This window comes from Eumetopias jubatus, unplaced genomic scaffold, assembly GCF_037043125.1.
Source record: "Eumetopias jubatus isolate StellerSeaLion01/CBP00866 unplaced genomic scaffold, mEumJub1_p1.0 scaffold_16, whole genome shotgun sequence".
Taxonomy (NCBI): domain Eukaryota; kingdom Metazoa; phylum Chordata; class Mammalia; order Carnivora; family Otariidae; genus Eumetopias; species Eumetopias jubatus.
Window position 1 is genome coordinate 67,294,807 of NW_028274822.1, and position 136,779 is coordinate 67,431,585.

Sequence of the window (136,779 nt, forward strand, 5' to 3'; positions counted from 1 at the left end):
CCCGACTCCCAGCCTGGGGCCTCCCATCTGACGGAGCGGGAGACTGAGGCCAGCAGAGCACGGGGAGAGCTGCCCTCTGCCGGGGCCCAGACATGCTCCCGGGGGGTGACCTCCCTCTATCATTCTGCGGCCCCAACTCCCTTTCAGGGGTGCAGAAAGGAGGCCCAGGAGTGGACATCAGGTGGAGCCAGGACTGCAGGCCCCTGAGAGGAGACAGGGCCAGCAGGTGAAGGGCCTCGGGGAGACTTCACGGTGGGAGCCCAGACCCCAGGGTCCCCGCCCACACACAACCCTTCTCCGCCCTTGACCTTGGGTGATTTGCGTCCCCTCTGGGGGCCTCAGTTTCCTCGTCTGTACAAGGGGGAGCTCACTCATCTCCCCCCCACAGGGTGGGTGTGGAGATTCAAGCCTGTGACGTGCCTGACCCATGGTGACCCTCAGCAACCACCAGCTATTGCTGTCATCTCCTGGGCTCTTGCCCAGGGGACACCTCTGACATGCTCTGTGAAGCTGGGCAAGTTGCTTCCCCTTTCTGCACCCCAGCCTTCCCTCTTGTTCAAGGAGAGCTGGGTGAGAGGTTCCAAGGGCCAGCCTGCCAGGAAACCATAAGATTCCTAAATGAAGGCATTGGGCAAGGAGGCCCTGGGCCTGCAGGGGCCTTGAAGCCTGAAAGAGAAGGGGACTGGGCTGAGTTGCCTTCCCCAACCCTGGTGGCCTTGCTGGCCACCCCTGGGAACCCCCAGGCTAAAGTTAATCTTAACTTTGACCTAAACCAGAACTCAAGGTGATAAATGGGGAGAAGTAAGGGGAAGAGAAACTGACCCCAAGGTCAGCGGGGCGTGGGACAGGTGATAAACAGAGCCAGGTGTGGCCCAGGAAGAGGACACAGCAGACTCGGGGCTATAGCTGGATGTTCGTGTGGCTCACAGGAGGGAGTAGAAGAGCCCTCCCCCTACAGCCAGCCCCCTCCCCCACTCCACCTGGGCCTGGTTATACCCCCTGGCTGCCTCCCTGAGCTCCACTCTGAATCCCGGAATCCTGGAGGGCTGGACCCCAGGGACTTTCACCTTCCCCTTCCAGGACCCTCACTGACAAAGGAAAAGCTACTGCCCCCACGGGGTGCAGCCCCTTCCTGGGTCTGCAGACGCTTTATCTCATCCTTGGCTCAGTACCTGGGAACTGCAAGGCTCCCAGTAAACAGTGTGAATGAGGGAAGGAAGGAAGAGATGGGTGAGTAGATAGATGTGTGTGGGGGTGAATGATTGATGGATGTGTGGGTGGATGGATGAATGGATGGACGGATAGGTGGGTGGGTGGGTGTGTGAATAGACGGAGAGATAAGTGGATGCTTGGTGGATATGTGGGTGGCTGGGTGGCTGGGTGGAGGGATAGATGGATATTATTGGATAGGTAGATTAATAGGTAGAGCGGGTGGATTGGTGGGTTCATGGATAGGTTAGTAATTGGATGTGTGAATGGATGGAGAGATAGTTGGGTGGATGGGTAGACCCATCCTGGCAGTCCTGTGCAAAGGGACTGAACCCAACACTTGGGTTGGGTTCACATCAGTTCTGATGCTGATGCTGATGCTAACTGGAGTGTGACCTTGGGGCTGTCATTACCTTAATGTCTCTAAGCCTTGTCCACTCACGGGCAACAAAGATGTGGGTCAGTACCTGCCCTGCCCACCTCACCAGCTCAGCTGCTGGGAAGTCAGCTGAAAGGATAGACAGGCATGAAGGTGCTTTAGGAACTCTAGAGGGCTTCCCAGGTGCGCTCTTGGTGTGGAAGGACCTTGCAGGTCATTGAGCTGACTCCTCCCCCCACCCCCAAGTTGGATCACAGCTTGTGGGGAGAGCCTGAGCTTGGAGCCGAGACAGACCTGCGTTCTACTCCTGACTACATCACTTTCCAAGTGTGCAACCTTGGGCAGGTGACTGAGACCATAAACTAGTACCAAACAAAATAGACTTTGGGACAAAAATTATTACAGGAGACAAAGAAAAAATATTATATTTTGATAAAAAGATCAATCCACAAGGAAATATAACAATTAACATATACGCATCTAACTGCAGAGGCCCAAAATCTATGAAGCAAGAACTGATAGAACTGAAGGGAGAAATAGACAGTTCTACAATCATAGTTGGAGAATTCTATACTCCACTATCAATAATGGATAGAATGTCTAGACAGAGGATTAATAAGAACATAGAGGAGCGGTGCCTGGGTGGCTTCGTTGGTTAAGTGTCTGACTCTTGATATCGGCTCAGGTCATGATCTTAGATCCCCGCATGGGACTACACTACATGCTGGGCATGGAGCCTGCTTAAGATTCTCTGTGCCCCTCCCCCGCTTTCTCTCTTAAAAAAAAAAAAAGAACATAGAGGAACTACATACATTATAAAACACATCTAATAATACATATCTAATAACTACAAACCTAACAAAAATCTATAGAACATCCATCCAACAATAGAACATATATTTTTCTCAAGCGCACATGGAACATTCTCCAGAATAGACTATTTGTTAAGTTATAAAATAAATCTCATTAACTTAAAAGAATTCAAATAATACAAAGTATCTTCTCTGACTTCCTTGGAATAAAACTAGAAAAAAATAATACAAGGACATTTTGTGAATTCACAGATATGTGGAAAGTAAACAACACACTCCTAAGTCATCAGTGGGTCAAAGAAAAAAATCACAAGTGATATTGAAAATACCTTGGGATGAGTAAAAATAAAAGCCTAAGCTGAGATCATGACCTGAGCCAAAACCAAGGTTGGCCGCTTAACCAACTAAGACACCCAGGTGCCCCAGTCATTTGTATTTCTACGCACTAGCAATGAGCAATCTCAAAAAGGAAATTAAGACAATTCCATTTACGATAACATCAGAAAGAATAAAATACTTATGAATACATTTAACCAAGCAGGTGTGAAGTTTGTACACTGAGAACTATTGCTGAACGTTGCTGAAAGAAATTTGAAGAGACCTAAATAAGTGGAAAGACCTTCCATCCAATCTATTCATGGATTGGAGACTTGCTATTGTCAAGATGGCAACACTTCTCAAACTGCTCTGCGGGTTTAACAACTCTACCCAAATCCCAGTGGCCTTTTCCACTATGGAAGTGGAAAAGCTGATCCTGAAACTCATATGGAAATGCAAGGACCCTGAAGATCCCCAAAAAATTAAAAAATAAAAATAAATAAATCTTAAAAAAGGAGAACAAAGCTGGAGGGCTCACACTTTCCAATCTCAAAGCTTACTAAAAGCTACAGGAACCAAAACCACACAGTACTGGCACGAGCCACACGCACAGCCTCCGCTTTGATCAGTCTCCCTCTCCGGAGGGGTGATGGGCCTACACTGTCATGGCCTTGTTACCCAAAGCCTGCAGTCGACACTAGGGCTCCCTTTCGGTGTTGTGCCTTCAAAAGTTTGGGAGTCAGCCCAAGGACCTGGAGGGGCTTAACTTGCGGGGAAGGATCCAGGCCTGGGGAGATATTTCTCTCCTACCTCAGTGCCATCCTGGCACAAAGATCTGGGGTGCCTCTGGGGCCCCTGAACTTCAGGCCCAGGTGGAGGCAATCGAGTGCGATGAGCTTAGCTCAACACAAGGGAAAATTGCCTTATTTGCTTTCTGAGTTCCTTTTAAAATACAGTTTATTCATCTTGGCCTTTAGTTTAAAAATAACAACAGCTCAGTCAAATAATGCAGAAAGTACAGAAAAGCAAACAGGAGAAAAAAATTCACCCCTCATACTTCACCCAGAAGAGCCACTGCTCTGGTGTGATGTACTTCCTCTATTCTAGCCGTAAACTATAAGGACATATACAGGAAATGTATCTGTAAAGTTTAAAAAGTACTAACAAAATCGCTGTCACGCGCCGCCTATGAATGAGAACGGGCCCAGGACCTCAGCACCCCCGGCTTAACCGCCCCTTTTCTCTTTCCCGTAGTTTCAGGGCTCTGTGTGCCCTTGAACCAGCTATTTCTCAGCTTCGCCTGGTTTTGAACTTCCAGTAGAGCCAGTTGAGACCACGTGTGTTTTCTCTCCTGACGCAGCGTCTGTGCTGTCCGGCCCTGCGGACCCGACCAGGCTCCTTTGCTCGGCTGGCACCACCATCTGGTCGTGCCTGGTCCTGGGCAACACTGGGCGGGTCTGCCCACCCCCTCTCCGCAGTGATTACTCTGTGTTTCCTTGGCACCACCGAGCCCCGAGCCCCGGGTGGGAGGAGAGGGCTCAGGGCTCTGAGCTCGGCCTCTGGCAGCTCTGAGGGGGCTGGGAGGGCGTGAGTGCTGGAATGGGGGGCTGTGGGCCAGGGGCTGTGAACCTACATGTGTGGGGCTCTGGGAAGGCACCAGAGGCCCTGCTGGTGGTTCCCACAGTCAGGGCCCCAGGAGGGGATTTGGTCCCCTCTGCCCCAGATAACACATGGCCCCTCCGTTTCTGAGGCCAGAGACCCATCTGGCCTTCTTGGGGCAGTTGCCCTTGATGTGGAGGTTGGAGGGGAGACCTCCAGCAGCAGGGTCTTGTGCCTTCACCCTGGTGGGGAGGGTCTCAGAGCCTGGGCTGTCAGGCCCATCAGGGGTCCTGGCTGCCCCAGGAGCCAGAGAAGAGCTGGGGGTGGGGGTCACTGGGAAAGTCCAGAAAGGACCTTAAAGACTGGGCTCCATGCACCCAGTTTTCACAAGAGAAACCGAGGCCCACAGGGGGTGAAGGGCTTGTCTGGGTCACGCTGTGAGCCCGGCTACCTGCCTCAATGCCCAGTGCTCTTTCTCACATGGTGCTCATATGTCCTTGGCCCTGAGGGCCCCCCCTCTCCACTGGGCTCCAGCCCTGTGACCTGTACCCTAAGACTTAGCATTGTGTCTGGGCTATGGAACCGAAGCACATTTAAGCACATCCTGGCTCAGTTGACACTTGTCATTGTGCAAATCAGTAAAGGAAAACCTCACTAAAGCAGACTCGGGAGGATAGAAGGGGAGGCTGGATAGGGGAACCCTACCACTCAATGTCAATTACAGGATGCAAGGTCAGTTACAGATCCCAACAGAAGAATCATCAACAGAAAAGAATGATTGATTACAGGCCCCAAAAGGACCAGACCTACTTTGAATCTTCTGTAAGATATCCACTAACTCCGGGCTCCTGGGTGGCTCAGTCATTAAGCATCTGCCTTTGGCTCAGGTCATGGTCCCAGGGTCCTGGGATCGAGCCCCGTATCGGGCTCCCTGCTCCGCGGGAGGCCTGATTCTCCCTCTCCCGCTCCCCCTGCTTGTGTTCCCTCTCTCGCTGTCTCTCTCCCTGTCAAAAAATAAAATCTTAAAAAAAGAAAGAAATCCACTACCCCTGCAACTCAGCCAAGGAGAAACTATCTTCACCCTCCCCTCCTGCCACTCCTCCTTCCAGGCCTGGGGGAGCAGAGTGAGCCCACTACCTCACACCCCACAGGCCAGGTCCCTTCCCCAAGGGGCCTCAGGTCCATGCCTGAGGAGAGGAGCTTGGGCCTATCAGGAGTTGATGGCCCAGTGATCAGGAGCCCAGCCAGGAGGTCACTGTGCACAGCGCAGAGGTGTCACCTACACAAGGATGTCACAACCTTCCCTACTGTCCTCCATGGGCCACAGAGTGTCCCAGATACATTCCTGGCCAAGATATCCCGAGTGTCCCTGTACAGTGTCCTGTCACACACACACACACACACACACACACACACACACACACACACACACACACACCAGTTCCCAGGACCCTGCCAGAACCCAGGGGAGGTGCTGGGGCAGAGGAGCTGGCAGGTTCTTACCCCACCTCCCTCACACACAGGGTGCACAGCCCCCCATGAGGGAAGAAGGTACCTTGGGGAAGAGGAATTTCCAGACCAGAGAGTCCCCGGGAGGGGTCTCCTCCACGCTATTTGCGGGGGGGACACAAAAATACCAAGGACACTGACTTAGATATGCCACACACAGAAGCATCAAATCCTAACCTGTGGTCAACCAACTCAGATCTTTCACTAAGAGAAGAAAAACAACTGGTCGGGGCGCCTGGGTGACTAGGTGGGTTAAGCGTCTGCTTTCGGCTCAGGTCATGATCCCAGGATCCTGGGGTCGAGCCCCACATCGGGCTTGCTGCTCAGTTGGGAGTCTGCTTCTCCCTCTGCCTGTGCCCCTCCCCCCACTTCTGCACTCGCGTGCTCTCTCTCTCTCCCTCAAAATAAATAGATAAATAAATAAAATCTTTTTTTAAAAAGAAAGAAAAACAACTGGTCAAACTGGACTCCCCTTGTTCCTGCCCTTGCCCCCAGTCCCCTGTACTCCCTACTTTCTGGAAAGAAACCCAGTGTCATTCATTCCCCAGGTAGAAACTGATCTGCTGCGAAAACTGGCATTGCTGTAGGGCTTGAACATGGCTGTCGCCTCAGACACCAAGTCCCGGAGCAAAGTGACAACGATTAGTTTAGATGGATGATCAGGAGAGGCCACCCGTGAAGGAAGTGAGAGGACCAGCCCAGGAAGGTGCTTGGGGAAGAGTGCTCCCTGCAGCAGGAACAGTAAGTGCAAAGGCCCTGAGGTGGCGTGTGCCTGACGAATTGCAGGAATCGCAAGAAGGCCAGTGTGGCCCCATCCAAGGAAGGACAGGAGGCAGAAGAGGGAGCCAGCATGTCCCTGGGGCCTTTCAGTTTAGGCTGAGCACCTTACATTTTATTCCAAGTTTTCAAACGTACCCAAACATCACGTCGACATATCGTGCTCCTTCTAACTTGCTACACAGATAACGACTGGGATCTAACCACTGAGCTGGATGCCTCTGTGTGTGAATAGACAGCACGGTACTGGCCATCCTGGTAGATGGATGAACATTGGGGCAGTTCCGGCTCCTCCTTCACAAACACTGGGCCAGGGAACCCCGCGTCCCCGGTGCACACACCAGCGCTTCTGGGGGGCGCACACCAGACGTGGAACCGCGAGAACCCAGGGCGTCTGTATTCCTGCAACTGCGGGGACACGGGGCGTCTATGGTCACTTTTACTCTAAGCATCAGCCGGCTCTCCGGAGCAGCCAGACTCATTTGCAGCCCGGAGACAGGTCGCGGCCCCCGTTCCCCATGTTCACACCCTTCCTTGGGTTGTTGACGCTCGCAGGTTGCTGCCCCCGCGGTGCGCATCTCCCCGCTGCCTTGAGAACCCCGGTAAAGCCCCCCAGGCGTCAATCGGCGGTCACTAAGCCCCGCCATCCTGGTCTCCATTCTGCCCCGCCTAGTGTGACTCTGGACTCTCGAGCCGCAGTTTCCCGTGGCGTCACTCGGAGGTCCCTGAGTCCACCCCACCGTCCTGGTCTCCGCTTGTTTGGGTCCGCGCGCAGGATCTAGCGAGGGGACAGAGACCCCTGGTGGCCGATGAGGGTGAGGCGGGTCCGGGAGCCCAGGCGAGATTAATGGTGGCTAGAGCGGGATGGGGCAGGGCGACCCCCCCTGGGACCCACACTCTGGGCAGAAGCTGGGCCAGCGGTGTGCCCAGAGAGGGGGCCCTCTCCAGGTCGCTCCTCCGTCGTGAGCGGGGCCGCCGGGGTTGAAGGCAGAAGGGTCCCGAGGCCCAAGGAACCCCTCCTCCCGTCAAGGCGCGGGTCATCGCCAGCCCCGCCCACCCTCATCAGGTTCCCATCCTGTGTGGGGTTCTCTTCCTAAACCCGAGGTTCTTCCATGTATAGCACGGATCATCTCTTGTCTCCAGAGGACCAATGAATGAGATTGAAAGAGTGTGAGGCTTGGACAGGAGTGTGAGGGGCGGAGGAAATACCACTCTGAGGGTGTGTGAGTGTGTGGGGGTGTGAGTGTGTGCAGGTGTCTGTGTGTGTGAGCAAGTGAGAATGTATGTAGGTGACGTTCGTTCTTCTAGTTCACACACACACACACACACACACACACACACACACACACACACAGAACAACCGGAGCTGAACAGAAGTTTGTGAAAATTGATAAAAGGGGAAGCTTGCTGAAATGGAATGGCAGGAGCTGACTTACCGCTGGACTCAAGGGTTGTCAGTTACAGACCCCCAACAGAAGCATAAACAGGAAAGAATCATCAGTTACAGGTCCCAACAGAGAAAGCTGTACCCAGCATCTCCTACAAGAAACTGACTCAGCTACTCAGCCAGTGAGAAACCATCATCACCCTGAACTCTTGCCTTTCTCCAATGTGCTCTCCTTCAAAACAACCTCTCCCAACTTCCTCCTCCTCCATATAGTGATGTTCCCCTCCTTTGTTGGACTAGCCTGTGGTTTTTGCCCTAGTTTGCTTGTTCCGAATTGCAGTTCCCTAGCAAACCCACTTTTGCTGCTAAAATAAACTGCTTTATTTTTTAAAAGATTTTATTTATTTATTTATTTATTTGAGAGAGAGAGCATGAGAGGGGAGAGGGTCAGAGGGAGAAGCAGACTCCCCGCTGAGTAGGGAGCCCGATGCGGGACTCGATCCCGGGACTCCAGGATCATGACCTGAGCTGAAGGCAGTTGCTCAACCAGCTGAGCCACCCAGGTGCCCTAAACTGCTTTATTTTTAAGATTTAACATTACTTGGAGATCAAAAGTGGGATCCAGAAAAGACCCCCAACAACTCTGAGGCTTGTGAGCAAACCGGTGCTGGGACCCACAGAGCTCACTGCTTTCTTGCTGACCCTGGAGTTTAAGGGTAAGTCTCTCTAGCCAGCTTCTCCAGTGTCCTCCTAAGTCCCAACAATGGGGCCATCCCCAGTCCTCCCTCTTAATGGGCTCAGAGAAACAGCACTCCATCCAATCTGGCAATAAATCCGTCGTTATTCACACTGGAGCTACACTCTTGGTGCTCAACCCCACTGCTATAAAGCAGCTTCTGCCTCAGAGTACTGAAGCAGTTCAAACAGTGGGGGGCTCTAATAAGCCTTGAAAGCTTCCTGTCTCAGAACCTATCTCCTTTTGCTTAGGTCCTTTGAGAGATGCCCACCCTTTTCTCCTCAGTTCTGCTCCTCATCATTTTGGGAGCCAAGATTTCTTAGGAAATATCAAAAGGGGGAAATAATTTTCTAGAATTTGACAATGGTAATCAAAGAAGCCAGCCAAGGGGTGCCTGGGTGGCTCAGTAGGTTAAGCGTTCTATTCTTGATTTCTGCTCAGATCATGACCTCAGTGTTGTGAGGTTGAGCCCCTCATTGGGCTCCTTGCTGGGTGTGGAGCCTGCTTAAGATTCTCTCTCTCCTGGGGCACCTGGGTGGCTTAGTTGGTTGGGCATCTGACTCTTGATTTAGGATCGGGTCATGATCTCGGGGTTGTGGGATCGAGCCCTGTGTGAAGCTCCGCCCTTGGCAGGGAGTCTGCTTGGGATTCTCTCTCTCCCTCTGCTCCTCCCCCTGCCCTGCATGTGTACTCTCTCTCTAAAAAAAAAACAAAGGAGAGAAAAGCAATGGCCAAACCTCTGTCATGGTCCAAAGAGATGTTTTCCCAAATGATAATTTGGAAAAACTGACACCCAGCAATTGGCCCTAAAAAAAGAAAAATGAAATTGGAAATCTAATAGCTGTTTGATTTATAAACAGTGAGAACTCTGATTTGGATGAAATAACAATCCGGCCTGATCAGAAATGCTAAATTTTCCACTACCTATAATTGTACATACAAACCATTGGTGCACTGACAAAATTATGGCATTCATGAATATTGGCATTCCCCAATATTGGCGGGGAAATATTAATAAGGCTGTAGAAACTGCCTACCTCACTTGTCCCAACTGTCCAAAGTACAGTCTGGGGAACCCTGTTTAAACTGCTCCCAGACACATTGAACTGCCCATTGGACCAGTAGAAGTTCGGAAAATGGATTTCTACAGCTTCCCCAGTCTCGTGGATAGGAATATGTTTTAGTCATGGTTTGTATGATTTCTCACTCATCCCTTGTAGAGAGACCACTGCTTCTTCTGCAGCTAAAATTCTCTTAGAAAAGATTATCCCTATCAGGGGAACCCCTCTAGAACTTCATGGTGACCAGGGAACCCATTTTACCGACCCGGTGCTTCAGCAAGTGTGTTTGGCCGGTTTTACCACACTTCATGATGCATACCATTCTCAATCTTCAGGGTTGGTTGAACACACTAATGGCACTATTAAGATGTGACTGGCAAAATTTGTAGAGACCCTGCAATAAATGGCCAAAAGCATTGCCATTGAACCTTCTAAATCTCAGATCTTCCCCTTTGGAACTTGTAGACTCTCACCCTTTGAGATAGTCCCAAGACATCAAATGCACTTGGCGCCTGTCTCGTTTGACCCACAATTGATAGAAGATATATTTTGGTATTGTGAAGGTTTAGTTGCTTCTGTTAAAAATAACCGTGCTTCAGTAGAGCAGTCTGTCCACTGTGCACTCCCAGGAGATGAAGATCTTAAGCATCATGTCTTGCAACCTGGAGATTTTGTCTGTTGGAAAAGAAACCTCCAGAAAGACTCTTCAACCTTGCTGGAAAGGTCCTTATCGGGTACTGCTAACCAGCCCTTGTGCCACTGAACTCCAGGGAACAGACTCTTGGATTCATGTAATGGGTAAAGAAAGCACCAAACCTTCACTGGACTCGCACAGCATCTGGTGACCTGGAATTGAAGCAGACGACATCTGACGAGACCACTTTGCCAAGATATCCAGACCAGGCCTGATAGAAGGTTCCAGATTCACAGAAGTTTCTTTTTTTCATCTGGACCATTGAATGACTCTGGATTCTTACACAAGTTCATGGTTTCTGAATTTCTTTATTAAATACAGTCTGTTCCAGTTTGAGATAACAATACTATTTTAAAATGTCTTTGAAGTTTTGCTGTTTTGCAAAGAGTTCACCAGCTATCGCTTCACATTTATGCCCGCATTACATCGTCTCAAATGCACTTGGTTAATTGCAAGTAAGAGTGGGTGCTCTTGCAGCATACATGATTCTGCTTTCATGGCCGCTTTAAATGGGGACTTCCAGGAGGCATATGTGATTCCAAGTTTGCCTCCACAAAGGGAACTTTTCTCCCCTAAGTCAGTATAAGTGCTAACAAATATTTTCAGTTGGCTGCTTTCAGACCTAGGTCTCAGGACTCTGAAACCTTAGGATCATCATGCAGTTGGAATTGTCCTGTGACTTTTGATTCTGTACTTGTTGGCTGTCAAAACTTTGTAAACACGAGGTACCCAAGGAGGAGACGATCTCCAGGGCTTATGATCTCAGTAAGTATGGACTACAGATGGGAAGTGCCTGAGAGTTCTCCTGCTCCCCCTTCTTGTTACTCGAACATGATCTCAGTAGGTTTCCAGTTGGTACAATTTCTCTCCAACGTGACACATGACACCCAGGGAAGGTCCTTCCTGGCACCAAGGGACAAAAGGCCAATGAATTTAAGAAAACCTGACTCTTGATCAGCAATGCTTTCAGAGAAATATCTTAGTCAAAAAGAAGGAAATGTGAAAATTGATAAAGGAAAACCTCACTGAGATGGAGTCGGGAAGCCAGAAGAGGGAAGCTCTGGTGTCATACCACTTGACTCAAAAGTTGTCAATTACAGACCACCTGCTCCCCCCAAAGAAGAATCCTCAAGGGGAAAGAATCATCAGTTACAGGCCCACAGGAAAAGACGTACATTAAATTTCCTACAAAAAGGGGCGCCTGTGTGGCTCAGTCGTTAAGCGTCTGCCTTCAGCTCAGGTCATGATCCCAGGGTCCTGGGATCGAGCCCCGCATCGGGCTCCCTGCTCCGCGGGAAGCCTGCTTCTCCCTCTCCCACTCCCCCTGCTTGTGATCCCTCTCTCGCTATGTCTCTCTCTGTCAAATAAATAAATAAAATCTTTAAAAAAAATAAATTTCCTACAAAAAATCAACTACCCCAGCAACTCAGGCAGTGAAAAATGGCCATCACCCTGAACTCACTTTCTCCATTGGACTTTCATTTAAAACAATCCTTCCCAAGTTCCTCTTTCTTTTCCATGAAATAATGTTCCTCTGCTTTGTTTGCTGGACTAGCCTATGATTTCTGCCATAGCTTACTTATCCCAAATTATAATTCTCTGCTCTATGTAATGCCGTTTTTGCTGGTAAAATAACAGTGACTGCCTTATTTTTAAGGTCAACAAATTAAAGTGGCAAAAACAGGTTTTACCCAGGAACTACTGCAATAGGGGGAAAGAGACTTAGCATAAAGCCAGGCTCAGTTCAAACACAGCATGAACAAGAGGGCATTTATTACCAAAGAGCAGGGTGAGGGGCAGTGGATGGAAGATTACTAACAGCGGACACCATGGGTAAGGCAGATTCTGGCTGACCCGAACCTAACTGGATTCTTTGCTGAAGACAGGCCAGGGCGATCAGACCTCACCTGGGGGATGGCAGAGGATGAGGAACCCAATCAATATCGAGAGTGCGGGATTCTGGTAAAATTGACTTCGGAGAGTTCTTGCTGAAAAACAGGTTTTAGATGGGATGCCTGGGCGGCTCAGTCAGTTAAGCGTCCGACTCTTGATTTCGGCTCAGGTCATGATCTCAGGGTCGTAAGATTGAACCCTGCGTTGGCTCTGTGCTTAGCAGGGAGTCTGCTTCTCTCTCTCTCCCTCTCCCTTTCCCACTCATGCTCTCTCTCTAAAATAAATAAATCTTGGGGGAAAAAACAGATTTTAGGGGCACCTGGGTGGCTTAGTCAGTTGAGCCACGACTCTTTCTTTTAAAGATTTTTATTTATTTATTGAGAGAGAGAGAGAATGATAGAGAGAGAGCATGAGAGGGAGGAGGGTCAGAGGGAGAAGCAGACTCCCTGCTGAGCAGGGAGCCTGAAAGCATCTGATTCTTGATCTCAGTTCAGGTCTTGATCTCAGGGCCTTGAGTTCAAGCCCTGTGTTGGGCTCCACACTGGGTGTAGAGCCTACTTTAAAAATGAAACAAAACAAAAACAAAAACAGATTTTAGAAGGAAGTGTACAGATGGGCCTAGGAGAAGGTTCAGGAGCCTGACTACAGTTTGGTCAAGGAAAGAATCTTTGTCAACGCACACACACCCATTCGATATCCTGCAACTTAGATATCAAAATAGAAGGTTACCCACTATTAATACATCTAGCGTTAGGTTGCAGGGGGAGACGGAGGGGGGCTGTTATAAATACATGCAGGGGCACCTGGCTGGCTCTGTTGGTCGAGCGGGCAACTCTTGATCTCAGGATTGTGAGTTCAAGCCCTATGTGGGGTGTAGCGATAACTTAAAAAAATAAACTCTTAAAAGTAGGGGCACCTGGGGCGCCTGGGTGGCTCAGTCGTTAAGCGTCTGCCTTTGGCTCAGGTCATGGTCTCAGGGTCCTGGGATCGAATCCCACATCGGGCTCCCTGCTCTGCGGGAGGCCTGCTTTTCCCTCTCCCACTCCCCCTGCTTGCGTTCCTGCTCTCGCTGTCTCTGTCTCTGTCAAATAAATAAATAAAATCTTTAAAAAAAAAAAGTAGGGGCACATGGGTGGCTCAGTCAGTTAAGCATCGGACTCTTGATTTTGGCTCAGGTCATGATCTCAGGGTTGTGAAAGCACACCCCGTATTGGGCTCTCTACTGGACGTGGAACCTGGTTGAACTTTTCTCTCTCCCTCTGCTCCTCCCCTCACCCCACCTCCCTCTCCCCCATGTGCCTGTGCTCTCTCTCTCTCTCTCTAAAAATAGCTGAATACAGGGCGACTGAGTGGCTCAGTTGGTTGGGCGACTGCCTTTGGCTCGGGCCACGATCCTGGAGTCCCTGGATCGAGTCCCGCATCGGGCTCCTTGCTCATCAGGGAGTCTGCTTCTCTCTCTGACCCTCCCCCCTCTCATGTGCTCTCTCTCTCATTCTCTCTCTCAAATAAATAAATAAATAAATCTTTAAAAATAGCTGAATACATAAAATCTTAAAAAGTAAATAAGTAGGGACGTCTGGGTGGCTTAGTCGTTAAGCATCTGCCTTCGGCTCAGGTCATGATCCCAGGGTCCTGGGATCGAGCCCTGCCATCGGGCTCCCTGCTCCACGGGAAGCCGGCTTCTCCCTCTGCCTCCGCTTGTGTTCCCTCTCTTGTTGTGTCTCTCTCTGTCAAATAAATAAATGAAATCTTTAAAAATAAAGGAAATAAGTAAATAAGTGCATGTATGTTCACGTAGAAGAAAGAAAGAAATGCTGGGAACTCTTTTCTATGCCTGTTTGCGAGCTCAAGCTGGTGTTTCTGGCTCCCACTGCCTGTCTGTACTCCCTTTGCCTTCAGCGAGCACCCCAGTGGTCCAGTGAGGTAACCCAAATCTCCATTCCGGAGGATCCAGGACAGGAGCCCTTCTGACTGAAGGAGGCAGGGTAGTTGGCATGAACTGTCCTGCTCCGGACACATTCCTCCCAGCCCCCAGTACCGACGGGCTGATCACCCGTGCCTGTTGTGCACTGGCACAAGATGCCCACAGTGGCCAAGGGGGCGTCCTTGGAGAAAGCATGCTTCTCTTGGGAATGGAAACTTCACAATTAGCAGAGCCTGAAGTGTGTATGGGAAACATGTTCTCACTGCTGGCGTCCCCGCCTGTAAATCCTGGCTAGGGGGCGAAGAGGCACCACTTTTTCTGTTACATTTTTATGGTTTCTAGCATCACTGTGCTGGATTCCAAGAACATAATCTGTACTTCGGCCTAGCCCAGCATGTGTGCACTTTTGTTCCATATGTCCTTGGAAAGGATGTGTGTTCTGCACTTGGCACACTCTGCTCCATGGATGGCTATGAGGCTGTCTCGTTCGGGTCCTCTCTAGCCTTTTTCACTCACAGCCCTCTTCTATCAGTTACTGGCAGAGATGTGTGAAAATCTGGTAGCACCCATGTATCTAGTAGGAGTCCCCAGGCTTGGCTTCCTGTGACTCCACAGCTGGCGGCGGGCTTCCCCCAGGGAGGCCTGGCTTCAGACCAGTGGCATGGCTGAAGCAAAGGGCAGAAGGAGGTGCTGGATCTGCACCTGTGGAGAGGCGGGAGGGGAGGCAGCTGCTGGCGGTCCCACAGGCTGGTGAGCACCAGGCGGGTGGGCGGGGTCCTGCTCCGGGTAGCTCTGCGGGACAGGCTCCTGGCGCTCCCCTGGTGGCCTCTTGCTTCATGTCAACTACTTAGCCTCTGGAAGGCACTGAGGTCTCAGACAAGGAGACCCCGCTGTTGTCCCAGCCCCGTTTTCCTCTGTCCCCGTGGATTGGTGGGTCTCTTCGTCTCCCTTCCTTTCACTCCCCTGCTCCAGGTACTCTGGGGAAACAGGCTCCTGCCCGCCTTCTCAACATCGGTGCCTGAGAACACAAAACACTAAGGTCTCCTATTACAATCTTGAAACTGACTCCAGGCTCTTCTCCGCTTCACTCTTCTATGAACTGGCTTTACCTCGAAATTCCTGCTGGCCCCTGGTTCCATCACACTGGGGAGAAACCAAGGATGAGGTGAGCTTCAGTCACTGTGAGGATCTGAGAGCCCTGGCTGTCTTGGGCAGGAGATAGGCTCTGGAGGGTGAGGGCTCAGGCAAAACCTTTGTTGGGGGTGCTTGGGGTGCTTGTAAAGTCACTTTTAGGAAATACGTAAATATGCCAGGTCTTATGATGTGCAAGTGTCACAGTGAGACATAGAGGACAACAGTCACCCTATCTTGGACCCGCTCTTATCTTCTCATTCTCCACTAACCAAAGTGTTGACCCTCACCCTAAACTTGGCCTTCTTCCCTGGTCCAGCTGCACCTGACACCTAGAATACAGCACAGGGCCGGGAAGGGCGCAGTGGGGGAACCTGGCCTCAGAATACCTGACCCTGGAGAAGGATGGCCCACGTTCAGCCCATGTCCTTCCTGTGGGTGGGAGACAGCTGCCCCCTGAAGGCCACCCTTCTGCTCTTCCCACCAGAGGAAGGCATGTTTGGGAACATAGAGGTTCAGTGTGGCTGGAGCATGGAGGGCCTGGGTGAGGAGGAGGTGTCACATCAGGAAGGGCCTACAGGCTAGCCTCAACACAGGTTTACATAGAAACCAACGGGGATGTTTCAGAAAGGGAGTGACCCCATCAGACTGAGAGTCAGAACGATCACTCCGGCTGCTGAAGGGAGAGTGGGCAGAAGGGAAGTCAGGCCAGTGGTGGGAGGCCAGGGGAAGGGGCTGTGCAGTGGGCCCACAGTGGATGGCAGCAGCCCCGGGTAGGAGCAATCAAATGACAGGAGGAGGTGGCATCAAGAGATTAAGGGCCAGACTTTTGGGGTGGGGATGAGTGAATGAGAAGGCAGAAGAGGAGGTGGTATCTGGCTCTTGGCTTGAAATCGGCAAGTCTGGAGAAAAGAACAGGTGATAGAGCACTGAAAAGCATCCTGGATGTGCAGAACGGACAGGAGTAAGTCTTGTTCACACAGCACAGGCTCCAGTCCCCAGCCCACTGTGGGACATGGTGGCAGGTCCCTCCCCTAGAAGGCTTAGTCAGGTAGAAAGGAAGATGGGCAGAGAGGGAGGTCCCTATCAGGGAACTCCAAGATGGGCCTTCAGAAGGAGAGGCCATGGGTTTTATTTATAAGACGCACATAAATTGCCACCAGCCTCCAGGAAGGTAACTGGGGTTGCCCCGCAGCATGAGCCCAGGACAACTCTTCACTTTTGAGGGTGCCTGTGGTCCTAGGAGAAGACCCATCCAGAACCACGCAAGGTGCCGCTTCCTTTTCCAAAAGACGAGGCAACGTGAAGATTACACACATTATTAACATATTATTACTTGGTTGCTTGTGACTCTCTCTCACTTCAGGGGTTCCAGGACCTGGAAGACCTAAGTGAGGTCCAGAGGGCAGAAACGGTGGTGCTTCTGGTGATCCCCAGGGAGAAGATGAAGCCTGGCTAATAAGGGTGGTGGAGAAAGGAAGCAGGGATTGAAAGACACTTCACTTTAAGAGCCTTTCATGTGTCTGTAAGTCGCCACCAGAAGGCGCTCTGGACCTCAGAGGGCAGGCACCCACCAGGGAGGAGGTCATGGACACTGGAGGGTCTTCAGCGTGTGCCCCCCACCAGCATTCTGAGTGTTGTGCAAGTGTGTGGCCTGTGGTGCAGAAGGATAGGTCCATGTCCTGACACCCCAATTCCACACTCATCAGTCAACCTTCTGATGCAGCATCCTGGGTTATTAGATACTGAAGATGGAGTTCTCCCATGAGAAAAGGGCTTCTCTCTCCCCACCCCCAGTAATTCTGTGCATCGGCATTCTGGCAAATGTATATGTGGACGTCCACTTGTACAAGTGCTGAGCAACTCTGAGCAGACAGACTACTTGGTTTTCACTTCGCCTATGGTGACTAAATCACTTGCCAACTGAAAAGTCCTGGCAACAGCTGCCCAAGGCTGCACCATAACAACCGAAATTGTTCTTTGCCACGGCTGCCGGGTAGATCTGACACTAAAGCACCTCACTTCCACTAAGTCATGGCCTCCGTTTCCCCACCTGCCACAGGAGGGGCCAGAGTGACCATATTCTCTAATCTCTGCAATTGTGACAGTGCTTCTCCCCACCACCACAGGGGAAGGGGGAGGGCTGACAAGGGGGCCCACCTGGGACACACAGGTGATGGGGATGGGGGTTATGAGATCAGGTTCCCCGCTTCTCATACAGATTACCATACACGTTCACTCAGGGAGTGTGGGATGGATCTGTGAAGTCTAATTCTTCGCTACATCTGGCAGTGTTTTCTAAAAAGTAAACCACAATACACTATTCCAAGTTATGCTGAAAGAACTTTGGGAGGAAGAACAGCAAATTAAAGAAACATTTCAAAACACTAATAGCGTACTAATCCTCTATGCCCCCAGTTTGACATGCAGGTTTGTATTTCTATCTCCCCTGAGCTCCACAGGGTTGTGAGGTGGCATCATTCCTCCGGGTTAGAGCCAAGAGCACTGAAGCCAGAGGCTGACTTTAAGAGTGGGATCAGGACAGAGCCTGGCACTGACAAAGGCAGGAAGGAGCAGGTGTGCCCAACGGCGGACCATCAGCCTCCCCAGAAATAAAATTCCACACATGGTGAATAACTCCTAAAGATGGACATTAAATGAGCATGGCCTTTTTGGGTTAAATGAGTTCATCTATATTAAAATAGAGGTATGAAGATAAATTATGCCTTACTCTAAATTGTGATATGAGAACTTCTTGCATAAAAAGAAAAATTACAGAAAGAATCAGAAAATAAAATCCAACACTTTGCTGTTTATAAGTTATACAGCAAAATATATACACAAATTTTGAAAATGCTGAGCAAAATCAACTCTCATGCAGATAGATGCAAATTGAAAAAAGCAAGGGGCTTCAATTATGGTATCTGGAAAAGAAAAATTCAAGCTAGAAGAATTAAAAGAGGCAAAGGGCACTAAAAGGCACAATTTTTTTCAATATATTACTATTAAATATATATGCTCCAAATATCCTAGTACTTACTTAATGATAACCCTATTTCTCAAAAAGGGTTTGAGAACGTGCACATCTAACATTGCAACAACGAACATAAAACAGAAGCAAATTTAAGTGAAACAGAAATAAAGTAAAAAACACAAAATCAGACTATGATTTGATCATGTCAATGAGTGTTCTTAACTATTTTGGGGCTCACAGAGCCTTTCCAAAATGTGGTGAATGCTACAGGTCCCCCAACCCCCAGCCCCAAACAATTGTTTCACACATGTAACCACCCAGTTTTGTTCCATTCCTCCATGCTGCCTCTAAAATAAACCTGCGCGCTCACGGACTCCTAGGCAGTCTGCAGACCCAAGTTAAGAACTGTAAACAACAGAGGAAGTATGAATTTGAATAAAGTAATTTAAAAACAAGTTAACAAATAGAACTGATGGAGTACAAACCCATTTCTTGAGAGTACACAAATGCTTTATAAAAATTGATCATATCTTCAGGCCCAGAGTAGGTTCTATGGACACTTAGAAATGTTGACACCACAACACAGTAAGAAAGAACAGCAATCACCTATGCATTCATCACTTGGAAATATAGAAAAAATAACAACACTTGGGCCAAGAGAAAATTCCTCATATGGTAACAAAAACGTGCACATGTCAAACTGACAGAGTGCAGAAAAAGCTCTAAGAAAAAAGTCCTAGACCAAAGTACCTGCGTTTACTAGAAACATTAAAAATATGATTAGCTATACCTAAATAATTTCAGAAATGTAAAATATGAAGTAAAAAAAAGAGCAGAGTACATACACTTCGACAAAACCATTCGATTAGTCAACAAAATCAAGAGTTGGAGCTTTACAACACTCAACATCTGCCATAAGGAAAAAAATGTAAGACAAACATAAAACAACAACTAAATCCAAGGATGATTAAAATATTACCAGGATGTTCTCTTGTAATATTACACTGTTCAAGAACCTAAATAAATTGAAGGATTTAAAAATATGTAAAACAGTAAAGGAATGTGAACAGAAGGTACTGCTCACACTTTGAAAAGTACCTGGTCCTACCATGGTTATGTGAGAATCTGTCAACCCTTCAGAAAGGGGGTCTCAATCCCCATGTTACATAAATTGTTAAGAGGAAGGAGGAGATGGCGAGGGGGGACCAGGAGGAGGAGAAAGTGCATATTCCAAAATGCAAGAATGGCATAAAATGAGGTAAGGGAAGCTGGGAGAGGGGGGAGCATCTGGGCAGGGTGGCGTGAACCCCCTGTGGTCTGTTCAGAAGGAGCAAACCAGATTGGCTGAAATGGGGGCTTATGTGCAGAAAAGCCCCTGAGGGTTGGCTTTAAGGAGCGTGGTGGCATGTGCAAAGAGATGCTTTAAGAAAATCAATTTGGCTAGGGTGTGCAGAAGCACACGGAGAGAGACATCAAAGGTAGGAAATCAATGACTGCCGGATAAGGTCAGGCCTGGCCAAGGTGAGGCCGAATGGGGGGCGGGGGCGCAAGGAGGTAGATCTTGGGGAGGGGGCTGCTCTCCCACCCACGCCGAGCAGGGGTCTCAATTCTCTCTGCACTCTTAGTAAGTGACTGAAGACCTGCAGCACAGGCCACATGCAGACAATGCCCGGGGCCAGCCAGTCAGGCCAGTCTAGCTGGTGGTATGGTAGGTTCTAGGAGACCCAGGTGCTGGCTCAAGGTTTCACACATTCACGCAACAGAGAGGAGCTGGACAGGAGTGGCTGCTGTCCTCATGGCTGGGACGCCCACAGTCATCCCCCCAGCCGGAGACCTGGCCTTTTAAAATCTCCAGCCTGCCAAGCTCCACTTGCTAAGTAACAATTACTTGTCCATTTTTATTCATCAAAACTATATATGACCACCAAACTGAGCTTCTGATTAGCTGAAATAGCCAGTATTCCCATGATGGGGGTAATGGGATTCCAGATATAAACTTTTGGAAAACTTCAGAATCGCTCAGTCTGCCTCTGAGGAGCCTGGGGGAAGGCAGTACCAAAGAGATCCCGGTGGCTACATGAAGGCCTGAGGACTTGGGACAAACACCTCTCAACCACCAGACACTGCACAGCCTGAGCCCATTCCTGGCGGATGGGAGGCATGGGGACTGAGACAGAATGGCCACCTTCAAACTCTGCTCACGGCAAGCAGGCCTGACATTTGGGAGATGCTGGGGTTGCAAGATGCCTAGCATAGGGCTCACATCCTGGCTACCTACTGGAACATTCTAATCACTGGGGAGCTTTAAAAACACACCACTGTCTGAGCCCCACCTCTGGGGATGCCGACTGAATTGGTCTAGGCGGGCAATAGACAATGGTACTTTTTGAACAATGCCTGAGGAGAGGACAGAAGTATGGGGACAGAGACCACACAGACCACACTGCTTCTGGAGAGAGGTTCAGGATGGCATCTGGAAAGGGTCCCTGTCTGGGAGGTGGCCCCACAGGGCATCCACAGCCCAGTATACAGGCTGGAGGGAGTGAAGAAAAGCCTAAGCCCCGGTTCAACGAGAGGGTGGGCTGCAGGCCCTGCCATCCGGGGAACAGCAGGGATGCCTTTCCAGCCTTTAGGAAATAGATCTCTGGGTGGGGCAAGGGTCCCTCTGGGTCTCCATCCTCAACTGCCAGTTGCCAAAGCACTTCATGGGTGGTTTCATTCTGAACAGGAGTTGGCCAGGTCCCAATATCCCCATCTCATAGATAGGGAAACAGAGCGTTAGAGCTTCTTCAAGATCACACAAGTAGGAGGGGCAGACCTGGGAACTGAACTGGGACCTCTGACTGAATCGCCCTGCTTCCTAGGTCCCCCAGCACTGGAGAGCAGAGAGGTGGCTGCAGAGCACCCAGACCAGAAACGGTGCCAACCAAGGCACACTGTGGTCTCGGGAGCCCTAGGTCTTGTGGAGGGGTTATAACTGGAGGGCACTGATGCCTTATGCCAGGCTGAGTCAAAGCCAGGGTCAAATGTCCTCTGGCCTACAGGACCAAACCTCTACTGTCCTGTGAAGGCCATCTGCCAGAAACCACCCTTACTCTAACCCAGAACAGGGATTAAGAGACCACACCAGGGGCTCGCCACTCCCTTTCCCAACCCAGAATGAATCCTTCCAGACCCTCCCTCTCTTCTGTAACCTGTTTTGGTTGTCCCCACCAGTGCCCAAGCCAGGTGGAAGATTCCATTTTGCTGTTAACGCAGCTACTTTCAGATTCATTTTTCTTTAGTGGATTCAGACTGTGAGCACAGTTCTGTCTTCTCAAAGTGCCAGACTGCAGCTGACGTTAGAGAGTTCATCTGACATATTTGTACATTTAACTCAACTTTCTCCCTCTGGTGTTTATTCTTCTGGATTTTAACAAAGGCGAAGAGATGGCAAAACTCAATTTCACAGGCTTGGGAGTCAAATCAGAGGCCAGGTCTCTTTTTGGGTGTGCCTCTGATTCAGCGGCCTTCCCATTACTCCACCCTCCCTCCCATTCAGTAAACCTGCTGCGTGTGGGGCGCCTGGGCAGGGCGGGGGGAACGAGGGGACCTGGCTGCCAGCGTGGGTGGCCAGAAGCTCTGGGGATAGCACGTTTCCATTCGGCCCTGGGATCAGGGAGGTGGGTGGGGTCTTACAGACAAGGCGATGGGGTGTGGGTTCCATCTGGGAAAGGGTTTCAAGCTTTGGTGTGAGCGCCTCCTTCTAGAGCTTCTCCCCAGCATGGATTTTCTGATGCCGAATAAGATGTGAGCTTCCCCTGAAGGATTTGCCACATTTGTTACACTCATAGGGCTTCTCTCTGGTGTGGGTTTTATAGTGCTCAATAAGGGCTGACCTGTGCCGGAAGGCTTTGCCACACTCGTTGCACGCATAGGGTTTCTTCCCAGTGTGGATTCTCTGGTGCTGAATCAGGGCAGAGCTGTGGCAGAAGGCCTTCCCACACTGGCCGCACTCATAGGGCTTCTCCCCAGTGTGGATGCGCTGGTGCTCGATGAGGGAGGAGCTCTGGCTGAAGGCTTTCCCACACTTATGGCATTTGTAGGGTTTTTCGCCGGTGTGGGTCTTGCGATGTTCAATGAGGTTGGAGCTCTGGCTGAAGGCCTTCCCACACTCTTCACATTTGTAAGGTTTCTTCCCAGTGTGAATCCTCTGGTGCCGAATGAGGTGGGACCTGTGACAAAAGGCTTTCCCACAGAGAGCGCATTCGTGAGGCTTCTTCAAGGTGTGGATTTTCCGATGCTGGCTCAGGCCGGAGCTTTGGTTGAAGGATTTCCCACATTCCTTACACTGATAAGGTTTCTCTCCTGTGTGGATTCTCTCATGTTTTCTGAGACTTGAGCTCCGGCTGAAATCTTTCCCGCATTCCCTACACTCATACGGTCTCTTCCCAGTGTGGGTTTTCTGGTGTTGTGTGAGGGCTGAGCTCTGGCGAAAGGCCTTTCCGCATTCCCGACATTCGTAGGGCTTCTCCCCAGTGTGAATTATCTGATGTCTGAGAAGGTGTGAACTCTGGCTGAAGGCCTTCCCGCACTCACAGCACTCGTAGGGCTTCTCCCCAGTGTGAATCACCAGGTGCCTGAGAAGGTGTGAGCTCTGGCTGAAGGCCTTCCCGCATTCCCGACACGCATAGGGTTTTGCAGGTGGCGCAGTTCTGTGAGGTTCATTAGGTCCTGAGTGTGCCCTGCTTGCCTTCTCACAACTGTGTTTATTGGGTTCCTCTCCACTGTGGATTATCGGACACATACTAAGGTCTGATTTCTGGAAGAAGGTTGGGTTGAAGATTTCATCATCCTGGGATCTGTTTACTGGGGGGGTACTCTGATGCTGAACAGGACTTGAGCACAGACTGAAATTGCCCTCATAATCATCATGTTCCTCGTCTTGCTCCTCGAGAGGGATCTCCTTATAAATAACAGCCATTTGCTCTAAACCTCTTTCCTGAAGAAAAGGGTCCCCCAGGTCTTCCTCTGGGAAGAATTCTTGCTGCATCTCTAAGCCGTCCTCAAACACAAAGGTCTCACCAAACTTGGCTGCTGGGGGAACCTCCATTGTGACTCTAGTATCACCCCCCAGTGACTGTATTTCTTGAAAGATAGTCTTCTTAAGGACACACTGTTCTCCCAATCTGAGAAGAAAACAAGGGATATTGTCAAATCAAGCACCTAGTACATACCTCCTTCCTGTGCCAGAATCTTTCCTGGACAAGACAAAATGAGATACAAGCTTGCCCTTGAGATGATCCCCACTGAGTTAGGGACAAGTCTGATTGATCAGAAACAACTACAAAGAAGACAGACAGACAGAATCAAGTGCTACACCATGGGGTCTAGAATCTAAAGACTGAAGGTGCTCAGAAAGGTAGACGAGAGCAGGAGTGGGGCCATTGTGGAAAGGGGGCAAGATTCTGGCTAATGGAGGACCTTGGGGATGGGGGTTTTGGAGAGAGTGCAAACTTCCCTTCTATACTAGGTTAGCTGCACCCCCTCCAGCCTGGTGCCCAAGCCACAACCCTGGGAGTCAGCCTAGACCTTCCCCCTCTCTCACCCCATACGCCTAGTCTGTCCATTTCCTGAAGCTTTATTAAGAGGCTTCTGGCTCTCTGTCAGTCAGCAGCCCAGGCCTCAGGGCAACTCCCCAGGATTACTTCCATACTCACCTCCCAAATGACCACCTGCCTCCAGCTTCTACTCCTCCCTCAGGTCTGTTGTCTACATTGACACCAGCGTCAAATACCCCAAACACAGGCCTGATCATCTGTCTCAGGATCTTGCGGCAGCCCAAATCCTTCCCAAAGCCCTTCACAGCACTAGCCCTTCCAGCCCCATCTCCAGCCTCTCCTTCCACACAGCCCTAAATGCTTCCTCCTCCTAACAGGTCCCCCTCTCTTCTCAGACTGCCACTGGCCCATCTTCCCAGACTCAGTCCTAACATCCCCTTTTCTGCACCCTAAGACTGTTACTCTCAGGCACACCCCCTCAGTGCCTGCAGAGCTCAGTGCACGTGTGCATCACAGCACTCACCATCCTGGATGGCAAACATGGGCTGTCAGGACTCCTGCCACCACTGCCTGAGAGCTCCCTTCATTGTGGAGCCCCCAGCCCCAGCCCCAGCCCCCAGCACAACAGGACAATCTCCACACACATTGGTTGCATAAATACAAGACTGGAGGAAAAGCCACTTGGTTTTGTGCTAGAACTGATGGCCACATCAGTTTTGAGGGAAGGAAAGCACAGAACTCTTTATTCAAATAAATCGTCTGGGAGAGATAAATAAATAAAAGACAAAAGCAGAGCTGCTCCAGTTGATGGGGGTTATTTTCATAGGGACATGGACGGATCCTGGAACACCCCCGTCCCACTGTGGTGGCCTCTGAGGGAGCCCCTCAGGACCCCATTCAGAAATGGCCATGCAAGCTAAAGGGAAACCCCAGGTACCATGATAATGATAACAGCTCATGTTTATGGAGCATCTACTATGTGTTAGGCATTACTAGACCTTCTATAAGCACATTTGCATTTAATCCTCACAACTCTATACAAAGGTACTATTAGCAGTACACTGAAACACAGATAGTTAAGCAGCTCAAAAAACACACTAAGTTGGGGCGCCTGGGTGGCTCAGTCGTTAAGCGTCTGCTTTCGGCTCAATCATGATCACAGGGTCCTGGGATCGAGCCCCGCGTCGGGCTCCCTGCTCCACAGAAAGCCTGCTTCTCCCTCTCTCACTCCCCCTGCTTGTGTTCCCTCTCTCACTGTGTCTCTCTCTGTCAAATAAATAAAGTGAAATAAAAACACACTAAGTTAATCAGCATAGTCACGATGGAACTCATTCCTACTTGGAAATGATTTTTTTTAAATGAATTATAAGGCAGTAAAAAGGCCAGGTGTGAAAAGAAGCACAGAACTGAAGTATTCTCAAAAGTTCTTTGACCACTTAACTCCCTTTCCCTCCCTCTTCAGCAACCATAATCTCCAGTCCTTCAGGTTCTCTAGATTGATCTCATCAGGTCTAACAACCCACCAGTTTCGCTCTGGTTCTCTCTTCTAGTCCACCCTTCCCCGTCTAGCTTAGACTCTATCATGGATCGAACTATAGACCCTGACCAGCATCACGTTCCTCACCTCCCTGCCCTCTGCAACCAGCTGCCAAATACCAACGTTCTCCGTCAATTCCTCCTAAGATGTTAAATGTTGCCAAAGAAAATCATAGGACTGTGTACCGCACGGAGACAAATTTCAGGTTTCCAATTTCAGCTGGGACTTCAGCATCTTCAGCTCTTGCATCCAGTGACCTCCTTATGGCCAATCCCTCTCTTCTCAGCCCTCACTTTCCCACCCCTTTTGGCCGTGCTTACCAATAGCTCCCTTCTCAAAACCTTTCATTTCAGAAGTTGCAAATTGGCAGCCTGGGGATCCTGCCACAGACACGTTTTGTTTGGCTCGAAAAGCGTTGGAACCTTTTCTTTTTGTTTGACTTAGCTGCCAATATTGGAAACTCTGTAGGTTTCACGCTTTCTCTTGAAAACCTGGAAGATGTGATAATACGGATCCACCCCTTCATTAAACCCACCTTGCCTACCTGAACGCCTCAAGGTTTTGAACCCCCCAGCCCCCTTCCCACCTCCTGCTCTTTATTCCCTTCATTTCTGAAAGTCCTCTCCCTTACCCCCCCCACCAGTTTTAATGCTCTCTGATCCCCTTTTCTTGGTATCTGTGATTGCAACTCTTCTTCCACCCACCTGTTAAATCCGGGTGTTTCCAAGGTTCCCTCCTTAGGGGTTTTCCATTCCCACTATGGACCACCTACATGCTGAAGTCTCCACTCTTTATAAAGTTGGCAATTCTTTATCTGTCCTCAACGTTTTAAATATTTTTGGACCGAAGATTCAAAGGTCTGGAACCCCACCTTCCCACCTCTCTCGGGGCCTTCCTCGGCTCCTCCTGCATCCGTCACCCTTTCCTTCGGGGAGCCCTCAGGGCCTGGGCACCCTGGAGACCCTCGGTCCGCAGGGCTTCCTGGCTGGAAGCCCGCGAGCGGCTGCGGACACGCACACGCCGCCCGAGCGGCGATGCGGGAGCCCCTACATGCTTCCCACCGATGAGGGACGCCCACACCCCAGGCCACCGGAGGGACAGGTGGTCACACCGGCCGACGCCGAGCCACTCACCTGGGCCGGGGCGGGGCCGCTCACCTGGGCCGGGGCGGGGCCGCGGGCGGGCGGGGCGGGGCCGCACCTGAGCTGCTCCAACCCGCGGCCGACCCGGCCGCGCTCCGCGGCGGCTGCTGACGCGAAGCCCGCGGCGGCCCGAGAGCCCGGAGCCCCGCCCCCTCGCCCGCGGGCACTTCCGGGACCGCTCTAGGCCGCGTGGAGGTCCCCGCGTCTCGGTGCTCCTGCGGCGCTTGGTGTCCGCGCGCGTAGCAGCTCCCGCTCGGGGCACCAGGACAGGGACTGGGCCCCGGGCCTTTCCCAACGCAAATCCTGGTCGTGGGCAACACAGCTGGTCAGCCATTGGCGGGAGTGCAGAAGAGGCAACTGAGGCCGGGAAGGGCGGGCGGGCCTAGAGCAGCAGGCAGGCGGCCGAGCTCCCGCGGCACTTGCCCTGTGGGTGGGGGCGAGCCAGAGGCCACGGGGGCTGGGGTCTTCAGGAGAAGGGAAGGGGTTCCCAGAGCTATGGAGCCCGTCACCCCGCACAGGCCCAGAGGTCCTGCATGATTCACCCTTCCTGGGTAGCCCCGGTCCTGCCTGCCCAGCTGGTATCAGCAGAGACTGAGATGAGAAGTGGCCGAGTGAGGGCCCAGGAGACTGCTGGGAGTGTAGGCTGGACCCTGGAGACCCCCAACTCCAGTGCATGTGAGGGATGACCTCCAGACATAAGGGACCGGGAGGGAAGAAGAGTGTGTTCTTGAGCTCCGCCCCTCCCAACCCAGACGCTCAGCTCTGCTTCTAATAAGGATTGCTCTTCCACCCAGTGTTCCCCACTCGGTGCGGCTGCTCAGGTACAACCTTCCCTGTGGAAGAACTGGTGGGGGAGGGGGGCACAGCCCTATCACGGGATCAGTAGAACACACATTCCTAACTGGAGAGATGCTGCCCACCTGCAATCAATATCCTCCGTCTGGGCGCCTGGGTGGCTCAGTTGGTTAAGCGACTGCCTTCGGCTCAGGTCATGATCCTGGAGTCCCAGGATCGAGTCCCGCATCCGCTTCTCCCTCTGACCTTCCTCCCTCTCATGTACTCTCTCTCTCTCAAATAAATAAACAAAATCTTTAAAAAAAAATATCCTCCGTGTAAGCCCAGGGGTGCCTCTGAGTGCCCCCACACCACATACATACTCACACCTGCCTTCCTGCCCTATCAAGGAGTAAGCAGGGGCTCCCCTCGGCCCCCATGCGAGCAGCCTGGGCTCCATGAGGACCCTGTCCAGTCACCCCTTGAACACTGAACCACAACCAGCCATGCAGAGCTAGGAGCTGGTTCCTTTTTCTCTTCCTCCAGCTCCTCAGGTCACAGGAAGCCCAGGCCACCAGTCTAAGCTCCCTAGGGGCCAGTAGAGAGGCTGGGCCCTGCCCCAAGGGTCTCAGGTGCTTCCTCTTCTGTAACAATCCCCAGAATCCCTACCCCCACACTCCCAGTCACTTTTTCAGCAGGAATTTCATGGCCCTCCGAATAGTTATTGTTCACATGTTTGATATTATTTTTTACAGGTTTAATATTATTAACCCATTTTACAGAGGAGCAAAATCAAGGTTTGAAGAAAGAGGGGGGCCCAAGGTCAGAGTGCAGAAATGAGAGGCAGACGAGAGGCACTCATCCTACACTCCACCCCTAGGTTGTGTAACCCACAGAGCAGTAATAATCTGCGTCGTCCTCAGGCTGCACGGGGCTGATGGTCAGGATGCAGGCATTGTGGGCGGCGTCTGTGGCTGCCGAGAAGCGGGCAGGAATGTCAGGCGGCCGGTGGTAGTCGTCCTCTGAGCGGTAGTAGAGGAGGTATCGGGGGGCACTGCCTGCCCGTTGCTGATACCAAGACACGCCATACTCCCCGACAGTGGCATGGTGGGGGCTGAGCATGCAGGAGAGCTGGGCCACCTGGCCTGGGAAGACCAGCAGTGCATCTGGCTGGGCCAAGCCTGGCTGAGAGACTGAGAGAGAGAGAGAGAGAGACCCATGGGCTTCTTTCTTCCTGTCCCCACCCCACGAAGGCTTGGTCAGATTCCAAGGAGACTCTGACTCCTGAAAGCCTCATAGCCCAGTGCCATGGAATTGAGATGGATGGGGAACAAAGATGGCAACCCCTAAGTCCTCATTTGTTCTATGTTCGCAAGAATCTGTGTTCAGTTGAGCACCTAGAGTTCAGAGTATGGGACTGGTGGCCTCTGGGCTCTCTCTGCCCACCCCCATTCCTTACCCCTCAGTCACACTGGCTCTTCCAGACTCTGGCTACCACCACCAGGAAGCCTCCTGGGCCGTCCCACCTCGGGATAGCTTCCCATGTGAAAAACTAAAAAGGTGACCGACCACTTCCAATCTCTTCTGAGTCCCCAAAGAATCAGAACCTGAAGGGATCCTAACAATCTGGTCATTCACAAAGGGGGAAACTGAGGCCCACACAGAGAAGTGACTTGCCCCAGGTCTAGGGCAGAGCCACCTGTAGCCAGTTCTCCCCTCCACGTTAATGCCCCTTCTAGAACCCTCCCACTACACACATTGATTTGCTTCCTTGCAGGGGCCTTCTGGAGCCAGTACCATCCCCCACCCCACCCCAGTTGAGCCAGGCCTAGGGGGAGCTCACCGGACAGGAGGGCCCCAGTCAGAAGGAGGGCCAGATGCCAGCAGGCCATGGCTAGAGGCAGGAAGGCAGACAGGAGTTGTTCTGTTGGAAGTGCTCCAGGTGCTTCAGAGCACAGGCAGGGGAAGCCCCTGGACCATGACAAGGCATGCAAATCAACCCATTGACTAGGGGTGGGAGCATGGGGGTATAGTGGCTGGGGCCCAACAGCCGGTCCTTATCTTCCCAAATGTCGGGATCCTGGCTCCACAGGGCCCTCTGAGAACAGGAGTCTAGAAATCCACACATACACATGCAGTTATAGCAGGCAGATGCTTTTTTACTGAGGTGTAACTCCTGTAGGATAAGGTGCATAGATTTTAAGTCTATGTTTAGACTTAAGACTCTTAAGTCTTTAAGACTTTAGACTTTACACATATTTAAGTGTATGGCTTAATGATTTTATTTATACAGATATATATATATATATATCTCCACCCCCGCAACCTCTACCCAGATGACGATTTAGAATGTTTCCATCTCCCCAGAAGGCTCCGTCATGTGCCATCCCCATCAGTAACAGGCTCTCTAACCCCAAGGGTAACCATCATTCTGACTTCAATCACTTAGATCCGTTTTGCTTGCTCTAGAACACCAACTCTAAGTGGAATGACAGTGCGTTCCTTTTGCTCCTGCTTCTTCTGTTCAACATTAGGAGAGTCATCCATATGTGTGCAGCAATGTCTAATTCATTCTCATAGTTACATGTGGATAAACCACAGCGTATCCACAGCTTCTCCATTCTTCTGTTAGCACACATTTGGGTGCTTTCCAGTCTTTAGCCATTACAAATAAAACTGCTGTGAACATCCCTGTCAGTGTCTTTGATGCACCTGTGTTCTCATTTCTTCTAGTAGACACCCAGGACTGGAGTTGCTGGGCGGAGGGAAAATGTACATTTAGCTTTAGTAGATACTACCAGTGTCCCCCACATGGTTGTACGGATCTGCACTGCCACCAGCAGGTAGGAGAAGTCCAGAGATACCCTCGCCAACACCTGACATGGTCAGTCCCTTTAATCTGCCAGATGGGTGGAGGACCTGACTTCCCAAGTTGGGGTTCAAACGTGGATCTCAGATCCTCCTTAACTACACAACTGCAGCCGAGTTCCTTCCCCTCTCTGGAAAATGAGGATGAGCATAGTGCCAGCCCGAGGGGTGTGAAGAAGTAGATGGGATTTATTTGCTCAGTGCCAGGCACAGTGCGTGTATTGATCATGCCTTGCATTTTCTGTATTTTGATGCTTTGATATCTGGGGCCTTGCTGACCTTGGAGGGACTGACCCTCCCAGGGCTAGCCAGTTCCTAGAGATAGTAAATAATTCACCTGAGCGGGTATTTGTGAAATGCAAACCAATCCAGAGCCCACACCCCCAACCACCTCTTCTATGGCTCTCATACTCTGGGCTACTGTCCTCCTGCCTTAGTCACCAAGGGCCAGGTACCTGACAACCAGGGGCAGCCCCTATGCCCCAGAGCCCTGGAATTATTCAAACTAGCCACTCTGGAGCCTGCTCACTCTGCCTCACCTGTTCTTTCCCTCAGAAACCACAAGGCTCCCTCTCGCCCTCTGCCTGCTGACCTGCCGGATGCTTCCCCATGTGTCCCTCTGCGGTGCGGCACACCCCATCCCCTAGAGATCTGTGGGGAACAAACTGTCTTCTCAATGGCAATCTCCTGGTCTGCTGGCCTTAGCATACCTAAATAATAATAAAAGTAATTAAAACGGTGCGCTCTCATTAACTCAAAGCTTTAAAAGCTCCCTTGGGGGAGGTTATAAAGCCCCCCTCCAACGGGTCCCATTCTGTTTCTAACATCTCCTTAGGGCATCTCCAAAACCCTCAAGATCAAAGACTCTGTTATGGCAGCAGTGAAAATGAACCCTTGGGACAACAGTGATGGTTGTTAGCTGAGGCTCCAGGGCTTGGCATGGACATTCTTCTGGAATATGGTTGCAGCCCCTCCTGAGCTGTGCTCTGCAGGACACAGGGCCCCAGTGACAGTGGTGTCCTGGGAAGAAAGTGTCTTGTGTTTAAATAAATCTGCGAAACACTGCTTGTTTGCACAGTGCTGATTCTGAGCACCTCCTGCATCCTGAGCACCAAGGTAGCACTTTAAAGTGTTACCACGTTTAAGGAGCACCTGGCTGGCTCAGTCGGTAGAGCATGCAACTCTTAATCTCAGGGTTCAAACCCCACACTGGGTGTGGAGTTTACTTGAAAGAAAGAAAGAGAGAGAGAGAGAGAAGAAAGAGAAAGAAAGAAAGAAAGAAGAAAGAAAGAAAGTGTTACCACATTTAATCCTCACAAGGATTCTGCTGAGCCGTGTTCTTACCCCCTGCCCCCCACCTTCTACAGGGGGAAGCACTGAGCTGAGTGCTTATCCAGAGGCAGTGTGATGCTGGGCAAGCTGCGCAGAGGATTCAGTCCTCCTCCTGAGTCAGTGGCCCAGAGGGCAGGACAAATAGCCTAATCACCCTGGTGGTGGTGGGGGGTGCATTTTCAAAACCTTGGGGAAAGGGAGCTGGCAAAGGTCAGGAGCCTGCTCCAGACACCTACCTGGCACCCTGGCTGAAGGGGTCTGGTAGGGGCTCATGGACAGGGGGCAGGAGACAGAAACTGAGAGACAGAGACAGAGGGGGTGTTAGGGGGACGAAGGAAAGGAGATGATGAAGAGAGAGAGAAAGGGAGAAAGTCAAAGAAAGGATGGGCATGGATGGAGAGGCAGAGAAACACAATATCCTGTCTGCCAATGTCTATATGGCTTTGTTCATAATTGCAAAAAACTGGAAACAATCCAAACAATAGCAGGTGAATGGATCAACAAACTGGCACATCCAGACAATGGGACCCTCCTCAGCAGTAAGAAGGAATGAGCTATTGAGTGAATCTCATGCTAAGTGAGAGAAACCAGACTCAAAAGGCTCCATGCTCTATGATTCCCCTTATATGATTCTGGAAAAGGCAGGGACAGAACACAGAGCTGTGGTGGCCAGGGACTGGCATGGACTACAAAGGGGCATAAAGGGATTCTGGGGGGTGAGGGAAATGATCTGCTTCCCAACTGTCGTGGTGGTTCTATGAGATTTGTCAAAACTCGAAAACACGAAAAAGGGTGAATTTTACTGTATGTAAATCATACCTCAAGAAACTTGCCCAAAGACAGAGGAAAGAGAGGGGAGGCTGGAGGTGAGGAGGAAGACAGAGGAGAGGAAAGACAGCACAAGGGCTCCTGGGTGGCTCAGTCGGTTAAGCGTCTGCCTTCGGCTCAGGTAATGATCCCAGGGTCCTGGGATCGAGTCCCACATCAGGCTCCTTGCTCAGCAGGGAGCCTGCTTCTCCCTCTCTCCCCCTCTGCTTGTGCTCTCTCTGTCAAATAAATAAAATCTTGAAAGAAAGAAAGAAAAGAAAGAAAGAAAGGAAGAAAGGAAGGAAGAAGGAAAGAAACACAGGGAAGAGAGCCTTAGTAGGTAGGGAACTGCAAGGGTGGTAAGAACCCCTGCTTCCACCACGGCCACGGCCACATCCCTACCAGCTCATAGTGGGGGTTTTCCCAGGGCCAGGGGCCCCGATCCAGGAATCTCCCCCTTTTCAGCCTGGGAACTCGGTCTCTACTGGTGGGGGGATGTGGTCTTGGGCCATCCTTGGACCACAAGGCTTGAGCCCCCACTGTAGCCCCGCCTTAGGGAGTGCCCATACTCCCGCCCCAGATCCTGTTACCGGGATACTGCAGGGGAAGGCATTTCCTGCCTAGATGACTTGGCAGCTCCCACTGCCATGGAGACCAGCTTGGAAGCTGAGAAGGCCTCAGTCTCCACAGGCTGCTCCGACCCAGCAGGCGGGAGGAAGAGGAAGCCAAAGGGACCCCTCTACACTGGTGGGGTCCAGCCCCAAGGGTAGCCAAGCAAGGACCTAAGCCCGGATCCACCCACCCATTCCCACACACATACACATTTCCTGGCAGTGCCATCCCTCCCCGAATAGATCTCAGCCATAGATCCTTCCTTAGTTGGAAAGTCAGGGGTTAGGGGATCAAAGCCCCCACATCTGTCTCCTCTCCCCTGCAGCCATGTTTATCAAAGTGATGTTTGGAGGTAAGTGGGGTCCCCTGTCCCTCAGATGGGTAGGGGGGTGGTACATTCAGAAGCGTGCTTCCCTCTGCCCTGGGGAGATTGGGGAGGCAGTGTGGGGAAGGGGGATGCACTTACATAAGAGGATGGGGGTGGTTAGGGAAACAGCTCTATGAAGAAGCAGACAGAATGCTTGGAGTCCCTTGAGGGGCAACCCCGATGGCTGGGTCCTGGGAAGTTCCCATGGGCTCCTCTAGAAGAGCACCCACCACATCACCATGGGGTGTGTTTTTAAATTACACAATCTCTAATTCGATCAGTGGTCCTCAAGCTTCAGGGTACATCAGGTGCAGATTTCCTGACTTTCGGTGGCAGGTGGGGCCGGGATGGGAGGTGGGGGGTCCGGTGCTGGAGGGAGATCTTGTGCAGAGGTAGCGTTGGAGCGGGAGGGGGGCATCCAGTGCAGGAGGCAAGAGCCATGTGCCCTGGTCACCAGCATCTCAAGAGATGGATGGAGGAGGGTACAGTCTTAATCCTGGAGTCCTATTCCCTGCTCTGGTTAGAGAGAAGAGATGGGAGACAGATGGTCCCAGATTGGGGGAAGCAGAGGGTCCCATTCACTCACCTCTGCCCCGCCCCTACAGCTGGCTGCTGGGAGCTGGTGAACACTTGGTGCAGCCCGGTGACCCTCACCACCCACTTGAGGCAGAGGGGGCAGGTGCCCCCAGATGGTGAGGGGGCAGGGAGGGGTGCTGGGAAGGAGGGGCCGAAGGCCCTCCAGGCAGAGGTGCCAGCCCTGCCTTGCCTCCCTCTCTGCTTTCCCAGCGGTCATTGCCCTCCTGGCTGAGGATGGGCACTTGGTGAGTCTGGATGAGGGACTGGAGGAGGGGGCTTCCCAGGCCCCTTCCATGGGCAGCGCCCTGCTGCAGGAGCGTGGGACCTATGTCCTCGTGCAGATCATCAGTAAGTGGGGCCCAAGATTTCCCCCTGGAGTTATGCTGGAATGTGAGAGGGGGGCAGCAGTTCCAGAGACCACCCAAGGCCCTGGCCAGCACCCCCTACTTTGGCCAGGACCTAGCCCCTGACCCTTCCCATCCAATGCCTTGGTGGCCCCAGCCAGGACCAGCAAACAGGTCCAGAGTGAGAGGTGGGGGTGGGGACCAGCAAGACAGTCAGGAATTGGTCTTCCTGCCTCCACAGAGGGGGAGGGTGGGGCTCCCACCCGCTATGAGTCCCTCCTGGAGAACCTGGACGACCAGTATCCAGAGCTAGCAGGTGAGTGTCATGGTTGAGCCCCAGGGGGAGGGTGCACCTTCTCCCCAGCACCCATAGGGAGGGCTTCCTGGGCCTTCCAGAGGAGCTTCGCTACCTGTCAGGCCTACACCCCATGAGTGATTGCCGGAAGAAGCGCACGAGCACTCGGCGTGGCCACCAGGAGCAAGGCCCCTCTTCAAGGCCACGAAGGATGGGCTCCCTGCCATCCAGGACCCGCTAGCTGGGGCCAGAAGCCAGCCAGGTAAGGAGGAGACATGGATATCTGGGGGGATGCTCACACCTGAAAGTCCCAGGGGACAGGCTTAGGTGTGCTGATACACGACAAACACCACCCCCCACACCCTGCAAACACGTATACACATAAATACCCACAAGGTGGAACACACCGCATGAAGAGACATCCCCACCACTCCACTGGACTATAAGTACCTAAGGGCAGGGACGTCCTCAGTGCCCTGGAGATATCGAATAGAGCCTGGCACACAGTAGGTGCTGAATGCAGAGCTGATGAACTCAATGAAGGCAGCAGCCCAGAGTACATGATAGTGAGGTCTGCCTTGGGTTCGAAGGGCCTGCTTGTCTATTCCGGCAGGTCCTGTGATCTGGCACATCACAGCCAAGTGGCTGAGCTGGACTCTGATCCAAGGGGGTTGGCTGTGGTGACCTCTGCCGTGTGTGATCAGGCCCAAACAGCAGCCCAGAGGCATTCTTCTTGCAGAATGTGGACTTACTGAGAAGCTGCATCAGCCTGAGGGGCAAGGTCACAGACCGGATGTGAGGCCACCAAGGGGGGCCCCCCAAGATGTGGGTGCAGAGAAAGGGATCCAGAGGCAGAGACAAGGAGGGTGAAGAGGGCAAGCATTCCTGAGAGCGGGAGACAACAAACAGGCTTGTCCGTCCAGGATTCTAGTCCCGAGTCAGTCAGATACCCTTGGGGTCCCTACTAATGCCTCACTCCTATCTGGACTGTCCAAGGTCATCAGATTCCAACAGGGCTCCTCCCCCTCCCCCACCCAGGATGTCAGCTTAAGGTGAAGCAATTGCACCCCACAGTTGGACATTCATCCGTGCTCCTTGACCCCACCCCAGCAGACAGGCTAGTGAGAGGGCACACAGCAGGCTATGGTCTAAAATAAACTCTTTTAATTGCACATTTGCGTCTCCGGTCATCTGTGGGGTAAGAAACCCCCTCCTCACTCCAAATCCCAGCTACACGGGTACAATCTGACGTCATGGTCCAGCTGTCAGGTGAAGGGGTGAAGGTGGGTGCAGGGCTGGCTCATGGATCTGCACCAGTCCGCACCTGTCTCTTCAGGGCAGGGAGCTCAGACCTGCGGAGAGAGAAGTGGCACAGGCTGGTGGGCAGCCTGCAGGTGCAGGATGAGGGACTGTCCCTCCCACTCCTGCCTGGGTCAGGGGCTGCTCACTCACCGTGGTTGTACTTGCACTGCTTCAGGGCCTCGCTGAAGCCCTCACACAGGGACAGATCACTCTGAGTGGTGGAGCAGTCCAGGAACTGCTTGATCTCATAGGCGCAGGGCCCCATCTGCAGGGGCTGGGGGCCAGTGCGGGTGGGAGCCTGGCGTATGACAGAGGACACAGCAACGTCAGCTCCAGGTTGGCACCTGAAAGTGGGCTCCAAAGCTGGGGGCTGCCAGCCCCTCCCCACACCCCCAGCCCAGGGGCCCCTGGGATCCCTGGCAGGCTGACTGACTTGGGCGCCAGCCTGCCCTGTCTAGCCCCAGCTGCTCCATCTGTGAAACAGAGGGAGCCCACAGCCCTGTCAAACCCACTCAGCGGATGCTACTGCCGGTATGGACAGCATTTCCCGATCGCCTCATAATGGGATCGCTGAGCAAGTAGGGCCTGAGAGGGGGGAGAAGACTCTAAAAAAGCAAGGTGCTGTGCTTGTACTCTTGGAGTATAAGCCCCACCTCCACAAGTACTAGCAGCTTCCAGGCTCAGCCACAGTGATCCTCATGACCCCTGACCCTGCCACTAAACCACATTTGGCTCAGGACTGGTGGGGTGCCCAGTAGGGGATAGGTGAGCAGGAAGCGGGCTCAGAGCTGCTGGCTACCCCCTTGCCCTTGGGATGCAGGGACTGCAGGGCAGAACCTGGGAATGGGACGAACAGGGACTCAGAACTTCAACATCCCTCCCCTCCACTAGGGTTAGGTTACCTTGGGCCAGTCTCTGAACCGCTAAGGGCTTTGGTTTCCCCATTTTTAAAGGGCTGCTTGGTCCCTGCGAGTCTAGGGACCTCGGCCTCCGGAAAGGGGCTAGGAGAACCTGCCTGTGAGTGACATGAGACCAAAAGCAGAGTGAGGAATGAGTCCTGGGCCTGAGGCAGCTCTGAACACACCAGGGCACTTCTCGCTGGACATTCCAGTAGCACCCTACTACATGACCCTCGTGGGAAGTCGGCCCCAGTTTCGCCCGAGTCCGCTGCTCACCTGCTCAGCGGCAGGCTGGGCGGGCTCTGAGCTCCCCCCGCTGAAGGCTCCGGTCAGGGCGCTACCCACGACGTGTCCCACAGCCGAGCCCACGGCCACCCCAGCGGCCGTGGACGCCATCTGCGCCATCAAGCCAGGCTGGCCCGACGGGGCCGGGGCCGGGGCCGGTGCAGCGGCCGAGGGCGGCGGGTGCGCGGGTGGGTGAACAGTGCGGCTGCGGGGTGGGGGTGGGGGGGAAGTAGGATTAATCTCAGCCGGACCCCTGAACTGGGGCCCCAGGGGCCTGCAGCTCCTGGACACGAACCCCGTCCTCCTCCTCCCCGCCGAGGGTGGGCGACCACCGTCCTAGACACGAGGTTGCGGCACCCCGCCCCTCCCCCCACCAAGATGGCGCAGCAGCCGCCAAGGTCAACTCTCGCGCCCTTGCGGGGGAGCGCCCGCGCTTCCCTAGCCCCCTCCCCGCCCTCCACTGTCCCGCTCACACCTGGCTGGCCGGGCGGCCGCGCTTCGGCTCCCCCGGGGCATGGTTGTGGCGGTGAAACTCGGCCAAGGGCAGGCGGAGAGGGCTACCGTAGCAGCGGTTCTATCTCGGGGACAAACCGGGCACCGCTAAACACCGCCGGCGCAAGGGGGCGGGGCCTAAGGGACACGCCTCCAGAGGGAGTCGCCGGGCGACCCGCAGCCCTCACCTTCACCTCCGGGACCTGTCCCTTACAGCATCACCTCCTCTCAGCGCCCTTCTTTTTTTTTTTTTTTTTTTTAAGATTTTATTTATTTATTTGAGAGAGAGAATGAGAGAGAAAGCACATGCGGGGGGGAGGGTCAGAGGGAGAAGCAGACTCCCTGCCGAGCAGGGAGCCCGATGCGGGACTCGATCCAGAGACTCCAGGATCATGACCTGAGCCGAAGGCAGTCACTTAACCAACTGAGCCACCCAGGCGCCCTCTCAGCGCCCTTCTTAGCTGGCAGCGTTACCCTGCGCCCTCCCTGCGCCTGGCCCGAGCTGTGTGGGCCCTGGGGACACGGACCAATGCTGCAAAGTGTCGAGGGCTTACGCCGGGGCGTTGGGCCAAGTCCCTTCAAAAACCACCGCGGGGCGCAGGGAGTGAGTGGAGTTGGTTTGCTGTCCGAGCGCCAGGGCAGAAATAGGGAGGCGACCGGTTGAAGCCAGCAAGGGAGGGGTCAGGCCAGGCTCTGGTCCCCCTCTTACGGACTGGGTTTACCGACTACGACTTGGCCTCAGGGTCGCGGGCCGGCGGGGGGGGGGGGTGTGGAGGAATAGAGCTGGGAAGAAATACCCAGGGGATGGCCTGGCGCAACCGGTATCCAGAAACCCCGCCAGGGGGCGTCCGGAGCCTCTCTTCGACTCCATCCCGGTTCAAAAGCGCCGCAACCCTGGGAAGCCTTGAGCAGCACCCTCCTGGGGTGGGATGAACGCCTCCCACCCCATGCGGCCCAGCACCCCGCCTGACACCCTACCCCGCAGAACGGATGCAGCGCGGGACGGTGACAGCGTTTACGGGACATACAAGCAGCATGCCCATTCCAAAGGTGCCCAGAGGCGTTTGCGCAGGTTTGAATCCTGTGGCCTCGCGATTTTACCACCTTGGTTCCAGGCCAAGGGAAGGGCGGAGGCACAGATTTAGGACGCTTCCCAACCCTTCAGGAACTTGAGGTTTATGTTTTTTTCTGAGTGATTTCTCGGTGACCATATCATTACCCTTGGGCTTGGGAGGAGCTCTGATTTCTTTACCCTCCCCTATCACCATCCAGCATGCGGGGGGGGGGGGGGGGGGGAGGGCTTGTGGCACCAGGATTGTAGAGAGGATGAAATCACCCTAAGCAAAAGTGAGTCACTTTAAAGAAACAGATTGCTAACACTTCAGGTGGGTCTCGTGTCTCCTGGCCCTCTAGGAGTCTCTGTGGAGCCTTCCTGGAGAGGCTATGAGGACTCCCTGGACTGGGCCCTGGAGGGAAGAGCTGCGTGGGTCTGATTGCCCTCCTGTCCCTCTTGGACTCCTTCCCTTATTCGGCCCAGGCTGGGTGCCCACAGCCTCACCTTGCAGCTTCTCAGGACCCTGCCTGGCAGGATGGGAGCCACTACCTGGGTCTGGGCTCTACACGGTTGCCCATGATGGAGCAGACTGCCCTGGTGAAATGATGAGGCCCCAGGTCATGAGTGTGGAGGATCCCTTCCAGAATATGGACACCACCCTCTCCTTTGATTTTCACCTCTTCTCTTCTCAGGTCTCAGGAGGCTGGCCCTGAGGGCCCCTGTGGAGCAAGTTAGTCTCTTGGACAGCCAGTACCCCACTCAGACAACGTCCCCCCACCTGCCTCAGCCTGCTGATAGCACCCTCCCTCCCAACCCCCTCCACTTGCCTGCTGGTCTGGGAAAGCCTGATCTGGTCCCTTCCTCTTGGGCCCTCAGTTTTCCCATTTATAAATTGTCTGTAGTTCTATTCTAAGCTGGGGGGCTGGCCAGCCTCCTCCTTATGCCTCAATTTCCCTTGGGACACATCCCTTGTCTCAGCTATTGTACCAGCTAAGGCTGTAAGGGGTAGGAAAACTTGCCCATGGGAACAACCACCTGTCATAGGCTAGCAGTAGGTCTGAGGTCAGGCCATCAGGGAGACCAGCTAGGGAAAGCCTTCCAAAGGTGGGGGGTAGGGACCAGGAGGAGTGAAACCCAACCTCTCGCAGACTCCCCAAAGCACAACGGGAAACTGAGGCCCGGAGGCGCAGCAGCTAGCCTGGGTCACCCCGCACCAGGCCTCAGAGACGTCAGGCTCCGCATGACCCCGGGAAGGACTGGGTCTCGGCCCCCGGCCCCAGCCGGGCCAGCCCCTCCCCGTCCACCTCCCCCACCCTGGCCGTGGACACCGCGGGGAGAGTTTAGAACAAAAGGCGCGAGGGGCGGGACCGGGGCGGGCCAGGGGCGGGGCGGAGGCTATAAGGGGCGGTGGCCCGGCGCGGCCCAGCAGGCCCAGCAGCCCCGGGGCGGATGGCTCGGGCCGCCCGGCTCCGCGGCGCGGCCCTGCGCGCCCTCCTGCTCCCACTGGCGCTGTTGCTGCTCCCGCCGCCGCCGCTGCTGGCCTGGGCCCCGCGGTCCCCGGTGAGTGCCCGCCGCCGGTCGACCGCTCCTGGCCGAGGGAGTGTCGGGCACGCGGGCTGGGCCCAGCGGCCGAGCTGGACCCACGGGGGCGCTCGGGGTGGCCTGGAGTGGCCCGTTCCCCGAAACGCTTTCTGGGTCCCTGTGGACGTGAAAGATAGTGAGCTTCCCGTCCCCGGAGGTGTGCAAGTGGAGCCTGCGCCTGGATCGCTCAGGCTGGTGAGGCGAGACTCCGAGCTAGACGCACGCCCCCTCCCAGCGTGGGGACCTGCTTCTCGGCGCCCCAGCTGCAGATGTTGGGCTGTGTGCGGGGTCAGGTAGCCGAGGGAGTGGTTACAGGGCCTCCTATTCATTCCGGGGACAAAGCCTCAGGCTGGTGTCAGCCTCCAGGTGTGTGGCCTCAGTGAGCACACCTCCAGGGGTGCAGTGAGCTGGAGGATTAAGGAAGAGCTGGGAGGGCAGCACTGCGCCGGGACAAATGGGGTCTGAGTCCAGAAGAGGTGGCAAAACCTGGGCATCTACAAGTGGCAAGTTTGGGAGGTGTGAAGCCAGGACAGCGCGAGTGTGAGAGCTACGGGGAGGGTGCACGTGTGTGCATGTATGTGTGCCAGAGAAAGTAAGAAAGAAGAGCCGAGAGTGGGCAGCAGAGACCCTCAGAAAGGATGGGGGTGGGAGAGAAAGGGAAGAGAGAAGAATGTGTGATCAGGAGAGAGGACAATCTGGGTGAGAGGGCAGCCCAGTGACTAGAGGAAAGGCAGTCACGGGTTGTTGTGTGACGGCCTGTGTGTGCCCAGCCGGGGCCTCGAGGAACCACTCACGAGTGTGGCCAGGCAGAGCCCGGGCAATTGCAGGCCCACAGGCCCCCTGGACCTCGGCTGTGGCATCCAGACAGCTCAGGCTGGGATGGGAGCATTAGGAGGTGTGACAGGCAAGAGTCGTGGGATGGTGAGGAGGGAGATCTGACCAGCTGGGCCCCCTCTGTCCAGTCACACCATCTCTGCGCTGGCCAGCCTTGCCCCATCCTGGCTGTGGGAGCAGAAGAGGAGAGGATGGGTGGGTAGGGAAGGGGGGGCACCTCAGTCCAGAGGCTTTGCCTCTTCCCCAACTCCTCCCAGTCCCCTTGAACTTGGGGCAGAGTCCAGAATCCCCGTGGGTAGCCAGTTGACCCCCTGGGTTCAGGAATTGGAGATCTGGGTTTGCACCATGTGCCCCAGGTGAGTCCTCTTGTCTTAGGACCCCACCCCTCAGTCTTGTGGGGGGCGGATAACAGTGCCCACTGCTGGCCACTGAGGATTAAATGAGGTAATGGGAGGAGAGGGCACAGCCAGTCAAGCCGGACACACACTGTCACCTGTGACTGCCACTTTGACACTCGTGCAGGGTCAGTTGGGGCCGGGTCTGAGCTGGGCTGTTGTCTGTCACTCTGAAGATATGCAGGGAGCATTAGGGGTCGCCTTCGCATGTTCATCCCCAGGCTGCCATCCGCAGAGCCAGGAAAACTCTATAAATATTTATCCATCCCAGTTTGCAGCTTTCAGGGCTGATGAAAGCCCCGCAGCCTGGTGGGACCGATGCTTGTGTTCCCTCCTGGAGCCAGCAGGGGAGGGGGGCAGTGGATGGACCTGCCTGTTGCCTGGTGCACGGCTTGAGCAGGTTGCTTGACTTCTCTGAGCCTCAGAGGGGCGTGGTGCTCCACAGAACGGGTGCAGTGATGCTCCCCATTCTTTCTCACCGCCTTACAAAGTGCCCTTCCATCAGGGTCGCCTCCTGCTGTTATTAATTATCCCCATTGGACCAATAGCAAACTGAGGCTCAGACTAGCCTGGCCTACCCAGCAGTTTTCTGGTTTGGGGTCCTTTATCTCCCCTCTGTGGGGTGCCTCCTATTTTCTAGATTGGAAGTTGACCCAGGCGCTGACCCCAAGCCTCTAGTTCAGCCAGGAGACAGAGTTAGCTAAGAAGTTCCTCAAGTATGTTTGAGGCTGTGGTTTGGTGCCCCCAAGAGGAAGGCGGGGTGAGTGAGCTCAGTGCCCACCACTGAGGGCAGGCCTGGGGAAGCTCCTGTCTGAGGAGGAGGAAAAGGGAAGGCATCGGAAAAAGAAACACTTCCCAGGAATGTGGGTTTTGGAGATAGGCCAAGAGTTGAAGAGGTGGGGGGAGGGTGGCACGAGCCCCAGATCTAGGCCCACCTCTTCTCTGACTTGCTGTGTGACCCTGGGCAGTCCTTGACCTCTCTGGGCTCTGTTCCTTCCTCTGAGAAATGTGCCTGCTCCCCAGCCCTCCCAGAGCTACAGATGAGGCCAGGCATGGTCTGTGCCCACCACCCCATCTCACTGAATCCCAGAAGCCTTGGGAGGATGAAGCACACCTTAGGGATCAGCAAGGGGCTTTGCGCCAGGCCTTGCAGTTAAGGTGCCTGACCCCAGGCCAGAAAAGACTCAGAAAGATGAAGTGTGGGAGGTCTGCGGGGCAGGGAGCATGTGTCCCTTTCCAGTAATGGGGAAACTGAGGCCAAGAGCCATTAAATGATGGGCTCCAAACACCAAATATTTGAAAGGAGACCTTGATTCTAGCGCCTCCTGCTCACTCACTCCAAGACCAGTGAATGTGACACGGACAATAAGCCTGAGCCTCTGGCTTTGGGGGAGACCCTGCACCAGTCCCTCTGCTCTGGGCCTGCAAGCTCCCTGCTGCTAGCTGCAATTCCTGTTTATGATTTAGTCTGGGAACTTTGGGGGGCTGGCCCCCAGGCGAGCGGTGGGAGCTATAGCACAGTTGGCAAGAGCAGATTTCTCGGTGTGGGAGGGGAGGGCCCACAGGGGCAAGGAGCTGGGCCAGGGAATAGGCTGCAGTGGGCAGTAGAGGAGGTTATTTAAATCCCTCTGCTATGGTGCCATCCCCATTGGACAGAGAAGTCAAAGCTAAAAGAGGGAAGGGACTTGCGCAGGGTCCTTCCCTCCAGGGTGACCGTGGCATAGGACTGGGGCCTCTGAATCTCAGACTATGGCTCTTTCTGTTGGACTGGGAGAGTACCATGCTCCAGGGCTCTGGGCATGGACCTAGAGCTTCATGGGGGCAGGAGAGGAAGGGATGGTGTGTGTGTCCATTACCCACCCTCCCTCCATGGCCGGCTGCTCCAGGCCTCACTGGAGGGCAGAGGAGATGAGAGAGTTCTGCGCAGAGGTGTGAATAGAGCTGGTAGGCTGGGCCCTGGGCTGTCTGGGGCTCCCAGGGGACAACCCAGTCCTGCCCTTTCCAGGGTTGGGGGAAGGAATCTGTTTATCCAGGAAGTCAAGGGGGCAGTCTGGGGAGGAGAAGGGGCAGGCTCTCATGGCTAGGCACACAGACCTGGGGTCCACATCCTCAGTGTGAGACCTCGCTTATGTAACTTCCCCGCCGTACTGGGGGTATGAGGGTGGAAGTTCAATAAGCTGACAGAGTGCCTGGGAAGTAGCAGGTGCTTAATAATTTCCCATTCCTTCTCTTCTGTCACCAAGGTGAGGCCAGCCTGGATCCCTCCTCCAGGGTGGGAAGGGTGGCTCCAGCCTGAAGAGCACAGCAGAGGTAGCAGGTAGGGAGTGGGTTGTGAGCACAGAGAGCCTATCACCTGCCAGTTGTTACCTGGGCAAGTTGCTTAACTTCTCTGGGCTCTGTTTTCTCATCTGAGAAATGGGGGATGATGACAATGGAGTTAGTGAGAGATCCCATCAGGGGCTAAGAGCATGTCTGTGGAACTGTTGGTAGGGTCCTAGCCTAGATACAGGTGAACTGCAAGTGATAAGTACTTAACTAGCAGTAAGTCCAGTGTTGACCAGAACCTACAAGCCAGTGAGGCTGGGCTCTGCCAGATAACTAACCAAGCTCTGAAATTAGAAAGCTGGTCCAGGCTTCTTCTCATACCCCGGGTAGCTGTGTCGCTGGGTGTTGAGAAGACCCATTCCTAGTGCGCTGTTCTTGGGGTTGAGTCTGGGTGGCTCTGGGAGGTTGAGTTATTGGTGGCTCCGGAATTGGGAGATGGGGGGTGCTGGGACAGTGATCAGAGTCCTGGGATGCCTAGGGCCTGGGAGAGCTGCCAGAGGCTAACGGTGAGGGTGGAGCCTGCATGGCCTGGCTCCCACCCCAAATATGGCTATGGGGAGGCCCCAGCCACCCAGACCAGTCAGCCCCAGACCAGACAGGCGCTTAGTCTCTAACAAACAGCATGGCTCCATGCCTCTCCAGCTTTGCGTAGTATCCCTAGCCTAGCCTTTGCCTCCTGCCTGGGACACCAGAGTCCTCACCTGGCCCCGCCCGTGCCCTTGCTAGGTGACCTTGAAGGGTCTCCCAACCTCCCCGAGCTTCTGCTGTTTTTAAGGCATGAGAACTGTAACCCCCGCCCCGGATGTTGCAGAAGGTGGGAGCTCCAGGTCAGAATGCCCATCTGTGGTGCTGGGGCTCCAGCAGGTCAGGGCTGGGTGGGGCTGGGCATCTGCTAATTGTCTGTCCCCCCCCGCCACCCACCCACACATGGATAACACTGGGGAGGTATTCTCCCCATTTGTCAGGTGAGCAAATCAAGGCTGCACTGCAGGGCTGCAGCTCTTCCACACTGGGGAGTGGTGGTGGTGGGTGTCCTGGGTGGGAGCCCATTCAGGTAACAAGAGAGGGCGGAGTTGGTGGGGCCGTGGGGGGAGGGGGGAGGCAGGAAGAAAGGAAGGGGAACGAGTGTTTGCTGGGTTAGGGGCCAGTAGGGGGAGCAGGGTGAGTTCCTGGGTGAGTGTGGAGAGGGCTACACCCTGACCCAGACCTTACTGGCCCAAGGGGCTGGATAGGCAGCCCAGGCCCTCCAGGAGGGGGCAGGAAGGCAGCAGGATGCCTCAGAACAAGGCCTTGGGAAATCTGAGCCAGTCCATGCCAAAGGGCCCTGCCGTGTGATGGCTTGCATACCTCGCCCTCAGTTTGCCCATCCACAGGATGGGCTGGGGTTGAGCATTGGTATGCTGATGGGCCATGAGGACCCGGGGCCTGACCAAGCCTTTGCATCCTATCTCCTGCCCAGGATGCATACCGCCGCCACCCTGTGAGGAAGGGGCCACAGCCTTGGCATGAAGCTGCTCCTGGCAGCCTGGCACCTGCCCCTACTGCCCAGGAGACTCCCCAGCCTGCCAGCACCCCCAGACCTCCCCGCTGCGGTGTGCCTGACCCGCCTGAAGGGCTGAGTGCCCGCAACCGACAAAAGCGGTTTGTGCTGTCAGGCGGGCGCTGGGAAAAAACGGACCTCACCTACAGGTAGGGGCCAGTGGCTATTCGAGCAGGCTCTAGACCTCTACCTGTGTGTCTGTGTGTGAACTGCCACCCTCTTCTGCTTCTTGACACACGCGCTGGAGCTAGATCTCTGTGGTTCACAGACCTGTGTGTCCACTGACCCCCCGAGCCATCCGTGGACCAACTCCCTTAAACCCCAACTTAGATGCACACACAGGCAACACCCTACCACAGCGAGGCCTGCCCACGGCAGAGGGGCAGTAGATCTGTCAACATGCAAAGTCTCAGCACACAGCTGGTGGCTTCATCGACATGTGGGGCATGGCCTCAGTCACCCAGGCAACCTCTAGTGGGGACCTAGTAAGTGCCAGGCCCTGGGACTCTGCGGTAAATGAAGGAAACATGGCCTGCCCTCTCAGGGAGCTAGGCATTCACCATGTCAGTGTTCAGACCTACCATCAGAACTTGGAATCCATGCGGGTGGGAACGGTGGTGAGCGAGCAGGACAGGTCACGCTGGGAGTGACGCAGAAGCTGAGATTTCTGCAGGTGGGGAGTTGGCCCGGGACAGAAGGCATGTGAAGAATGATGGTGTCACACAGATCGGAGCTCAGAAATGTCCTGGATGGGGAACTGAAACCAAGGTGGGGTCAAGGGGCCTGGGTCTCCCCACAGTGAGTGGCACAATCAGGTCTAGAAGGTGGGTCTTGGGGCTCCTGGTTCTGCATTCTTTCCACCAAATGCAGACACCTGTGTGCACCAAAGGACATACAAACCCACATAAAGATGTTCCCCCGTGGAAGAGGGACCGCAGCTGAGGCCTAGAGCACACCTGGCTTGTGTCCCACGTGCATGCATCCCCACTGAGCATCCAGGGGCAACTCCTGGCCCATCAGCCAGCAGGGGGCTGTCCCAAGCGAGGCCCAGGCCCCTCCTCCTCCCCCCAGGATCCTTCGGTTCCCGTGGCAGCTGGTACGGGAGCAGGTACGGCAGACGGTGGCAGATGCCCTACAGGTGTGGAGCGAGGTAACACCACTCACCTTCACCGAGGTGCATGAGGGCCATGCTGACATCATGATCGACTTTACCAGGTGAACCAGTGGCCTAAGACCCCGCCGGGCACCAGCCCCACCGGTCAGTAGCCACTGACTCTGCCCCACCCACCCGCAGGTACTGGCATGGGGACAACCTGCCATTTGATGGGCCTGGGGGCATCCTGGCTCACGCCTTTTTCCCCAAGACCCACCGAGAAGGAGATGTCCACTTTGACTATGACGAGACCTGGACTATCGGGAACAACCAGGGTACGGGCTGGGGACCCGTTTTCCAGATGGGGCAACTAAAGATCATAACGAACGAGGACAAGTCCTTGAGCTGGGCTCTGGAGCTTGGGTGTCCTTGCGGCAGGAAGTTTGAGGATTGCTGGGCTATCTCCCTTTTTCAGGCACGGACCTCCTGCAGGTGGCGGCCCATGAATTTGGCCACGTGCTGGGGCTGCAGCACACAACGGCTGCCAAGGCACTTATGTCCCCTTTCTACACCTTCCGCTACCCACTGAGCCTCAGTCCAGATGACCGCAGGGGCATCCAGCACCTCTATGGCCGACCCCGGCCAGCCCCCACCTCCAGTCCCCCAGCTGTGGGCCCGCAGGCTGGGGTGGACACTAACGAGATTGCCCCCCTGGAGGTGAGGCCCTGCTCCCAGCTCCCTTCACCCTCTGGCCTCCATGGCTCCAATGTGGGCTCTTTCTTAGCCCTTCTCTCCTACGCCAGCCGGAAGCCCCACCAGATGCCTGCGAGATTACCTTTGATGCAGTCTCTACCATCCGTGGCGAGCTCTTCTTCTTCAAGGCGGGCTTCGTGTGGCGGCTACGTGGGGGCCGGCTGCAGCCTGGCTACCCTGCACTGGCTTCCCGTCACTGGCAGGGACTGCCCAGCCCCGTGGATGCAGCCTTCGAAGATGCCCAGGGCCACATCTGGTTCTTCCAAGGTGAGGTGGACTGGGGTTCCTGCTCAAGAGACTTCCAGGAGCCAGGAACATCATGGCCAAGGAGAGGGCCCACTAGCCAGACATACTGGGCAGGGGGAGGGTGCCCTGAAGCCTGAGGGCCAAGGGAGAGCATGGCTCGCTTCTCCAGGCGCAGCTGGGAGGCTCCCAGAGGAGGTGGCTCTCAAGATGGGAATAGAATAGAAGGTATTACCGGTGGGCCGTGCATCAGTGCATTCAACCCTTGAAGCCTGTGTGATTAGTATGCCTGTTCTAGAGATGAGATCTCTGGGGAGTAGATGTGGTTAAGCAACTTGCCTGAGGGCACAGTGTGGAAAAGACAGAGTAGGGATTCCATCTAGTTCTGGCAACCCCGGAGCGTGTGCCGTAACTTTCAACTGGGAGAGACAAGAGCCTGGAACATTCTAGGTGGCAGGGACTTCAGCAAGAGGCCCAAGCCTGCCGCGGCAAGGGTGGGGCCCAGGGACTGGTCAGAAGCACTTGTCACAGGTAGCTAAATTCCAGGGGATGGAGTGGGAGCTGAGGAGGCCTCCTTCCTGTCTAGAATGACCTTTCCCACATGGTACCTCCCAGAGCACGCATCATCCCAGCTTATCCCGTCTAGCTCTGACTTCCCTCTGGGGATAAAGGGAGCTGAGCAGGATTACTGGCCCAAGTGTTTTACGGACAAGGAAACCGACGCTGGGGAAGTCTGTGGCAGTGGGGGTGGCCACATGGGTCCCCAGCGGCTGGGCGCAGCAGTCGGGCAGCTCCATTGCAGCCTCACCTCTCCGGCAGGTGCTCAGTACTGGGTATACAACGGTGAGAAGCCAGTCCTGGGCCCTGCACCCCTCTCTGAGCTGGGCCTGCTGGGGTCCCCCATCCAGGCCGCCTTGGCCTGGGGCCCCGAGAAGAACAAGATCTACTTCTTTGGAGGCGGAGACTACTGGCGCTTCCACCTCAGCACCCGCCGAGTGGACAGCCCCGTGCCCCGCCGGGCCACTGACTGGCGAGGGGTGCCCTCTGAGATCGACGCCGCCTTCCGGGATGCTGACGGTGCGTTGGGGTGGAGAGGCTGGTACGAGCGGTGCAAGAGCCACGTCTCCCACCCAGTGGTGGCTGGGCCTTAGCTCCTCATCGCAGGTCCTTTGTCCAGTGCTTTCCCCATCCACCCTCCTCCTTGTGCCAGGCCAGTGCTATGCGCCCATGCTACAGATGGGAAGACTGAGAGCCAGAGTCATAACTGGTAAAATAATAATAACTGCTGCATGCTGAGGACCGATGATGTTTCTAAGCACAATGCTAAGCTCCCTGTGTGTCTCTGGCAGTTCTCAGAACAGCCCTCTGACATAACACCTGCTACGAAGCCAGTTTCCAGAGGGGCAAACAGAGATTCAGGTGATGAGGGCCACTCAGGTGGATCGTGGGGAGCCAAGCCTCCCACCCAGGCAGTGCCTGCCCCTAACCACCGAACCACCTGGCTGGCCTCCCACAATCTCAAGGGACTAGAGTAGGACTGACTTGCAGTCTGGAACTTTCTCCCCCATACCCCCAAGCTTGCTTCTTTGCACTCCCACCTCAGGACCTGCTGGCAGAGCAATCCTGTGGTGGCTCTGGGGCTCTGGGTCACCTGCATGGTCCACCTTGCCTCAGGATATCTGTCTATAGTCTGGCTGGCAGGTACAGGAGTAGACTGAGGTGGGGTGGGGGGAAGAGGTGTGGTGAGGGGAGGGAGACTTGCTTTCCTGGGTTGAGTTTCTGAGACTCCAGGCATCTGTCAAGCTGGACAACAGTTCAGCTCAGACCCGGGGGCGGGTAGGATTCCGAAGGATGGAAAGTTCTGGAACGGCCACCCTGCACCTACAGGTTTCAAGGAATTCAACAGTGGTCAAGCCCTGGCAATCTGACCTCCCCCTGTGCCTGTCCCTGGGCACATCCTGACTGGCAGGTGCAGGGCCCAGTGTCTACTCACCCCAGCCTGACCCTCCTCTCTCCTCAGGCTATGCCTACTTTCTGCGCGGTCGCCTCTATTGGAAGTTCGACCCTGTGAAGGTGAAAGCCTTGGAGGGCTTCCCCCGCCTCGTGGGCCCCGACTTCTTCGGCTGTACCGAGCCTGCCAACACTTTCCACTAACCACAACTTCTCTCAGGGCTCCTGACCCCTGCCAGGCCACTGATAGCAGATAGAGACCAGTGGCCATCTTTGTGGCTGTGGGTTCAGGCACAGGATAGAGCCTGTGTTTCCTCAGGGGGGTGGGGAGGGGGTGCTGTCATCTTGACAACTGCAGGGAGAGCCACGCAGGTCGTGGTCACCTGCCAGCAACTGTCTCAGACTGGGCAAGGAGACTCTGGTGTTCCTTGAGGGTGAGGGTTTTCTCAGGCCAGCTCCACTCAAACTGTGCAGGTCACAGTCAAACCCTGCTGCCCTGTCTGCATCCCTGTCCCTCAGGTTAGCACCTCAGCAGGGCTGGGGGAGCCGAAGCCCTCATTCTGTTCCTGCTGTGAGGTCCCTGCAGGGTGCTGGCACAGGGGGGCCCTTCTGCCTTTTCCTGAGAGGTCAGCTCTGGGTAGGTGCTTGGAACTGGCTGCCTTCTAGTTGGTGATCCTAGAGATGTGTTCTCCAGGATGCAGGCCAAAAGGTCCAGAGTCAGCTGGGGGAGGGGGGGTGTTTCCTGCTGGAGACCCCGGGCCCTGGAAGCCCCAACATACCTCAATCCTGTCTTGGGCTAGATCCTTCCCAGCCCTCATTGCAGCACTGGGACCCTCCAAAGTCATGTAAATGTGTGTACAGTGTATACAAAGCCTTTTTTTTTTTTTTTTCTACTGAGTACTGTCATTAAATATGGTTATTTTCTACTTGCCTGCCTGAGTTCTTTCTGTAATTATGAGGCCAGGAGGGGAAAAGAGCTGGGGAGGTGGGAGCAGGCTCAGGACCTACTCCACCCACCTAGTCAAGCTTTTGGTCCTTGGGGGTGGACTCTATGCGGATGGCTCCTCTTGCTCTATTCCTCCATCTTGTTTGGCTGGACACCTGGAGTGGCTGTGTAATTGATTCCAGGCTTCCCCTGCTGGCCCCTCAGGGCATCCTCCACGAAGTGGTGGTCACTTTATCTGATCATGTCCCACCCCAGCCCCGATCCTGTAATACTTTGTTTCTCACTGCTGTCAGGACACAGAACAAAACTCAATGGTTACGACAGCCGACCCCACTTAACTCTGAAGGGTGGCCTTGCCCTGCCACCCAGCCTCATCTATCACAGCTGCAATTGTACTAGACTGAACCACGTGAAATTGTCAGCAGTGGGCCGTTTTTGATCTGCTGCCTTGTGCAGCCGGCCACACGGACACTTTGATGCTTTCATTAGTGTCAGCTCCACTCCCAGCTGTAAGCTCTGCAGGGCAAGGCTATCTAGTTTCGCTCACCACCCCACAGCTGCGCCTGTTGTAGGCACAGAGTGCAGAGTTAAGGAAGGAATGGAGAAGTTTGCCTCCCTTCCAGCTCACTGATGCCCCAGCCAAACCAAACACCACCTGGGCCTTGGAATGCTGCCAAGCCTGGGGAAACTTTGCCCATGCCACTTCCCCACCCAGTGTTGTCATTCTGCCCATCTCCACAGCCGCAGGAAGAGCTGTGGACCCGGAAATAGGGTATTTGTTCCTAGGATCCCTCTTATCTACTCAACTACACTGCGTTTTCCGGGTGGGGAAACTGAGGCACGGAGCGCTCTGGCCTCCTACCGGCCTCAGACCTCATTTCACTCCTCCTCCACTGGACTGAGTTCTACTCCCAGCTGCGAGGCTGGGAAAGCCACCGCTTGAGCCAGGGCCTCGGTTGCTATTTCTGTCCGTGAGAAGTTCTACACGGTACCTCCACTTGGGAAGCAGCCTGGAGGACAAACGGGTCGTGGTTCCTTTAAAGGGCCCGAAGGGGCGCGCCCCGGCCTTTTGTTTGGGCGGCGTTGGCGGCGGCGGCGGCGGCGGCGGCGGCGCGCGCGTCAGCGTCAACGCCCCGCGCATGCGCGCTGACAGCGGCCTGGTCGTCGTTTGCAGCGGCGGCTGAGGAGCCCGGCGGCGGCACGAGCACCGGATCGGCCCGCCCGTCGCCTCCCGGCCTCGGCTCTCCTCAGCTCGGCACGCTGCGGCTCCTCCTCAGTCCTCTCGATCCCTCGCAGCCCGGCCCCGGCCGCCCGCCTCCGCCGCAGCAATGATGATGATGGCGCTGAGCAAGACCTTCGGGCAGAAGCCCGTCAAGTTCCAGCTGGAGGACGACGGCGAGTTCTACATGATCGGCTCTGAGGTAGCCCGCGGCGCGTCCTCGCCCTCCGGCTCCGGCCCCGCGGGAGCCTCGGGGCGGGTCTGTGCGCCGGGAACGCGCGTCTCCATTCATCGCCGCGGGCGGGCGCGCGCGCGGGGTTGTAGGAAGGGGCGGGGCGGCTGGCCCCGCCCCGCGCACCTCCGTGTTCAGGGTTTGCTTATTCTGTTGGCTGCCAGGGCTTAGGGCAGCGCGAGGAGCCGCTGGTTCCGCCCTGAGTTGGTACAACTCCAGGCAGCCGCCGAGAAACAGGATGTTTCGGTTAGCCCCTGGAGCGCCTGGGGGAGAGATTTTGAAAGCTTCCCGTGCATCCCTCCTCTATTGCTACATCTGGGATCCTGGAATCGCAGGTTGGAAACGGGCTCACTGACGTCTCATTCCTCTCTGTGTTGGTTATTTTTATTTACCAATGAGAAATAAGGAGGAGGATGCTTGCTTTTGCGTAGATAAGGCCCCAGTCCCTGAGCTAGATCAATCAGCAGTTCAGAAGAAATTGACACTTGGACTATCCTGAACTTACTCTGAATTTTGAGGGAGAGATTCTAAATATTTTCAATTCTTAACCAGAAGTGACAGCGTTTTGTTGAATCAGCTGGACAGCTGACTTCAGGAAAACCCTGCAGTTGGTCTTTCTGTGGGAGTTTGTACTAAAAACTAAGCTTTTTTCTAGATTGCCTCAAACCAGCTCTTTTTGATCCAAAAGTAATCCCAAGCTAGTGTATATTCCCCTCCCCCTTTTTTAATTGGGGATATGCAGTTCAGATGTGCAAATACCAAGCTGTAGAGTCTTTGTAATGAGATAAGTGCCAATCCTGGAGAGCTAAAACAGTTACAAGACGCCTAGGGTTGTTTCTCCTTGTAGCAGTGTTCAGTATCCTATGCCAGCATTTCATTCCCGTTTTTAAAATAATGGGGGATTTTTTTCCCTCGCGATTGAACATAGCATGAATGAATGGAGCCTCATGATGGTCACACTGAGGCTTTCAGGATACCCTGTGATTCCTGGCTTGTTTTAAGTATATCAGGTTAGGAGACCAGTATCGTCAGTAGCATCAGGACTTTACTGTCCATTTTTCATCAACTTTTATAAAACAAGGGCAGGATTTATAAATCAGTTTTTCACATTATCACATCAGTGCTGTTCTTCAGACATAGCAGGGAAGCAGAGTCTGTGCCTGTCTGTGTGTCACAGCTCAGTGACCTGTAGGAAGCGCCTAAATGCAGGATACAAGGCATTTGAGGAGTTTCCTTTGATATTGGGCACTTTGTTTAAAGAAGCCCTTATCTGATCTAGTGGACAGGAAAAGCACTCAGTTTGGCCTTCACTGTGAGTGGATGTTACTTTTGAAAAGCAAGCTTTCAGTTATTAGGTGGAGTATATTGAGAGATGGGAAGAAGGAGGCCTGGTTCCAGCCCTGCTCTGCCTCCTCACTTTTCTCATGTATGTGAGAGATGCTTAGACACGATGGTCTCTAAGATCTTCCCCATAACACCTCTTTGTTTCTGGAAGGCTAATTGTAGGCTTCTTTTTCAGCCCTGTTGAGTGAGAGTCGTCCTGAGACCCAGTCTGTAGAAACCCAGATGGGAGAGGGGAGAGGCGTCTGCTCTCTTGGGCCGGGCTGAACAGTTGTCAGGTCTCTGGAGGTCTGCAAAGGATTCAAGATCAGGAGGCTGACTATAGATAACCAGTAGCTCCTGTGACAGCATTGGGTAGATGGCCTCTAGTCCCTTTCGCCTTGGAAAACAGACACCATATTCAGAGAGGTTGGGTCAGCCATAGCAACAGCCCCAGGGCTGCCATTCCACGTCTGTGGAGCGGCTCTGGGGAGGCATCTGCAGTTGCAGCAAGCGTGTATGTCACTCTTCTCCTGCCATCTGCAGACAGCTGTGTTCACCAAGCCAGAGTCACAGAGCTGAGAACACCCTAAGAAATCCCCAGGTTCACACCTTCGTTTTATTTTTTTTAAAGATTTATTTACTTATTTTAGAGAGAGAGAGAGAGAGAGCACAAGCAGAGTGGGAGGTGCAGAGGGAGAGGAAGAGAGAATCTCAAGCGGACTCCCTGCTCAGCATGGAGCCAGACTCGGGACTTGATCTCACGACTCTGAGATCCTGACCTGAGCCGAAACCAGGAGTTGGTCACTTAACCGACTGCACCACCCAGGCGCCCCAACCTTCATATTATGTTTGGGACACTTGCATTAAGAGAGGGTGAGGGCCGGTTTAGGGGAAAGCCAGGAAGGCAAGCCCCGGTCTCCCAAGTTCCAAAGGGGTCTTGGGAAGGATCTAGGTGTCCTGGAGCCCTACAGGACCTGCAAGGTAATGGTCGGGGGCATTGTTGTCAATTTCTTTCGAAAAACCTAGCGGAAACTATCCATTTGCCCTTGGATGATAATGGTACTCAAGCCAAATAATGCAGAAAGGGGTCTATGCCTTCTGTGTGGAGCATGAGCAACTTGCTGTGGCCACTCTTCTGTCAGGCTGTTCAGCAGCCCTGGTTGTCGATCATAAAAATCTTCTTTTCATGAAAAAGGGAGAAACCGATTCTAATTTAACAAATATATCGTTCTGGGTAGGTAAATGGGAAGAATAATGGAAATGGTCCTCCATGGGTCAAAGTTCAGAGTTGCTGCATGTCTGACAGATGAGTGAGTAGACCCAGAAAAGGGCTGTGCTTCGTGGCCCCAGGTGGAGCCACATATGGCACTCAATCTACCGACTGTCCCCTTTCAGGGGACCCAAGTGGTCACTGTCAGTTAAATAATCGAGTTTTTTTTTTTTAAGATGTTATTTATTTATTTGATAGAGAGAGGGAACACAAGCAGGGGAAGTGGGAGAGGGGGAAGCAGGCCTCCTGCTGAGCAGGGAGCCTGATGTGGGGCTCAATCCCAGGACCCTGGGATCATGACCTGAGCCAAAGGCAGACACTTACGACTGAGCCACCCAGGTGTCCCAGTAATCGAGTTTCTTGACGAAAACTTGGAGACTAGATTTCTTTTCATTAAGGAAGTCATACTTTGAGTATCCGGTACAGACAAACTGAAGCAGTTGGTTGGGGCAGCAGTGATTTATATAGTAATCTGCTGATTGCCAGTAAGTGCTTTTTAAACTCTTTGGAAAATTCCTTTCGTGTTCCTGGTTTGAGTTTTGTTACTAAACAAAGCCAACAGGGGCTATGGGGAAAATTATCCTGCATCTGTCTAAAATTAAAAGACCTTTTTGGTGTTTATTACATCATAAAAATATCAAAGTCTGTTCTTAAGATAAAAGAAAGTCAAAGAGGACTTACATTTCTGGAAAGGGCCTGGGATCCTTAGTCTAAAATCAAAATCACCACGAGCTTCTCAGTGAGCTCTGGGGGCCTCCTTCAGAAGTGTCTGGTCAGGCCTTTCAGAACTTGATCCTGTCGTCAGGATGCAGATGTCATGGCCCCTGCCTAGAGGGGCAGATGTGGGCCAGATGTGCACTGCGGTTGAACCCTCCATGTCAGCAGAATGTGTTTTTATGGCTGCAGAAAGCCTGGTGCCCGGAGGCTAACTCGTGTTCTGCTTGTCACTCAGTCGGGCAGAGCTTCTGCACCTCGACCCTCTCTTTCTGCGCCGAGACATGACCCTCATAATGAGCCTTCTTGCTTTACTCATAGGTGGGAAACTACCTCCGTATGTTCCGAGGTTCTCTGTACAAGAGATACCCCTCGCTCTGGAGGCGACTAGCCACTGTGGAAGAGAGGAAGAAAATAGTTGCATCGTCACATGGTAAAAAAACAAAACCTAACACTAAGGGTGCGTCTTCACGAGGGTTTGTAAACCTGTTTCAAAACCACTCGCTTATGTCATGAAGATAAAACGTTTTCACTCCAGAGTGTCTTCACTGCAGCCCTGACCTTAGTGTGGCAGGGAGCGTCCGAGGGGCAGGGTCGCCCCGGAGCTCGCCGCGAAGCTCAGGCGAGAAAGCGGCTCCAGGGAGCCGGTGGTCCCTCGTCAGGTATTTTCAGCAGGGCCAGCGGGGGCGTGAGGGCGGCAGGGCCGGGACACGAGCGGGTGCTGTGAAGACATGTTGGTCTCAAAACGTTTTAGGAATGCTGTGATGCTCTGCCATCTGCCGTGGGCTTGTCGCCATAGTCACCCTCCATGCAGCCCAAGCGGCGGGTGGTGGCCCCAGCTCCCACTCCCCTCTGGGGCTTTCACCGCTTCGCTTCCCAGAGCACATCCATCCCGTAGCACCTCATTCTGACGAGCAGCGTGCTAGTGCTCGTGTGCATGTCCCTGCTTGGTGTGACTGAGGCGTGCCTGGGGCTCGCTGGCTGAACTGCCCGACACTCGAGAGATGAGCGGGCTTTGGCAGTGGTGGCTCTGCGCGGGGCCAGAAGATGCTCTGCAGACGCTCCGAGGGCTCTGACGGGAGCATCTCCCCTTACCTTTCGGGTTGGACGCGGTGTGGCGTTTGGCAGGTGGCGAAACTGCTTCAGCTTGGCAGTGGCGCCTTATACACAGCTGCCCGGGCCTGGGTGAAGACTCTGCCTGAAGCTGTGCATGCGTGTGTGTGTGTGCGCGCGTGTGTGTGTGTGGACGCGTGTGCGTGCACGTCCGTCTATCCTGTTTGGTTGTGTCTGTAGGTACTGCTATGGTCTTGTCCACTGTGGGCAAAGTAGTGGTTCTTTTAATGCAGGAGCCGGAGCTTTTTTTATCTGCTGCTATAACATTGCCACTCACTTCCTTTAAAAAGTGTCCTTTTTTGTCCTCCCTCTGCCCCCCCCCCCCCTCCGAGTGGAGCACCAGTCACTAACGCAGTGAGTTCCTAGCTTTGCTTTCACCCCCGCAAGCCTCAAGTGAAGTCTCAGTGGCTCTTCTGCCCTGTGCTTTGGAGACATGTTCCCATAACCGATTTGTTTCTCCAGGAGAAGCCAGTCTGAACGTGCTGACAGGTAGCAGCTCTTGACCGAGGTTCCCTAGAAGAGCTATGGGTCGAGCTGCCTAGAACCTGTCCTGCTTCCTAGATGGCATGCATTGACTGGTACAAGGCTGGGAATTGACGTTCGGTGTGAAGCAGCTCTTTCTAACTCTCTGGGCTCTTGTTTTAAAAGAAAAGTATTTTTCATCTTTCATTCCATCTCTCCACTTTGCTTCGTGTCATGGATTGCCGTGGTGTCAGACCTCTTCCCACTGGTGGTATTACTCTGGAGCTTCCTTCCCCGCCCGCCCCCCCAAGAGCACCCATTGGCTGTGCTGTGCCGTGGCTGCTGCCGTCCCGGGCGCTTCCTCTGTGCCCTGAGCCGGTGCTCCTGGCACAAATTAGCATGAGTCAGTCCTCTGGGAGTGTTTCCTCAGTAGGACCCCGAAAGCACTCCGTCCAGATTGCCCTTTTGGAAGAGGCCAGCATTTAGCAGTAGTAAGGTTGACACCTGCTTTTCCCTCGTGCATGTGAGGACCTCGATGTGCTGCATCCACCGGCTGCCGCTCCTCGCTGCCCCGCCAGCAGGGTGACCGCAGCGGCGTCTCTGCTTGCAGATCACGGGTACACGACCCTGGCCACCAGCGTGACGCTGTTAAAAGCCTCAGAGGTGGAAGAGATTCTGGACGGCAACGACGAGAAGTACAAGGCGGTGTCCATCAGCACGGAGCCGCCCACCTACCTCAGGTAGTACACCCCCAGCCGGGGCATGCTCTTGGGACGACACCTGCAGGTATTTTTCTCATACTCTAGAACTGATTGCGGTTCAGTTGTACTGAAATACTTTCAAAGGTATATTTATTTGAGAGAGAGAGAGAGAGAGCATGCACAAGTGTGTGCGTGCACATCCAGGGCGTGGGATGGGGCGGAGGGAGAAGGAGAGAGAGTCTTTTTTTAAGCAGACTCCCTGCTGAGCTTGGAGCTGGGTGCCGGGCTCGATCTCAGGACCTGAGATCACGACCTGAGCCGAAACCAAGAGTCAGAAGCTCTACTGACTGCTCCACCCAAGCACCCCTGAACCAAAATACTTTTAAACACTTCACCCGCTATGTTTACAAATTGTCTTAGCCAGGTTTCCAAGTTTCTTCTGTATCTTTGGAATTTCTAAGAAACATAAGCCAAGTCTTGAGTTCTGGAAAGTCATTAGGAATGCTTTGAAAGTGGGACTAATCTGTTCGAAAAACGAGTGGCCCAGATAAATTCACAAAAGAAACGAACAATAGATTTTAAAATTTATTTATTCTTTTATTTTAGACAGAGTACGCATGTGTAAGCCTTGTGGGAGGGGGGAGAGGGAGGGAGAGATTCTCAAGCAGATTCCGTGCTGAGCGCAGGGGGCTTGACCCCATGACCCCAAGATCATGACCCGAGCGGAAACCAAGAGTTGGATGCTCAACTGACTGAGCCACCCAGGTGCCTGTGAATGATAGATTTTAATATAGAAGCCTAGAACCTTTGAAAGAGTATTTACAGTAATAATTAGGTAAGTAATTGGACGGTGGTTACATTATAGAGTCTGTTCATTCAGATTTAATTTTTTTTTAAAGATTTTATTTATTTATTTGACAGAGAGAGACAGTGAGAGCAGGAACACAAGCAGGGGGAGTGGGAGAGGGAGAAGCAGGCTTCCCGCTGAGCAGGGAGCCCGATGTGGGACTCGATCCCAGGACCCTGGAATCATGACCTGAGCCGAAGGCAGACACTTAACGACTGAGCCACCCAGGCGCCCTATTTTTAAATTTTTTTATCTTTTCATTTTCATAGGTAGTTTTATTTGGCTTTTACTCATTCACGTTTATAAGAGAAACCTAGATACCCCGGTAGCTAAATAGGTAAAGAGTGGGCCCCCCTGGAAGCACACAGAGTAAACAAATAGAGGAGACGATGTTTGTCCTTATGTAATGTTAAGAATTCAAAGTAAAACAAAATAAATGACTAGCGACATAAAGAATTGGGGAAGGTAGGATAGAGCTGGCACACTCAGGCACCCTGCAGAGGCCTTGTACAAGGCCATGGTGATGACACCAACCTGTTTTTGTTCTCTGGCCCATTAATGTCACTCCTGGGAATGTGTCTCAGACAAATAATTTAAAAGGCCACCACCACCAGCAGAAATCATTATATGCATCGAGAGGCACTCGATAGCATCATGAGTAATGACAGACAGTATGGAGCCACTTGAGCATCCAGCCTTAGGGAGAGGCTTGAGTGAGAGAACGTGCAGCCAGCTGAGTAGACTAGGGTGTGACAGACTAGGCTGTAGACCAGGAGAGACTATATCCTTGAACCAGATAGACTGGGATAAGGTAACTGTTGAGGTCATAGTTAAGTAGACTTTGTGGCAACCAGAAACATGGTTCGTGTGAGTGAGCTGTGCAGGATACCTCCGTTACCCTCTCAGCTCTCAAGAACACATGCATTTAGATGCGCAAAACCCTGGGGACACTGAAGGGGGGGGAAGGAGGGTTATTGTTTTGAGTGATGTGGTTATGGAAAAATCATTTCTTTCTAGATTTTCTTTCAACTTTACTCTTGGGTCGTTTTTATAATCCTCCCCCCACCCTCACCTAAAGGTGACACACATCCCACTTGGCCAGTGTTAGAGATGTGTGCTCTGCAGATTCCTCTTTCCCCGAGGGATGTGGTAAGAACATAAGGATGGCTAGACTTTCCTAGGGAAGTGGCAGAAGGAAATCATGTACATATGGCTGGGGCTTTCAAGTCTGCACATGTCAGCCAGGAACCTTTTATGGGGCAGTAAACACTTCTTGATGAGACTTCATACTTCATACAAACACTTCATATGAGCAACAGCTGAGGGAATAGAGTACTGTAGTTACCCCAGAGCCCAAAACTACTGAGAGGCGGGCACCTGAGTAGCTTCGTTGGTTAAGTGGCCGACTCTTGGTCTCAGCTCAGGGCTAGATCTCAGGGTCGGGAGTTCCAGCCCTGCATTGGGCTCCATACTGGACATGGCCTACTTTAAAAAATAAATAAACTGCCGGGAGGGTTGGGAGTAGAGGTTGAGTGAAGCTGCTTTCCTTGGGCCCTGTGCTCAGGAAGTGCCTTCCCACTGCCCAGTCAGCTCCACAGGAGGACTGGCATGCCCCCTCGTCACTGGAAAGGTAGGGCAGAGGCTGGATATGCCCTCTTGGGCAGACTTACGTGTAGCAGAAGAAAGTTTGAATCCCGCCAGATTCTCAGATTTAGTGTCTGGCTTCCTCGCCGTGTCTGGGACAAGATTTGCACGCTCCTTGAGACAGCTACCTGACAGGGGCGTGGCACAGCTGCCCAGGCCTGGGAATGAGCGAGATCTCTGCTGAGATAAGGCAGGATTTTTCGGGCAGAGGGGGAACCTCAATGCCAGCTCTAGGAGGCTCGGGAAAGAGGTGGTGGTCTCGACCTGAGGTTCCCAAATACAGGCCCTGCTGCACCAGCATTGCCCAGGGAAGTTGTAAAGAACTTGTATTCCTGGGCCTTCCTCAGGCTCGGAGATTTCCTACCAGAAATTTTGCACTCTTAACGTGAGTCTGTGTAGCCAAGATTCGAAACCACTGACCCAGCTGGACTGTGGTAGGGGACCCCAGCCTTGCTGTCCTGTAAGCCCTGCCCAAATTAGTTCCACGTTCCTCCTTCTCCCAGGCCTCTGGTATGTGTTAAGGCCGGTCATCAGATGAGAGTAAGATGTGGGTATGGGGGACTTGACAGAGTTCCAGCCGAGTTTGGTACTGTACATCTCTCCCTGCCCCACCCTCAGAAAAGGGGCACTCTGGAACTGGAGACGCAGGTGGCCCCAGCTTTAGAAGAGGAAAGAGTCAAAGGGCCTGGGGCCTGGCAGGTCATGGCCACTGCTTCTGCCTTCCACCACCCCATAGAAAGAAGGGCTGCCAGCCGCGTTTCCCCACCCCTCCTGTGGGGACACGGATGGGAGGTAAATCGCGCAGTTGCTGTCATGTTCTCTGAACGGTAGCCCACAGTTATTGAAGGAGATGTGGTGTGGGTGTTGGGATATAAAAGCAAATGACACACAGTCAGCGCTGCCCTCACGTTGCTCAGACTCACTAGGGAAGGTGGCCCTGAGGATGATAAAGTGATACACAGGGCATAGTGGGAACCCGAGCACTTGTCTTTTAAACCAACCCAGCCCTGGAGCCTTGGTTTAAAATAGCCTTTTGGTATTTTCCTGGTAGTAAGAGGAACCTATAAGTTGCAGAGAAGAGTGAGCCCTTTTATGGTATGCTATTTGCTTTGAGCCTCACTTTATAGAAAGTTTTCACTAACACAGCTTCTCCTCAGCCCTTCTGGTCTGGAAACCTGGAAGCCAGAAGCATTGCCTTGTCCATCTCAAGCTGGCCTGTGTACCTAAAAGATTAGTCTGATCTTGTCTCTCCCTTCTTCCAACTCCTCGGGGACTCCTAGTTGCCTGCCGAGTGCAGTCATTTCTCACGGAGCATGCCAGCCCTAGGATCGGGACCCTCTCCTTGTCCCGCCTCTCCAGCCCCAGCCAAGCCCACAACTTATCCAAGCCTCCTCTCTGCTGCCACCTGTGCACTTCCAGAAATGCCCTACCCCCCACTCCCAGTGAGCCCCAATTCAGTGCATAAGGCCCCACTCCAGGGTCTGCTTCCCTGGGAAGCCTCCTCCTCATGTGCATTCCCTGCAGAGGGGATAATGCTTCCATGGAGTCATGCCTAGCACATACCGTGTTATACTGCGACTCGTGTGCTGGGCTGGGCGCTGTTCTGCTGTGTCTGGGGCCGCTCTGCACCCTTCCCCTAGCACGGGTGCCTCTGAATGGGTGCCAGTGGGAGCCTCAGGAGTAGATACATGCAGAATCTGGGGTGCTTAGGGGTCCCCACAGGGTCCTGGAGCCTGGCAGGGGTGCAGTGGGTGTCAACTGACCATGACTTGGAGGCTGATCGCCAGTAGTGGGCTCCTGGACTGAGCAGGGGCATTTCTCGTGTCTCCCCAGGGAACAGAAAGCCAAGAGGAACAGCCAGTGGGTGCCCACCCTGCCCAACAGCTCCCACCATCTGGACGCTGTGCCCTGCTCCACGACCATCAACAGGAACCGCATGGGCCGGGACAAGAAGAGAACCTTCCCTCTGTGGTGAGTATGCCTCACCCCCCCCCCCCGGATTCCACCTCAGTTTTAGCCTCTTCCCTCTGCCTTGACCTTGTGTTCCCTAAAACACTATGCTGCCTTCTTGAAACTGTCCCCTTGGCTTCTGGAACAGCCAGTCTCCGGCTCACTCCAGCCCCGGGCCCTGCCTGCTTTATTCTCGCCGCTCTCTCCTGTGTCCCCAGCGCCTCCAGTGGTGCTCCTGAAGGTGCAGCCCTTGGATCTTGTGGTTTGAGACGCCATCCCACTGAGATCCCTACTGTTAGTTCCATGTGGCCTCTGGAGCACATCACTGCAAGCTGGGTGGCTTAAAACAACACAAATCTATTTCTACGGTTCTGGGGGCAGGAGTTTCAGTGCAGCAAAATCAGGGTGTTGGCTGGACCCCACTCCCTCTGGAGGCTCTCGGGGGGAAGCTGTTCCTGCCTCTTCTGGCCTCTGGTCGCTTCCAGCATTCCTGGGCTTGTGGCTGCATCACCAGTTTGTGTCTCAGTGGATCACAGGGCCTCCTCCTCTAGTGTATGTGAAATGGCCCTGTCTTCTTTTAAAACGACACTTGTGATGTGATTCAGGGTTACTTGCAGAATCTTCTCCTCTTAAGATCCTTAATTACATTTGCAAAGTCCCCTCTCCCGCTTTTTGCCATATAATGGTCACAGGTTTTAGGGATTAGCACTGGATATCTTTTGGGAGGCATTTTTTCAAGTTTCCACTTTCACCTCTGCAGCCCAGCCTCACCCCTACATGCTGTCCTCGGGTGTCCGTCACACACTGCTTGCAGACTTGTCCAACTCAGGACACAGTAATCCCATCCTTCCTGCGCTCAGCCTGAAATCCCAGAACTTCCTCCTTCTCATGCCACAGAGCTAGTCTCAGCAGATTCCCTTCTCAGCGTGCCAAGTGTCTGGAATTGGACCGCCCTTGGCCAGCCCCCACTCAGGTGTGGGCTCCCTTGCCCAGGGCAGATGGTACCACTCCTGTCGCAGGTCTTCCAGATACCCTGTCACGTGTCCACCAGGGAGTCCTCACAGCGGCCACCGCTCTCTGGCTTCTTCTCTTGCCACCCTCACTCACCCTCAGGCCCATGAGCCTCCACGCTGCTTTCAGAGCCACCCAGAAGCTTCTGCCCTTGGAGTTCCCTCTGCCAAGAACTCACTCCTTGCCACCGTCCACATGGCTGAACCCCTTCTCCCTCTTCCTTCCCATCAGTATTTGAATGTCCCTTTCCCAGAGCTGCTTCCCCCTCTTTAGAATGGCCACTCCTGTCCCTTTCCCTGTCCATGCTTCCCAGAGCATTGGTGTCTGGCATGCAGTGTGTTTTCCTCATTGGTTTGTCTGTCATCTGTGCCCCTCCTGAGAGCAGGTCTCAGCCCTCTGTATTCCACAGACACCCTTAGGGTCCCCTTACCGCCGGCATTCCCCCATCTGCCTTACCAGTCCAACCTGTTCCCTCTTTGTCTGCCTACAATACAGATATGACCACAGAACTGCCTTGCTCTGGGTTCTCCTGGGGCTCCCTCAGGGTAGAAGCTGGATTCTGTAGCCTGAGGTGGAGAAGCATGGGTACCTGGACACCCTGTAGCATCTCTGCGTCCTCCACGCTGCTCTCCTCCCCCCGCCAAAGTGCACCCTGCCTTCGGTGCTCTTGCTCTCGATCCCTCAACAGCTCCTCACCGCTCTTGCCCCTTGGCTTTTGCTCAAGTATTTCCTCTTCTGGAAATACCCTTCCTTTCCTGCAGTTTTCTGTGAAAGTTCAGCCTGCTTTGGGACTTAAATCTCCTTTCCTTTGGGATGCGTCAAGGTCATCTCTCACTGCCCAAGGCTGCAACTCCCTCTCCCTTCCCTGTGTGCCCTTGAAGTGTGGAGCTCTGCCCCTGTGGCTGCAGGACCCCTGCTGGCTCGTCTCTGCTGGCTCAGCCCTTAGTTGACAAGTCGCCATAAGAAGTGGGCTTTTCCCCTCTCGCCAGACTTGCAGTGACCAGCAGTGCAGAGAGGGAGGCCCTGAGCGTGGAGACCCACAGCACCCCCTGCTGACTTTGCTGCCACTTCACTTCCAGCTTTGATGACCACGACCCAGCTGTGATCCATGAGAACGCATCCCAGCCTGAGGTGCTGGTCCCCATCCGGCTGGACATGGAGATCGACGGGCAGAAGCTTCGAGATGCCTTTACTTGGAACATGAATGGTATGTGGGTGGTTGGGCTGCGCGCAGCCCAGGGCCGGCTACGGTGCGAACAGTCCTTTTTGTTGCCTGCTGCTCGTTGGGATCCTGGACTCTGAATGCGACATTCAGAGCCTCATGGCGTAGATGGGGAGGGTGTGGACTCTGGGTTCAAATCCTGCTTCTGCCCCCATTTCCTGTGGGTTGGGCACATGAGCCTCAGGTTCCTTCCTCTCCCAGTGAGCTTGGGTGGGTCAGGGGCCAGTCACGATGCAGGCTGTCTGTCCACAGAGCTCGATGATGACCTTGATGCTGCTTAGACCAGTTTGGGGGCATGGCCCTCCACGCATCTCCCATCAGCCCTGTGCACCCCTCTGGTCTTTCACGGTGCTGTGTGTATGTGCTCTTACCTCTCTCAGCCCCTCGAGGTCTGCCCTCACTCTGTTCTTCCTCTTCCCATCCTCGCTCTATAAGTCCTGGGTCAGGTGCCTGCTCTTGCCTCTCTCCCCAAATCTGAGCATGACTCTGTGCAAATGAGCAAGCGAAAGCATAGGGGATGTTCTCCAGAGCGTTTCGTCCGTATCCCATTCAGGAAAGAGGATTGCACCTGTGTTTATTTTTTCTTTATTGTTTTCCTGAATCTTTCAGACTTTCTGCAACAAGCACATTATTTATATTCAGACCAAAACCAAACAACAACAATGAAAAAGCCCCAGTGAGTATCATTTTTAAATGAAGAAAAGTTGAGAATCCCCGGAATCTCCCCGTCCCTACTAGTAGTTTCCCTGCCCGTCACTTGCACGTGCAAACATATTTAACAGAGTTGTAGTTATAGTGCAAGTATAGTTTTATTTTTCTTCGCTTAGAAGTATCTTCCTGGTTTCTCTGGGCTTCATAATTGGCGCACAATTTTCTGATGAGTTGTAGTGCCTCTGTTTGCTAGAACTCCTTCTGCTATTAGACGTTTCCAGGGCAGAGAACATAATCGGTAACAACTTTTTTCTCCCAGAGGGGATTTCCTCAGGGAGGAACGTGTGTAGTTCTTGATACGTGGTTGCCTGGAACTTTCTGGAGGCATTAGCCTGCTTCCTTTGGTCATGTCCTGGCACTTGAGTCCAAGGGCCTCTGCCCAGCTCTGGGAACAAGGCCTGAGAGCCGGGTGCCTGTCCTCCAGGGCCCACAGGTTAGCTGGTGAGAGAGGATGTGGCCAAGGGGAGATGTGGTGAGGGGTTCCAGGACTTTGTGATGAGTGTAGACAGGGCAGGCGTGGTGCATTGGTGATACTCCAACATGGGCACAGGACAGCTGATGAGCGCCAGGCGGTGGCCTGTGCCGCACATTTCTGTTACACCGTTCTCTGCTGATCTCAGCTGGCGTTTGTTAGAGTTAATTATTAATTCATCTTTCTCTCCCCCCATTTCAATCCCTTAAGGTCAGGGAGCATGTTTTTTATCACTGCTTTTATTACAACATTTAGCGTAGAACCTGGCCGTAGGCCATGGCATAGGAACTTAGCTGTTCCAGTTGACTCCCTACATGTATTAGCATGTTACTTTTCTTTTGAGGAACATGTAGAAAGCTCAGACTATTTATACTCCCACCCTAGTCCAGAAGGGATAAGGCATCTTACGTGAGAATGCTTGGTAGGAAAGAACAAAGCAAATGCAAAAGATGTTGTGAGGAAAAATCGGATGAAGCGGAAAATGAAACGAGAAGATAGCAAATGAAGCCAGTGCTCTGGGCCATATTCACAGTTGAGTAGGCGTACGTTGTGAGGGCAGGGCATGACGCTCGGACCTTTAGAACCAGGCAGAGAGCGACAGGATGATCGGTTCTGCAGTTCCCAGTGTGGTCAAGATGAGCAGCCACTCATGGCTCAGAAGTGACAAAATCATACACAGTACTTGAATCCAGGAGAACCTCTCCCTCTGGCCCTCAGGAGGAGGACACAGTATAATTCAGTGAAGACCTATATCTTTCTGGGAACCCTGCCATGAGTTTCTCCAGGCTGTTCCTCAAAGGAGTCCTCCGGTAGCATACCATATCCCCCATGAAGTATAATTTGGTACAAACCCTTGGAGAACCAAAATAATTTTGTTCTGTGAACTCTTCCTCAGCCCACAGTGGTATTTAGCATATCTAAGAGCTGTAATTCTTAACTGGTGGTTAGGAAGCTGTGCCCCTGCCATGAGAGTTAAAATTGCATGTTCAAAATCGCTGGTGTTTTTCGTGGTCGTATCTAATTTACTTTGAAATTTCAAGTAACCATAAAGGTGGGTGTGAGACATTTTATCACAAAGGGACTAAAAATATTGAGCGGCATGAATGAACTACATGTCCTTCAGAACCAAGACATTCTTCATAACCAGGATTTGTCTCCAACAAACTTTGGGAAGGTATCTGTTAACAACGAGTTCAAGGTTATCTTCTCTTAGAAGGACATGAAAGAGAGCTTATCTGTGAGTTGCTGGTGAAGTATGACATTATCTGTCTCAATAGCAGCCTCCTTGGGGTATGTTGAAATCCTCCAGAAAGGATGAGCTGCTGAACAAGAACACATGGATGTCAGTATGGCCCCACCAGGGGTTGAGGGGATCCCAAGGCAGGGCCCTGAGCTGCCTCAGGAGAAGGTGTGGAATCTGCTCCTGCACCCAGGCCAGGGGTGACCCGGGCCCTGCAGGTTAACTCTGTAAGGCATGGCTACAGGAAGCAGGTTCCAGAGATTTGTGTCCATGTGTTCACTTTGGATGCCTAAAGTCCCCAAATGACAGATTCAGGAAGCTGAGTGGATTCCAGCAATATAAACCCAAGGAAATCCATGCCAAGATTCGTCATAGTTGAACTTCTGAAAACTAAACAAAGATCTTGAGAGCCAAGAAAAAGAACACCTGACTTAGAGGGAAAGACCTGGGATGACAGCAGATTTCTCATCCAAAACCACAGAGGCTGGAGGAAATGGCACATGGTTTTTCAAGACTGCCAATCTTGAATCTTACACCCAGTAAAAATACCCTTCAGGAATGAAGTGGAAATCCTCAAATGAAGGAATACTATCGTCTTTAGACCTAACCTAAAAAAAGGGAGATGATAGGGTGCCTGGGTGGCTCATTCAGTTATGTGTTTGCCTTCGGCTCAGGTCATGATCCCAGAGTCCTGGGATTGAGCCCTGCATCAGGCTCCCTGTTCAGTGGGGAGTCTGCTTCTCCCTCTGCCCCTCTCCCTGCTCGTGCTCTCACTCGCTCCCTCTCAAATAAATAAAATCTTTTAAAAAAAAGAAAGGGAGATGATAAAAGAAACTGGAACATCAGGAAGGAAGAAAGAATACGATAAGCAAACATACGGGTAAATATAATCTTACTTTCACCTCTTGAGATTTCTAAATTACTTTTAGTAGTTGAAGCAAACGTGGTAATGCTGTCTGATTGGTTCTAAATGTATGTAGAGGAAATTTTTTTTTAATTTTTTTTTAAGATTTTATTTATTTATTAGAGAGAATGAGATAGAGAGCATGAGGGGGGGGAGGGTCCGAGGGAGAAGCAGACTCTCTGCTGAGCAGGGAGCCCGATGCGGGACTCAGTCCCGGGACTCCAGGATCATGACCTGAGCTGAAGGCAGTCGCTTAACCAACTGAGCCACTCAGGCGCCCTGTAGAGGAAATAGTTTAAGATACTTACATTATAAATGAGGAAATGTAAAGGGACATGATGAGAGGTACGGTTTCTGTACTTCACTTGAATTGGTAAAAATGAAGAAACCAGTAGACTGGTAAGTTATGTGTATATGATGTTATATAGAGAAGGACACTTAAAAATTCTACACAAAGAGATATATTCAGAAATACTGTAGATAAATTGAAATGGAGTCCTAAAAAGTGTTCAAGTAACCCACAGGAAGGTAAAAAACGAAAACAGGAAAAACAAAAACAAAGTGGCAGATGTAGGACTTAATAGGTCAGTAATTACCAGTTAAAAAAAGCAGAGATTCTCAGAGTGCATTTTTTTTTTTTTAGGATTTTATTTGTTTATTTGACAGAGAGAGACACAGTGAAAGAGGGATCACAAGCAGGCGGAGTGGGAGAGGGAGAGAAGCAGGCTTCCCACTGAGCAGGGAGCCCAGTGTGGGGCTCGACCCCAAGACCCTGGGACCATGACCCAAGCTGAAGGCAGATGCTTAATGACTGAGCCACCCAGGCGCCCCCAGAGTGCATGGTTTTTAACACTTCGTTTTTTAAAGTAACCCCTACACCCAACATGGGGCTCGACCTCACAACCCTGAGATCAAGTCGCATGCTCCAAGAACTGAGCCTGCCAGGCACCCCTGGCAGAGTGCATTTTTTAAATGACCCAATGATATATTATCTATAAGAAACTTACTTCAAATATAATGATTAGGTAGGTTGGATGTAAAGTCATAGGAAAAGATACATTATGCAGGCATTGATCAGAAGAAAGCAGAAACAGTAGCATTAGTATCAGATAAAGCAGACTTAAGAGCAAAGCAAATTACCACAGGTAGAGAGATTAAATACAGTAGTACCCCCTTGTCCACAGGGAATATGTTCCAAGGCCCCCAGTGGATGCATGAAACTGCAGGTAATGCCAAATCCTATATATATTATGTTTTTTTTTTTAAGCATTCCTACTTATGGTAAAGTTTAGCTTATAAACTAGGTACAGTAAGAGATTAACAATAACAGGACAATTATAACAATACTGTAATAAAAGTTGTATGAACGTGGTCTCTCTGAAAATATCTTAGTGTACTGTATTCACCCTTGTTTTTGTGACGATAGGAGATGATAAAATGCCTACGTGATGAGATGAATTGAGGTGTAGGATTAGCCTACTGTGATCTTCTGATGATACATCAGAAGGAGGATCATCTGCTTCCAGACCAAAGTTGGCTACAGATAACAGGCTGTGAAAAGCAAAGCCATAGATAAGGGTTGGGGGGACTACTTCAATGATAAAAGGGTCAGTCCACCAAAAAGACATAGCAATCCTAAGTATGTATGCACCAAACAGCAGAGCTGGGAAAGATGTGAACCAAAAACTGATAGAACTGAAAGGAGAAACAGACAAATCCACAATTATATTGGAGACTTTGACATCTCTCTATCTCAACAACTGAGAATAACTAGACAGAAAATGAGCAAGATGATATAAACCCAACAACACCATCAACCAACAGTATCTGGCATTTATAGAACACTCTGTCACAGCAAAATACATATTCTCTTTAACTTCATGTGGGACATATACCATACAAACCATGTCATGGGTCATAAAACAAATGTCAACAAATTTAAAAGAATTGAAATTTTAAATTATGTGTTCTTCAACCAGAATGGACGCAAATGCTTGTTAGCTAAATAACGCATTTCTAACTAATTCATGGTTCAAAGAGGAAATCTAAAGGGAAATAAATGTATACATCGACCTGAATGAAAATATCACATACCAAAATTTGTAGGATATAGCTCAAGTAGTACTGACAGGGTAATTTGTAGCATCAGTGTTTACAGTAGAAAAGTTTGAAATCTATAAGCTCCCACTTTAAGAATTGAGAAAAAGAAAAGCAAAATGAAACCAAAGTGAGCAGAAGGCAGAGCATAAGAGAGCAGAAATCAGTGAAATTAAAAACAGAAAAACAGTGGAGAAATTTAATGAAATACAGCTGATAATTTGAAAAGCTCAGTAAAGCTGACCTAGCAGGACTGACAACAAAAGATGAAAACAAAAATTATCAAATTCAGGAATGAAATGGGCTATCACTACAGACCCTGTGGATATCAAAAGGGAGTACCACAAAAGCTCTACACACATAAATTTGACAATTTAGACAAAATGGAGCAATTTCTTGTAAAGCATATGCTACCACAGTTCACTCAGTATCAAATAGATAATTTGAGTTGCCCTATCACTATTAAGAAATATGATTCATAATTTAAAAACCACCCCAAAAGGAGATTTCCAGGCACAGATGGTGGCTCTGGAGAATTTTACCAAACATTTAAAGAAGAATTAACATCAATTCTCTGAAGTCTTTTCCAGAAAATAGAAGTGGGAACACTTCCCAATGAATTTTACTTTTTTTTCCCCAGTGCATTTTATAAGGCTTGTATTACCTTGATAATCAAAACTAAAGACGGTACAGAAAAAGTAAACTATAGGCCAGTATCCTTAATGATTATAGACATAAATCCCCCCCCCCCTTTTTTTAAGTAGGTTTCATGCTCAGTGTGGAGCCCAACGCAGGGCTTGAGCTCACAACCCCAAGATCAGGAACTGAGCTAAGATCAAGAGTCACACACTTAACCAACTGAGCCACCCAGGCACCAGGACACATAAATCCTTAACAAAGCATTAGCAAACAGAATTCAGCAATATATAAAAAGAATTACACACCATGACTCAAGTAGGGTTCATTACTCCAGGGATGCAAATCTAGTTAAATATTTGAAAATTGATCAACATAATCCACCATATTAACAGACTAAAGAAGAAAAACCAGATGATATCAATTTGATGCAGAAAAACTAACAAAATACTCATTCTTGATTAAAAACTTTAAGAAAAATGGGAATAGTGGGAAACTACTTCAATTTAATAAAGAGTATCTACAAAATATCCTATAGCTAACATATTTAATGGTAAGAGACTGGACGCTTTCTGCCTGTGATCAGGGACAAAGCAAAGATGTTTGCTCTCATCACTCTTGTTCCCAGCCAGTGTAGTCAGGCAAGAAAATCAAATAAAAAACATACAGATCAGAAAGAAAGAAATTCAACTGTCCTTGTTTGGGGGCGCCTGGGTGGCTCAGTCAGTTGGGTGGCCGACTCTTGATTTTGGCTTGGGTCATGATCTTGGGGTCCTGGGATTGAGCCCCATGTTGGGCTCTGCACTCACTGGGGATTTTGCTTCAGGATTCTCTAACTCTGCCCCTCCCTCTGCTCACACACTCTCTCGCTCTCTAAAATAAATCTTAAAAAATAAATAAGTAAACTGTCCCTATTTGTAGATGACATGATTGCCTACATAGAAAATCCCAAGAGAGGGACGCCTGGGTGGCTTAGTCGGTTAAGCGGCTGCCTTCGGCCCGGGTCATGATCCCAGGGTCCTGGGATCGAGTCCTACATCGGGCTCCTTGCTCAGCAGGGAGCCTGCTTCTCCCTCTCTCTCCCTCTGGCTTGTGCTCTCTGTCAAATAAATAAAGTCTTAAAAAAAAAAAAAATTCCAAGAGATCTACAAAAAATCCTGCTAACACTAATGATTGAGTTCATCATAGGATACAAGATAAACATGCAAAAATCAATTGTATTGTATTGGGGCGCCTGGGTGGTTCAATTATTAAGCGGCTGCCTTATGAACCATACAAACCATGTCATGGGTCATAAAACAAACATCAGCAAATTTAAAAGAATTGAAATTTTAAATTATGTGTTCTTCAACCAGAATGGACGCAAATGCTTGTTAGCTAAGTAACACATTTCTAACTAATTCACGGTCCTGGGATCAAGCCCTGCATCGGGCTCCCTGCTTGAAGGGGAGCCTGCTTCTCCCTCTCCCACTCCCCCTGCTTGTGTTCCCTCTCTCGCTGTGTCTCTCTCTGTCAAATAAATAAAATATTTTTTAAAAGATCAATTGTATTTCTATGTACTATTGGTGAACACATGGACACTCAAAAATACATTACCATTTGGGGCACCTGGGTGGCTCAGTCATTAAGCGTCTGCCTTCGGCTCAGGTCATGATCCCAGGGTCCTGGGATCGAGCCCCGCATCGGGCTCCCTGCTCCGCGGGAAGCCTGCTTCTCCCTCTCCCACTCCCCCTGCTTGTGTTCCCTCTCTTGTTGTGTCTCTGTCAAATAAAATCTTTAAAAAAAAAAAAATACATTACCATTTATATTCACTCAATAAGAAAAGGGATAATTTGGGGGCACCTGGGCAGTGCATTTGGTTGAGCAACCAATTCTTGGTTTTGGCTCGGGTCATGATCTCAGGGTCGTGGCATTGGGCTCCATGTTTAGTGCAGAGTCTGCTTGGGATTCTCTCTCCCTCTGCCCCTGCCCCCCACCCCATGCACATGCGAATTCTCTGTCTCTAAAAATAAATAAATCTTTAAAAAAAGAAAAGCAATACTTTGGTGTAAATCTAATAGACATGTATAGGACTTGTATGCCAAAAACTACAAAACACCAATAAAATTAATTAAAAAGATCTAAATAAATGGAAAGGCATACCATTTTTATGGATTAGAATACTCAAGATGTTAGTTCCCCTAAATTGATACACAAGTTGAATGCAATTCCTGTGAGAATTTCAGCAAAACTTTTTGTACATATAGACAAAATTGTCTAAAATTTATATGGAAAGGCAAAGGAACTAGAATAACTAAAGCAATTTTGAAAAAAAAAAGAATAAAGTAGGAGAATCCGTTTCCCCAGTCTCAGTCTTAATATATAGCAACAGTAATCAAGACTGCATATTAATCTATAATTACCTCACACTAAAAAGTTTAGTAACGTTCTGCACATTGTTTTCGTAGGGTGCTTCACATAGGGCACTTTAGCTCCATGCGGCAATCTCCGAAATTAACTATGCTTGCTTGCTATATGAGTTACTGATCATAGACTGGCTGAGTGTGTGTCCTGATGGTACTGTTAGGATGGCTGGTCTCTAGCCTTTCTGGGCTAGTGAGGAAATGGTGGGGTAAGTTGTTGAGCAGACCTGGTTCTTGATGATGTAATCATGCCATGTACCAATAAGGGGATTCATCCTTGACTTTCTTCTTGTCTGTGGCTCATCCCAGAAGTGGTGCGTGGCCATTAAATTTGGGTTACAACAACAGGGCAGAACAGAGAGAAAACATTTGACCACATGGGACCTTGCTGTAATCTGGCCAGTTGCAGATGGCCCCTGCAAGTTCATTCCTGGTATGGCTATACTTCCAGGATCCAGGGTCCATTTACATCTGCATATTTGTCACCTTGTTATGTGTGTGTGCTGCCCAGAGAGTCAGAAACTGAGAGAAGGTCCATAAAAAGCCACAAGCAGCCTACTATCTCAGGGATTTCTCTATTGGGGAGGAAGTTGGTGAATGATTGTGTGCCAGTGGGACACTGACCTCAAAGTGACTTACCTGGAAGCAGACTGTGCTGTTTTGCTCGGGCTTCCATATCAAAGTACCAGACTGGGTGGGTTAAACAACAGTTTATTTCCTCTCAGTTCTGGAGTCTAGAAGTCCCAGATCAAGGTATCAAAGGATTGTGTGTGTGGAATGAGGGCCAGAAGGGGGTGATGCTCGTCCTGTGATTCCTCCCCCAACCTCATGTCTGGGAGGGTCACCCTGAGTTATCAATCTTTGTTGGGGATGTCTAGCAGAGGAGGAAGGGGATGGGGCGGCTAGGGCCAAACATGGTGAAGTTAGGTCCTGTGATCAGTTGGCAATTCGTGCCCTTTCTCCTGATTTCAGAGAAGCTGATGACCCCTGAGATGTTTTCAGAAATCCTCTGTGATGACCTGGATTTGAACCCACTGACGTTTGTCCCAGCCATCGCCTCTGCCATCAGACAGCAGATAGAGTCCTATCCCACGGACAGCATCCTGGAGGACCAGTCAGACCAGCGTGTCATCATTAAGGTGGGCAGCTCTTCACCGTGCTCCGGGGTCTTCCTTGTCCTGGGTGGGTCACAGGGTGCTGAGAGTACATTGAGGCCTTGGACCGCCCTGGTTTTGGGGTCCATGCTGTGGGATTGGACTTCTGGAAGGCTGTCTTAAAAGTAGTATGTGGCTATTTACCCCAGGAAGGGTTGTGGGCTAATTTCTGATTTCTCTGAGTAAGAGATGTATTCTGGATGTATTTGGGGCACCGCCAGGTGTTGAACAGAGCCTGGGTGGTACAGAGGAGATGAAGCCAGCTGCCAGGCAGAGCAGGGAAGCCCATGGTGAGATGAACAGCAGTGCCACACTCTTCCTGTGGACTAGCTGGGTCAACCACATTTCCCACTGTCTATTAACCCACCTCAGTTCTGGAGGAAGATGCTGCCTTACCCGTTGTGTTACAGGTAAAGAGGTTGCCACATGGAGAGGTTACACATCACCTGCCCCATACTGCCCATACTGTCCAGCTGATGAGTGGTAGTGCTGAGATTTGGGTCTTAGGCCTGCCTGCTGCAGTGCCTGCTTGGTGTGAGTTATCATCTCATTGTGGCTTTGGTTTGTATTTCCATTAATTAGTGACATTGAATATCTATCATGTGCCTGTTGGTCAGTTGTAGATCTTTGGAGAAATGTGTGTTCAAGTTCTTTGCCTTTTTTTAATCAGATATTTTGTTCTTTTGTTGTTGAGTTTAACAAGTTCTTTATATATTGTCGATATCAATACCTTATCAGATATGTGATTTGCAAATATTTTGTCCCATTCTGTAGGTTGCCTTTTTACTCTTTTGATAGTGTCCTTTGATGCTTAAAAGTTTTTATTTTATGAAGTACAGTTTGTCGTTTCATTTGTTCCCTGTGCCCTTGGTCTCATATCTAAGAAATAACTGCTAAATCCAATGTCATGAAGCTTTTTTCTGTTTTCTTTTAATAGCTTTATAGTATCAGCTCTTATATTTGGGTCTTTCGTCCATTTTCAGTTAATTTTTGTAAATGGTGTTAGGTAAGGGTCCGACTTCATTCTTAAGGATGTGGCTGTCCTCTTTCCCCAGCATCGTCTGTGGGAATGACTGTCCTTCCCACATTGAGTGGTTGTGGCACCCTTGTCAAAAATCATTTACCTGGGGGCGCCTGGGTGGCTCAGTCGGTTAGGCGACTGCCTTCGGCTCAGGTCATGATCCCAGGATCCTGGGATCGAGCCCCGCATCGGGCTCCCTGCTCAGCAGAAAGCCTGCTTCTCCCTTTCCCTCTGCCTGCCCCTCTGCCTACCTGTGCTGTCTGCCTCTCTGTCAAATAAATAAATAAAAAATATCTTTAAAAAAAAATCATTTACCTGTATATTTGAGGGTTTATTTCTGGGATTTTGTTGCTCTATGTGTTTGTTTTTATGTCAGTACCACACTGTTTTGATTACTGTAGCTTCTTTTTTTTTTTTTTAAAGATTTTATCCATCTATTTGAGAGAGAGAGAATGAGAGATAGAGAGCACGAGAGGGAAGAGGGTCCGAGGGAGAAGCAGACTTCCCGCCGAGCGGGGAGCCCGATGCGGGACTCGATCCCGGGACTCCGGGATCATGACCTGAGCCGAAGGCAGTCGCTTAACCAACTGAGCCACCCAGGCGCCCATGATTACTGTAGCTTCTGAAATTAGGATGTGTGAGTCTTCCAACCTTGGTCTTCTTTTTCAAGATTGTTTTGATTCTTCAGGGTACTTTAGATTCAGTTTAAGTTTAAGATGGGTTTTTACTCTATTTCTGCAAAAAACATTCAAATTTTGATAGGGATTACAATGAATTTGTAAATTGATTTGGATAGTCTTGACATCTGAGTAATACTCAGTCTTCCAATCCATGAACATGGGATGTCTTTCCGTTTATTTATGCTTTCTTTAATTTCTTTGAGCAGTGTTTTGTAATTTTCGTTATATAAGTCTTTCATCTCTTTGGTTAATTCGTAAGTATTTTATTCTTTTTGATGCTGTTCTGCATAAAATTGTTCTCATAATTTTTTTTCAGATTGTTTATTGGTTAGTATATAGAAATGCAGCTGATAGTTATGTGTTGACTTTGTATCTTGTTGGTTTGCTGAATTTACTAGTTCTAACAGTTTTTTTGTGTAATCTTTAGGGTTTTCCACATACATATAAGATCATCATTTGTAAATAGAGGTAATTTTACTTCTTCTTTTCCAATTTGGATCCCTTTTATTTCTTTTTCTTACCTAATTTCTCTGGCTAGAAATTCCAATACTGTGTTGACTAGAAGTGGTTAGTTCCTGATCTTAAAGGAAACACTTTCTGGTTTTCACCATTGAATATGATGTTTGTTGTAGGTTTTTCATACATGGATTTTATTATGTTGAAGTAGTTTTTTTTCTTTTTGTAGTTTGTTGAGTGTTTTTATCAGGAAAGTGTTAAATGTTGTCAAATGCTTTTTCTGCATTGATTGAGGTCGTCATGTGGTTTTTCAGTCTGTTAATATGGTGTGTTACATTGGTCAGTTTTTGTATTGAACTATCTTTGCATTGCTAGAATAAATCCCACTTGGTCATGGTATATAATTCTATTAATATGCCACTAAATTCAGTTTGCTAGCATTTTGTTTAAGATTTTTACATCAAGTGTATAAGGAATATTGGTCTGTAGTTTTCCTTTCTTGTATCTGGCTTTGATATCGGGACAACGAATTATGAAGTATATTCTCTCCTCTTAAATTTTTTGGCAGAATTTGAAAAGGATTGGTGCTAATTCTTCTTTCAGTGTTTGGTAGAATTCGCCAATGAAGTCATTGGGATCTAGGGCTTTTCTTTGTGGGGAAGTTTTTGTTTACTCATTCAGTCTCCTTACTAGTTAATTTCTTTTTCATTTTCTTTTCTTTCCTTTTCTCTTCTCTTTTCTTTTTCCTCTCCTCTCTTCTTTTCTTTTTCCTTTCCTTTCCTTTCCTTTTTCCTTTTTCCTTTCTTTTTCCCTTAATGTTTTTCCTTTCCTTTCTTACGTGGAGCTTGAACTTGTGACCTAAGATAAAAAAAATTGTATGTTCTGGGGATGCCTGGGTTGCTAAGTCGGTTAAGTGTCTGCCTTCAGCTCAGGTCATGATCCCGGGGTCCTGGGATCAAGTTCCGCATTGGGCTCCTTGCTTGGCGGGGAACCTGCTTCTCCCTCTGCCTGCTTCTCCCCCTGCTTGTGCTCGCTCGCTCTTTCTCTGACAAATAAGTAAATAAAATCCTTTAAAAAAAAAAAGGCACCTGGGTGGCTCAGTCGTTAAGTGTCTGCCTTCGGCTCAGGTCATGAATCGGGCTCCCTGCTCAGTGGGAAGCCTGCTTCTCCCTCTCCCACTCCCCCTGCTTGTGTTCCTGCTCTCACTGTCTCTCTCTCTCTGTCAAATAAATAAATAAAATCTTAAAAAAAAAAAAAAAAGGCCTGTTCTACTGACTGAGCCAGCCAGATGCCCCACTGGTTAATTTTTTTGAGAGAAATACGAATCTTTTTCTTAACCCATTTTAGTTTCATATTATGGCCAACCAGCAGAAAAAGAGCCTGACTGAGAAAGAAGAGGAACTTCAAACAGAAATGGGAGCCTCACCTGCATTCTTCATGCCTAGCCTCTCACCTCTAAAGGATGGCCCTGAGGACTCTGCTCTGTGCCGAATCTTTGTCCTGTAACTGTAGTGGGAAAGTGGCCTCATGGAGTTAGCCACACCCACCAACATGCGGCCACGATCAGGGTCCTCATGAGTCTGACCAGCTGGCTTCCTGATACTTTTCTCAGAATTTTTTTTGTTTTAAATCCTGATGGAGCTTGTGGGCAGCCATACAGAAAGTTGTCAGGCAGTTGAGAATCTGCCAGGAGTTGCCACCATCTCTCCTGACCAGAGGCTTTCTTGGCTACTGGACAGCTGTGGGGCCCCTTCAGGCCCTCCATCCCACCTGTCATCCCCACCCCCAGGTTGGGTTTCTGCCCACCTCTGACGCAAGGGCTCGCTGGCACCAAGGTCGGACACAGCTGTGGCCCAGAGAAGTTTTGCTGCTATGGGACAGTGCTGTGTCTATCAGGTCAGAGCCCTCATGGGCATGGTGGCCTAGGGGACAGCACCCATCTTATAGGTGAGGAAACTGAAGGTCACACCCCAGGTTTGGGTCACAGGGACTCAAGGAGAGCTGGGTACTTCTATGAGGATATTCTTTGTTGTTTGGCTCCTGGGACATGGTGGAGGGCCAGGATCTTGGCCGCGATGGCACCTGAGGAGTGTCTCTCTTCACGAAGGGGTGCCTTAGTGCGGAGTGGCCATTTACAGATGTTCTTGGGGACTCTGGGACTACAGCCCAGACCTGGCTGCCTTTACCAGGGCACCTGGCGCAGGTTGGCTCTGCTCAGTCTCGGGGCTGGGAGGCTCAGTGTTTCTTACACGTCAAGCCATGAGGTTCTGCGGGGCTGACCGGGCCCATTCCGTGCAGGTGCATGTGGTGACAAGGGTTGGCGGTTGGGGAGATGGCTGGAGCCTGGCCCCAGTGCTGCATGCCTACTTAGGGGTCCTGGCCCTGCCTCGTCTCGGAGCCCACTCAGAGTCCAGCCACTCCTCGCCACCTCACCATGCCCACTGCTAGATGGCTCCCTCCAGCGGAGGTCTCAGTGGCAGTCAGTGTCTCTTCTCTGCTCAAAACACTCCCCAGGTCTTCCAGCCCCTTGTGGAGGCTGGAGCCCTTCGGACAGCCTCAGGCCCAGCTCTGCCCAGGACCCTTCTCTCCAAGGAGCCACAGGGCCTGCGCTCTTTGCCCATTCAGTTCTTCCTAAAATGCCGCCTCCCCAAGGGAGGCCTTCTTGGGCCTCCTGGCTAACGTGGCCTCCTGTGCACTTTCTATCCTTCCCCTCATTTTGTCTTTAGGACTTGGCCACACATGACAGGTACCATACATTCACATAATTAACTTCCTTAGGTATCTCTCCCCCAACTGGAATGTCAGCCCATGAAGACAGTGTTTAGTTGGTGGTACTAACCATTGCATTCCCTGTGCCTCTTCCTTAGTAGGCACACAATCTGTATTTTTGAGTAGAAGCAAGCATTAATGACCAGTTTTAACTGGCAGGGCACAGGCACCCCAGTCTGCACGGTGCTGCCTGGTGGCCAGGAGGACTCCTGCCGTTGCAACCGGGGCAGAGCTTGCTGGGGCTGTGTATGAACGGCTACACCGGTTGCTCCTATTTGGCCCTGTTTGATGTTTTTCTTTGGGCTGCCTGCTGCTTCCCATCTTTTTGGTCCCAGCATGCCCTCAGGGCTCACTGGGCATTCGGTTCCTATTAGGCCAAGAGGCAGCTCTTCTGGTTCCATTCTGTTAACCATCATTGGTCAGTTGCCCAGCGTGAGCAGAACACGGAAATGGGAAAGGACAGGGGGCTTGTTTGCAGAGAGTGAAAAGTGGTGTGCGGGGTCCAGAGGTGCAGGGCTTTGTGAACGGGGACAGGGAGTGGGGTCTCACGCTTCTCTGAGGGCAGCAGGGTAGGTCCTGAGCCGTGGCCACCCTGATCCTTGTCTTAAAAAGCTGAGCACGGGGGCACCTGGGTGGCTCAGTCAGTTAAGCGTCTGCCTTTGGCTTAGGTCATGATCCCAGGGTCCTGGGATCAAGTCCCACGTTGGACTTCCTGCTCAGCGGAGGGCCTGTTTCTCCCTCTCCCTCTGCTGCTCCCCCTGCTTGTCTTCTCTCTCTCTCTCTCTCTGTCAAATTAAAAACAAAAAAAAAAAACTGAGCACCCAGGGATAGTAGGGTGAACGGGCAGGTGCATTGTGGCCTGCTTACCTGGAGAGCAGCAAGCAGTGCTCCCAGCCCCATAGAGTCATAGGAAGGAGCCTTGTGGACACGGCGCCCAGTGAACACAGCCAGACCCTGATGAGTCCTTCCTGTTTCAGAGCAGGCCTGCTCATCTGTGGCGTGACGAGTAAAGATGGTGGTTCTGAGTGCAGGTGTAGGTGGGGAGCTCCTGGAGCTCAGGCTGTGTTCCGTCTTGGTCTGGGTGCTGCACAGGCAGGGCCCGGACTCTCTCCTGGTGGCAGGTTGCGTGTCAGCAGGGTGTCTGCTGGGAGCGTGGTAGGCGGGGCTGGCTGTGGGCCTCTGCTGCCCACCCAGGTTTTGAGGGCGCCTTTATGGGCTATTCAAGTGGGGTGTGCATCCGTGATCACACTTATTAAGTAAGATGGGTGACTGTGCCAGGTCTTGAGCCAGAGCCCCCTTGTGGCAGTCCCAGTACGTATGCGGTGTCATCTCCGTTTTCTGGATGGGGACCTGTGGCCAGAAGGACAAGGGCCAGCCCCTGTTCTCAGCTAGTAAGTTGTGGGCAGGGTCTGGCCTGGCCTGGTGACTCCCTAGTGGGCTGTCTCACCTCCTTGAGGCCTCCCGAGGTTGGGCGCCGTTCTGACTCCTCTCACTTGTGTTCTTTGGTTCTCGCCCCAGCTGAACATCCACGTGGGAAACATTTCGCTGGTGGACCAGTTTGAGTGGGACATGTCAGAGAAGGAGAACTCACCAGAGAAATTTGCCCTGAAGCTATGCTCAGAGCTGGGGCTGGGCGGGGAGTTCGTCACCACCATTGCGTACAGCATCCGGGGACAGCTGAGCTGGCATCAGAAGACCTATGCCTTCAGGTAGGAGACCACGTGAGCCCCGCCCTCATTCCTCTGCAGACGTGTTTTGGGGAAAAGATGGCTCCCTATGTGTGGTGACACTTTCGGGTCTCTCTGGAGCCTCAGCCGCTCAGCGGCCCTTTCTTGGCTCACTCCTCCTGCCTCATGTGTCTCAGTGGCAGGACTCCCCAACCTCATCACAGTGTGTCGGGGGGTGGCTCTAAGGGGGTGGTGTATCTGCCCACTCTGTACCCATGCCCCCATTGCAACTGCCCAGGGCTACACTTGGCTACCAGCAGCCCCTCTGCACCCTGCCGCCCCGCTGCCTCTGTACTCTCGCCCATACTCCTCCCCCTGTCAGGGACGGATCGCCCACCCCAGGAGCTGTCATCTGATGGACTTGCCTTCTATCTCAAACAAGGGCTGCTCCAAACAGCCCTCCCCAGCTCATGAGAGTCAAGGATCTCCAGCAGTTTCTTTCCTTTTTTTTTTTTTTTAAGATTTTATTTATTTATTTGATAGAGAGAGACACAGCGAGAGAGGGAACACAAGCAGGGGGAGTGGGAGAGGGAGAAGCAGGCTTCCTGCTGAGCAGGAAGCCCGATGCGGGGCTCAATCCCAGGACCCTGGGATCATGACCTGAGCCGAAGGCAGATGGTTAATGACTGAGCCACCCAGGTGTCCCCAGCAGTTTCTTTCTACTATTCTAGCTCGCCGTCATTAAGTCAGAGACCGGTCAAACACCCATGTTGGCTGGACCCCGACCTGGGGGCCATGAAAGATAAAGAGCCACATCCTGTTCCCTGAGCTCCTTTTCAGCCCTTGGGAAAGTGCAGTCTGGGGGTGGCGTGGAGTGTCCCTGCGTCAAAACAGGATGTTAGGATTTATTCTGCTCATCAAACTGTCATTGTCTACATTTGGCAATCATTACTCAGGGACGGGAGCCTAAAATGGCACATGAGGAGCCCGTACCGAGGTCTTTTTGCAAAGATAGGACAGTTAATGGAGCTCGTGAGTATGTTTGTGTCTCAGCTGATTTTCCCAGAAATCCCAGGAGACTGCTTTCTGACTGCTTCCTGTAAATCTGAGCAAGAGAGAAGGAATGACCGTACACTTTCAGGCCTTGAGATCCTGGCCCTGGGAAACCAGTGAGCTCCGTGGGGGTCCAAGCACCGCCTGCGCTCCCGGCATCCGGGCTGAGACATGTTCCCTCCCGTAACCTCCCAGCAGCCCTGCCGACCAGGTGGTCTCGCTTCACAGACAGAGTCCAGGCCCTGCCTAGGAGGAGGCGTCTATGAGCCATGATGTGGCGGCGTCTTGCTCTTGTGAAGAGTCTGGCTGGAGGTGTGGCCGTGGATGTCCGTTCATGCTGTACTTGAGCCAAGGCCGATGGGCCTGAAGACCGGTCTGGGGTGGCCTCGCTCCCTGGAGTGCCCCCTGGGGTCCTGGGAGGTGGTGATGTGGTACAGGTCGTGGGAGTAACATTGACCCCAGGTACCTTAGCCCCGAGATGCTGATTGGGTCAGAATCCACATTTGGCTGGCAGATGCTGTGTGGGGTGGGGTTGTCATGCTGCTCAAAGCAGCAAGACCCGGAGGATGGTGGGATATGTGGTGGTGTCCCTCCTGCTCTGATTCTGGGGTGATCCCAGGCGTCCTCCTAAAAGCCCCCGCCAAGGCTTCAGGCCGTCGGCAGTATGCCAGACACTTCCAGAGCAGACCCCCCTCGGGAGTCCCTGGTGGCAGCAGGTCAGGACTTAACAGATGATCCCCCCTAGCCCCCCCATCTCAGAAGCCACTTAATGAATTCCAGCCGGGTGGCTGGGGGGCATCGCAGAGCCCTGGGCCGCTGCACTCAGCGAGTGCTGATTATGCAGGTTTCATGTCCTCGGGATGGAAGGCAGGGCCGCCTCCCAGAGACCGGGGTGAGCACACGTCCCCCTGCCAGCAGCCTCAGCCCGTGGGACACAGCCTGCCTGGGATCTGGGAGGCAGCCTCAGCCTCTCTCTGGCATCGGGACGGCTGCTTGTGTTTTCCCAGCTGACCAGGCTTCCTTAGCTCCTCCTGCTAGGCCCAGCCCGTCGTGTGTGCTGTGTGTGGCCTGGGCAGCTGGACACTCTGGAGAGAGCTTGCAGGACAGGAAGGGGAGCTTAGGGTCAGAGGCTGGCTTTATCGTCCAGGGAACAGAACTGTGGCCTTCTAAGGCAAGCAAGGAAGGGGACTGCAACTTCTGTCTCTTGACCTTGACCCACATTATCACTGCTGCACCACGCCATCCTTTGGGAGCTCCAACCGCTTTTTTTTTTTTTTTTTTAAGATTTTATTTATTTATTTGACAGAGACACAGCCAGAGAGGGAACACAAGCAGGGGGACTGGGAGAGGGAGAAGCAGGCTTCCCGCGGAGCAGGGAGCCCGATGCGGGGCTCGATCCCAGGACCCCGGGACCATGACCTGAGCTGAAGGCAGACGCTTAACCACTGAGCCACCCAGGCACCCCTCCAACCACTCTTGACTCTCCCCAGGGAGACCAATATCAGTCCTTCTCTCTGGACCGCTGCCTGGGGAGAGTAGAGTGGGCTACCATGTCTCCAGGACCAGGGACCAGTTGGTCTATGGAGGGTGGGACCAGGAGCCCCGGCCTGGTCTCTGCTACACGCAAAGCTTGGCAACTGCTAAGTCACGTGACTCCTTAAAAGGGGCTTTAAATCCTGGGCCTCCATCATCCTGTGTTGTAAATGCTCTGAATTCCCGCAAGCCAGTGCAGTCTGTCTGCCCCCAGACCGAGCCCAGTGCGTCGGGCTGCAGTGCCTTCCTCAGTGATGGTGGCACTGAGTTGTGTCCGCGGTGGAGCAAGGCGAGCTGCTGGTCACGGGGCATGTGTGAACGGAGGCAGAATGCCCACAGACAAGTCAAGGGAGCCAGGGCAGAGAACAGACTTCCCTTCAGCCGTGGGAGGGGCAGGCCTGATGTGGGCAGGCATGAGGAGGGGGCATGGCATGTGGCAAATAGATTGGGGGCCCCAAGCTCCTAGAGAGCTGAACCGGAACAAGACATAGATGTCCGGGGGCCAGCGGAATGGAACAAAGATGGTGAGTGGCAGGAGGGGACAGGGCTCCACCACGGGAAGGGCCTGAGCTGAGCAGCCCATGCGAGGCTGTCAGACATTGACCCAAACCCGCGAGCCGCTACCTGTGAGGAAAGTTGCATCAGTAGAGTTCCTGGCCCCTCCTGTACCTGCAGCTGGGGGCAGAGAAGAAACAGTACACTGTCTAGTAGAGGAGACTTGTGTGTGGCCACCAAAGGTAATCGGCAGGGAGCATGAAACCCTGGAGGGAGGTGGCCGGGCAGGGTGCCAGCTGGGAGGAAGCTGGGGACAGGCAAGGGAACCTGCCAGAGAACCTGGCAGCTGGGCCTGATGGGGGACAGAGATGCAGGTGTCACTGGTGCGTCTCAGGGTTGAGAGACACCAGGGTCACTTTGGACTTGGGGACCAGGAGCCACAGAGGTTACTCCTGGAACTCTGCCCACCTGACAGCTGCAGCGCTTGCTTGCCTGCTTGTCCGTTGTTAGAACCACTTCCTTGAGGTATAGTACACGTACGGGACAGTCCAGCCAGCTAGCATGAGCTTTGTAGGATCTGCAGTGGCGCAGCCATCACAGTTCGAGAGCGTTTCCGTCACCCCAAAGGAAGCCTCACGCCCTTTCCCGGCCATCGTCCTGCCCCCACGGCTCTCAGCCCTGGGCACCTCCTGATCTGCTTTCCATCGCCTTGCTTGTTCTGGGTACTCAATATAAATAGAATCCTAGAACACGTGGTCTTTTGTGGCTGGCTTCTTAGTATCACGGCTCCCTGTGGTAGCCTGTATCGGAGCCTCATTCCCTTTTGGGGTTAAGATCTTGTCATACAGATGGACCCTGTTTTATTTACCCAGTCAGCAGTTGATGGACAGTTGGGTTGTTGTCACTTTTTGGCTGTTAAAGAGTAGTGCTGCAAGGATTTGTGTACAAGTTCTTGTTTCAACACCTCTTTTCAGTGCTCTTGGGTAGATGCTAGGAGTGGAATTGCTGGGTCGCGTGATAGCTATGTTTAGTGTTTGGAGGGACCGCCCAACTCCTTTCCAGAGGAGCCGCCCCATTTTCCTTTCCAGCCTGCAGAGCCAGGCTTCTGGTCTCTCCATATCCTCGAGCAACATCTGTTATCTGACTTGTTAATTCTAGCCATCCTAGGGGAAGCGGGAGGGGGGTCTCATGGTTTTGATTGGCATTTCCCTGGCCATGACCTGAGCATCTTCTCGGGTGCCATTGGGCATTTGTATATCACCTTTGGAAAAATGGCTGCTCAAGTCCCCTGTTTTTTAATGGGGTCATTTGTATTTTTATTATTGAGTTGTAAGTGTTCTTTATGTATTCTAGATATGAGTTCCTTATCAGAGATAGGATTTGCAGATATTTTCTCCCACTTTGCGGGTTGTCTTTCCACTTTCATGACAGTGTCCTTTGAAGCACAAAAGTTTTATTTTTTTTGTTTTACATTTTATTTATTTATTTTTTAAGTAATCTCCACACCCAGCATGGTGGGGCTTGAACCTACAACCGCGAGATTGAGAGTCTCACGCTCCACTGACTGAGCTAGCCAGGTGCCCCTGCAGCACAAAAGTTTAAAGTTTTAACATAGTCCAATTTATTCTTTTGTTGCCTGTGCTTTCTTTTGTAAGATTTTATTTTTAAGTAATCTCTACATCCAGCGTAGAGTTCGAACTCACAACCCCGAGATCAAGAGTTGCATGCTCCACCAGCTGAGTCAGCCCGGAGCCCCCACCTGTGCTCTTTTTAATGCGATACCTACGAAACCACTGCCTAACCCAGCAGGTCATCTTGCCCCGGTGCCATTTGTTGGAAAGACTGCTCTTTCCCCATTTTGTGGACTTTGGCACCATGTAAAAATCAGTTGACTATGAAGAGGAGGGTGATGTCAAGTCTTGTCTCTCCCTGCTCCCAGTTGAGTGGCCGTGGGCAGGTCATTTCCCTCCAAGATTCTGTCCTTCTCCTTTGTGAAGTGGGCATAGTAGTGCTCCTTGGCTGTCATTTTGTATCACGTGAGGGCATAACAGTAAGATCACCCAAAGATAACCCTACAAGCTGTGGCCCCAGGCCGTCTGTCACCTCAGCCACAGCCCTCCCCTGCCTAGGCTCTGTGTCCCCACCTGGACTCTGCAGGGTGGTAGGAGCATCTGTGATCCCAGGTAACCTTGAAGCCGTGATGCAGAACCCGCTCAGAGGAGTGGGAGGCGAGGTGGCTCCCCCGCCTGTGTATTTGTCCCAAACCCGAGGCAGGCCTGCTGGCTCTAGGCCCATTTTTACAGGGTTGGATCGAGCTAGTTCTTATTTTAGAACAAACCCACTGGAGTGGAATCTTCCCAGAGCCAAGGGGAGGTAAACAAAGGGGCCTCCAGGACCTACTCATGAGCTCTTGTTTAAATTAAGAGAAAAACATGTTTTGCTCCCCTCAGCGTGGGCTTGGCGCCTTTCATGTCTGTCCTCCCGAGGAAGGCGGCCGGGAGCCCTTGAGGTGAGGAATGATGTTTGGGTCTGTGGCTGGGGGGCTGAGGATTGCCAAACCACCACACTGGCTGCAGAAGAGCTGTCAGGAGCTGCTGAGGAGGGCTGGCCTTGGGGAAGCACGGGTGGGGGCTTGGTGCTGCCCCTGTCACTGGCCTCTGAGTCACCAGCACAAGCTGGGGCTTCGGGGCCTAGCTTCGGCAGCAAGAGGTGAGTCCCACTTCTGCAGAGGAGCCAGGGGTAGCCCTGGGTTGTGGTGGCAGCCTCAGCCCACGAGCTGGGACTCCTGGCTGAGGAGAGTAGCACAGGGGAGGCCAGAGCAGGCCCTCGGCTGCTGTGGGTCAGCTGGCAGCATGAGGAGCAGAGCCTCTGGTCAGGCCTGCGTGGACGCCCCTCCCCAGTGGGCCACTCACAACCTTGGGCACAGGTTACAGGGAGACTCCGTGACAAGGTGCCTGGCCCCTAGGGAGCTCCTCTGGTGGACATACGTTGGCTGCTTTAAATAATAGTAATCCTCCAAAAAGCTCTCACAGCCGTGATACTGTTTCTGTTTCCCAGATGAAGTATCAAAACCAGGGCCTCCCGATCAGGGGCCATCCCCTTTTATTCTGTCCGTGTCCTCCAGGTGCCTCCCCCAGGCCCTGCCCGCCTTTACTCTTCCCAGAGCGAGCTGTTATGCAGGTGGGCAGACACCTGATAGGGCTGCAGTGGAGCAGGGCTAGCCTTCTGGGGGTGCTGAGCCTCGGGACACAGGTGCAGGCCGCCCAGCTGGAGGAGGGAGAAAAGGGCCCGGTGAGGCTGGGGTGGTGACGGTGGGAAGGGGGTGGGAGAGGTCAGTGTTAGGGCCACGCTCTGAGGCTTGCCTCCCAGGCCAGGAGTTGGAGCTGTCAGCTCCGAAGCATCCTTGCCTCTTCAGCCTCCTGTCACATAGGCTTAGAAACCAAGGCCCAGAGAGGCGGCAGCTCAGCTGTGTCCTCTCTCCCATGGTGCTCCTGTGTGTGTCTGCCCCCCCCACACCCACACACCCACGCTGTGTCTCCTTGGCAAGAGGGTGCGCAGGTGGCCATCGGGGTGGTCACTGAAGGGCCACGGATTGTAGTGATCAGGGGACAAGGGTCCCAGGCCCAGCTGTCTGTCCTAAGCAAATAGCCCAGCTCTCTGGGATTTAGTTGGGCCAGTGAAGTGGGCTGAGGGGCAAGTGTGCAGAATATTCGGGAGCAGGCTGGCCCAGCGGCTTTCAGTGATGAGGCGTCGAGGCTGGTGGGTCCTGGCCGTGGGCACTGAGTGGGGTAGACCGCCCTCCCCTGCCTCCCCAGCAACACTGGTCATGGGGAATGCCCTCCCCAGGCTTATAGACCAGAGACACCTAGGCAGCAACAAAAGGCCTATTTGAGAGTGCTTTGAAGAGAAGCTATTGTTGTGGGGGGACCTGGCATCTCCAGTGACTCTGCCTTGAGGTTTGCGTGACAGGTGATGACCAGGGCACTCCCCTCAGGAGTGCTGTTCTGAGGAGCCAGGCATGGAAACGGCCTGATAGGGAGGAGGCAGAGGAGGTGGCAGGAAAGGTGTGGGCCTTCCTGCCGTGCCCTGGCTCCAGTGTTTTGGCAGGGCGGGGGGACACTGGTTTCTGGGGGCCTTTCTAGCTGCTACTCTGTGCACTAGCAGTTACTACCTCCCGCCCCACCCCGGCCCACAGTGAGAACCCCCTACCCACGGTGGAGATTGCCATCCGGAACACAGGTGACGCTGACCAGTGGTGCCCGCTGTTGGAGACTCTGACAGATGCCGAGATGGAAAAGAAGATCCGCGACCAGGACAGGAACACAAGGTACCCCCCACCCCACCCCCAGACCCCCTACAGCTGGCTCTCCCCAAAGGTACTTGTCTTGAAGGCAGGGGAGGGACCCGATGACCTGGTTTCTGGGAGGGTACCAAGTTGCCAGAGGCAGGCCCCTGAGTGATAAGTCACAATCTAGCCCCTGGGTGGGTGTCCCTGCCGGGAACAAAACTAAGCCCTTAGGTTGGGTCTGACCACAGCCCAGACCTATGTGTCTGGAGCCCTGGAGAGGTAGACAGGACCTGAGCAAGCTGGAGAGACGGCAGCCTCAGGGTCTTACGCAGCAGACAGGCTTAGAGTGAGCGAGGGGCTGGGGATCCCCCCCTTTCCGTGTCCTTTCTCTGTCCCCACTCCCCTGGCTGTACTAGAGATCCCCTGGGGGGATCTGGGTCACTGCCTACTCTCCTCCTGCAGGCGTATGAGGCGTCTTGCCAACACTGCCCCAGCCTGGTAACCAGCCCATCGGTGCATGGCTCCCACGGAGCGTTCAGAAGATCGGACCGCCTCTCCTTCATCTTCTGGCAAGGAGGGCGGCCAAGGGGGCAGGCCGGGGCTATTCTGAGGAGCATGGGGTGTGGGGAGGGCTTCCGCTCACTCTTCCCTGGGCACACATTCCATTTGTTGAGCCCCAGTCCCCACCCAAGTCTCTGGTCAGAGAGAGGCCTCGTTTTTGGGTTGTGTTTTGTTTTTGTATAGGAGCCCCAGGTAGGGCTAGCAACGCTTTTTAAATAAAGACAACAGGTCATGTTCCATTTTTTCAAAGTGGTAGCATAAAAATAAGAAAGGGGACGAGGAGCAGGGTCTGGCTGGGGTGGTGTATGGCCAAGGTTGGCATGCCAGGCCTCTTGCCCTTCTGTGCCTCAGAGCCCCATCTGGGCAGGCCGGGGCTGATAAGGCTGCATCCAAGGCCAACGGCAGCAGTCGTGCTTTTCCTCAGGCCCTCCACCTGCCACCTGGGCCGTCCTCGTACCGACGGACAGAAGTGAGGTCACAAGGCTCAGAGGGCAGGAGGCCCACTTACCTTGCAGTGACGGCCCCACCACGCCTCCTTTGCTTGGCCTTGTGAAGCTGCTTAGGCTTTCCTGCTGTCCTTGGGCTCTGCTGTGTCCAGACTGTTGTCGCTCCCCCCCCCCCCGCCCCGCCCCGGAGCATTGCTTCTCTGGAGTCCTTTGCAGCAGCCATGTCCTTTGTGGGTGCTACAGGGGTGTCAGCAGCCTGGGTGCCTGAGGGCCCATGCTTGGCTCTTCCAGCTGCACCCCTGGCTGGCACCATGGGCCAGGCCAGCTCTTCTCTCTCAGGTCGGTTGTGAAGAATGAGGCGCGTGGAGCAGCACGCCTGCCTAGGGCCAGCCGTGGGGGGATGTGGTGTGTTGAGAAGAAGGCGTAGCCCTGGGCCTCTCCTCACCTCTGCCTCCAGTGAGCTGCTTGCCCCGTCTGCATCCTTGTCTCATGTGGAAGTGTCCCCACTCTACAGAAGGGATGTGGGCTGCGTGCGGGTGGCATGTGTGGGTCTCCTCGTGGAGCCGAGCAGTGCTTGGTGAATTGGGCACACAGCTGCAGTCTTACCGAAGAGAATAGACCCCCAGCTCTGGGCTGGTGCCTTCAGCTGCTGCCAGGTGTCCCCTGTCAGGTCAGGGCTGCTCTGCTCCCCAGGAGCATGGCAGGAGCATCATGCCACCTGGCTTCCAACCTGAGCCCCAGACTGGCCAAGGGCAGAGCTCTTGAGTAGGAGTTGGGGTCTTGATTGCCAGGATAATAGGGTTAGATGGGCCTGGCCCTCTGGGCTGGGGGTCCCATGAACATGTCCTGGGACATAACGGCTCCTACCTCCCAGGAAGTTTGTACTCAAGCCCCTTGCCCTTCATCCAGGAGTGTAACTTGCTGGAGCTCCACAGCAAGGAGGTGGTTGGGCTTCACTGGAAGGCCCTGAACAAAGAGGAAGATTCCAGGCCCAGGCTCCGCTGGCCTTGGAGACAAGTGGGCTCCATTGCTGAAGGGTTTGCTTGGTCCATGTGCCCCTACAACTGGTGGGATGGAGTGAAACTGCCCGCCTCAGCCCCTCTGGGCAGGTCAGCCCACCAGGCCCGCCCAGGGCCTGAGCGCTCCCTTGGAGCACTGCAGAGCAAGCTGTGACTCCACACGGTTCCCTACAAACTTAGACTCCATGGTGAATACTTGGGCCATCCATGAATGTGACAGCCTGCGGCTGGAGGAGCCCCTATGCTGCTCATCATCCAGGAATAAACCAGAGTTCCAACTGGAACTCTGAGGTCAAGTTGGCCAGGGTGTCTGGTGCCCACTTTACCAAAGAAAAAAGTGAGCTGTGGGATCAGATCAGGCTCCCATGGTTCTCAGCTAAAAACATAAGGGAGAGAGCTTTGTAGAACTCTGCCGAGGTGAAAAGTTTTCAAAGCTTTGGGATTGCAGAAAGGGCCGAGGACCTGGTCCTGGCCCTCTGCCGCACCTGACCCCATGGAGCCTTGGCCACGTCCATTGACTGCTCAGCTAGAAAGTGGGGCAAAGGTCCACTTGTTGCCACTGAGGGACAGGAGGAGCCAAGTGAGGCATCAGCCTGAGGGTACCATGGGCAGGAGCCCCTGCAAACTGGGCTTGGCATGACAGGGACATCCCGGTCCCGGTCCTGGCCCCAGCCAATGAGACCTGGCCAGCCCCTTGCTGCCTGGCCCTGAGCAGAGATCAGTGCAGGTAGGATTTGCCCAAGACTCCATTAAGGCATTGACAAAGCTGGACTGAGAACCCCGAGTATGCCATCTGTGAGCTCAAAGCTGCTGGGCAACTGTGGGCAGGTTCTTGACCCTCTCTGGGCTTCTCATCCTACCACCTACAATTGGTCTGAGAGGGCAGACCAGGCTTGGTGGCCCTAGGTCAAGGCCAGCAACACCTGCCCAGTGTGGAAGGATGTGGCCAGCCAAGGCAGGGAGCCAGTGCTGTGGGCAAAGAGATGCAGGTCATTCTGTTTATTTGGGCAGGCCCTGGGCACCAGCCCCATCTCCAGGACAGGTTGCTCTCCTGTAAGCGGGAGTTAGGGGTGGAATGGAGGCCTGCCAGAGGCCAGGAAAACAGGCCGCTGGGGCTGGGGCTGGCCCTGGCCCTGGGTAGGGTCATTGCTGCAGGGGTCCTGGCTGCTCCTCCGGGAGGGGCAGGTAATCGGGGTCCTCCTGTCGGGCATCCAGTAGCAGCTTCCTGTAGGGAGGGGCCCACACTGAGCTGAGGCCAGCAGGCGTCCCCACTGGTGTAGGGAGCCGTCTGAGGGAGGGTAGCGGGAGAATTGTCATCTCTAGCACTCACAGGAAGCTGGGGGTCAGCAGCAGCCTCTTGCCTCCAGGCTGGTTGGGGAAGACATCCTCTAGGAAGTAGTAAATGTGGCCCACAGCAATCCCTGTAGGAGAGCCATGGATGGCTGAGGCCACTCTCCACAGTCCAGAGCCCGAGGCCAGCACAGCCTGCTCCCTGCCTCCGAGCACAGTTCCGGAGGCACAGCCAGGCCAAGCAACCTCAGGCCCCAGACTATGAGCACCCAGTGTTCTGCACAGACTGCCAGCCCCCGCCCCCGCCCCGGGATGGGAGAGCAGGGTTGACCCTGAAGGACAGGCTTACCTGGCCCAGAAGTGGGCAGGACCTGGGGAGGGGAGGGCCTGAGAACATGGGAGGAATGGGAGCCAAGGCTGGGAACTGGACACACCTATCCCCACCCTGGTCAGGACCCACACGGGCATCAGTACACCGAAGGTGGGGAGCCTGTAGCCGGCTGGCTTGTTGAGGGCCCAGAACAGCGGAACTAGCAGGGCAGGAAGCGGGGGGGTGGGAGGACAGGTGAGAGGTCCAGTGCTGGTAGGAGGGAGGGCTCTGGCACGGCAGACAGGCCTGTCTGGGGAGGGCGAGTGCACAGGCAGGCTCACCCAGCAGGTCCACGAGAATCGAGTTGCCCAGCAGCAGAGAGAACCCCATGAGTGCCCAGGGCAGGAATGGTGCCTGGAAGGTGAGGAGGCCGAAGAAGTTGACCCTCACTCGGGGATTGCGGCGGCTCCATACATACACCAGCATGACTGTGAGGGCCTGGCCCAAGAAGAACAGGCTGCCCAGGAGCCCCAGCAGCTTGAGCCAGAGTCAAGGTGCTGGAGGCCTTCTAGTGCAGGCCTCAGAGCCCCTGCCTGGGACACCTCTGACTTGTGAACCCCCTGGAATCCTCCCTAGTTTCCCCTCCCTCATCACCCCCATGTGCCATTCCCCTGTCCAGATGTGCCCTTCCAATCAAAGGGACACACTGTGGCTGTCAGGCCCCACATGACCTGTCTGCTTGTCCACCGCGCCCCAGCCTCCAAACACTGGGCAAGCAGGGCTCAGCCCCCAAGCACCCCACCTGGCTCTCCTGCACGTCACCCTGTGGTATTTTGGGTACAGCACTGAAGAGCTGGCGCTGACATCCGGAGCCGAGCACACGATGTACACTAAATACATCCTGAGCTGGAGTGAACTACTCTGTCCCTCACCGGCCCGGGCGCTCATGTCAGGCCCCAGGGCCAGCACAGGCCGGCCCCTGAGGCGCCGCGGCCAGAAGTTTCAGAGCCTGGAAGGATACGGTCATGAGGCTTCCCCCGAAGAGAAACATGAAGACGAAGTCGGCCGTGCGGCCGCGGAAGGAACCCTCCTCCAGCATGCGGCAGTAGCGGAACCTGCGGCGTCCGTAAAGGAAGTGCCACCGGGCGGAGCCTCCGTTTCCCCACTCCGGGCCGCCCCCCAGCCCGGAGAGCCGCCCGCCGCCCTACGCCTGGGTCCGCGCGGGGCAGGATACACGAAGAGCATGTTGAAGAAGAAGCTGAATCCCAGGGGCCCGAAGAAGAGGAAGTTGGTGACGAGCCTCCAGACCTACGGAGATGGAGGGAAGGCAGGAGGTCAGGCGCAGGGCAGGCAGGGCCTGGCTGTCAGGTGCAATGGGTGGGGCCGCCTCACCTGGAACTTCCGGAACACGAGGTGCGGGTTGAAATAGAGCTGGAAGGGGCTGAGGAGCTCCAGTTGCTGCGGAACCAGGGGCGCGTCAGGTACAGCCCCCGGGAATCCAGCGGTAACCATGACGACACCCCTCCCGGGCTGCAGCCATGGAGACGGCCCCACCCACCCGGCCAGCTTACCACAGCAGCGGTGGTAAGGACGCAGGCCGCGGTATAGGCCCGCGTCACCGCGGGCACCTGCAGGAACTCGGCCGTCAGGCCCTGCCACGCCATTGAAACTTCTCTGACACGCGTGGCGCAACCTGCTGCGCGCTCTTTAACCCGCCTCCAAACCCCGCCTCACTCCCGAATTCGGCCAATCCGCGTCGGAGGCGCAGCGCGCCCGGGGCCGAGGGAGGAGTCCGGGGGCCGGTAACCAATAGGAGGAGGAAGCGGGAAGCCGGGGGCGGGACAGGGGAGTGGGCGGGTCGGGACTCGGGACCAAAGAGCAGGCCCCACGGGTGAGCACGTGGCGGTTGTTGTGATGGCTGTCGTGGTGGCGCGGGAGAACGTGTGGCCAATGAGGAACGGGTCGCTTCGCGGCGAGCTAGAGAGAACCAACAGCAAAGACCTACAAGACTTTGGGGGCGGGGCTAAGATTACTCCGCGAGTGAAGGTGAGACGGGACCGAGGAACTGTGAGACCGGACCGAGGAGCTGTGAGACCGGAAGGGGCGGGGTCACCCTAGGGCGTGGGCAAGGCGGGACCAATGCGAGTCGGGGCTGGAGGCTCTATGAGGCCCCCAGGGCCGGCAGCGACTCGGTCGGGTCTTTCTCCCCTACTGAGAACCAAAGGCAGTGCCGCCTGTCCCACAACAGAGGAGGCGCTCAAGCACTGTGTCCAGCCACCCCCCACCCCCGCCGCGGTCCACTTGACCGCGCGCGGACTCCTTGTAGGGAGTCTTCCCAAGGACCCCAGAGTGCCGACACTGGCCAGAGCAAGTGGGCGGCCTGGAGAGGGCCTCATCATTTCTTTTTTTTAAAGATTTTATTTATTTATTTGACAGAGAGAGCAGGAACACAAGCAGGGGGAGTGGGAGAGGGAGAAGCAGGCTTCCCACTGAGCAGGGAGCCTGATGTGGGGCTCGATCCCAGGACCGTGGGATCGTGGCCTGAGCCGAAGGCAGATGCTTAACCGACTGAGCCACTCAGGCGCCCCAGGGCCTCATCGTTTTGATGGAAAAGAGAAACTCCATTTATTCATTCATTAAGTCAACCTTCCTTGAACACAGACTATGTGCTTTTCTGGATGCGGGAGATACAGCAGCCAAGAAAAGATGAGACAGGCAGTCATAGGCCTGTACTAATATGAGAGCTGGTGTTCACAGGACTGTGAACTGATGCAAATAATGCCAAGAGTGGAGGGTTGGGTAGTGAGCCATCACTGTAGATGGGGTGATCTGGGAAGCCTCTGTGAGCAAGTGACACCTGATTGCCACTTTAAAAATGTCCCTGTGGCTGCCGCAAGGACAGTAGACTGTCAGAAGAATCCGTGAGCAGAGGGAGGTGGCAAGGCACAGTGGTGGCTTGGGCAGGGTGGAGCCTGGAGAGTGGGGGAGGGGTGGGAGGTGGGTTTGCCCATGGATGGGACAGAGCTGTTTGAGAGGAACCAAGGGTGACTTGACGGTCTGAGCCACAGGGCAGATGGAGGATGGTGGCCTTTACTGAGATGAAGAACGCTTCGGGAAAAGGCGGGCAGATGGAATCCCATTCTGGCCTTGTTGAGTTTGGGGCATCCATGTGACATCCACCTGGAGAAATCCAAGGGTGGTGTTGGGGGAGAGATTGGTCAGGCAGTCTAGTTGCGGATGTCAGTCCTCAGTAGGCCAATGGCATTTGTAGTCTTGGGCCTGCGTGAGGAGTCCAAGGGGTGAGGCTAAACGGAGGAGAAGAGGCTCCGCCCGGGCCGCTTACCCTTCCGCAGTCAGAGAAGGCAGACCTGGTTAGGGAGGCCGGGGGAGGCTGGAGAGGGCTTCCCAGAGCTGAGCCAAGAAAGGGCTTCAGGAGCAAGGCAGTGAGAAGCTCACAGAGATGAGGCCTGGGAACAGACAGTGGAATGCAGCCACGCCAAGGCCCCTGTAACCAGGATAACAGAGGAGAGGAGGGAGAGGAAGGTGCCCAGACAGATGTGCCTGTACCAACGTGGGGAGCTCAGGTGAGGACGTTAAGTGTAGGAGATGCGGCATGCCCTGAAAGGGCCCTGAAGTCCCCCGAGGAGACTGGAAAGGCCGAGAACCAGCTGACAAAGTTATCTCAGGTGGATCCTAAGAAAACAAGGGTGCCAAAAGGGGTTCCCTAAGGAGTGGCTCAAGGAGTCCCCAGGGGAGGGGAGGGAGAGGCTGGAACCATTGAAGGGGGATGTGCATTTGACTCTGGAGTGAGAACAGGTCTGGCCTGATACAGGGGGAATTGGACCAATGTGCTGAGAGTTTGGGTGTTGGGAGCCCCCCCCCCCTTGGATGGCCTCCATTTTCCAGCAAAGCAGGCCAAGGTCATGTTTCAGGTGGGCCCAGCAGAGTAGATCCCATCAGGTGGAGGGAGGGCAGCAGGGTGGGGATGCAGGGCCTCAGACGCCAGAGCTGGCGCCTGCCAGTCATGAAAGCCATCCAGGGAGGTCAGGTTTCATGTCAGCATGGGTAAGTGGAGGTTATTCCTGCCTCCAGGCACCCAGCAAGCTCTGGGCCCTCCACTCAGGGTCAGGCTGGGGCTAATAGGAGGGGCTGTCATTGCGGACAGGGGCATCTGTCTCCCCTTTGATTGGGGCCGATAAGGCAGGCGCCTGGCTTGGGAACGGAGAAGCACATTCCCTGGGAGGCCAGGAGCCCGGGATAGGTGGGGACTGCCAGCTGAACGGGACATCCAGGGGAACAGTGGCTGGATTCCACTGCAGATGCTCCCTCCTCAGAAGCCTGGGTATTCTCAGATGGGGAAACTGAGGCCCAGCAGGAGGCCCAGCAGAGCCTGAGGCAGATCTCTGTCACCAGTCCAGGCTTTTCCTGTCCGGTGTCAGGCCCAGGGCAGGTCCACTTCTCTGACTCAGGCACCTGCAGACAGTTATTTATGGAGAGAAGCCCTGGACACCCCACGGTCCCAGGGGCCTAGAGATGCAGGTAGGCAGTGTGCCGGATGCTAATGTCTATTTGCCTGCCCGTCCAAAGCAGGCAGATCTGCCAGCCGGGCCCACCCTCCCTCCTGGGCTGAGGATGTGGCTTAAGGAGGGCCTGTGGTCCCTGGGCAAGGTGACAATGAGTCCTGCTCCTCAAGCTGCCCCTTGGGCCTTGCGGTATTTTCCTTTTGACATAAACATGCCCCTTTCTGACCCTGGGCCTCCTCCGTTGGGGGCTTTTCCTCAGGGGCTGTGAGCTCAGTGCCCACCCACTTCCCGTACATGGACCCCAAACTGCAGTGGAAAGGCTTCCCCCCCACCGCCCCGGCAGCTCCAGCCAGCCCCTCCCAGGAGCAGCTGTGTCCCTGTTGGCCCTTCCTGTCTGGGTCACGGGGTATTTTTAGCACCAAATCCGGAACCTGTGAGGCAGCAGCTGCTCATGGCCAGAGTGCAAGAACAACAAACTGTCCAGGTGGGCTGTGTCAGGCCTGGGCCTGGCCCTCTGAGCTTGGTAGCAGATTCCAGACTTTCCAGGAATCAGCAGGTCTCTGGGGTGCATGGGAAGGGAGGAGGCAGTTTGGGGCAGAGGATGAGTAGCATGAGCCAGGCCCATCAGGGGATCAGCCTGTGCAAAGGTCCTGAGGCGCCATGGTGGGGGTGCAGAGAGAAGAAGAAGGCGTGGCAAGGAGGAGAGGCTGCGTGCAATGTGAGCCTGAGCAGGGCTGTGTAGGCTGCGGTCTCTGTCCCAAGGGCAATGAGGAGCCCTCAGAGTGTTCAGCATGGTGGTGGGTGACGATCAGATGGCAGCTCTCAGGAGGAAGGAGACAAGAATAGAAGCGCTCATCTGAGTGGAGGAAGATGGCAGCAGCCTGCAGTAGGGGTGAGTGACAGAGGGAGTGAAAGGGTCAAGGAGGTGGAAGCCACAAGCCTTAGTGAGTGATTGGCAGACAGGTGAGCGTGGGTTTCTGAGGGAGACCTCCCATTGGCTTGGGACAGGTCAAGTCTGGGGTGCTGTGGGACATGACCACCTCGGGGAAGCCCTCCCTGGCCACCCCAGCTTGGTCCTCCCAGCACCTTGTCCCCTAGAGCGCGCCTCACGCCCACAGACGTGCTGCACCATGCTGTCTATCCCCGGAAGTCCCCAGTGACCTTTGAGCCTCGAGAAGGCCGAGACCTGTGCTAGAGGGCTGGCACTGAGACCTGACCCTGCCAGGTCCCCACCCTGAGCCTCTGTGTCCCGGTCTGTGAAATGGGCTGGTGGGAAGAACCCATCTGTAGAGCCTCCTTCAGCTATAGTCTGTCCTACTATGGCAGCGGGGGCGGGGGGGGTATCAGATTTCTGGGCAGGGGCCCCTTCCTGTGACACAGTCATGGCTGCCCCTCCTCCAAGGCTGGTCTCTGCCGTGAAAGAGTGAAAATGCACCAAGGCAGGACTCTCTCCCTGACGCTGGTTTTCTCGCCTGCCTCCTCCTGGCCCAGAGTTCTCACAGAGCTGCAGTGGAGAACATTCATGGAGGCCTCAAGGGCCTGGGAGGGAGGCAGCAGGGTCTGGCTCGGGTGGGGTTGTGGAAGAAGACACAGACATCATGCCGGGAGAGGACAAGAGTTGTGGTGGGGAGAACAGCATGAGCAAAGGTGTGGAGGTACGAAAGAATCCATGTCTCAGGGCGCCTGGGTGGCTCAGGTCTGCCTTCAGCTCAGGTCATGATCCCAGGGTCCTGGGATCGAGCCCCACATCGGGCTCCCTGCTCAGCAGGAAGCCTGCTTCTCCCTCTCCTACTCCCCCTGCCTGTGCTCTCTCTCTCTCTCTCTCTCTCATTTTGTCAAATAAATGAATAAAATCTTTAAGTTGAAAAAAAAGAATCCCATGTCTCATGGGGAAGGCAAGGACAAGTGGGGGCCTGAGAGCCAAGGTTGGAGCCAGTCGCCATGGTCAGAACAGCTGCTCAGTGACCCCTCACCAGATTCTGCACCCCTCACTTAAGCCCGGGTTCCTGGACCCACTTCTGATGCGTGTGTGTGGGGTATGTGTATGTGTGTGTTCAGGCTTCCCCACACCAACAAGCAACTCAGACACCAACAGGGTGTCCAAGAATTCAGCTCAATTCTGACACTCTACCCTGAGATAGCATCAGATTCCACAGGTTAAGGGCTCAGTCTCCCCCAAGACCGCCCCCTACTTCAGGGTAGAGTCAAAAGGTTATTACCTGTACTTCTTGGCTATAAACCAGAGGTTTCCACGACCCCTCTTTGGGCTCCATTAATTTGCTAGAGTGACTCACAGAACTCAGGAAACCTGTTTACTCACTAGATTACTGGTTTAATTCAAGCTATTAAAGGGTAGTAATTGGGGTGCCTGGCTGGCTCAGTCAGTAGAGCCTGCCACTCTTGCTCTTGGGTTTGTAAGTTTGAGTCCCAGATTGGGTGCAGAGATTACTTAAAAAAAAAAAAGAAAAAAAAAAGGATATCAATCAACAGCCACAGGAAGAGATACCTGGTGTGAGGTCCCAAACAAAGGCGCTTCTGCCCTTGTGGAGTTTGGAGTTCTGCACAGTGGCACAGAGAAGCATTCTGGTTTCCCAACCTGGACGTTCTCAGAACCCCATCCTTTTGGAGGCTTCATTACCTAGGCACGATTGATTAAATCACGGGCCACGGGTGATTGAACCCACCTCCAGCTCTTCTCCCCCTCCACCCCCATGTGACAGGGTGCGACTGAAAGTTCCCCTGGCAACCAGCCCCCATCCTTAAGTGCTTTCTGAAAGTCACCTCCCTAACATAAACCCAGTTGCGATGGAAAGGACCTTGTTATGAGTAATAAGACACCCATTTCACCTTTATGGCTTTGAAGAGTCTTCAGGAATTGAGGATGAGAGAACAAATCAAAAGATGCTCCCCTTGCTCTTATCCCTCCAGGAATTCCAAGGGTTTGGGGAGCTGTGAACAAGGAACTGTGGATGAAGACCTAATATATACAATAAATATATTTTGGTCATTTGAATGACCAAATATATCTATTTCTTATGAATCACACAATATCACATGACCACCTTACCAAGGAGGTTACCACTACAGATAAGGAAACAGGCTCAGAGAGTGTAAGTCACCCACTTGAGGACACTCAGCTAGGGAGAGAGGTACCGAGACACCAGGGGCCAGCGCTGGCTTGGCCACCATGAGGCGTGATGGAAGGGGCTGGTGGCCAGGCGGTGAGCTGCTCCTATCCTATAGTGGGGCACGGGGGAGTTCAGCGCGGGGGGCCGAGGGGCATCCCCTGCAGGCACCTGTGAAGGGTACCACCGACCAGCCAGCATCATGCAGCCTCAGACTCTTCTCCAGCCAGAGTTTGGAGGCAAAACCTCTTAGCCACCTCTGGGCTTTTGGAGTGTCTCCATCATGAGCCTCAGCTCCCTCGGTGATACTCCTCTGCTGAGCAGTGTGGGTGTCTGGCTCTCTGCCTGGGCCTCAGTTTCACTGTCTCTGACCCTAGATGGCTAGATGAGCTGGTCCCTCCCCAACTTCAGCTGCCAGGCCAGCCCGAGCTCGGGCCCAGCTGTCTCGATCCTCAGCAACTGCCCTTAATTCCCACTTCCTTCTGTGGCCACTGCCGGAAGGTCAAAGCCACCTCCGCCTGCCACTCGAGAGTCCCCAGCGCATGTGGCAGAGCCTCCCTCTCCCTGCCCTCAGCTATTTTCGGGCTCAGCGCTGTGGGTGGTGTTTCGGGAGAAGCAGAATATCTGCTGGTCAGAGTCAGCCACCTGGCAGGGCCAGGATGCCAGTTCACTGAGAAAGGAGAAGCGCGAGGCGTGGTAAAAAGACCGGATAGCCCCGTGAGTGTGTGCTGCTTGTCTGCACACCCAGAGGGCCGCAAATGTGGGTGTGGTTCTTGCGGCCCTGAGGTGAGTGTGTGGAACCCGGAGCCATGCTGTCTTCCTGCTCGTTAGCAGATCACCAGGCAGTGCTGGCCTGTCCGCCTATGGCCGTGGCCTGTCCACCTGTGGCCTGTCCGCCTGTGGCCGTGGCCTGTCCACCTGTGGCCTGTCCGCCCATGGCCGTGCCACCAGAATTCCGCCTCCACGCCCTTGGCTTACCCCAGCCACTGGGGCCTCTTTAACAAAACAAATGCAAAATGAAAATGGCAAGATTCGGTGCGAAAGGAAACACTGACTTAGAAAGAGAACTCAAACAAAACAAACACTAAATTCATAAAGGCTGGCAAATACCACCCAACATCATAAAATCCAGAAAAATAATCCCTCCATCTTGAGAAACCTGTGGCCAGACGGCCTGCTGTGGCAGGTCAGGCAGGGGCTGGTAGGGAGGTGTGGGGAGGGCTCCGTGAAGGCGTGAGGGGGTACCCAGGAAGGGCTGGGAGGCCTGTTCAGCTCCCACATCCCCACACTGTGGCAGGTGGCCTGGCCACAGGGGAATGGCCGCTTCGGTGCCCTCCCCTCTCCTTCTTCTCTGGGCCCTGCTGGGAGGGGGTCCTCTCCTCCCCAAGGAAGGCATCAGTGCTTCAGACTCCGGCCTGACCACCCCCCAACCTCCCCCGACCTCCCACCCTTCCCCTCCAGATGTGGGCACAGCTGTATTTTTAGAGCAGCCAACCACAAGGACATTCTTTCCTTCTAATTACGATGGCTTCAAATTTCCTAGCCACAACCAGTCTCATTGTCCAGTCCTCAAATATCAAACGGTGGCCAGGAGGAGCCGCTTCAGCTGGTTGTAGCCCGCCCGCCCTCCCTCCCTCCCTCCCTCCCTTTCTTCCTTCCTTCCTTTTCTTCTTTTTTTTTTTTGAACCATTAAATTGGAAATGAGACCCAGAACTGGAATGAATGCCCGCCAGCTCCGAGGAGAGGGGTGAAGCAGGATTTGGGGTAGGGCCTGCACCCCTGCCCCCGCTGGGGATGGCCAACTAGGCTGCAGCCCCCTCTGTGTTCACATACCTGAGGGTAGGGCCTGTCTGGGACAAGTGTGGGGATGGAGAGAGGGACTGGTGCCTGTCCTCAGGATGCTCAGGGCAGGGAAGGTCACGAGACACACACAGGGGCCTGGAGACACAATGCCTGTGCGGTGGGCAGGCCAGTTGTTATGATGTCCCCATTTTACAGGTAAGCAAACAGAGGCTCAGAGAGAGGAGGTATCCGTTAGAAATGGAGGGGTTGCATTGGGGTGGGCTGCCGCCAGGCCGGTAGCCAACATGCTGTGCTTGGTGGCCGCTCGCTGCCACCCTCTCAGTCTGATGTCCAAGGTCAGCAGGCGTCCTGACCTGTGCCCCCCCCCACCCCCTACCTCCTTGGGAGGCTTCTGGGGGTGGGGCAGAGGTGTCAATCCACGTGGGAGGAACAGGAAAGACTGCAAGGAGGAGGGGCCTTTGTGTGGCCTTGAACCAGAGGGAGAACAGGCTGCTCCCACTGTGCGGCACTTCCGGGAAATAGAGGCCCAGAGAGGCTAAGCGGCAGGCCCAGAACGGGGCGCCCTAAGTCAGGTGCTAGGTACCCCGACCCGGAGTAGTGGTCCGCCCACCGCTCAGCCCCAGCGATGGCCTGGCCTTCCCCTGGCCTGAGCCTCTGGGTCCAAAGTGAGCCCCGGTTCCAGGGGCGGAGGCACTAACCCACATCACTGGCCCGCGCTCAGAGACGAGGGGCGTGGGGGTGGGGGTGCGGAGGGCCAGGCCCTGGTGTGACACAGGCTGGGTGCGCGGGACAGAGCAGGGGAATCACCCGGGGGTGGGGGGAGGAGGGGGCGCCTCGGCCAGGGCGCACAGGCCAGGGTTCAGACGCCCCCCGGGTGGGGGGCAGCTCCCTCCCCTGAAGTGCCACCGCACCAGAGGCCTTGTGGTTTCCCGGCCAAAAAAGACCCCTCCGGAGGCGGCGGAGCGCGGTGGAACCCGCTCCGGCACAGCCTGGGCTTTGTCGCCCCCTCGTGGCCAGAGCGGGTGGTGGCGGCGGCGGGGAAATCTCGAGAACCCAGCAGGGAGGGGGCGGGCTGAACGGGTCCCTGGAGGGTCTGGAGGCCGGATCTCTGGGACGCCCCCCACGGACCCACTCCCGCCGAACGCGCCAGCGCTGGGACCCAGGCCCGGGCAACAGGCAGAGGCATTTTCTGGGACAGGCCGGGTGGGAGAGGGGGCCCTGCCGCTTCTGTAGGGTAAAGAGCATCAGAGCCGGCTGGTTAGGGGGGGGTGTGGACCCCCATGGGAGTCTTACTGGCTTTACTGTATTGATTATTATTATTTTAAAATTTAATTTCAATTAATTAACATATACTATATTATTGGTTTCAGGGGTACAGGTCGGTGACTCATCAGTCTTATATAACACCCAGTGCCCATTACATCACATGCCCTCCCCAGTGTCCATCCCCCAGTTCCCCCATCCCCCCATCCCCTCCCCTCTGGCAACTCTCAGCTTGTTTCCTGTGATTAAGAGCCTCTTGGGGCGCCCGAATGGCTCAGGTGGTTAAGCGTCTGTCTTCCGTTCGGGTCCTGGGATCGAGCCCCACATCCGGCTCCCTGCTCAGTGGGGAGCCTGCTTCTCACTCTCCCTCTGCTTGCCTCTCTATCAAATAAATAAAATCTTAAAAAAGAAAAAAAGAGTCCCTTAGGTTTATGGTTTGTCTCCCTGTCTGGTTTCGTCTTGTTTCATTTTTTTCCCTCTCTTCCCCTATGATCCTCTGCCTTGTTTCTTAAATTCCACATATCAATGAGATCATAATTGTCTCTCTCTGATTGACTTATTGCGCTTAGCATAATACCCTCTAGTTCCATCCAGGTCGTTGCATGTATTGATTATTTTTTTTTTAAAGATTTATTTATTTATTTATTTGAAAGAGAGAGAAAGAGAGAGAGAGAGCGCGCACATGAGAGTGGGGAGGGTCAGAGGGATCCCTTAAAAAAAAATCCTGAGCCAAAGGGAGACACTTAACCGACTGAGCCACCCAGGTGCCCTGTATTGATTATTTTTAGTGTAAGCAGCAGTCCTCCCTGCTTTCTGCTGAGTGCCAGGGGCAGATCCCTGCCCACTCTGGGCCTCAGTTTCCCTATCTCTAGAGTCAAAGGCCCTACCTTGTACGAGGGGGCATGGAGGTGTGGACTTGCACCGAGGGAGAGAGTGGTCACTGCGCCTATTGTGAGCGGCTGGTGGCTGTGGCAGGTCACCCCTCTCCCCTGCCCCTCACTTCCACCTTCTCAGGAAACCAGCTAGGTGAGGATCAAATGCAGAAAGCCAAGGGCTGGAAGAGTCAAGCAGTGTTCTTTTGACATTCCCCCCAACTCTTTTGCGGTTTGGCGGCACTATTGGGGCTGGGCAGGCAGGGCTCCCCCAACTGGCAGGGTCTGCATGCCTGACTTGGGATCTGAGGAAAACCAGCTCCGACTTCTGGCAGGGTTGTTTCGGGTTCATGCTTGACCTTGTGGAGTCTCAGATGATGTGGGAAACACAGGCAAAAGGAAAAAAAAAAAATCCTTACTACCTATAGCCCATTGACAAGTCCTTGAAACAGGCAGAGTAACCTTCCTCTGGGAGCTCAGCGACCTCCATGTTAACACTTGGCTAAGGGCAAAAGGCCCAACCCCCAGGATACTGTAAGTCTTCTTTAACATAAAAATTCCTTTGGAAACATCCTTTATCTCTACTCCCCAAGATACACGTTGGCAATCATCCCCCAAGCATCTGGCCCACGGATACACATCTGAAGGGTCTCATGACTAGGGTTTTACTAGACAGTAATAAATGACCTTTTCCTAACAGCAGCTAGCCTCGCAAGGTCCTGGAAACCTTGCTTCCGAATTCCTTACAGACTTACGCTCTCCCTAACCCCGTCCCGACTTGAAAGTATATAATCAGCCACCTGTCACAAGCCCGGTGCAGCTCCTTCTGCCCACGGGTCTTGTCCCCATGCTTTAATAAAACCACCTTTTTGCACCCAAGATGCCTCAAGAATTGTTTCTTGGCCGCTGGCTCTGAACCCCAACAATTTCTACCTCATCAGGGACTCATTTGCAAAGGAGACTGAAGCCTCCCACAGAAGAATTGCTGAGAGGATTAGCATATAGCATGGGGCCACCAACTACTCACACCTTGACCTTCATGTTCAAGGTTAAACTCCCAGTTAATGTTTGCTGAGGAGAAACCTCAAGCTTCCTGGCTTAAGGATAATAATTAAAGGCTGGGGAACCCAGGCACCTGGGTGAGGTGTCAGGTGGCATTTCAGGGAGAAGGGAGGGGCAACTGAGTATTATCCAAGTATTAGTTGTGGTCCTGGACACAGAACATTAAAACCAGGGGTGCTTGGATGGCTCAGTCTGTTGAGCGTCTGACTCTCGATTTTGGCTCTGGTCATGATCTTCGGGTCCTAAGATGGAGCTCTTTGTGGAGCCCCGTGCTCAGCAGGGAGTCTGATGGGATTTTCTCTCTCTCTCTCTACCCCACCCCCGCTCATGCTCTCTCTCTCTCTCTCTAATAAATAAATATTAAAAAAAAAAAAGAGGGGCTCCTGGGTGGCTCAGTTGGTTGGGCATCTGCCTTTAGCTCAGGTCATGATTCCAGGGTTGTGGGATCGAGCCCCATATCAGGCTTCCTGCTCAACAGGGAGCCTGCTTCTCCTTCTCCCTGCTGCTCATGCTCTCTCTCTCTCAAATAAATGAATAAAATGTATTTTTTTCAAATAAATGAGTAAAATCTTAAAAAAAAATTTAAAACCCAGTTCTGAATTTGGTACTTATCCCATGCACACCCTCAAGGTTTTACTACATATGCATATATTCCTACCTAAGACATAGTCATGATTTTGTATATTTCCAAACTTAATATAAAGGCTTTAGGGTTGCCTGGCTAGTTGGGTTGGTGGAGTGTGCAATGCTTGATCTTTTTTTTTTTTTTAAGATTTTTATTTATTTTTTGACAGAGAGAGAGACAGCGAGAGAGGAAACACAAGCAGGGGGAGTGGGAGAGGGAGAAGCAGGCTTCCCATGGAGCAGGGAGCCTGACGTGGGGCTCGATCCCAGGACCCTGGGATCATGACCTGAGCCAAAGGCAGACGCTTAACGACTGAGCCACCCAGGCGCCCCATGCAATGCTTGATCTTGAGGTTGTGGGTTCGAGCCCCAGGTTGGGTGTAGAGATTACTTTAAAAAATAAAATCCTTAAAAATAAATATAAGGGGGGGGCACCTGAGTGGCTCAGTTGGTTGGGCATCTGCCTTTGGCTTGGGCCATGATGGATTGAGCCCGGGGTCAGGCTCCCTGCTCGATGGGAAGTCTACTTCTCCCTCTCCTCCTTGCTCATGCTTTCTCTCTTGCTATCTCTCACTCTCAAATAAATAAAATCTTTAAATATATATATATATATATATACATATATAAAGGCTTTATAGTCTGTGCAATTTTCTGCAACTTTATTCATGCCGTGTTGATTCACCTAACTTTATGTTAATGCTGTTCCTCCAGTTCATCACTCTCCACTGATGAGAGGTATTCTCCTATAAACCACAATTCACTTCTCTGTTTTCCTGATGATTGACATCTGGGTTGTTAACAGTTTTCTAATATTACAAACAAAGCTGTATTTGTATAGAGAAGTTTTTCTTTTTTAAAATTTTATTTATTTGACAGAGAGAGACACAATCTAGGTGCCCCTAGATTTTTAATTTTATAATTTTATTACTATTTCTTAAGTAGGCTCCACGCCCAACATGGGGCTGGAACTCATGACCCTGAGATCAAGATTCGCATGCTGGAACACTGAGCCAGCCAAGTGCCACTAGATTTTTATTTTTGTTTTTATTTTTTTTTTAAGATTTTTTATTTATTTATTTGAGAGAGAGAGAATGAGAGATAGCACGAGAGGGAAGAGGGTCAGAGGGAGAAGCAGACTCCCCGCCGAGCAGAGAGCCCGATGCGGGACTCGATCCCGGGACTCCAGGATCATGACCTGAGCCGAAGGCAGTCGCCCAACCAACTGAGCCACCCAGGCGCCCTAGATTTTTATTTTTAATGATGTTAAATCCTCATAAGAAACCTGTATGTTTTATCCTTGTTTATCCTGAGGTTATTGTAGAGGCCACTTTTAGGCACCAACTTGAACAATGGACACCTGAGTAAGGTAGAAGGGCACACAGTGACCACCTACCCCGTGGTTGAATACAAACAGGCCCATTAAGTGACCCACCTCAAAATATCCATAAGCCCTAGCTGACCAACACAGCTATTTGTGGGGGGAAAAAAAAAGTTTTCTTTTTTTTTTAAGAAATCTACTGGGGCGCTTTGGTGTCTTAGTCATTAAGCATCTGCCTTCAGCTCAGGTCATGATCCTGGGGTCCTGGGATCGAGCCCCGCATCGGGCTCCCTGCTCGGCGGGAAGCCTGCTTCTCCCTCTCCCACTCCCCCTGCTTGTGTTCCCTCTCTCGCTGTGTCTCTCTGTCAAACAAATAAAATCTTTAAAAAAAAAAAAAACTATTTCAATATTAGCAACCAAACCCAACAATGTGTTAATAGCAACAATGACAACACTATGAGCAAGTTGTGTTTATCCCAAGAATTCTAGGATTAATTACCCTTAGAAACTCTGTTGATGTAACTGAGCTCATAAACAGTAAAGTAGAACCCATATGATCATCTCAGGTGCAGAAAACGCATGCAATTAGCAACTGCTACTATTTTATTGTATTTTTCCTTAAAAACGCATGGTGTTTTTAGAGAAACATTTTTAAAAGATTTTTATTTATTTGTCAGAGAGACCACAAGCGAGGGGGCGGGCAGCGGGCAGAACAGGCAGAGGGAGAAGCAGACTCTCAGACGCTGAGCAGGGAGCTGGACTCGGGGCTTGATCCCAGGACTCTCAGATCATGCCCTGAGCCGAGGGCAGAGGCCCAACCGACTGAGCCACCCAGGCGTCCTAGTGGAAATCTTTTAAAAGTTCAGAGCAGCAGAGACTCCTGGGTGGTTCAGTTAGTTAAACAGCCGACTCTTGATTTTGGCTCAGGTCACGATCTCAGGGTCTTGCGATGGCGCCCCCCAGCTGGGCTGGGCGCTGAGCGGGAAGCCTGCTTGGGATTCTCTCTCTCCCTCTGCCCCTCCCCACTCCCGCGAACTCGCTCCATCTCTCCCGCTCTAAAAAAAATTAAAAATGTATTTAAAAAAAAAAAGTTCAGAGCAGCAAAACTCAAACAAAAACCGGGCACGAGCAAGAGAGATACTGCGGTCTCCATTCTGGTGTACGTCCTAGCACAGTCTTCGCTCAAAGGGCTTCCTAAGGCCATTTTCGGGTATACGTTTCTATGACCACAGACGTTTCGGGTATACGTTTCTATGTCCTTTGGCAAGTCTGGTTTCGGTTTGGCCTTTACCCACGTCCTGGATTCCATGCAGGGTCTGAGAAGCCCCGAGAAATAAAAGATTAACCAGACCCAGTGGACCCTGTGGTTCCTCACCTCCAAGGGCCAACCTCTCATGCCTTCAACCCCAAACCGGTTCTTCTCTGCACCCAAATCACTGGCTCTGCCGCGACTGACAGATGAGAGCGCTCCAGAGACTGGTGGGTCTGCCCTCCGGTCCCTCCTAATTCTGCCCCTCCACTGGGTCAAGGGTGGGGACACCTGGCCTGGGGGAGGTTGGGGACGTCGGTGGGGACAGGGGCCTCCCCAGGACTGGGGGCTCCCGCGCCCTGGTGGTGGGCAGGGGGGCGTAAAGGAAGCGGGGAAGAGGGGCCGGGAGGGGCAGCGGCGGAGGTCCAAGGGCGAACGAGGCAGGGACCGGCAGAGAGTCACACCTGGGGCGGCAGGGGGAGAGGGGACGAGAGGCCAGAACCGGGTTTCGGGTGAATCTGGAGCTCAATGGGACCTCCCGGGGCGACTGCAAGGGGTTGGCTGTGGTGACTTCGGACCAGAGTTCCCTTCCGGTTTGCGGAGATGGGCCCCAGGCTCCGCCGACCGAGGAGTGTGTTGGTTTTCAGCCTCAAAGCTACGGAAAGGGCGGGATTGGAGGTGAACAGTAACGGCCCTTTGGGCCTCGTTCCCAGGTGACGGCTGGAAGCACCGCACACCCCTTCACCGCGCTGTGCGCCTGCGCCTGTGTCTCGGGCGCGCGCTCGGCCCAGAGGTACGCTTTGCGCGAGCCTCCCACCCACCAGGCCGCCCTCAACACCCACTGCGCTTGCGCATCCGCTTCTGCCTCTAAGATGGCAGGCGCCTTCTACCACGCCCACTGCGCATGCACCGCCGCGTCCGCGTCTGGGGTGCTGCGGGAGTGACTGCATCTCCCCCGGCTTAATGACGGCCTCTCGCTCCGCTCCGCGCGGTTACGGCGGCCGCAGTTCTGTATCGCAAACCCAGTGTCGCCGCGAATGCTCGAGAAATGTGTACGTGCTCGATGCCCTCCTGCGATCGGGAAAGGTCTGAATTCCGAAACACGGCCGGCCCAGGCGTTCCTGACGAGGGCTTGCAGACCGGCGGGAATGCACGGGCGCAGCCACTCTGGAAGGCTTAACGGAATGTATAAAAGTGTATAAAAATAGCTGGCGCTTGTTTGTCCAGTGGAGTTAGGTGCTGGGCTCAGAGGAGCATAAGCAGGAGGTCGCGCGCAGGGATGGCCTGGGGGCCAGTGCAAGGTTGCATGGGGTCAAGTGTCTGCAGGAACGGTGGCCCAGCCGCATCCCACGCGAGCAGCCCTCGCGCTGCCCGCGCTGTTCTGGAGCCCTCTGGCGGGTCGGACACGCCCGGAGAGGCAGCAGCCCTTGGGCACTGCGGTCCTGGTCGCCTCGCCCCCTCCTGCGACCGTTTCCCACTCTCGCCTCACTCCCCAACCTTCATTTCCTCCACGCTCCGTCTGAGCCCTGTCCTGATGTCCTGCTTCACAGAGAAATGGGGGGCAGCCAGAAGAGAACGTCCACGCCACCCACCACCCATCTTTGGATGCCCCTTCCCCCTCCCCCATACCCCTAGTCCTCCCACTCCTCTGCCAGCCCGCACTGATTTCCTTCAAATACCTGCATGGCACATTCCCCCATGTCCTTCAAGTCCTTGTGCAGATGTCACCTTCACAGGGCGTACCCCTGTCCGCCCTCTCCAAACATTCCCTCACACCCTTCCCTGCTTTATGTCTCCATCACACCAGCTGACATACTATGTATTTTCCTTGTTCATGTTGTTATTGCCCGTCTTCCCCGGCTGGAAGTAAAGCTCTGTAAGGTCACGGATTCTGTCTCCTGTTCCACTGGTTATATCAGTAGCACCTAGAACAGTTGGTTTATTGTCCATAGTAGGGAGGCAAGAAATATTTGTTCACTGAATTGATAAATCACCATCATAGCTAATATTGTAAATGCTTTTCATGATCAGGCACAGGACTAGGCAATCTTCATGCATGATCTCAGTGAATCAAATAATTTTCTGAGTGGCCTGGGTGGTACAGTTAAGCTTCCAACTCTTGGTTTCCGCTCAAGTTCTGATCTCAGAGTCCTGAGATCGAATCCCGAGTGGGGCTCACACTCAGCATGGACTCTGCTTGAGATTCTCTCTCCCTCTCCTTCCGCCCCTCTGGCTCGTTCTCTCTGTCTCTCTCAAATCAATCAATCAGTCTTTAAAAAAGATTTCCTGCTATCTTGGAGACCCACCAGCATCTCCTGCCCCATGGGCTTAATCGTCATCAGGCTCTGTGTCTCTCCTCTTTTTTTTTAATTAATTAATTAATTAATTTACTAATCTCTACACTCAACATGGGACTCAAACCCATGATCCTGAGATCGAGTCACATGTTCTTCCAACTGAGCCAGTCACCTCTTGCTGCTTCCCTTTTGTTTTTTTTTTTAAGATTGTGTTTATTTATTCGACAGAGAGAGGGAGAGAGAGAGCACAAGCAGGAGGAGTGGCAGGCAGAGGGAGAGGGAGAAGCAGGCTCCCTGCTGAGCAGGGGCTCCATCCCAGGACCCTGGGATGACCTGAGCCGAACCGACTGGGCCACCCAGGCACCCCTCTCTTGCTGCTTCCTGCAGATCTATCTTAGTGGAACGCTCACCTCCATGCAGCCCACCTGGAGCTTTAACGTGACTCCAGTGAGACCAGAGTCCTGGGTCCTCACCTGGCTGCCTCTTCTGGCTTCCAGAAGGAAGTTACTTAGGCCTTATGGAATCTGTGGGCAGGTCCTCTGCTGGACCTGTCTGTAGACCTGTGGCAAGATCTTTGGCAAGATCCTGCCCCCCAGAGCCTCTTCCTCAGCCAGTACAGTATCTCACCAAATGGAGAATGCACATCAGTTTTTGGCCCAGCTGTTTCTGCCCCCTAGCTCAGCTCCTATCTGGGACAGACACTGGGTGTTTGATAAAATGAATAAATAGTCCTCAGGTTCTGGAAATTCCTCTGCAAATCTTTAGCCAAACATCCTTCTGCCATGAAACTTGTATGTAGGTACTTAAAAAGTCATAAATTTGACTTATAGGGCTTCAGATTTGCAGGATGATTTGCTAGAACAAGAAAGGCGGTGTGATTTACTAGGAAAAGATCAACGATTTGATTTTTGTATGGTCGACTACTTTGTGCATGCCTAGGAAAGTATCTGAGAGGAACAGGTTCAATGCTATGCCTTCGGATCAGTGGAGAACTTTCAGCATATACTGAATTTTCGAACATTTGAACAAGCATGTTGTTTTGTCATTAAAAACTAGAAAAGGAAAAATATTAATACAATTGAGAATCCTGGGACACCTGGGTGGCTCAGCCGGTTAGGCGGCTGCCTTCGGCTCAGGTCATGATCCCGGGGTCCTGGGATCAAGCCCCGCATCGGGCTCCTTGCTCAGTGGGAGCCTGCTTCTCCCTCTCCCTCTGCCTGCCGCTCCCCCTGCTTGTGCTCTCTCTTTCATACACATACACAAATAAATAAAATCTTTATTTAAAAAATTGAGAATCCCTAAAAAATATACTGACCTAAAGGGATGGAACCTCAGAGTGCTGAGCTCTCATGGCTGGGTACTCTGGAGAGTTCTCTCTCCATCTCTAATGGGGATGAAAACTGTTCTCTGTTGTACCAAGTGTGTGTGGCACACGTGTCCCTTGGTTGCCTCCCCCCACCCCACTCCCCTGGAGGTAGGCATGATCATCTCCAGGTCCAGCAAAGAAGTGACTGAGAGAGGACAAGTGAGTAGGAGCAGAGGTTGCATTGGGACCCAAGCACGGCCACCAGCTGCAGCCATTCTGCTGCTTCATATGCCCCACAAGTCCCCACACATACAGGTCCATGCAGCCCCTTCTGTTAGCCTTACTGCAGAACAGGCTGGCAGGTGGGAGAAGGAGGCACAGCCGCTCTGTTGGAGAATGTTTTGCTGGGGCAAGCCACTGGGACTGGGGGGGACTCTAGTGGCAGAGTTTCACTCTCCTGGGGCCCCAGCTCAGAGCATTGTGCTCCAGAACCACAGCAGGCCCAGCCTGGCACGGAGGGCCGGAGAACTGTTGTCTATTTCGGGAAAATGCTGATGGGGGAGAGGCGGGAGGGGGTGGCGGGGTCCTGGGGTTCCTCTCCTACCTGCCGGCCATGTGACCTAGGTAACCCCTCTCCTCTGTGCCTCAGCTGCACAGTGGAAACTTCACTGCCTGGTTCAAATAGATTGCAGGGCTGTGATTGCTAGGTTCCAGCCCTCGGAGTGAGGCGGAGGCTGTTAAAGGCCACTCTGTGTCCTCCCCTCTCTCCTCAGATTCAGGGCAGGGTCCTGCTCCTGACCATCTGCGCGGCTGGCATTGGCGGGACTTTTCAATTTGGCTACAACCTCTCCATCATCAATGCCCCAACTTTGGTATGTATTTTCTGTGCCCACCTTCACCATCCCAGTGGGTGCGGGGTGAGGGCTAACGGCTGCCCGCTGTGGGGCTTCAGGCCAGCATCCACTTGGTGGTGCTTTTGCCCCATGCATCCACCTTCACTGGATGACCCACAGGTCCTGCAGATCCAGGCTCAAACCCAGCTCTACATCCTCCCTTGAACCTGCATGTCCTCCCAGGTCCCTGATGTCAGCGGATAACTCTACTGCTTGCCCGGTGGGGGGCCAGCCTTGACTCTGCCCCCCGGCCTCCAAACACCGAGCCCTTCCTAACTACCTCTAGCTAGTCATTTCTCCCCATGTCTCTGCCGTGACTCCAGTTCAGGACCCATCTCTCCTACCTGGATCCCTGGCTTAGCCTCCTTACTGGACTCCCTTCCTTCAGCCTCGCAAGTTTGACCAAGCCACTGCCCTGTCCAAAAACATTCTGTGGCTCCCCAGTACCTATAGGGATAAGAACAGACTCATCCACCTGAAGTTCAAGGCCTCCTTAGATCAGAACCTGTCCACTTTTCTCCTACCTTCATTCCCTGAACCCCACTAGCAAAGCAAGTTAAATGCAGTTCCCCAAATGCACACAGCCCTCTCTCTAAGCCTCTTTTGCTTGGGAAGCTCTCTCTGCTGCCCCTGCAGAAGCCCCTCAAGGACCACCCAAACACCGTCACCATCCTGAAGCTTTCCTTCGACAGCCCCACCCCACCCCAGCTGGAAGTCACCCCTCCCTCCCCAGCCCTTCAAGCGGGCTGTCCCCGCTCAGGTTGCATATGGGTTGTGTTGGGGCCCATATCATCCTCCTGCTGGTTTGCTCTCAGTGTCTGAGTCATCCTTGTGCCCCCAGCGCCTGGCGCTGACCTGGCCCAAGGGACTTTCCTGGCCTCAGAGACTCCTTCTAATCCCTCAAAGGGATTTCCAGCCAGGGACAGGAGAGGCTGGGCCTGGTCCCAGCTCCCCTAGATGGTCCTGCCCCTAGAGGGACCGGGCAGGCACCAGGCTGACAGTCATTACCCTGAGCTGGCCTGAGCAGAGGAGAGCTGTCCCAACCCCTAAACCCGCTGCCCTCCTCGCGTCCTCCCTCACATCCTGTTGGGAGGCCTGAGCCCAGTCAGACGCTGAAGTGTGTCCAGGTCTTCCCCGAGTGCAGTCATTCCTAACCCTGTGGCCTCTGTTTACTTACCTAAAGCTGCAGCTCTGGGGGTGGGGGCCTGGGGTGCCCTGACCACCCCCCGCAGCCCTGACCTGTGGCTGAGGCCGTGAGCAAGTCCTTTCACCTCTCTGGGCCTAATCCCCAGTTTCAACAGTGAACAGAGTGATGTGTATCTAACAGAACACTTCTGAGGGTCGTCAGAGTTGGGGTCCCGGGGAAACAGGTGGCACAGTCCAGAGAAGTCAGGTAGGTTTAGGTGCCACCAGGGATAATTTACAGATTGAGTGTGACAGAGAGAGCACACAAGACCAGGGAGAGCTCAGTAACGCCAGAGTCATTACCACTGCCCCTACCCCCAAAGGGACACATGGAAGGAGCGGTTACTGAACCTGGAAGGAAAGAGCCGTGTGGCGTAGGACCCCTTGAGAGGAGCCGGGACGTTTGGTTGAGTGTCATAGCTGGCCTGAGGTGACCCCCCAGCCTGAAGTGACCCGGAAACAAACACCCCTCCCGCCTCTCTCTCATGTCCTGCTGGTGCTCACCATTGGCTAAGTCCCACAGAAAGCCAGTCAGCAGGGGGCCCACTGATGTGAGCCATATGGGTGGATTCTTAGGCCAAAAGTGGGGGCCCGGGGGTGGGGGGTGATCATGGGCTCTGAAGGGCAAACAGAGGGGCGCCTGGGTGGCTCAGTCGTTGGGTGTCTGCCTTCGGCTCAGGTCATGATCCCAGGGTCCTGGGATCGAGCCCCACGTCGGGCTCCCTGCTCGGCGGGAAGCCTGCTTCTCCCTCTCCTGCTCCCCCTGCTTGTGTTCCCTCTCTCGCTGTCTCTCTCTGTCAAATAAATAAATAAAATCTTTAAAATAAATAAATAAATAAATGAAGGGCAAACAGAGACTGGCCAGCACTAGGCTCCAGGAGACATTGTAGGTGAAGGAGATCTGTCCGGTGCCCTCAAAGAGGACGAGCTCTGGTGACTCTGTTCCTGCCCCACCAGAGAGAGTCTTGCTCGGGAGCCCTGGCGCCTGCTCTGTAGAGGCAGAGCCCTGTGGGGGAGAAGTCTTAGCCTGTCTGGCCTGTCGCTGGGAGGCTGACTGGCATCTCTGTCCACAGCACATTCAGGAATTCATCAATGAGACATGGTGGGTGCGCACCGGCCAGCCACTACCCGATCACCTAGTTCTGTTGGTGTGGTCCCTCATTGTGTCTCTGTACCCACTGGGGGGCCTCTTTGGAGCACTGCTGGCTGGGCCCCTGGCCGTCATGCTGGGAAGGTAAGTGCTTTCTGTGTGTGTCCCAGATGCCCCTTGATGAGAGGTGCCCCAGTCTGTAGGCTGAGGAATGTGGGAGAAGGAGAGGCCCTGTAAGCCCAGGCCCAGGCCTGCCCCCCCCCCGCCCCCCGCCGCCGCCGCCTCCTACCATACCAGCAGTTTCATCACAAGAGTCACATGTCTAAGCTGATTTGGTAGAGGGAGGAGCCTTGTGCTCTGAGGGAGAGAGGACTCCTGCCTGGTCTCTAGTTCCATGTCTGCGGGCAAGTGCTATTGGACCACAAACTAGGTCCTCTTCAGGCCTCATTTCCCCCTCTGTATCCAACTGATGCAGTTCTTGGGGTGCAAACAAGAGAGACAGGCTCATACTAAATACATACATACATACATACATACATACATACTCCTGGCCGGCTCAGTCAGTGGAGCATGGGACTCTTGATCTTAGGGTTGTGAGTTCAAGCCCTATGTTGGGCAGGGAGCCTACTTAAATAAAACTTTGTAAAAAGTCTACTTAAGGTGGGGTGCCTGGGTGGCTCAGTTGTTAATCGTCTGCCTTAGGCTCAAGTCATGATCCCAGGGTCCTGGGATTGAGCCCCACATCAGGCTCCCTGCTGGGTGGGAAGTCTGCTCTCCCTCTCACACTCCCCCTGCTTGTGTTCCCTCTCTCGCTGTGTCTCTCTCTGTTAAATAAATAAATAAAATCTTTAAAAAAATAAAATAAAATAATTAAAAATTAAAAGTCTACTTTTAAAAAGACAGAGAGAAAGAAAGACAGGCTTGGACTGCCCTGCTCAAAAATTGTAATAACTGGAAAGATGGTGGAACAGTTCATAGAATGAAAGGAAATGCTCAGAAGCCAGGTCTTCAGAAGGGCAGGATCCAGGGCAGTGCTGAGGATCTCAACAGCCACAGCTTTGAGCCATCCTCCCAGTGAAGATGCCTTTAGAGTGCATTAGCTCCAACTACATTCTGTCTCCAATGTCTTCATTCCAGATTCAGAATCCAGGAAGACAGATTGTTACTGACCCACCGTGGGTCACACATTTACAACCATGAAGCAATGCTGGGCAGAAAAAGCAAATGGCTACCACGGTCCACCCCTTTGCTAGCCACCCTGCACACGTGGACACGTTTCTCCCATGTGTTCAGCTCTATACGTGCCCCTCCTAACATTCCTCAACCATCTCATCATATACACCATCATATTTATTCACCTCTCCCTGAGGGAGACCACTTAGAGCCTTGTCTTGTCTGGAAAGCTACCATAGTGCCTCACCCAGAGGCAACATTATCAAGCAGAAGGGGGACTTCTTCCTGGCTGATGCTTTATATCAGAAAGAGAGAAAAACAACTTTTCAAAAAGGTGCCATGTCTCATTGCCCAGCACCGGGTCACTAGCATAGAGAACGGGATCACCAAGTCTGGGTTAGATGATCGAGTTCATACCTGAACCTTAAGGGGTAGGGGCACATTCCCAAACAAATTTAGGCTCTTCCTGCGAAAGAGAAGGAATTAGCTCTGACCCCTGGTGTGCCTTGGGGGAAGGGTGGCAGTATGGTCACGTAGGCATGCTGACATGAGTAACTTGCTCATGAGAACCTTTGGGGCCCACATGGGGCATCACTGAAATAGTGATCAAGTGCTACTGGGCACACCCCACCTTAGCATAGGAGTGTCATATGGCACGCAGTGCATGATGGATACACGGCCACCAGGGCTGGGGTAGGGACTACTGACAAGGCCAGAATATTTCTAATTAAGAGGATGGTAATTCGCTGAAGGAAAGTGGCTTTGCTCCAAAGCTCTAGGTCTTGCATTGTGAGTCTCCTTTTAGTAGCTGCCACAGCCACTCGGAGCACCATAGGCTCTCCTCGGTCTAAAGGGGCGAGTGGCAGAGCTCTTTGCACTGAGTGGGGGACCCACTGGAGAATACTCTTCATGCTCAGCTCCACTCGAAACTGCCAGGTTTTCAAGTTACCTGATTTCTGTGCCAGAGCGTGACACCCAGGGTGGTACGTGCTCTCTCCAAAATGGGAAGGAGCTCTCTGAGGTTTGCCCTTCCTTCTTGGGGGGGGGGGGGGGCAGTGATTTCTCATGCACTTTGGAGGAAATAGGCTGATGTGCATTAGTCTGGTGAGCTTCAGGAACTTCACTGATGGGGCGGCCCACTCCGTTTGAAGTTTCCACTCTGTCATGCTCGTGCCTTACAAGACCTCTAGTGGACTCTTCTGGTGCTCATTCTCCCTGTCCTTTCAGTATAAAGTTATCAGAGAAGTGGGCCAGCAGGGTGCCCTGTGGAAGGGACTGTGGCCCCGAGCTGGAAAGCTGCTCCATCCTCAGGCAGGTCAGTAAAGGTGTATTACTGCCCCTGCTAGGTGGAAGCTAAGCGTTTTCGGTATTGTCTGTGTACGGAAATGGAGCAAAATGCATTTACCAAATAAATACCCCACAACTGAAGTACTTTATTAACTTACAGCAACAAGGAAACCATATGTGGTTTTCAACTGGAGTTACCACTGGACCAAGTTTGCTATAATCTATGCCATTCTCCATTCTCTAGACACAGGAGATCTATGCTTTAGTCTGGATTCTCTTGCCAGTGTGCCACTGACTTTGGGCAGAATACTGGCCTCCTCTAGGATCCAGTTTCCCTGTCTGTACAGTGAGCTCTCCCGAGCACCCTGTATGACAGCACTTCTGTGTTCAATATCAGGAACCCCAGACCTGAGGCTTCATCATGGTGGAGCAGCTGACATTTCTAGTGGCCACTCCCTGGGCTGCAGTCTGTCCTGCTGAACTAGGCATGGGCCACCCAGCCATTCTGAAAGTTCTGAGAAGTGACTCTATAATACATGGAAGAAAATGTGCAGGGACTGTACTTGGCTTTCAATGCATCTCTTCCCTTACTCTAAAAGTTTTATTGAGTCTGAGAAATCAGATAGTAGGCCGCTCATATTACAAAGGAGTGGGAAGAAAGAAATGCTTCATCTGAAGAGATGAAGCATAAAATACAAATGTTGTCTTCTCAAGCTATGATGCGGGCCAAAAGGAGAGTAGCTTAGACTCCTTGACAAAGCTCACACACGCGCACACACAGGTCTGATCGGGCTGGTTGGAGCTGCAAAGAGGGGGTCCCCAGGGAGAGTCCCCCCTCCCAGACTGAATCTGAGCCTCTCTTGCCTGCGTTCCACTTTCCCCCAGGAAGAAGTCCCTCCTGGTGAATAACATCTTCGTGGTGGCCGCGGCGACCCTGTTTGCCTTCAGCCGCAGAGCAGGCTCCTTTGAGATGATCGTGCTGGGCAGGCTGCTCATGGGAGTCAGTGCAGGTATGGAGGGAGGGCAGCTCATCCTGCCTCTCTATACCCACTCATTCATGTATTCCGTTTATTCATTCATTTGTTCTCTTTACTTCTTTCATCCATTCATGCATTTTCTTTCTTCACGTTTTTCATTCATGCCCACCTCTTCTTTAGCAAAGTGATTATGGTTTATCTCAAAAGGCTCATATAATTAGACACTTCAAGTGGATATAGAAACATGAAAAAGTTGTACAGGGCTGTGAATACAAGCATCCCCAAGCCTGTGCTAACAGAGATCCTGTATTTGAGCCACACTCTAAGCCAGGAGCTTCCTGGCAGCCAAGGTACAAAGGCATCAAGGATGAGCTCTCAGATCTTCCCTATAGAGGCAGAGTAGCCTGTTCGGGGCCCTCAGTTTCTGGGGCTTGGCATGTGAGGAAGCCCATCTACCTGGGCTTTTAGGGACACCCATCAGCAAATTCCCTTTTGACTTGCTACTGTTTATACAGCCAGGTGTCTCTGTCTATATTAGTTATCTATTCCTGGGAAAGAAAGTACTCTGAAACTTAGTGGCTGTGCACACATCTAGGCTTGAGCATGAATGTCCAGCCCATGTACCTGGGGGAAAGTGCCCCCAGGGAGCTCCGAGGAGCCGTGGCCATGACCCCAGCCATCTTCGCTGCCCTGGGGATCGTGATAGGTCAGGTGGTCGGACTCAGGTAAACACCCTGTCTCCATGTGCCCTGAATGGTTTGAGGGGGGCCAGAAAAAGCCCTTTGCCTAAATTTCTCATTAAGTGTATTAAGGCATTGCTTCTCTGAATTAAGAAATCTTTGTATTGAAATCCTGTCTACACCCATCTGGCCAATACACAAAATGGGTATTAGCCAACTACCTGTCAGTGTGAATCAGCATTTCCCTCCTCTCTAGATCAGGGAGCAAAGAACAGGTCTTAAAAAGAGAGAGGGTGAAGGTTTGGGCTTTTAAAGGGGAGCATGTCCTGGTCATCCCAGAAAAGAGAGGGGAGGGCAGAGCCTGGCACCCTGGGAAGAGGAGTTGCTACGGATCAGGTGGGGCCGTGGCCATGGGATGGGAGGGATCTTGGTGTCCAGACCCAGAACTGGTTAGAAAGAAGCAGAGAGCAATACAGGGCCTCTGCCCTCAGGAGGGCAGGCAGGCAGGGGACCGGGGGTGGGGGGCGGGGAGGTCAGGGGGTGAGTGGGCAGGGCCCTGGCAAGGAAGCACCCGGTCCGGCCTCTCCTCTGTCTCCCCAGGGAGCTCCTGGGTAACCCAGGGGCCTGGCCCCTGCTGCTGGCCAGCTGCCTGGTGCCTGGGGTGCTCCAGCTTGCCTCCCTCCCTCTGCTTCCTGAGAGCCCACGCTACCTCCTCATTGACCGTGGAGACACCGAGGCCTGCCTGGTGGGTGAGTCCCTGACCTTGGGTCCCCAGACCACCGTTGACCCAGGGGCACATCTGTCTGGAGCATGTGAATCCCCATTTCTTGGATTTCATTTATCAGGGAAAAGCTGTCCCTCACTTTTGTGCCATCCATCCATCTCTTCAAAACTCTTTATTGGGGCGCCTGGGTGGCTCAGTTGGTTAAGTATCTGACTTTCAGTCAGGTCATGATCTGAGGGTCCTGGGATCAAGCCCGAGTCCGGCTCTGCACTCAGCGGGGAGTCTGCTTCTCCCTCTCCGTCTGCCCCTCCCCCCGGCTCAGGCTCGCTTCGCTCTCTCTCTCTGTCAAATAAATAAAATCTTAAAAAAAAAAAACAACCCAAAAACTCTTTACCAAGGGGCTATCCTAAGTGCCAAGCCAGCGGGACAGGGCAGACCTGGCTCCTGGCATCTAGGAACTGCAGGATGGTGCCAATAAAGAACCCTCTACCACATATGCAAGATGAAACACTGTGTCACCTGGGTGCTGATGGGCTGACTCATTCGCTATGGCCATAATGATGCCCAAGAACAATACCAAAATCTCTGGCTTAACACAATCCATTACTGCGTCTTCTACTCATTTGCTTGCTGGGCTGGCTGCATGACTGCTGATCTCGGCTGGGTGGCTCATGGTTTCTGGGAATCAGCCGGTGAGCCAGTCCAGGCTGGTCTGGGCCCGAGCTGTTCAGTTCTGCTGCACACGCCTCTCCTCTCACTCTTGGTACCAATGGGCTAGCCCGGGGATGTTCTTATTAAGGTGATGGCAGAGGCCCAAGAAAGCAGATCCAGTTGCACAAGCATTTTGCAAATCTGTGTTCCCCGTGCCCATGAACATGCCATCAGCCATGTCACTGAACCCAAAGTCAAGGGATGGGAAAATCAATGGCCTATCCTCTCCACATGGCAAAGGGCATGGATTTAGAGAAAGGTGAAGACCAGGGCCCACTCATGCACCCCCTCAGCTTGCCATTGTGGCCACAGCTATTACTGATATCCCTCTCCTGTGCAAAACATGCTCAGTGTCATCTGGGGCCCCACAGTCTCATCCGATCATGGCATCCGTCTTGCAGCCCCAGATCTTAAGATCACATCAACTCTATATGTGCCTTTTCTTGATCCGGAGACCTACGAGCTAAAAACGCAAGTCTTCTGCCCCTCTGAACTCAACACAAAATGGTGAAAGTGGGATGGTGTAACCAGAACTCAGCCTCAATTCAAAGGGAGCAGAAAGCCATCACCAGTCCTTAATGCTTGGGTGCTCCTGGGAAGATGGTGCCAGACCTCCCTGCCTTGCTGGTAGGGAATGTTCCATGATCAAGTTCTGGCTCTGCTCCCTGGGAGGGGCTCCCGGACTGTGGTGTCTGTCCCCAGGTTCTGGCTTCTGCCCTCTGAGCTAGGCTTCCTTAACACCTTCTGAAGAGGGCATTGCAAATGTGCTCATAGAAAGTTGGGGCACACAAGTCTTTATATTTCAAATTGTCTTGGTCCCTTTTCCCCCGGGCTGGCGGAGTTTTTGTCAATGTAATTTTCTCAAAAACGATGTGATTTTTCTATGTATTTGATTGATGTGCCCAAAAGCCACACCCATAAGTCTTTTTGAGACCTGCTTCCCTCTTGAGACCGAATGACTGGAATTTGGGGCATATCAGGCTGCTGGGGACCAACACCCTTAGGCCCCCCAAATGCTCCTTTTCCAGCCACGAGAGTCTATGAGGCACTGGCATTAAGCCACACCCTTAATTTGATTGTTACCCTGAGTCCATGGCTCAGCGGCAGGGCTCTGGATTTGATCTTTGCTTTCAGGCCGGAACTTAACATGGAACTCTTTTTGCTAACTGGAGGGGCTAGAGATGAGAAACAGGTTTTTGTTTGTTTGTTTGTTTGTTTTCATTTTTTATTAAACCAACCTAGTGAGTTCGGGATAAGTTAAATTTAATTAAATCTTGTTTCCTCTGAAGGTATTTTTGAGCTCATGTTTTTCTTTTTCTTTCTTTCTTTCTTTCTTTTTTTTTTTAAAGATTTTATTTATTTATTTGACAGACACAGGGAGAGCACAAGCAGGGGGAGCTGCAGGCAAAGGCAGAGGGAAAAGCAGGCTTCCTGCTGAGCAGGGAACCTGATGCGGGGCTTGATCCCAGGACCCTAGGATCATGTCCTGAGCCAAAGGCAGATGCTTAACCAGCTGAGCCACCCAGGCGCCCCTCATGTTTCACTTATAGTAAGCTTGGAATACTGAGCTAAAAGCAACCAGTTCATGCTTTCACCACATAGGGATCTCTTCCCTCGAGTCCAGGAGTTCATGAGGTCTGTTTTCTTTCTTCCTCAATACTGCTTGGCATACCCAGGCATTCATTGTTCTAGGCTCCTCACCATCTCTGCCTGGTATTGGAATCAGTACCATAGATTACAGGTCCTAGTATGATAGCACCCCTCCTGGTACCCATTAATTAAGTCATCAGTTTTCTGTTGCTGCCTGATCTGTTGACATCAGTTTTCTGTTGCTGGTCTCAGTGGCAGACCAAAGAAGCAATCACTTAGTTCAAGCCTCTGTGAGTTCCCTGGGGTTGGCTGATGTAGGCTGCGCCTGGCTGGTGGCTCTGCTGGTCTTGGTTGCTCATGCAGGTCTGCTGGGCATTGGCTAATTTAGGAGGGTCCCAGCTGGGCCTTTCTGGGACCTTTCTGCTCTTTCTGGGACCAGTGGGCTAGCCCCACCACACCTTTCTATGATGATGGGAGAAGAGCAAGAAGAAATGAGCAAGGTCTCTTGAGGCTTGGGCTGGAATTTGCATACCCTCCCCACAACCTCATTCCATTGGCCAGAGAGAGTCACATGGCACAGCCCAATGCCATGGGGCGGGATACATACTTGCCCCTTTGGTGGGGGCTGCTGCAAAAATCACCTAGCAGAGGGCCTGGTTACAGGGACGGGTGGAGAATTGGGGACGTTGGATAATGGCAATCTGCCGCAATCGTGTCCGGTCTGATGTATCCGCAGAACCCCGAGCTCCTAAAGCCTTTATTGGTCCGTGATGCCCTGAAATGACAGGGACGGGGGAAGCTCATCCCCATCTGATCAGGGGGCCCCAGAGAGAGAGAGAGAGAGAACAGAGTTGAGGGGGGCCCCAGAGAGAGAGAGAGAGAGAACAGAGTTGAGGGTGGGAGCTCACTGTGGGGGACCCAAAGAGGGTCTGGGGGAAGTGGGGCTCAGCGCCCTCTCCCCCCAACCCCAGCCCTGCAGCGGCTGCGGGGCAGCGCGGACGTGGCGGGGGAGTTGGAGGAGCTGGAGGAGGAGCGCGCCGCCTGCGAGGGCCAGCGCGCGCGGCGCCCGTGGGAGCTGTTCCAGGATCGCGGCCTGCGGAGGCAGGTGACGAGCCTCGTGGTGCTGGCCAGTGCCTTGGAGCTCTGCGGGAACGACTCGGTGAGGCCCGCCGCCACGTCCCCCGCCCCGGGCCAGGAGGCTGCGGACCGCAGGCCACTGGCAGCCGGCGCCCCTCTGCCCTCCGTCTCCAGGTGTACGCATACGCCTCCTCCGTGTTCCGGGAGGCCGGGATTCCCGAGGGGAAGGTCCAGTACGCCGTCTTGGGGACTGGGAGCTGCGAGCTGCTCGCGGCCTGCCTCAGTGTGAGTTTGTCGTGGGCTCAGGCTGACCCTCTATCAGCCCTGCGGGGGGGGGGGGGGGCCCTGACTCTCGGAGGACTTAAACCCTCTGCCTTGAGCCCTTTTCCACTCCAGCTCACTATGCTCAAGTGGGGCGACTTAGCTAGCATTTATTGAGCACCAACTGTTGACCGTGCCCTTAACACACCATTTTGAGATGAGGAAACTGAATGGAGTGACCAAATTAATAATTAAAAAATTAATAGGGGCGCCTGGGTGGCTCAGTCGGTTGAGCTTCAGCCTTCCCATCGTGGTGATTTCAGGGTCCTGGGACTGTGAGCCCCCTTTTGGGCTCCCTGCTCAGCGGGAAACTGCTTTTCTCCCTCTCCCTCTGCCCCTCCCCACTGCTCGTGCTCTCTCGCTCTCAAATAAATAAAAAGTCTTTTAAAAAATTAATAGTGTCTTAATCTCCTGAAGCAATCAACTGCTCCTAACTGCCCCCCCTCCCCACACAACCAGCTTCCCACTGCTCGCCTTTAAACCAAGGGAAGCACGCTTCCAGTGCGGGGTCAGTGACCAGGGCTCCTTTCCTTTGCAGTGTGTGCTGATCGAGAGGGTGGGCCGCCGTTTGCTGCTGATAGGAGGGTACGGCCTGATGACCTGCTGGGGAAGTATCTTCACAGCGGCCCTGTGCCTGCAGGTAGCTGGGCTGGACGTGAGGGTTGCAGCTTGGGGCAGCCTGATCTCCACCTCACTCCACGCCCTCTGCCCCTTTACTACAGAGCTTCTTCACCTGGATGCCCTACCTGGCCATGTCCTGCATCTTTGCCTTCATCCTCAGCTTTGGCATTGGCCCTGGTGAGTGGGCCCCAGGAACCCTGGGCTTCGGGCTTTTCGGAAGGAACTCGAATGTCTGCGTGCATGATGGGTGGATGTGAATGCAGTGTCACCCCCATGTCCCTCCCCCCAACCTACCTGTACTGAGGCTTCTGGGAGGGAGTGGCTGGAGGAGGCCGAGGGGTCCCCACTCCCATGTCAGGGACAAGGTGGGGGGAAGCCTGGGCAGGGAGCCCCGGCTGGCAGCACCCTGTCCCCGCTCCTCCTTCTAGCCGGAGTGACAGGGATTCTGGCCACGGAGCTGTTTGACCAGAAGGCCCGGCCTGCTGCCTATATGGTCGGCGGGGCGCTTATGTGGACCTTGCTCTTCCTGGTCGGGCTGGGGTTTCCCTTCCTCAAGGTAGGCCTGCCCCGCCTTCCCCCAGCATTGAGGCCCTGGCCTTAGGTTTTACCTCTGTCAGCGGGAGGTCTCCATCCAGGGAGCCTGAGGCTGGAGTGGTTGGGACTCATCTGAACCAAGATGGACAAATCCCTCATCACCACCTGTCATGAGGCCTTCTGTCTGGTGGCTGAACACGGCCACACCAGGTCTCCGGGTCTCTTTTCACCCATAGGAGGGATTGTCCCCCTTCCTCTATATGCCTTTCCTCGGTGTTTGTGTCTGTGGGACCATCTATACTGGCTTCTTCCTCCCGGAGACCAAAGGCAAGACCTTCCTGGAGATCTCTGAGGAATTGCACAGACTCAACTTCTCCCGGCAGAGCCAGGGCCCTGAGTGGACGGGCCCAGAAGTCGTCCTGTCCACAGAGCTGTAACTCTGTAGGTATGGTGGGGGCCCAGATCCAGCTGTTGCTGTCTCCTTTGCTTCCTGCCGAAGGTCTTGGCCCTCTGCATTCCCTAGTTCCTGCATCCATTTGTTTAATGAGTGCTTATTAAGCACCTACTGCATGCAGGCTTGGTGCCCGGTGCTTAGCAATCCGTGGTGAGCCAGAGAGGGGGATCAGGACCTGCTGGTGGCTCCCTGTCTAGAGGCAGTTAACAGGAAACCAATAAAAACAATCACAAACTCAGGGAAATGCAGTGAGAGAAAAATACAGATTTGAAGTGTGGGCATACTAGGGAGCTTGACCTACTTTGAGGAGGGTGGCCAGAAAAAAATTTTCTGGGGGTGCCTGGCTTGCTCCATTGGTAGAGCACGCGACTCTTGATCTCGGGGTTATAAGTTTGAGACCCACGTTGGGTATAGAGATTACTTAAAAATAAAATCTTGGGGCGCCTGGGTGGTTCAGCCAGTTAAGCGTCCGACTCTTGACTTCAGCTCAGGTCATGATGTCAGGCTTGTGAGATTGAGCCCCACATCAGGCTCCACACTGGGCATGGAGCCTGCTTGGGATTCTCTCTCTCCCTCTGCCCCTCCCCAACCTCCACCCCTTACAAAAAAAAGTATACATTTGATGAATTTTGGCAGATGTATATGGCCATGAAACCACCGCCACAATCAAAGTAGAACATTCGCATCATCCCAAAAGGTCCCTCATGCCCCTCTGTAATCGGTAGGCCCCCCACCTGCTGCCCCAGGCACCCACTGACCTGCCATCTGCCACGATAGGTCACATTTGCTTTTTCTCTTAGAGTTTGATATAATTCTGTATTATATGTATGCATTTGTGTCTGGCTTTGCTCTAAATAAAGTTTTTGAGCTTCATGCATGTTGTCACATGTATTAGTATTATTCCTTTGTGTTGCTGAGCAGTATTCCACTGTATGGATGTATCATAACTTGTTTACCATTTACCTGTTGATGGACATTTTGGGCTGTTTCTGAATCTTGACCATCATGAATAAAACTTCGATAAACATTCCTGCACAAGTTGTTGTGTAGAAAAATGTTTTCATTTCTTTTGGGTAAATGAATTGCTGAGTTTAATAGCAAATGTATGTTTAGGTGTGCCTAGCTGGCTCAGTCAGTAGAGTGTGTGAGTCTTGATCTCTGGGTCATGAGTTTAAGCCCCACGTTGGGACTAGAGATTACTTAAAAAATTCAAGCTTTAAAAATAAATAAATAAATAAATGAATGAATGAATAAATGAATAAATAAATAAATAAAAGCTTTAAGGGCAACCCTCACTGGTCCCCTCCCTCTTTGGGAGCTTTGTACTCTATTGGTTAATAAACTTTACTATCGCTCAATAAACCTTGCTTTGCTGCCCACCAAAAAATGAATGAATTAAAGCTTTTAAAAATAGTGAATGTATGTTTAGCTATAGAAGGAAAACAAACAAAACTATAGAAGAAACTTTTCCAAAATGATTATACTGTTTTATTTTTTTTAAAGATTTTATTTATTTATTTGACAAAGAGAGAGAGAGTGAGAGAGAGAGAGCATGAGAAGGGGGAGGGTCACAGGGAGAAGCAGACTCCCTGCTGAGCAGGGAACCTGATCCCAGGACTCCAGGACCATGACTGGAGCTGAAGGCAGATGCCCAACCGACTGAGCCACCCAGGCGTCCCTGATTATACTGTTTTAAATGCCCACTAGCAATGTATGAGAGTTGTGGATGCTGTAGATCTTCATCAGCACTTAGTATTGTCCATCTTTTTAATTTAGCCATGCAGCAGGCTCTACAATGGTGTCTCATTGTGATTTAACGGTGGCATTTCCCTGATGACTAATCATCATAATGCTCATCATAATAAAGTTGAGTATCTTTTCATGTGCTCAACATGGCCATTCAGGTGTCTTTTGTGAAGAATCTGTTCAAATCTTTGGTCCACTATTTTTTTAAAGAAGTTAAAATTTGGGGCGCCTGGGTGGCTCAGTCAGTTAAGCATCTGACTCTTGGTTGAGGCTCAAGTTGTGATCTCGGAGTCATGGGATCGAGCCCCACGTGGGGCACCAGGCCCAGTTTGGAGTCTGCTTGAGATGCTCTCTCCCCCTCCACCCCTCAAATAAATAAATAAATGTTTTTTAAAAAAGAAGTTAAAATTTATCAAAACTTATGCACACAACTTAGCAGGCAGACCTACCTTTGGGCTTCCAACTGGGAATGCCAAGTATGGCACTAAACGCTTTGGTTTTCTGACTCTTCATCTATAAAATGAGGCCTGCTAGGAGGATTGAGACTGCTGTATGTGTATACGAGCATTGACACAATGGGATTAACCAGGCAGGATCTCCTTCCTGGAAATGGTCATTCTGCAGGTCTGTCTGCGGAGGGCTTTCTGGAAGTCCTTGGGCAAATGTGTGTGTGTTCCTGGGTGAGAGCTGCCATGAGTGGCCTGTGTCCTGCCATGGCTCCCGTGGGGGCTTCCAGACCCTGTGCCCACAGACACCCCCGCTTTAAGGATCTTTGAGACACGCAGAGCACTGTAGCGGGGCAGGCGGTGGTCTGGTCAGGCTGGGGAGGGAGAGAGATGCCAGAGGGCCACACCTGACTTTGTCCTGCCAAGGAGACAAGTCGGGGCCATGAGCAGCCCTGCAGTGGGTTGACTATAACCCTAGAAGCGATTGTCTAAGCCAGGGCACTGGTGAGTGGAGGGGTGGTCTTGGTAACCCCAGTGGGGTAGCAGGTGTGACTAGGGCTGTCCGGCCCCCTTTCAGAAAAAGAACAGAAAAACAACTGATGGGGAGCCTCAGTGGCTCAGTCGGTTAAGCTTCTGCCTTCAGCTCAGGTCCTGATCCCAGGGTCCTGGGATTGAGCTCTGCATCGGGCTCCCTGCTCAGCGGGAAGCCTGCTTCTCCCTCTGCCTCTGCTGCTCCCGCTGTTTGTGTTCCTGCTCTTGCTATCTCTCTCTGTCAAATAAATAAAATCTTTAAAAAAAAAATGAATGAATAAATCTTCAAACAAACAAACAAACAAACTTATGCACATAAACACTTAAAGACCCATGGCACCATTTGCAGTTGAGAGAAGTGTAAGCAAACATAAAGGGGCCATACCAAATCGTAACTGCATAAAATAAACCGTAGTACATACTGTATCACTGTAATTTAAAAAACTAAAAACTAAATAAAAAGAACACAACTGGGGTGCCTGGGTTGCTCAGTCAGTTAAGCGTCTGCCTTTGGCTCAAGTCATGATCCTAAGGTCCTGTGATTGAGCCCCGCATCGGGCTCCCTGCTCGGTGGGGAGTCTGCTTCTCCCTCTTTTTCTGCTCCCCCTGCTTGTGCGCTCGCTCTCTCTTGACAAATAAGTAAGTAAGTAAATAAATAAATAAAATCTTTTTTAAAAAAGATTAAAAAAAGACTTTATTTTTAAGTAATCTCTACACCCAGCGTGGGGCTTGAACTCACAACCCCGAGATCAAGAGTTGCACACTCCACCGACTGAGCCAGCCAGGCGCCCCTCTTCTGGTAACTTTAATGCACATGGGCTGACCACAATGCCAGGATTTTTGAAGAAATGGCGGGTTGAGTTTCCATTTGACATTGTTCTTCATCCCCACCTGCAGATGGCAGCTTCTCAGAAATTCCGTCAGCTCACCGGCCCTGCTCTGGATCTTAAGTTTCCTTCTTGTCTCGTCAGTGTCTCCTCCTCACCCGGTTTCTCGGTTGCAGGGGATGCCTATACAGCCAGACCTTGAGGCAGCAGTGGATTCTGGCCCAAAGATTTCTTCCCCGAGACCAGGTCACCCCAGACTCCAAGTCCTTCCAGCGACTGTGTGAGGAGGAGCTCCAGGCTGCCTTCAGGCCCGTGTTTGGTGTCCTCTACCAGCACAGCTTCTGGCCCTGGCCGGCCACCAGTGCTCCCCGATGCCAGCGCCCTGATTGACAGAGGCTGAAGTCACACTCCGGGTGGGGGGGGGCCCTGCCAGTGGCTGTCACAACAGCCCCCGACTGCTCCTCCCAGCAGGGCTGTCCCCGAGGGTGCCACCATGTTCACAGAGCAGAGGGAGAGCCTGTCCACTATTTTTTTTTTAAGATTTTATTTTGGGGGGCGCCTGGGTGTGACCCACTCCTGATCTCGGCTCAGGTCATGATCTCAGGGTCGTGGGATCGAGGCCTGCAACCAGCCAGGGAGTCTGCTTGGGATTCTCCCTCTCCCTCTCCCTCTCTGTCTGCCCCTCCCCACCCCTCTAAAGTAAATAAATTTTAAAAATGTTTTAAGAGATTTTATATTTCTCAGAGCAGTTTTCATTTCACAGTAAAATGGAGAGGAATATACAGAGACTTCCCATATACCTCCTACCCCCTCACATGCAGGGCCTCCTTTATTATCAACATCCCCCCATGAGAGTGGTCCATGTGTTACAATGCATGAACCTACATGGACGCATCACTAACACCCATAAGGCCAGGTTGTACATTCTCTGGGTTGGAAAATGTAGAGTGACATGCACTACCATTGTGGTATATACAGAGTATTTTCACTGCCCTAAAAATCCTCTCTGCTCTACCTAGTCATCCCTCCCTTCCCACTGATCCTTGGCAACCACTGAGTTTTTGCTGTCTTCATAATTTTACCTTTTGTAGAATGTTCTATAGTTGGAATCAAACAGTTTGTAGCCTTTTCAGATTGGCTTCTTCCACTTAGTAATATGCATTTAAGTTTCCTCCGTGTCTTTGCACAGCTTGCTAGCCCATTTCTTTTTAGCACTGAATAATATTCCATTGTCTGGATACACCACAGTTTATTTATCCACTCACCCAGTGAGGGACATCTTGGTGGCTTCCAAGTTTGGGCAATAATTAATAAATTTGCTATACACATCCATGTGCAAGTTTTTGTGTCAACATACGTTTTCAGTTCCTTTGGGTAAATACCAAGGAGCGTGATTGCTGGATCATATGTGGAGCATCTCTTCATATGCCTTTTTTAAAAGATTTTATTTATTTATTTGAGAGAGAGAGAGGGAGAGCACAAAGGGAGAGTGAGAGTGAGAAGCAGACTGCCCGCTGAGCAGGGAGCCCGACGCAGGGCTCGATGCCAGGACCCTGAGACCATGACCTGAGCCGAGGGCAGACACTTAATGACTGAGCCACCTAGGCGCCCCTCTTCATATGCTTGTTGTGTGTATATATCTGTTTACGTCTCTGGCTCATTTTTTAAATTAAGCTCTTCATTTTCTTACTGTTGAGTTTTAAAAGTTCTGTGTATGGGGGCACCTGGGTGGCTCAGTTGTTAAGCGGCTGCCTTCGGCTCAGGTCATGATCCCAGGATCCTGGGATCGAACCCCGCATCGGGCTCCCTGCTCTGTGGGAAGCCTGCTTCTCCCTCTCCCTCTGCCTGCTGCTCTGCCTACTTGTGCGCTTCTCTCTCTCTCTGTCAAATAAATAAATAAATCTTTAAAAAAAATAAAATAAAATAAAATAAAAGTTCTGTGTATGTCCTGGGTAACAGCCCTTTATCAGATATGTCTTTTTTTTTTTTTAAAGATTTTATTTATTTATTTAGAGAGAGAGAGAGCAGGAGGCAGGGCAGAGGGAGAGGAAGAATCTCAAGCAAACTCTGCGTGGATCGCAGGGGGAGGAGGTGGATTTCACTACCCTGAGATCATGACCTGAGCCAAAATCCAGAGTCTGTTGCTCCACCAACTGAGCCACCCAGGCGACCCTATCAGATAGGTCTTTTGCAAATATTTTCTCCCAGCTTGTGGTTTGTTTTGTTTTTTTTCATTCTCTTGACAGTGTCTTTCACAGAGCAGAAGTTTCTAGTTTTAAGGATGTCCAACTTCTTTCTTTCATGGATCATGCCTTTGGTGTTGTATCTAAAAAGGCATCACCAAACCCATGGTCGGTCACCTAGATATTCTCCTAGTGTTCACCATTTTTATTGGGTTATCTTATTAATTTTGAGTTGAGGACATTCTTCATACATTTTAGATGTCCGTATTTTGTCAGATATATGTAATGCCAATATTTTCTTGCCATCTGTAACTTGCCTTTTTTATGTTCCTAATAGTGTCTTTTTAAGAGCAGAAATTTTTATTTTGCTAAATCCAATATATCAATTTTATCTTGTATGTTAATGCTTCTTGTGCCCTAAGACATCTTTGTCTATCTCAACATTGCAAAGATTTTCTCCTAAATGTTTGATGGTTTTAACTTTTACATGTATTTTTTTAAAGATTTTATTTATTTATTTGACAGAGACACAGCAAAAGAGGGAACACAAGCAGGGGGAGTGGGAGAGGGAGAAGCAGGCTTCCCGCAGAGCAGGGAGCCCGATGCGGGGCTCAATCCCAGGACCCTGGGATCATGACCTGAGCCGAAGGCAGACGCTTAACCCTCTGAGCTACTCAGGCGCCCCCACATGTATGTTGAGGATCAATCTTGAATTAATTTTTGTGTATGGTATGAGATAATTTTGTGATAGTGACCTCAGTCATCTTCCCAGGCCTGGGACAGGTCACACTTGGGCAACAAACACCAGCTGCATGGGGGCTTGGGAACACCAGTAAGTCTTTCTGTTCTCAAATGATTTTTTAAGTCCTGTGGCTTGTAATCTCCTAGTTTGGGTTAAGGCTGTCATTAGCCTTCCCATCTGAGTGTGACTTGCCTGGTGAGGCTCCACAGGGCAGGGACGGTGGTGGTGGTGGTAGGGGGCGGGGTGATGGTGATGGAGAGATTGGGTGCAAGCCTCAGAGCCTTGTTTTCTCAAGACAGGGAGAGGCTGGGCCTAGGTCCCTGGGGAAATGGTGATGACACTGTGAGAGAGGAGAAACTCTGCCCCACTGACTCTCTTTTGGGTGCCCTCCTGGGCTGACATCCTGATCTCGAGCTGGTTAGGAAGAAGCACAGGACAAAGCAGACCCTCTGCAGGCGTGGAGCAAGGGAACGAGGGGTATAAGCAGGGTTCTAGCAAGGATGCATCTGGCCTGGACTCTCCTCTGCCTCCCCAGGGAGCTCCTGGGTGACCCATGGGCCTGGGCCCTGCTCCCTGGGAGTGGTACTCCAGCTTGCCTCCCTGCCCCTGCTCCCTGAAAGCCCAGGCTATCTCCTCCCTGACTGCAGAGGCACCAAGGCCTGCCTGGTGGGTGAATCCCTGACTTGGGCCCCCAGACCACTCTTGATGGAATGGTCCTTCCAGCTGGCCCCTTCAAATCCCTGTGTACTGGTGTCCGTCAGTCCCCACATCCCCCTGAAATGCTCTCCTCCACAGCCAAAGGTCCCCCAGCTCTGACTCACCTGCCCGGACCCCAGATACAGTGTGGCTTCTCCCCTCCTCCAGAGCACCAGGTTGGCTCCCTCTCCCGGCCCACACCCCTCCCTTCCTCGCTTGGTAGTTACCTGGATTTTGAACCTCAGCTTCCCAGGGAGAGGCTGGGCCAGCAAACCTGGCTACTGGGCCCCATGCACTGCTCACAAGGGTCAGGACCGCACGGCTTCCAAAGGGTTGCATCTGATTCTGTGTTTGCCCTCACCCACACCTCTCCCAACCCTGACAATCGGTTCCCTCTTGATGGGACACAGGTGGTCCTCTCCATGCCTCAGCTGAATCGTTCATTGATTTCATTGATTCCTTCAGTGTATCCATCTTCTCTTAGGACCCGCTACATCCCAAGGCGTCCACCACTGTCCCTGTCCTTGGGCTGCACCAGGGTTGGGAGGAGCCGTGACCCTCCCCTAGAAAAAAGTCAGTCACACATGGGGCACCTGGGTGGCTCAGATGGTTAAGCATCTGCCTTCGACTCAGGTCATGATCCCTGGGGTCCTGGGATCAAGCCCCACATCGGGCTCCCTGCTCCTTGGGGAGCCTGCTTCTTCCTCTGCCTCTCTCTCTGTGTCTCTCATGAATAAATAAACAAAATCTTTTTTTTTTTAAGATTTTATTTATTTGACAGAGAGAGACACAGAGAGAGAGGGAACACAAGCAAGGGGGAGTGGGGGAGGGAGAGGCCGGCTTCCCGTGGAGCAGGGAGCCCGATGTGGGGGATCGATCCCAGGATCCTGAGACCATGACCTGAGCCGAAGGCAGACGCTTAACGACTGAGCCACCCAAGAGCCCCAATAAACAAAATCTTTTTAAAGGGGCGCCTGGGTGGCTCAGATGGTTAAGCATCTGCCTTCGGCTCAGGTCATGATCCCAGGGTCCTGGGATCGAGTCCCACATCAGGCTCCCTGCTCCTTAGGAGCCTGCTTCTCCCTCTACCTCTCTCTTTCTCTCTCTGTCTTTCATGAATAAATAAATAAAATCTTTAAAAAAATCTTTTAAAAAAATTTATTTATTTTAGAGAGAGAGCACAGGCAGGAGGAGGAGCAGAGCTGAGCAGGGAGCCCAACGCGGGGGATCGATCCCAGGACCGTGGGACCTGAACTGAAGGCAGACGCTCAACTGACTGAGCTGCCCAGGCGCCCCAGAAATAAGTACCGTTAATTTCCTTGTTTTACACAGGAGAAGGGAGGCACACGACGGCCGTGGCTTGTCTAAGGCCCAAGGTCACACCACTAGGTGGCGGGCCAGGACTGCATCTGGGTGGTCTTGACAGGCTTGGGGCAGGGACCACCCCGCTTCCGCTGCCTTGGCTGTTTCGCTCCCTGATCCCATCCTGTGGAGGAGGGCCAAAAGCCACCTGAGGGGGCCAGGGTGACACTGTGGATTAGTGGTGGAACCGAGGCTTCAGCCAGTGCTAAGGGTGGGGCCAGGACTGGTGGCAGGGCGTGGAGGCCAAGGAGGCCACGTGGCCACAGTTCAGGCTCTGCAGCATGGCCCTTCCCCACAGAGCCTGCAGGAGGTCAGAGTCATGTGCCAAGGGTTCCGTGGCTCCATTCTGCAGGCAGCAGGAAAGGAAGGTGAGAGACACCCAAAGTAGGACAAGGACACTGAAGGGGATCCCAGGTCCCACAACCAAGGCTCTGGGAGTGGAGCAAAATTCCGGGGGCAGGTGCCAACTTTGCAGACACACACACACACACACACACACACACACACACTCACCCCCCCACCCCCAACACACACACAGTTTTCTCTGGAGGCTGACCATGAAAATGTATCCACAGAGACCCAGGGTGATGAGGCCTAGAGAGGGGTGGGTTTCCAGCTGGAGGTGTCAAGAAGGCTTCCTGGGGGCCATGGCTGCTGGCTGGATGGAGATAGGAAAGCCCGGGACCGAGCAGAGGTGCAGGAGGGGAAGCCCAGCATCCGTGGGGGAGAAGAGCTCTGAGATAAGGTGAGGGGCCCTGAAGGCCAGATAGAGAATTTATCCTGTAATCATAGGGTGCCAGACCCTCCAGTGGTCTCTTCCCACGACACTCCAATGACCAGTGGCCCCACACTCTCTGAGGTGCCCACCCCATCAAGGCACAGACTTATGCCCTTTCTGGGAGATGAGGATTTCCGAGGAGCCCAGGACACCACCTTTGTCGTCTGCTGTGAGCTCTTGAGGATGTGGGTCTGAGTCGGGCTGCACCATCGTCACCTCCAGTGTGGCAGTGTGGGCAGGCTAGTGCCCTGGGGGCTCCTGAAAAGCCTGGCCTCAGCTTTGAGGGGATCCCCTGAGGGTAGGAGCGGGTGGGGCAGGACTTGGGACACCATGGAAGGAAAGCACAGTCAAGCTCTCTGTGCAGGCCCGCCACTGGGGTTCAGACCTATTAGTTCATTTCCTGCTCCAGGACACTTGGTTACAATACAGTAAGTACAGGTAGCATTTACTGAGCCCCCACTGTAAGTAAGTCAGGGACTTTGCACTTGTCCTTTCAGCTCCATTAACCTTCACACAAGTCTATGGGAAAGGAATTACCACCCGAACCCCCCACCCCCGCCCCATTCTGAAACTGAGGCTCAGAGCGTTTAAGTGACTGCACCCAGATCACCTGCTCTGAACCATGTCTCAGGGTCCTGTGGGGGTTAGGTGGCTGTGACTGCGGGCTCCCCCACCATGCTTGGCACACCCCCCTTTGCAATGTGGCGGTCTCCTGGCAGACAGCCCTCTTTGCAATCCTGTACCTTTAGGTACACCATCACCAGTGGGGGTGATGACACCCCAGGTCTTTTTCCACTATGACTAGAAGGGGCGACAATTGTCTTTGCTTGTCTGTGCTGCCAAGTTACCACATTCAATGAACAAGGGCACGGGGACGGTCGAGGGCTCAGGGCCGGCTGGGTTCTTGCTGTAGAGGTGATGAGCCTTGCGTGACCGAGGGAGGGATGCAGAGGGAACCGAAGCTGGTGGGAGCCAGTGGAAGAGCGGACTGCCCATGGACAGGGGCTGCCACGTGGGGTGGGGGAGGCAGCAAGGGGAAGAGCAGGTGGCCCCCCAGTGGGGTACCAGCAGCCCTCTCTCCTCCCGAGACCCTCCTTCCAGCTCCATGACTCAGATCCTGTCCCTGAGATGTTCTCTGCTTTCAGGGTCTGCTGGGTGCTCATGTGGGCCATATTCCCCCTTGTCCAGCTGGCCTTTCCCTTCTTTGGGAGGTTTTCTTCCCTCCCACTTCTGTGCCCAGCAGCCCTTACCCACTGGACAGTTCTAGGTAATTTTCCTGCAAGCTTCTTTGCTGCAAGTATTTTGCCACATAATTGGCTGTGAGACAGTTTTGCCGTAAAAGATTAAAAAAAATAAATAACTGGTTGAGTTCTTTGGTTTCATCAACTGGTGGGCAGTTTGGTTTCAATGCTCCATTGACACAGTCCTCCCATTTGTATATTACATAAATCTTAGCCCTCATGATGGTCTATACGGTGGGGCAGAGTATTGAACCAACATTTCCCATAGAACTATGGAACGTCTATCAACGGACGTGTGACAATCCGCCAAAACCAAATTAACAGTGTAGAAGCTTTCACAATGTAAAACAAAACCAAACAAAACCAACTAAAACTAAGCTAAGACTAAAAATAAATAAATAAAAATAGAACTACCTTACGATCCAGTAATCACACTACTGGGTATTTACCCCCAAAATACAAAAACATTAATTCAAAGGGACACATGCACCCCTATGCTTATAGCAACATTATCTACAATAGCCAAATTGTGAAAGCAGCCCAAGTGTCCTTCGACTGACGAACGGATAAAGAAGATGTGGTATATATATACAACGGACTATTACTCGCCATCAAAAAGAATGAAATCTTAAAAAAAAAAAAGAATGAAATCTTGCCATTTGCAAGGATGTGGATAAAACTTAGAGGGTACTATGCTAGAGGGTACTTGGTAAGTCAGTCAGACAACTACCATAAGGGATTTCACTCATCTGTGGAATTTAAGAAACAAATGAACAAATGGGGAAAAAAAGAGAGAGAAACCAAGAAACAGACTCCTAACCATAGAGAACAAACTGATGGTTACCAGAAGGGGAGGTGGGTGGGGGATGGGTGAAATAGGTGATGGGGATTAAGAAGCGCACTTGGATGAGCAATGGGTGTTGTATGGAAGTGTTGAATCGCTCTATTGATTCTAAAGAGAGAGATATCTGTTTCCAAACACTAGGATGCATATTTTTTAAAAAGATTTTATTTGAGAGAGAGAATGAGAGAGAGAGAGCACAAGAGGGGGGTAGGCCCAAAGGGAGAAGCAGACTCCCCGCTCAGCGGGGAGCCGACTCGGGACTTGATCCCGGGACTCCAGGATCATGACCGGAGCTGAAGGCAGTCGCTTAACCAACTGAGCCACCCAGGCGCCCGACAGACAGCTCTCTTAATGAAGGAAGAAAGTTTAGCAAAAAAAGAGGAAAAAATGTGGGCGCCTGGGTGGCTCAGTTGGTTAAGTGACTGCCTTTGGCTCAGGTCATGATTCTGGAGTCCTGGGATCGAGTCCCGGGATCAAGTCCCACATCGGGTTCCCTGGAGTCTGCTTCTCCCTCGGACCCTACCCCCTCTCATGCTCTCTCTATCTCATTCTCTCTCTCAAATAAATAAATAAAATCTTTAAAAAAAATGTGATACAAGATGAATAAAAATAAGACCAAAAAAATGCGAAATACTAGATTTTGAAAACAAGAACATGTAGGTACAATCCGCAAAACAAAACCAGTTATTTGCACAGAATCTCCACCCATTTTATTTATTTTTTTATTTTAAAGATTTTATTTATTTGACAGAGAGAGACACAGCGAGAAGGGGAACACAAGCAGGGGGGAGTGGGGGAGGGAGAAGCAGGCTTCCCGCTGAGAAGGGAGCCTGATGCGGGGGCTCGATCCCAGGATCCTGGGATCATGACCTGAGCCGAAAGCAGACGCTTAACGACTGAACCACCCAGGTGCCCCCCCCCCCCCCGCACGCGTTTTAAATGTATTCAAATATTTTGTATTTCTTAGTAAAGTCTTGGTAATTTTGTTTTCCATGTTTCATTAGGTCCTTTTTGCTGAATGTCCCTCTTTTACGTTTCTTGATTTTATCTTTTATGGCAACACTGCCTTCTGGCCAGTTATGTGGCAGAGATGTTTGCCATGAAAATGCCTGTGGCGAGGATGCTTGCAGTAAGAATGCCTGCCGTGCCACTGAACGTGGCCACTGAGGAAGCCCTCGGCAGCAGCCAGGACCTGCGGTGGGGCTGTGGATGACACAAACCCTGACCAGCAGTGCTTTGAGCAGAGAGGGGCTCCTTTTTCTATTGTGACTGAAAGGCAGCTGAAGGGGCTGGGCAGAGCTGTCAGAGCCCCAGGCTCCGCTGGGCTGCCACTTCCTGCTCCTTCGCCTGGGGTTTTTCCAGCTCAGTGTTGCCTGGCATTTGCTGCACACCTGAGGGTCATGTCCAAGTTCTGGGGTGGGGG

General features: G+C 52.7%; 8 protein-coding genes across 11 annotated transcripts; 4 read left to right on the forward strand and 4 right to left on the reverse strand.

The window, feature by feature from the left end:
* Nucleotides 1-18,891: 18,891 nt before the first annotated feature.
* ZNF70 (zinc finger protein 70) lies at nt 18,892-23,566 on the reverse strand. Its single transcript, XM_028095519.2, has one exon. It carries the CDS (start codon nt 23,493-23,495, stop codon nt 22,149-22,151), a length of 1,347 nt encoding a protein of 448 aa, XP_027951320.1. The 5' UTR covers nt 23,496-23,566; the 3' UTR covers nt 18,892-22,148.
* Nucleotides 23,567-28,131: 4,565 nt separating this feature from the next.
* VPREB3 (V-set pre-B cell surrogate light chain 3) lies at nt 28,132-29,344 on the reverse strand. The gene is made up of 2 exons (XM_028095511.2): nt 29,240-29,344; nt 28,132-28,589 (listed from the first exon to the last, which is right to left on the reverse strand). The coding sequence occupies exons 1-2, from the start codon at nt 29,286-29,288 to the stop codon at nt 28,273-28,275; spliced, it is 366 nt and encodes a 121-aa protein (XP_027951312.1). The 5' UTR covers nt 29,289-29,344; the 3' UTR covers nt 28,132-28,272.
* A 3,998-nt stretch (nt 29,345-33,342) lies between these two features.
* Nucleotides 33,343-34,838, forward strand: CUNH22orf15 (chromosome unknown C22orf15 homolog). Its single transcript, XM_028095499.1, has 5 exons — nt 33,343-33,367; nt 33,988-34,074; nt 34,169-34,306; nt 34,544-34,618; nt 34,699-34,838. Exons 1-5 carry the CDS (start codon nt 33,343-33,345, stop codon nt 34,836-34,838), a joined length of 465 nt encoding a protein of 154 aa, XP_027951300.1.
* Nucleotides 34,839-35,739: 901 nt separating this feature from the next.
* CHCHD10 (coiled-coil-helix-coiled-coil-helix domain containing 10) lies at nt 35,740-37,718 on the reverse strand. The gene is made up of 4 exons (XM_028095518.2): nt 37,559-37,718; nt 37,075-37,288; nt 36,050-36,197; nt 35,740-35,949 (listed from the first exon to the last, which is right to left on the reverse strand). Exons 1-4 carry the CDS (start codon nt 37,597-37,599, stop codon nt 35,930-35,932), a joined length of 423 nt encoding a protein of 140 aa, XP_027951319.1. The 5' UTR covers nt 37,600-37,718; the 3' UTR covers nt 35,740-35,929.
* Nucleotides 37,719-40,078: 2,360 nt separating this feature from the next.
* Nucleotides 40,079-49,824, forward strand: MMP11 (matrix metallopeptidase 11). Its single transcript, XM_028095506.2, has 8 exons — nt 40,079-40,405; nt 45,224-45,453; nt 46,376-46,519; nt 46,599-46,732; nt 46,873-47,114; nt 47,201-47,417; nt 48,213-48,470; nt 49,414-49,824. Exons 1-8 carry the CDS (start codon nt 40,079-40,081, stop codon nt 49,545-49,547), a joined length of 1,686 nt encoding a protein of 561 aa, XP_027951307.1. The 3' UTR covers nt 49,548-49,824.
* A 1,609-nt stretch (nt 49,825-51,433) lies between these two features.
* Nucleotides 51,434-88,385, forward strand: SMARCB1 (SWI/SNF related BAF chromatin remodeling complex subunit B1). Of its 3 annotated transcripts, none has more exons than XM_028095501.2 (9): nt 51,434-51,710; nt 55,369-55,507; nt 57,233-57,362; nt 61,648-61,785; nt 63,855-63,982; nt 73,432-73,598; nt 80,058-80,248; nt 87,483-87,614; nt 88,038-88,385. In XM_028095501.2, the coding sequence occupies exons 1-9, from the start codon at nt 51,618-51,620 to the stop codon at nt 88,075-88,077; spliced, it is 1,158 nt and encodes a 385-aa protein (XP_027951302.1). In that variant the 5' UTR covers nt 51,434-51,617; the 3' UTR covers nt 88,078-88,385. The 3 variants fall into 3 exon arrangements, with proteins under 3 accessions (XP_027951302.1, XP_027951303.1, XP_027951304.1); XM_028095502.2 differs by having other exon boundaries at nt 55,369-55,480; XM_028095503.2 differs by lacking the exon at nt 51,434-51,710 and adding an exon at nt 51,975-52,075.
* Nucleotides 88,386-90,585: 2,200 nt separating this feature from the next.
* On the reverse strand, nt 90,586-92,901 carry DERL3 (derlin 3). The gene is made up of 7 exons (XM_028095504.2): nt 92,773-92,901; nt 92,594-92,659; nt 92,436-92,509; nt 92,223-92,316; nt 91,543-91,738; nt 90,932-91,022; nt 90,586-90,826 (listed from the first exon to the last, which is right to left on the reverse strand). Exons 1-7 carry the CDS (start codon nt 92,863-92,865, stop codon nt 90,745-90,747), a joined length of 696 nt encoding a protein of 231 aa, XP_027951305.1. The 5' UTR covers nt 92,866-92,901; the 3' UTR covers nt 90,586-90,744.
* Nucleotides 92,902-107,249: 14,348 nt separating this feature from the next.
* On the forward strand, nt 107,250-124,023 carry SLC2A11 (solute carrier family 2 member 11). 2 transcript variants are annotated; one of them, XM_028095510.2, is made up of 12 exons: nt 107,250-107,270; nt 111,417-111,515; nt 113,795-113,955; nt 117,157-117,281; nt 117,844-117,973; nt 118,529-118,677; nt 121,925-122,112; nt 122,205-122,315; nt 122,890-122,991; nt 123,074-123,149; nt 123,401-123,528; nt 123,743-124,023. In XM_028095510.2, the coding sequence occupies exons 1-12, from the start codon at nt 107,250-107,252 to the stop codon at nt 123,941-123,943; spliced, it is 1,491 nt and encodes a 496-aa protein (XP_027951311.1). In that variant the 3' UTR covers nt 123,944-124,023. The 2 variants fall into 2 exon arrangements, with proteins under 2 accessions (XP_027951311.1, XP_027951310.1); XM_028095509.2 differs by lacking the exon at nt 107,250-107,270 and adding an exon at nt 108,014-108,092.
* Nucleotides 124,024-136,779: the final 12,756 nt, after the last annotated feature.

What these genes read in the sequence shown, in the direction of transcription:
- ZNF70 (XM_028095519.2), bottom strand. Translation starts at nt 23,495, where the DNA reads ATGGAGGTTCCCCCAGCAGCCAAGTTTGGTGAGACCTTTGTGTTTGAG.
- VPREB3 (XM_028095511.2), bottom strand. Translation starts at nt 29,288, where the DNA reads ATGGCCTGCTGGCATCTGGCCCTCCTTCTGACTGGGGCCCTCCTGTCC. An exon ending in GACTGGGGCCCTCCTGTCCG is followed by an intron (nt 28,590 to 29,239) that starts GTGAGCTCCCCC and finishes TCTCTCTCTCAG; the next exon opens with TCTCTCAGCCAGGCTTGGCC.
- CUNH22orf15 (XM_028095499.1), top strand. Translation starts at nt 33,343, where the DNA reads ATGTTTATCAAAGTGATGTTTGGAG. An exon ending in TATCAAAGTGATGTTTGGAG is followed by an intron (nt 33,368 to 33,987) that starts GTAAGTGGGGTC and finishes CCGCCCCTACAG; the next exon opens with CTGGCTGCTGGGAGCTGGTG. An exon ending in CCAGTATCCAGAGCTAGCAG is followed by an intron (nt 34,619 to 34,698) that starts GTGAGTGTCATG and finishes TGGGCCTTCCAG; the next exon opens with AGGAGCTTCGCTACCTGTCA.
- CHCHD10 (XM_028095518.2), bottom strand. Translation starts at nt 37,599, where the DNA reads ATGCCCCGGGGGAGCCGAAGCGCGGCCGCCCGGCCAGCCAG. An exon ending in CCCAGCCTGCCGCTGAGCAG is followed by an intron (nt 36,198 to 37,074) that starts GTGAGCAGCGGA and finishes GTCATACGCCAG; the next exon opens with GCTCCCACCCGCACTGGCCC. An exon ending in GCAGTGCAAGTACAACCACG is followed by an intron (nt 35,950 to 36,049) that starts GTGAGTGAGCAG and finishes CTCTCTCCGCAG; the next exon opens with GTCTGAGCTCCCTGCCCTGA.
- MMP11 (XM_028095506.2), top strand. Translation starts at nt 40,079, where the DNA reads ATGGCTCGGGCCGCCCGGCTCCGCGGCGCGGCCCTGCGCGCCCTCCTG. An exon ending in CGCCTGGATCGCTCAGGCTG is followed by an intron (nt 40,406 to 45,223) that starts GTGAGGCGAGAC and finishes TCTCCTGCCCAG; the next exon opens with GATGCATACCGCCGCCACCC. An exon ending in ACGAGATTGCCCCCCTGGAG is followed by an intron (nt 47,115 to 47,200) that starts GTGAGGCCCTGC and finishes CTCCTACGCCAG; the next exon opens with CCGGAAGCCCCACCAGATGC.
- SMARCB1 (XM_028095501.2), top strand. Translation starts at nt 51,618, where the DNA reads ATGATGATGATGGCGCTGAGCAAGACCTTCGGGCAGAAGCCCGTCAAG. An exon ending in TCTACATGATCGGCTCTGAG is followed by an intron (nt 51,711 to 55,368) that starts GTAGCCCGCGGC and finishes CTTTACTCATAG; the next exon opens with GTGGGAAACTACCTCCGTAT. An exon ending in GAGCCGCCCACCTACCTCAG is followed by an intron (nt 57,363 to 61,647) that starts GTAGTACACCCC and finishes GTGTCTCCCCAG; the next exon opens with GGAACAGAAAGCCAAGAGGA.
- DERL3 (XM_028095504.2), bottom strand. Translation starts at nt 92,865, where the DNA reads ATGGCGTGGCAGGGCCTGACGGCCGAGTTCCTGCAGGTGCCCGCGGTG. An exon ending in TTCTTCAACATGCTCTTCGT is followed by an intron (nt 92,317 to 92,435) that starts GTATCCTGCCCC and finishes CGGACGCCGCAG; the next exon opens with GTTCCGCTACTGCCGCATGC. An exon ending in CTGCTGACCCCCAGCTTCCT is followed by an intron (nt 90,827 to 90,931) that starts GTGAGTGCTAGA and finishes CCCTCCCTACAG; the next exon opens with GAAGCTGCTACTGGATGCCC.
- SLC2A11 (XM_028095510.2), top strand. Translation starts at nt 107,250, where the DNA reads ATGAGAGCGCTCCAGAGACTG. An exon ending in GGTCAGGTGGTCGGACTCAG is followed by an intron (nt 117,974 to 118,528) that starts GTAAACACCCTG and finishes CTGTCTCCCCAG; the next exon opens with GGAGCTCCTGGGTAACCCAG. An exon ending in CAGCGGCCCTGTGCCTGCAG is followed by an intron (nt 122,992 to 123,073) that starts GTAGCTGGGCTG and finishes CCTTTACTACAG; the next exon opens with AGCTTCTTCACCTGGATGCC.